The sequence below is a fragment of the Candoia aspera genome, chromosome 5 (genome assembly GCF_035149785.1).
Source record: "Candoia aspera isolate rCanAsp1 chromosome 5, rCanAsp1.hap2, whole genome shotgun sequence".
In the NCBI taxonomy this organism is placed as follows: domain Eukaryota; kingdom Metazoa; phylum Chordata; class Lepidosauria; order Squamata; family Boidae; genus Candoia; species Candoia aspera.
In genome coordinates this window covers 92,274,726-92,381,131 of record NC_086157.1, presented here as the reverse complement: position 1 = coordinate 92,381,131, position 106,406 = coordinate 92,274,726, and the positions used below count along the sequence as shown (strand labels likewise).

The window sequence follows — 106,406 nt, the reverse complement described above, 5'->3', positions numbered from 1 at the left end:
CCACCAATTTTTTCTTACTGGCAGATGATAATTTTTACAGATGTTCCAGTGAATCATTTTGGTGACTGTGTTATGTTGTTGTTTATAACAGTTTGTGCAGTCTTCTTGCACAAGCTGAGTATATGATCTACTGTTTCTTCTGCTTCTTTGCACAATCTGCACTTCGAATCATTTGATGATTTTTCAGTTCTGGTCTTGACTGCATTAGTTTGAATAGCTTGCTCTTGAGCAGCCCAAATCAAGCCTTCGGTTTCTTTTTTAATGTTCCAGTTGTAAGCCATATGCACTTTCCCCTTGATCTTTTGTAGGAACTAACCATGTAATACTACTCCTTGTCAGCATTCAGTTCATATTTTTATTTTTTGTTGTTTATTCGTACAGTCGCTTCCGACTCTTCGGGACTTCATGGACCAGCCCACCACAGAGCTTCCTGTCGGTCGTCACCACCACCAGCTCCCCCAAGGACAAGTTCGTTTTTATTACATCAATACTCACATCAAAATGTTTCCTGTATATTCAGTAAGTTCCAATTTTTAACTTGCATCAGTGCTTGTTCTTGACTGTCTTTTACATAATCAGCCAATGCATGCTTTTCTTCTTCAACAGTTTGACTTGAAGTAAGCCACTGCTTCCATTTCTGCAAAGCAGGTATAATTTGTCAGTATCACAACAGGATATAATGCATAGTGATGTACTGTATAGTCATGAGTCATGACTTTTCTTGCTTTTCAGTCCAAACTGTCCAGTTCAGCTTGTGTCCAGTTAATAATACCAGCAGTATATAATAGGTATGGCCTAGGTATTGATGGCTTTGATAGTGTTTCCACCATTCAATTTTGCCTTTATTATTTATTATTATACTCAATAATAATAATTTATTAAATTTATATGCCACCCAACTCCCAGCAACTCTGGGTAGTTTACAAATATTTCATTTATAATTCATTTAAATGAAATTAATTAAACATAGTTAATATGATTATTCAGCAAGTATTTAATATGCTCCTCCTCATAATGACAGAGTTGAAAAACGCCATGAAGGTGTCCAATTTCCTACTCCCTGCAGGAATTCAAATTAAAACATCCTTGACAGGTGTCTGCCTAGCTTCGTCCTGAAGTTTCACCTCCCTAGGAAATTGGTTTCCAAGGAAATACACCTATAGGATAGAGCTGCAATCTTATGCCTTTGGGAATAGTCCGCACTGGAAGGAGGAAGGTCGGTTTCCAAGTCAGACTACTGAGAACCAAATGATGTCACGGAACGCCCTAAAACGTTTGATACCCCGGTTTCTTCTTCCTTTACCACCCACTTCCTATTAACACTCAGACCTCGTTCTGCGGGGCAACAATGCCAGTCTCAGAGTTTTTCATGTGCTAGAAAATACTATTGTGCAATGCTACCTTTGCAGCACCACTTACTCTCACTAGAAAGGAGGGAAGGAAAACTGTCTCCCGCTATTTTATGGCGGCGGCGTGTAAGGGCGAAGGAACGGCGTGCATTCTTTCATCTCCCCGCACTTTCGCCCCCTTTAATTTTTCCTCGGATCCTGCAGGGGTCGCTGCTACCTCACTTTGAGGATGGCCTCTCCCAGCCGCTCGGTGGCGGGGTCTCGCGGAACGGAGGACTCGTTGCCGCCATTTTGAAGCTGACGGAAAGGGGGGGACCGCGGCGAGCTGCGGAAGGCGATTGGCTGCGTTGGCGAGCGACGGCGGTAGCGGCTGCTGCCCTAGCCTAGCCTAGCCTACCGCGGCGGGCCGGAGAGGAGCAGACGGGCTCGCTCTGCCTTGTCTCCGCTCGTGGAAGACGTCGAAGCGGCGGCAGTCAGCCACGGTAAGATAGAAGGGGGATGAAGAGCCTCTGGGCAGGAGCCCCCTGCGCGTCTCCGCCTCCTCGTTGTTTCTTCTCGGTTGTTCAGGCATCCGGAAAGCAAGGAGGATTGTGGCCCGGGTGCTTTTTCTCCCCACCTCCTGATTTTCCCTCACGCCGTTTCTTCCTACGCCGCCATCCCTGCCTCGCTCAACCGTAGTGAGCACGTTGAACTTGCCGCCCTTTCCTCCGCGGTGCGATTGTGGGTATTTGTGTGCGCGCTGCTCCGAGCCGCGGCGGACGAGAAGTAACAGGGGTGACCTTGTCTGAAGCGCCTTCTCTCCCTTCAGAAAAGGCAGGGGTCCCTCTCCGCCCGCGGGCGCTCTATGTTGGTCGTCGGGGTCCCCGTTTGAAGCCTCCTAAAGCAAGACAGGAGGAGGAGGAGCAGTGGCGGCGGCGGCGGCGACAGGAGGAGGCAAGCGCGCTTCCTTCCCTCAAATGTGGCGCTACTGCAATCGGCCTTCCTTCGTTTCACCCGCCTGCCCTGCCTGCCCCTGGAGCCGCTTTTTTTGCAAAGACTTGAATGGCTCGGAGAGCCTTGGAGCCGTGCCTGCCCCAGTTGGCCTAGTTCCCCCTCGCACGGGCACCCTGCCCCAGCTCAGCCCCTTGCCTGCTGCCATTGGCTGGGGCCTGTTGGAGGAAAAGGGGGCTCTAGATTTAGCCGCTCCCCCGTCTCCGTTTTATACTCTCTCAACTTGCCAAGCGTTGGAGGCGTCTCTTTCCACTCGCGGAGTAAGCGGCTGGGGGCGGGGTAGAGTGGTTGCCGACCGCCTGGAACATAACACACCCCAACCTTTCTCCTGGATTTAATGGGACAGTTTGGGGGTTGCCTTAATTATTAAAACAAGACCTCCCACACTTTTTCTTTTGGGCCAGCATTTTGAGCATTATGATAATAAGTTCCTTCCAGAGGGCTTTTCTTTGAAAGACGATTTTTTTTTAAAATTGAGTCTTTCAGGATCGCTTTTCATTGTTTAGTGGAGAGAAGCAAATTGGTGGCTTACCAAGCTTCCAACAGTAAAATTAGTGGTACCGACTCCTGTAGGCGTGGGTCTGCTGTTAAAACTAATGGAATTCACAGTTTTGGAGAATTTGGAGCTAAAAGTATTCAACAACTCGTTAATGCATTCTATTGAATAGTTTGCTATTCCATTAATGTGTTTAGATCCTTCCCATATTTTCTGAAATCATATGTTCATTGTGAAATCTAATATCAACCCATGAGGGTAGTTATGTACAAGATAAATTGAATGGAGCGTAAGATTGTGGTGTGGATTCCCTCTCTGCCCATAGTATGAGTGTAAGCTGTGTACCTGTTATTGAGGACCTATATTTTGTGTATCTTACAGGCACTGAGCAAGAAATGTGATCTTTGTGGATGGTTTACTTCCCCTGGATTCAGTGTAATCTTCCTATGCTAATTATATAGTTATAAATTCCATGAGTGAAAACTATAAATTAATGCATGATTTCAAAACTCATCAGAAGTTAGGATAATTAGTGTTTTTTTTTAATTTGGAAAGCTTCCAAAATATTTTGAAATCTTTAAATTGTGTGGAATCCTTTACAGAGTGGACTGTACATATATACTGCATCCTTGGTTACCTGTGAAGGGAATCTTGCTTTTTTTGTTTTTCTTCCCTTTCTACTTGTTAGTTGATGTATATGTGAGCAAATATGATTATAGCAAGGATTGTTGTACTTGCCTGGCAGAGAAAATACGGCAGAATTGAAACTGCAGTTATGGAGATTGTGAATGGAGCTTTTTCTCTCTTGCAACATGAAAGAGGGCTTTTTGGTAGTGGTGGCCTGGCATTCGCGTACTACTTTCCAGGGCTATATAAATCCCATGTTGTTCTCCAAGAAATTTTAATGCATTCTTAATTGCTGATAGGACTAGTTTTAAGTTGTTTTGTCTACTTTTTTGCTGTTAATCTTTATGTTATTGATATATTATTATGTATTGCATTTTATTTTGAAAAATGGAGGGAAAATCCTTAAGGAAATTTTTTTTGCTAAAGCCTTGAAGCTAGCAATGTAATATCCCCCTTTCTGAGTATAGGGTTATAGTCTGGTTGTTAAGAAGCTTGTTTTGTAGTTATTTCTAACTGTAATATTTATACATTTTATGCTTCTTTTTTGTCATAAATTAATGCTTCATGCTTGAACTGCACTAAGGAAAGGTAATTGAGTTGCAAAATCAAATTAAGTTTTTTTTTTTCCAAACAGTTTCTTTTTCTGTTAGTATCAAGTAAGAATGGAATAATTTGGCGTTTTCATACTTTGTGATTAAAAATATCAAGTGATATTGGTTGAAGCTTTGTTTACATGGGTAAACAAAATGTGACAGTATGCAAGTCCTCAAATTTACAAGTATGTAGAGCTGTAGAGAAATTGATGCATTTTATTATAGGGTATTCTGTTAAACGAACTATAAGATGATATTTGTTTTTCTGGTCAGATTTCTTTATTTTATTTATGCCCTGCCTTCCTGCTCTGGCAAGCATTCCAGGCAGCTAAAGTAATTTAAAGACAGAATATAAAAAATTAAAAACATAGGTCAACATTAATTTTAAAAATAAAAACTAAAATAATGTTATAATTGAAAACCTGGTAAAAGAGATGCATGTTTAGATCTTCCAAATCCTGAAAGAGTGGAAACTAACTCTGAGAGTAGGAGCAATGCATGTCAGAAAAACAGCCATCTGGAATGGTGGTATCACTGAAAGAGCCTCTTCTGGAGATCTTAATAACCAGACAGATGTGTAAGAAGAAAAGTATTCTGTTAGATATTAAACTCTAAACAGTTTAGAGTGATAAAGGTTAATTCCAGTAGTTTAAATTGTGCCCAGTAAACAATTATCAGTCAGTCCACGTTTTTCAGTACATATATATTATGTTCTTAGTATCTTCACTGGTTAGTAGGCTAGCTGCCACATTTTGTACCAGCTGCAACTTCCAAACACTTTTCAAGGGTAGCTCCAAATGCAGCAGGTTGCAGTAGTTGAGACAAATTGTAACTTAGATTTGGATAACTGTTGCCAAATCCAAGCAACAGTCAGGAAGCAATACAACTAACACACTAGATTTAATAGTGCAAGGGACTCTTTGCCAAAGCCACCATGCTGTATTGACTTTTATGGCAGCCACAGATAAGAGAGCATTTCCAGACTTAAATATTCTGCAAAGGGAATGTTTAAAAAATTATGTTGGAAAACACTTCACTTTTTAGTATACAGTATCAAACTCCTGGTGTTCTCAGATGTTTTCATTGCACTTCCTCTATATTGCTGTTAGCTTATGGAATTTTCTTTTGACAGCTGTTGCTTGCTGAAAGTTAAAGTCATAAAGTACAGCCTTATGCTTGTTTGTTTTAAGTTTGTCTAATTATAAAGGGTAGAAAAAAATATGACAGAAGTGTTAGATTTGACTGTGGCTTTACAATTTTTCTGATAATTATTGAGTTCTTGTAATGACTGATATGAGCCCCGAAGTGGAAGATCCATTTAATTATATTAAGATTAATTATAGATCGCATGGGTTTTTATCTGTGAAGATGTATAGGCTGCATTGTAAGATGTATAGATAGATTGATGAATTTGGCTAAAGAAAAGTCAATAGTTATGGATTGGGAAATCTGTAGTTTTCTAGATGTTGCTGTCCTCCAGCAACACTGGAAACTGGAATTCAGCAACACCTGAAGAATTGATTCCCCATTTTTATTATGGATGACATTGGCCTTTATGATGAGGTCTGGAAAAACATCATTAGAACGTTAAAGATAAAACCTCAAAGAAAGTGTGTGTGTACATGCACATGTGCAAAATATGCATTGGTTCTATATGTGTAAGGGAGAGTGGTAGGAGAGAAAAAAATGGTATAAGCAATTAAAATATTTTGGGAAGTATCAACTATTCGTTATGAATTATAATGACAACTTGGGCTTGAAATAAAGAGTTACAAAGCGATTTGTAACTTGACTTTGGGGGAAATTATTAGAGTTGAGGAATGTCCAGCTGAGAAAGAAAATACATATTTCAAGGACATTAAATTTCCTCTGAGTAAGGTTAGATAAATAGAAGTTGCAGTTCTGAGAAACTGAGAACAAGTCTGAAAAGATCGAGGAATATATTGAATTTAGGATTCTGTTTCATGTCTACTTTGAAATAAGCCCCAGTGAGTTCATTTGGACTTAGTCCCAGATAAGTAGATAAAGGTGCTGCACTCTAAAATTAAAATTACAGGGATACTTACATTTAGGAAAGAATAGATTTCTAAATCCTGATGGTAAAAGAGAGTCAGAATAGAAAAATAGGGACTCCTGAAACTGAAATAACACATTATGGGATTATACAAATAGTAAGCCAGTTTGGTCTAGTAGTTAAGGCAACGGGCTAGAAACCAGGAGACTGAGAGTTCTAGTTCTGCCTTAGGCGTGAAAGCCAGCTGGGTGACATTGGGCCAGTCACTCTGTCTCAGCCCAACTCACCTCACAGGGTTGTTGTTGTGGGGAAAATAGGAGGAGGAAGGAATATTAGGTATGTTTGCCACCTTGAGTTATTTATAAAAATAATAAAGGCGGGATAGGAAATAAATGAATGAATAAATGAAATAATAAACTGTTAAGAATTGAATAGGGTTGTGTTAATGTTGTCACTGCTCTGTATGACAATTACAATTCAGTAAAATAGAACTGTTAAAGGAGATGAACATATATACAGAAGTAGAAAAATAAGACTGTTTGTATGAAATTGACTGAGAAATGTAAATATGAGGCAATATAGTTATAGAATGTCTACAGTGATACAATAAATATATGTAGATTAGATCTAACAAGAGGCTTTGTTTAATCCTAAATGATGTCCAGGATTTGATGTAAGATGAAATCAAACTGCTTAGAAACAGTGACCACAACACCAGGGAACATTTAATTGACTGGAAAATTGTCAAGAAAGTTCATATATAAGTTAGAACAGATGTTTTCCTAAAATGATAAATGATAGAGTCAAGTAGGCTGTAAAAGATACTGTGTCTTGCTTAAAGCCTCTTCAGATGAAGCACTACCCAAATGAGAAAGATAAAATGAGCAGAAACTCTAGCAAGACAAATGCTGGTTAACTGTACAGCAAAGACAAATTTTAAAGAACAAATTGCTGACTTAAAAAATCCTGGTTTGTAAAACTAGTGGCAGTGATTAGCAGCCACACCAGCAGAGAAAAGTAAATATATGTAACTGCAGTTCATTCCCAACCAATCAAGGTGGAAAAGAATTCTGGTTTCTTGTTCCATGTGCATGTAGCTCATCCCTCAGCAGTGGTAGCTAAATTGAAGGCCTGTTTTTTGATGGCAGTACAGCAGACTGGCACAGTTAGGGATCAGCTGCTTCCTGGAGATGTAAGAATATTAGAATAGCCCTCCTGAATCATAGAAGGCTTGTATTAATCCAGCATTTTATTTCTCTCAGTGGCCTTTAGTGTGCTTAAAAGCAAGAGATAGACACATACCTCCACCTGCTGTAGTTCCTCTGCAATTGGTATTTGGCAGCATGTTGCCTTCAACTCACAAAATTATCCTTGGTCAGTCTCCAACCCAAGTTAGTGGCCATCCCCATATTTTGTAATAGAGTTTCCTGGAAGAAATTCTTTCATTTGATTATTCTAAATCTTCCATTCAGCTTCAGTGGATGATCCCTGGTCCTAGGGTTTTGAGGCAGGGAAAAACTTGTATCTGCCCACTTTCTCCCTGATATGCATTATTTTATACACCTTCATTATGTTTTCCTTCTGTTTTTTTTTTCTAAGCTGAAAAGTCTTAACATTTTGTAATGTTTTCTTGTACGGAAGTTCTTCAAGTTCCTGATCATTTTGGCTGTCCTCTTCTACACTTTTCCCAACTCTGTTATATCTTTTTTCAAATGGCAACAAGAACTATACACAGTATCCAGATATGGATGCACTATTTATTTATGTAAGAGCTTTATAGTATTAGCATTTTTAATGAACTTTAGCATAGAATTTACACACTAAATTGACATCTTCATTGAGCTATTTTCTGTGAGCCCAAAAAGTTTTTATTAATTAGTTATAGAATCTCAGACCCTATTAGTGTATGTATTAGGATTTCCCTCCAATGTACATCACTTTAAATTGAACTGCATTTTCCAGTTTTTTGGGCATATTTCTGGTTTAAAAGGATTCTTCTGGGGTTTTCACCACCTTGAATAGTTCGATATCATTTGCAAACTTGCCCAGTTTACTGCAAAATTGGGGGTTGGCAACCTGTGGCCTGTGGACCACATCTGGCCCACCACCCAAAGTTATCCAACCCATAGAAATATATCCACCTGTCCTGTAAGAGAGAGGGAGATAGCAGCCATTTATTCTGCTGCTTTTGTGAGCGCTCACTGCATCCTCAGATCGCCATTTTTGTGACAGGTTTACTAGCTTCCTTGGTGGGGGCAGAGTAACAGGTCCCCTGCCATCCGAGAGGTAGAGAAGGAAAAGGAAGTGGCAGCAGTGGCATGGCCCTGATGCTGAAGAAGTTTGGTGACCCCTGCTCTAAATCAAGATCATAAAAGAACAAGTTCAAAACCACTGATCTCAATGCAAAACCTTAAAAACTCTACTTATTCCTTTCTTCCTTTGAGAAAACTGCTCATTTTGTCCTACTATTTGCTTTCTTTTTTTTTTTTAAACACTTGGCAATCCATAAAAGGAAGGATCTCTTATTCCATGACAGTCAAGTATACTTAGGAGGTTTTGATTAGGAATTGAATAAGTTTTATTTTTTAAAATCCAAATATACAATGTCAGTAGGGGATCACCTTCACGGATGTGCTTGTTGACACTTTAAACAAAAATTTTTAGAAGGTTGATGAGACAAGATTTACATTTAGAGAATCCATGCTGATTTTCTTCAGCAAGGCCTATTCTTCTCTGTACCTCATTATTTTTTCTTTGATTACCATTTCTGCTTGGAACAGATGTTAAGCTGACTAACCTATAATTTCTTAGGTCTCCCCTGTGTCTCTTGTCAGGAGAAACGGGAAATGGGAATGCCTTATAAAGCATTTTAATGTATCTATTAATCATCAACATTACTCTGAAATACATTTTGCACCAGCCTTTTCCAGGTTTTTTCCCCTTAAGGCAGCCACAACTTTTGCAGCCAATGCAAACAATGTTGAGAGAATGCTTGACAATTTCCCCTGTGACTGCCTCAGGGCAAGGAAACATTAAACAATAAAATAAAAATAATTCTTCAAAATTCAGAACATACTCTCAGAGCCCAAGTGTTTATCTTATTTTTGATCTGTAAGCATAAAAATGTATAACAGTTTTTTGTAAAACAAATTTGGAGCTTGATGTCAAAGTTCTAGTTTGAGAAATTAATCAGTGTTGAATTGATTCTAAGGGATTTAGAAATATTTGGAAGATAAGATCTATTCTGGAATTTTTTTCCCTTGAGTTTTGCACTTCTGAGACACAGTCACAGCTTTCTCACCTGTGGACAATTGAAATTTACTTCTGTAAGAATTGGGAGACATATTACCGAACATGTTATTAAACAACTCCCACTGGTTGGACTTTCTGAGGATTATAGGAATTGTAATCAACTTTAGGGATGTTTAGGTTGCAAAAAGTAAACCTACAGAAGCAAAATTGTATAAATGTTTATACTATTAAAATGTTTTATGATGAGGTACTGTATTATACAACTACTTTCTGAAGAAGGATAAATGAGATAGGTCACAGTGCTGTTTTACAGGTGTAAGAACTCTAACATGTTTTCTATTTTCTATTAAAACTCTAACCCATTGTACATTATACAGGTAGGTTGCAATTAGTGCAAGTTTGAATAATGCAATATTTGATTTAGTGCAAATTGTAAATTGATACCAGGTCACATTTAATGCGACCCAAAATTCAGTTAATGTGAGGCTAACATGTCTGCAATTGAGGCTAGTGCATGTGCAATTGTGGTTGGGATTTTAGACATTGCTAATCTTTGTGTGAGAAAAGGAAGATTCTGTCAGAGAAAAACAGTACAAGTTTAAAAAAGAAGAGGCTCATTTCATTAGAGCAAAAAATTGATGTAATTGAATGATATGAACATGGTCATAGCAACACTAAAATAAGGCAAGATGTTGGAATGCCTGAATCTATGGTAGATTTTTTTTTTTTGCTTTCTATAACTACTCTGTGACTTCGCTAAATTTAAAGTATATTCTTTTTATCCTTTACTGTAATATTTCATTAATATATATATAAAAATTTATGTTTAGATTTTTTCATTGCCTATTTCCATCAAGCTGGAACCAATTCCCATATTTTCTTTAGAAATATTACTTTGAATAGTATGAATCTGAATAATGTGACCCATTTCGTGGGATTCATTAACTGCACTAATTGAGACCTACCTGTAGCTTGAATAAAAAGTGCTCCAGTGTGGCTGCTTCCCTCATCACTTTAGTAATGTGAAACATTCTGTCAAGTTGGGAGTGATCCAGACCCAGGTTTTCCCCATACTAGCAATGCTCCAATTTCTATCTGCATACAATTGTTGGGTATTGTGGCATGGACAAGGAATATGGTCTCCTTCCATATTGCATGACAGATTTTTGTAGCATCTCTATGTGGAACAGTGTTAAAATGACTTCCACACTGCATACTTTTCTACCCTGTGCATAAGTAAGCTAATATGAGGTATTAAATATCCCCACCATTCACGATCACTCAGAGCCTCAGGTGTGATGTGGGGATAATAATATTTATTTAAGCATTCATATCGCACTCTATTTCATTCACAATATAGATTCTGAAAATGTAATCAAAATTAATACAGTATCACTAAAATTATAAAATGGTGTGGTCATTTGTTGTAAATAATATAACTGTAATGCGTTTGTCAATAAGGGAAAAAGTTCGGAGCAAGTAAGCAAGGATTTAATTGTCTGCAGAAGTTGTTCATCCTGATTTATCTTACAGGATGGCTTGACCTATATGTAAGTTTTCACATTACCGGCATGCAACTTAGTATTTCTGCCACTATTCCCCATGGCAGCTCTCTGTATTCCTTATGAAGCCTCTCCTAATTATCATATTTCTCTAAAGGAGTTGATGGAACATAGCAAGAGTGTAATCAGCAAGAATGGGTAGACAATGATTACAGAAACTGTTTCTATATGAGTTTTTTTTCTTTTCTTTTTCTTTCTCATTTGTGTTTTGCCCATGAGTCTTCATAGCACCAGGAAAAACTCAGGAAGTTGCATGGAGAGTTGGAAGAGAAAAGCTTTTCATTTACTGTATGCAAAATGTAGTTTTAAGCAATAAACAAATGCAGAATAGATATTTATATTAAAGGCTTATGCAAATGCTGTATCTGAAAAGTGACAAATTTTGTTGTGAAAGAACTGAAATATCAATCTAGGATAGAATAAACATTTTGAGGGAAACATGAATAATGTCATCACTTTCCAGCCTGGGGGCACAATTCTTATTTCCCTGCTTTAACTCTAAAATTCTCCCTGGTGCTTCGCTTTTTCTTGCTATTGTTAAAGTTTATGTTTTTTCTGCCTTTCCAGTTCACTGGGTTGATCTTGTACTTTTTCTTTTGGTGACATGGATCTGTTTCCCCTCTGTGTAATTCTGTACTGAACACAATCAAAACTGTATATTACTGTTAAATGTAAAAGGAGTTTCAAATTGGGAATTAACTTTCCAAGCATAAAATGGTCAAAATATAATTAGACATACAGTGTATAATGTTGCTAGCTATATTAGCTCTGATGGTGTCTTTCAGGCAGCAGATGCCTTCAGGCGAAGCTGTGTGTGATAGTACGTGTTCTCTGTGTTATAGTGTATTGCTGTCAGCTCCCTGGAAAAGTAGCTGGGGGGTCATATTTGAAATACAGTCTCAAAACTTTATTTTATGTTCCGCCATACAATCCTTTTAAAGGTCATTTCTGCAAGCAGTGGTTATGCAAAATGACAAAAAGCTAAAATAAATAAATGTTTAGAAAAATGTCTAGTTCATTGCTGGAGTATGCAGTGAAGGAAGATCATCTAAATAAGTCAAACCATTCTTTCTCTACTAAATATGGAATGCCACATCGTGCTTGATTAGGCTTTAAAAAGGCTTAATACAACAGAATTTTATGGTCAAGGATATGCAGGTTGCTACAGCAGCTATTGCATTCTGTTTTTAACCTCAAAATCTGAATTATATATAGTTGCTTGTGCTTGCTGCTTAATACATTGTTGCAAGCCAGTCATATACAGATTGTAGGCATTATTTTAACTAGTGTAACCTGAGGAGCTAACGTAACATCTACTTATTTCTTAAAATAGGGTTATAGCTTGAAGTAGATCAGTGACAACCAGATGTAATGGAAAAATATAACCATTAATTAATTGTAAAACCAAACAATTGTTTGTCCTCATTTTCTTGTATTGTGTATATTTGCTTCTTTAGACATGTTTTCAGAAATATATTTTGTAGATAGCTACTTGATGTTGTTACTGTTACAAGGTAGAGAGCTTCCCATTCCTTTATTAAAGTTATACACTGTTTTATTTTAGATTAAAGGCATTACGCTGTATTTTATCTGGCTAATAATATCTCATTTTAGAGTGATAAATTGACAACCTTTTAAAGCCTTGGAAGTCTTATGATCAGAAAGTTGTGATTAATTGGTATATGTTAATAAGCATTGTTAATACCAAGTCATACATGGCAATTCTTTGCATTTGTTTTATGGACCTTGTAATTTTGCTTCTTTCTCTTTAAAGAGAGGTTTTTCAGTTATTGAGAGTTTGGAAGAGGAAATAAATCATAGTTGTCCTAAATATTTCTTAAGTGATATTGACAATATTGCAGAAAAATCACTACCTTTTATTTTTATATATTAAGATATATTAGGATGTTGCTTCTGGTTAATTAAAATGCAGGTTTCTTTCTACTAAGTGTAGTTATGGCATAATGTGCATCATTAGGTAAGTAAAAGCATATATTTAATTTTCTGATTCATTTTGGTACTCTAGAATTCATATGCGAAATTCTTGGGATCGAACATATTTGATTCTGTGTAAGATCTAGAAAACTAATGAATTCATATCAAGTTTGCTCTAGAATTTATTTTATTTATGTATTCATATTTATATAGCTGCCATCTCACAAAACGTGACTGGATGGTGTACAATAAAAAATAAAAAACTATAATAATAATTCAACAATTTAAAAATTAATATTACAATTTTAAAAAGGCAAGGAGAGAGTGATAAATATTAATGACAGTGGGACCACCTCAACAACTCACCATTCCCTTGGGGCCTCCAAGCCTGATGACACTGGCAAGTCTTGAGGGACTTGCAGAATATTAACAGAGATGGAGCCAGCCTGGCCTTGGGAATGATGATAACCCAGCCCTATGCCATGAAGGGCTTTAAAGGACAAAACCAGCACTCTGAATTGGACCCAGAAGCAAACTGGAAAACAATGCAGCTTGTGGAGCACAGGTGTAATGTGTACCATAACTACCCATGCTGCTGCATTCTGCACCAACTAAAGCTTCTGGATACTCTTCAAGGGCAGCCCCATATAGAGAGCATTACAATAGTCCATCTGGGAGGTGACCAGGGCAGGAGTGACCGTGAGCAGAACCTCCCAATCTGGGAACAGGTGCAAAGCTGTGTGAAGGCCTTCCTAATCATGAGTCTAGGAGAACCCCCAAGTTGTGTACTGGGTCTGTTTGGGACAGTGCAACCCCATCCAGAATCAAAGTCCCAGAAACAGAAGGCCCCAAAACTGAGAGCCACCCAATCTTGCCAGGGTTCAGTTGAAGCCTGTTGTTCCCCATCTAGATCCCTTCTGCCTCTAGGCACCACAATAAGACATTAACAGCATCACTTAATTAACCAGGGCAGAGATGTATAATTCGGTATCATCTGTGTTTTGTTATCACTAATGTCTAAATTATAGGGCTTCAGATGGAACTGGAATCCTTAGATTTTACAGGCATGTGGAATACTACGGTTTTGTTGTATTGCACTTACAAGTCTTGATCTTTTCCTCCGAAACCCTAAATTGACAGCAGGGAAGGGAGACATTTAATAGATCTAAGTTCTTTATTAGTTTTATTGGGATGTATAGTATATACTTTCAATTAGTGGTACTTAAAAGTTTGTGGACCCTTTGGAATTTTCAATATTTCTGTATAAATATGGCCTAAAACATGATCTGTTCTCCACACAAGTCCTAAAATTAGATTAAGAGAACCCAAATAAACGAATGAGTTAAAAACATACTTGTTCATTTATTTATTGAGGAAAATAATCCCAGTTTTAGGACTTGTGTGGAGAACAGATCAGGTTTTAGATCATATTTACATTGAAATATTGAAAATTCAAAGGGTTCACAAACGTATAAGCACCATGTATGTAGAGTGATTGTGTTTGAATAAATAAAAGATAAAAATAGTTTTGCTCTTTACATATTTTCCAACTTGAGTTTTATATGAATAAGTAATCCTAAACTCATTAATAATTTGCTTTTTCTCCATATTGATGTTTCTACTTTTAGAGAGTTTAGAGTCAAATGTTTCATAATAGTATTACATTTGTTTTGACACATACACCCTTTTTTGAGGCATTTTCTTTCATTTGCTGTTGATCACTGTGTTAACATATGAATGCGGAATCTGCGTGAAGAATAACCAAAGTACAAACACTCAGCATTCCTCTCTTAAGAATATGCTGACTTGGATTTCTAGAGGGTTCTGCAACTGCAGAATAGTTTTTTTTTTTTTTATGTTTACATAAAAACAGAAAGTCTGGGTGAGGAACCAAGTTTAAAAACAAAGCACGTTATAACACAGCAAGTCTGGGGAAGACCCTTGGGCAGGTGCTGCGGAGCATGGGCAGGGGGTGCTGCAGGTATGCATGGGTGCTATGGAGTGCAGGTGGGCAGGGGGGTGCTATAGAGTGCAATATCCCTGGGATCTTGTACTCCGTAGTGGGGTTCCTCAGGAGAAAAAGTGGTGGGAGCAACTTACAGGAGTGACTTGCGGTCTTTCCTGCCAGCTTCCCCATTGACTTTGCTTGTGGGAAGCCAGCAGGGAAAGTCGCAAATTGCGATAATGTGACTATGGCTTCCTGCAATGTCATAATCATGATCCAGGTGCCCAAACACCCAGATTGCAATTGTATGATATGGCTGCAACAGTCATAACTTCACGGACTGGTTGTAAGTTCCCCCTTGTTCAGCACTTTTGTAATTTTGAACGATCGCTGAATGAGTGGTCATAACTTGAGGCCTGCTGACTTCTAGTGGGGACATGGCGGACTGAACAGCTGTGCCCGCGGGCTCAGTGGGCAGAACTAACAATATGGCAGTTTTTTCAGGCTTAGGTTTTTCCTGAAGCCCAGGAGTGTTTTTCCAAAGAAAGGAAAACACCTGGAATCACCCCATCTCTCCTCCAGAAGGCTGCCTGCAGCCAGAAGATCACAAACAGTGTTCGCCCTCGACTGGTAAGAGCTAGCCAGGAGGCTGGGATGTCACCATTTCCAAGCTGCGCTGTAGTCTTAAAGGGACACTAAGACTGGCCACCCCATTTCTAAATCACCCAATTTACGTGTACCCTAAGAGAGGCTTTCTACAGCAAGGAGAAGCAGGTTCTCTTGGTTCTTATCTCTTGGTACTTTTTATATCCACTGTAAGGAGAGGGAGCAACTGTATTTAGTGATTTTTTATAATGTGCCAATAGAAAGATTTATAGAAATAATGTGGTTTTGGTTTAATATACAGTAGAGTAAGGGATTGATTATGGAAAATTATTGTATATTCTTGCTGTTAAAAGTCAGAAGTCACCTTTTTTTGTAATTATGAAAAATTTTCTCTTGTGCTTCTACACAAGTTTTTTGGGGGTTTTTTCTTTGTAGTTTTTTGTTTTTCTGTAGCTTTTATCTTTGCTTGAAACTTAATAAAATTCTTATAAAAAAATAACTTGAGGCATGCCTATATCAAACCACCTGGACTGTACTAACTTTTTGATCTCCATGCCTGGGCAAATAGCCAGGTTTTCAGCACTTTCTGGAAAGCCATTAGGGTAAGGGCCAATCTGAACTCAGTTGGTGAAGTATTCCAAAAATGCAGGCAACATGACTCAAAAGGGTTTGATGGCAAGATGGCATTCTTCAATTGATGGGACCCAAAACATGCTCCACCTGTTGGATCAAATAGGGTGGGTAGAGACCCCTGGAAAAAAGATGATTCTTCAAGTATCCTGGACTGATGCCATGAAGGACTTTATAGGTGACAACCAGCACTTTGAATTGCATCCGGAAGCCTATTGGGAGCCAGTGCAGCTTGTGGAGCAAAAATGTAACATGGGTGAATTGAGAAATACCCATAATTGTGCACACTGCTGCATTCTGGATCAGTTGCGGCTTCTGAATGCTTTTAAGTGTCAGCCCCATGTAGAGCATGTTGCATTGGTCCATTCAAGAGATAAAGCCTGAGTGACCATATGCAGTGCCTCCTATTCTAGGAAAGGACATACTTGGTGCACAACATGTAGCTGTGCAAAAGTCCCCCTGGCCACAGCTTTCACCTACTCAAACAGTTTGAGTACCCCCAGATTGTACACTGGTATGATCTGGAGTAGTGCAACCATATCCAGAACTAAAGATGGAATCTCACCAGACCTGGCTGGCCCTAAAACCCATAGCCACTCAGTCTTGCTAGTGTTGAGCTGAAGCTTGTTCCCCTCCAACCAGACTTCCACAGCCTTCAGACATCAGGACAGACCTCCCTGGCATCACTTGGTCAGCCCAAAGTGGAGATGTACAACTGAGTATCATCTGCATGCTCATGGTATCTCATCCCATGCTGTCAAACTACCATATTCAGCAGCTTCATGTGGATGTTAAATAGAGCAGGGAGGGTGTTGAGCCCCACAAAGGGGCAATAAACACACCATTTGTTATGTTACGAAAGGCTTGAATGGCTGTTGATATTTTGGGGAGATGCAGTATTAATTAGGAATGACTTTTCACATGTAGACTATAACTTAATATAACATGTATGGACTTTTATGTTTTTTTTTAGTAAGTGTGCAATTCTGCAAGTAGAGATATCCTTTGACACATTTTGCAAAAATCCCTTCCCTGAAATTGTTTTTATTTCAAGGGTGTGAAAGGTAAACTCTTGCAGCCCAATATTAGATTTTATATGTGCTGGATTTTATGGAGTCATTTACATTCTGCATTGGAATTCATGCCTTGCATTTTTAGAAAAAGAAGTAGAAATGCCGGTTTTGAACTTTTCCACCAAATGGGGTACATTATGCTATAGACCATAATTTCAAGCTATACACCCCTTGGACTAGTGGGCTTTCTCTTTCTTCCTGTTGAAAGGCTGCAAGGAAGAGATTGGAAACTTCCATTTTTGTATCTGAACTCAAGAGAAGTACAGCTTCTTCAAAATATGATCTTGGCTTATCCTGAACCAGGTCTTTTTTTTTTTAAATGATAGTTCCCAAAATTCAAAATGATGCGTAATGGTACCGTGCAGTGCTTCCAATTCAGTAAAGATGCTTCAGGGAATACAAGAGTGTGAAATTAAGTATCTTTTTAAAGGATCTGTACCATTTCCTAGGCATGAACACTTGCCCTCCACTGCCATGCAGTTCCAAGAAAAGACACAGATGTTTTAACAAGCTGCAGACAGGTGCTTCGTTCATATCCCCACATGCTCTGAAGCACTTTTTTGGAACTGAATCTGAAACACTGCATAGTCTAGTAACAATGTTCACTTTGGCATCATTATTACTTTGCTGCTACAATATATTGTATTTAATATTATAAAATCATCAGTCAGTCATACGGAAAGCCTTTTTAAAATTTGCATTGCACAGTACAAGAAAATTAAGAGGAATGCAGAAAGAAAGTTCTGTATACACAACCATAAGCTATTGTTCTTAATAGCTTTCTTGTTATTTTCAAGTGGAATTGTGATCCTTTTGTTTGGTAAATTCAACTTAACTGTTACATAGTGTCGTGCCTTGGCATCTTGGAAATGATGGAAGCTAATTACTTCCCATTATGTGCCTCTATTCCAACAATTTGTGATTGGCTGTGAAATACAGATGTATATGAATGCAACATCAAAGGCTGTAGGTTGTGGTGGTTTAAGGAAGTAAATGATGACCTTGTGGATGCATGGTAGTCTTAAAGCAGCCTTTCTCAGCTGGTCTTCCATGGAACCCTAGGGTTTTGAGAGAAATCACCAGGGGTTCCACAGGAGATTGTGATTTTTAAAAAAAAATGCTAGCGCTCACAGTGGTGGAAATTTTTATACACCATGACTCAGCTGCTGACTTGCTCCTTTGCTGCTGTTGTAACCATTGTAACATGTGGATTGTACAGATTAGAAGTGAAAATTGTATTGTGAAGTTTTCATATTTTTTGTGATTTTTATGCAGAGGTTCCCTGAGACCTGAAAATTACTTCAAGGGCTCCTCCAGGGTAAAAAAGTTGAGAAAGGCTATATTAAAGCATAAATGTGTTGTGGTCAGATGTTTCTTAAAGAATATGATAAAAGATTTATAAATACATTTTGTATTTTAATAAGACTGTGGTACATTTTTAATCTGCTTCTCTTTTGTTCTAAATTTACTATTACCAAGGTTTTTTCACTCTTTTTTTTTTGCATGCACTTTTTTGGGGGAGTACAAAAATGCTTCTAATGGGAATCTTTTTTTCTTCTTTCAAATTGTGTTATTCCACAATAATTGCTTGGCTTGTGTACTATTTCATGTCAACAAATTTTAAATGTTTCTAATTATTAAGCTAATTATTTTTTTTTCATTTAATTTAACTGCCCCCTCCCAAGAGTCTAATGTAAAAATACGTCAGCCATTCTTAAAATGGGCAAAGTGTTTCCATTCTTCTCTTCAAGATCCTTGCCTGCAAACTATCCTCCCTGCAAAGTTTTAGCTTGGCAGGGAGAGAAGAGATTTGTGTAGGCTTATTCATTCTAGCACATTAGTTTCTGGATATATACATTCATAGATTCCTGGGAGTAGTTGTTCACATATAGTTTCCATTGGTACTCTATTATGTATGTATATCATTTTTTTAACATCTATTTTTTTTTTGAGAAAGCCTAAAACTTTAACATTTGAGAAAGGGTTGTTGCAAAAAGGTTATTTTATTTCTTCAGATATGTTTTAACATTTATAAATAAATAGTTTAAAATTATAATTGTAGTCTCATCAAAATTGCTTTCTTACCAAAGTCAAATTCATAAATTTCTACAGACTTGGCTTTGGGTAAATGTGTAGTAGTGGAATAATTATGATGTGAGTATCTTAGTTTTTTCTGCATTTCCTTTGGGAGAAAAACAGATACTCTTGCTGAGATGTAAACCTTTGGTTACATCTTTTCTAAGACAACTTTCTTATTAAATAGATAACTTATTCAGCGGAAACCTGTCTAACAGGTATGATACAATTGTATTTCAGCTGTGCAGTTGATTACATAATTCCTGTACAATAATTTGCAAATAACTGTTGGATTGATTGCTTGGTTGGTTGGTTGATTTATACATACATACCCACCCAGGTTAAACTCACTCTTGGTGGTTTATGTAAAATACAAAGTCAAAATAAAATCAGTATAATATGCATCCAGCTATAGGAACAGATAGATGCCCATATAATCAGCTGCCAGTATCTAATCTCAGAATATCTCCTTAAATAATACCTGCTTAATCTTGATCATCTTGCCAAAGGCTAATAGGGAAGGTGCCAGATGTATATCTGGATCAAAGTGTTTCATAATATGGGGGAATTAACAGAAAAAGACTGCTTAAGGGGCCAGATCCCTTGTATTCATGTAGAGGTGGGATCCTGAACATTGTCCCCCTGCAAACATGTACAGACCAGATTCTACCTGGAGCAAGATATCCTGAAGCCAAACTATGAATCTATGCTATACATATCCAGCTACTTATAAAGTTGCCTATTGGTTGATTTGTCTGTATTTTTTCAAAATAGTGATATTTTTGTGATCGATATCTAATTATTTTTTCCTTACTAGGTTTAAAATAGCACTATGGCTCATTCAAAGACAAGAGCCAATGATGGAAAAATTACATATCCTCCAGGAGTTAAAGAAATATCTGACAAAATTTCAAAAGAAGAGATGGTACGACGATTAAAAGTGAGTGGGTAGTTTATTACATATGGGGTAGTTCATTTGGGCAGCTCAAAATTGGATTTGTGTGAAGTTGTTTATCTTCAAACAATAAGGCTAATGATGCAAATAATACTAAGTTGTTGAAGCTTTGCTGATGAGTTAGCAGAGCTAATTCAGTGAACACAAACTTCCTTATTAGCATCTCTTTTTTGATTGCTTGTTGAACTGAATTGTGATGGTCATTCTGCTGCCTAAAATAAGTAGAGCATGCCTTTTATCTCTTGACAACTTTTAAACTGCCTCATGCTCTTTCTCTTAATGTTTACGTTTTGTCCAATATTTCTAAGTAAATATGTATAACTCCTTGATTTTTTTTAGTTGGGGAAGGGAAGAGAAATCTACTTTAATATGTTTGCCGCCTTGAGTTATTTATAAAAATAATAAAGGCGGGATAAAAATTAAATAAATATTTTTGTGGCAGTAGCACAGCAGTAAGATGATAGTGTATAGACCCTAAAAGTAGACCTATTTCAATGCACACAAAATGCTATACTACTGTAGGTACAATGGTTCTTGTGAAAGAGAAGTCTTCGGTTGGAGAGGTTGGAAGGAATAGTATACTTCCCATCTCTCTTACTTTTGGGTGTGTGTGTGTGTGTGTGCAATTTTGACAATGGTATAAATTATAAAATATAATTCTAAGTAGGGAACCAGGAGGGGACGCGGTGGCGCTGCGGGTTAAACCGCTGAGCTGCCGATCGGAAGGTCGGCGGTTCGAAACTGCGCGGCGGGGTGAGCTCCCGTTGCTAGTCCCAGCTCCTGCTCACCTAGCAGTTCGAAAACATGCAAATGTGAGTAGATCAATAGGTACCACTTCGGTGGGAAGGTAACGGCGTTCCGAGTCATCATGCTGGCCACATGACCCGGAAGTGTCTATGACAACGCCGGCTCCAAGGCTTTGAAACGGAGATGAGCACCGCCCCCTAGAGTCGGACACGACTGGACTTTACGTCAAGGGAAACCTTTACCTTTACCTTTAGGGAACCAGGAAAACATCAGAACAATAGCTACAGAAAGTAGGAAAGTTATGATTTACAGAAGTTATTTTGTCTCCTGCACAATTGATACTAAAATAACAAAAAGCGCAATAGGATAGTGCAGCAGTAGAGGCAGAATGACTTGGAACAACTAGCATTTTCAGAGGGAGCATCCAGTAGTGTACTCTCCAGATCTAACAGACTCCACCAAAACTTTCCTCTTCTGAGAGGTAATATTAGCTGCGAACAGAGACGAATAATTCACTAAATATTCAGTTTAATTGAAACTTAAGAACTAAAGTGTTAGTGGTTCTGATGGAAAAGCAGTTTGAGAAACAACATGGGACTTTACTTTTATATATGATTACAGCAGCAAGAATTTTATATGCACAAAGATGGAAATATCCACAAATACCTACAGTGGAGAACTGGATTATCAGACTGATGGAGCTGGCCCAAATGGCTAAGTTAACAGCACTGATAAGAGGAAATACTGTTTCTGGATTTGTTTCTACTTGGCAACCACTTTTAGACTACTTGCTTGTATCAGAAAAAAACCAAGTTTTGATTTTGGGTTTTAATGATAAACGGTTTGATTTGATAGAAATAATGATACTAAGGTATAACTAGTGGTAAGAGCCCAGAGTCCCCTTTTTGGGAGAGAGGGGTCGTGATAGAAATTTGAAATATAAATACATAAATAAATAAACAAGTAAAGAGATTATATTTGTAAATGTATTTATATCTGTATTGGAGAAAGTCGGAAGTCATTTTCTGTTTCTGTTCTTTCTCTGTTCTGCACTTTTATAGTTTTTCTTTTTTCTTTAGTCCTGTATTCTATCTGTTCTATATTCTATATTTTGTGTTTTAATTATATTCTGAAAATTAATAAAGTTCTCTTAAAAAAAGAATTAAGGTGTTAGGTATGTTTAACATGGAAAAGATAAGACCATGAGCAAATGTGGTAGTTGTCTTCAAGTATCTGAGGGGCTGTCATGAGCAGTATTGTTCAGAGTTGTTTCAGAACACAAGATAAGAAACAGTGGGTTTAAATTTAAAGGAAGTAGATTTTGCTTGGACATCAGGGAAAAAAACCCTCTTAAAGTAGAGCTGTTCAGCAGTGGAACCGACCACTTCAGGAGATGTTTAAACAGAGGCTGGGTGGCCACCTGTCAGGGATTGGTAGTAGTGGATTTCTGTATGGGGCAGAGTGTGTGTGTGGTGTTCTTGTTCTGTTATGGGATTTTTTATGTAATAAATTAGGTATTTTTGCTTAAAAAGCAGCCTTTTCATGTTGTTTGTATCTATTTTGTTTCTTTGAAAACAAACTGAATATTTGCAAGAATGTTAAGAGATATTCAGTAATTGTGTTTTTAAATACAAAATAATAACCGTAATATTCTAGTGAAGTAGATATGTCAATTAAATTGTGAATTATCAGGGCAAACAAAAACATTAAAACCATTTCTTGATTTTGTATGACAGCCATGGAAGTTTGGATTCCATCAAATTGGGCTGCTTTTTTTTATTTGGGTTGAAACTGAATCTCATTGCTGTCTTTCATGATACCAGTAACAAACCTAGTGTTTTTTTAATGCAATGCACACTTTTTATGCAGAAACACCATGCTGTACACAATTCCTCAACAATGCTGTGAACTAATTTTTTTTAAAAAATCATGATTTTGAATTAGGTAACTATAAATACCTGAATTTAGACCCCTTTCTACTCAGGGTCTCTAAGTAATTATTTGACCTTGAGCAAGTTGCCCTCTTACCTTGTCATATGATGGTTGCTATCAGACTAAAATGGAATACACTAACACCTTTAATACTGTGCTGAGTAGAAACATAATAAATATGAGCATTAAAAAGCAAATCATTTTCTGAAAACAAATCCTTATTATAACTTCTTGTTGCATTTTGCTTTTGTTAAAAAACAGTAATGTCAGTCCTTCAGCACAAGCTTGTAGCACCTTAAAACTAACAACATGAATTTTATAGCACCAGTTTACTTCCTCATCCACATTTCTTTTGATCTTTAGGGCATAAACTATTTTTTGTTGCAGATGCCTACATCAGTTACATCTTAATAGGGAAATACACAGTGATATGTAACTGAAAATATAATGAAGACATTGATGTATAACTATTTCTATTTATTTCTATTTATAGTATTTTTACTGTATTTTATTTTTTGTATTATTGTGATGGTTTTAATTGCTTGTTGTAAACCGCCCAGAGGCCTCCGACTGGAGGAGATGGGCGGGGATAAATTAGATAAATAGATAAATAAATAAATAAATAAATTTTTGATGTTACAAATTGATTAAAGGTAGAATGCAGATTTTCTGAGCCTACGTATGTATTTATATCAGATACATTATTTATAATCTATTGCTAACTTCAGAACTTTATTTTGGCAGATGGTTGTAAAAACGTTTATGGATATGGACCAGGACTCTGAAGAGGAAAAAGAGTTGTATCTAAATCTTGCTTTACATCTTGCTTCTGATTTTTTTCTTAAGCACCCTGATAAAGATGTACGCTTGCTTGTTGCGTGTTGTCTTGCTGATATTTTTAGGATATATGCTCCTGAAGCACCATATACTTCACCTGATAAACTTAAGGTAAGATTGTGTGACTTCCTTACCTTCTTGGAATCTGGGTGTGAAATAATGCTATTTTATATTTATTTCTAAACAACTAAAAGCAAACTGCCTAGTAGGTCAAGCTTTCACTTGGGTATGAAGTTCTATAATACATATTTATATTGTATATTGCAACTAGTATGAATTAAATAATAAATTGTGCTCCCTTTTCAATTTAGTAGATTTTTGCATAGTATTTAGCAAATTGTATAACTGGTATGGGGAATGTAACTCAATCCTACACACACTGCTTTCTTTATTATCTGATGTTATTTGTATGCCACATACTACAAAATAGACTGCCAAATTCCTAATATTTATTTTAAATAATGGGTGGCTCAGTCCTCCCCCTGCAAAACTATAAAATTAAAAAAGATAATCAGAGTTCTTATGCCTTTTCAAAATTTAAGTCTTTTATGAAGGAATACAAATGGGAGCATTATATATTTATGTTTAGTCTAGAGTTAGCAGAATTTCTTCGTGTATTCCAAAAGCAATAATTCCAAGATGATGAAGAGATGAATGCTACTATCTTAATAATAATACCCAAAGGCATAAAATTCTGTCCTTTGTGCAGTATGACCGCTATAACTTCAACCTTTCCTTGATATCTGGCTCTGATTGCCTTCTTAAATATCTAGTTCCTGTTTTAAGGTGCGTTTTCCTAGTGACTTCAAATAGTTTAAAGCTAGGTAATTATTAAGCAAATGGGTAATGTTTAATTATATAATGTTAAACAATAAAAAGTTTTAAAAAATTGTAATAAAATTAAAAGGTGTTCTCAGTAAATTGCCAGATTTCTGTTTATACATGTCAGACGCATAAGGTGAGCACTAATGCAGAATGCAAGAAACCTCTTGAAAGAAATAATCTCATTTCTTTTATAATTTATTGCATTCACATCCTGTCTGTTTAAAAACAGAATGTTCTTTTTCTTGAAATACTGTCTTCATCAGCTAATACAGAAAACTTTTACTGCTTAATCAACTACTAATTAATGAATTATATTTCTTTGCAACCCTAGCTAAAGTTTGTTTTAAAGAAAAATAATATGTTTTACTAATGTTTTCAAGTATATTTATAAAGTGATAATAGGAGGAGGGTTCAATGAAATATTGGGTCCAAATATTGGAGCTTGATAGAAACACACCAGCACAAAAAAACCAATCATTAGTAAGGGAAACAGTTAAGATTTGTATGGAAGAATTGTATTTAATAGATCCCTACCATTTAATGTATCCAACTAAAAGAGAATATACTTTTTATTCAAGTGTGCACCAGAATTTTTTGATTTATCTTTTCATATCATTAACATTAGATCACCAAACTCAAGAATGTAATATTGATGTTTGTTATGTATGTGATCATAGTGCAATTATCTTGAAATGTGTGTTTCAGAGACCGGTTAATGTATGACAAATCAGTATTTCAATGTTTCCCTATTGAATGATAAAGAATTTGTACAACAAATGTGGGCTGAGTCCTTACAATATTTTGATTTGAATTCAGAAACATCAAATGCTCAAATTTTTGAATAGGAAGCATAATAAAGAATACATCCAAGGTCCAATTATTGCTTATGCATCATACAAAAATAGATTAAAAATAAAAGGGAAAATAATTTGAAAGATGAACTGAAACATTTATGGGCATTGATGGTTAGATGCCCATATACAATTTTGTACAGAGAAATACAGAAAAAACAATGAATTAACTACTATAATATCACAGCAGACAGAATTCATGCTAACATGTTTACGACAGAGATACTGGGAGAACAGTGGAAGACCTGATAAGATCTTGGCTAATCGCTTAAAGCAAAAGAAAGATAGGGCAATGATTCCAATTATTAGAGGTGAAAGAGATGAAATATATAAAACTTCCAAGGTTACAAGTTGTCAATTTTTAAAATTCAGGGTTATATAGCAAACCAAAGAATGTATCGAATGAAGATACACAGTAGAGGCCTTTTAAAATAAAATTAACCTACTACATTTAGATGATAAACACACAAAAAAACTTCTATTTGCTCCACTATCTGAGGTAAACAAATAATTTTAAAAATGGCAAGTGGTAAAACATCAGGATTAGTATACGAAGAGATATTTGATAAGGGGATTTTATCAGTGACATTTAATCAGACTTATAGTTATACCAAAAGCAGATAAAGATCACACTCAGTGTGCTAATTTTCATCCAATCTCATTGATTAATGCTGATAACAAAAAATTTAACAGCGGTCTTAGCAAATAGATTACAGCAAGTGATATTGTTTGTTATCAAGCAGGGTTTATAGAAGCTAGGCAAGCAGCAGACATTAGGCTGGTTATAGATCTAATAGAGTTGAATAGAGATCAATTTGTAATTTTATAATTAGATGCTGAAAAAGCCTTCGACAAAATATATAAAAAGTACATATTTGCTGTCCTAAACAAGTTCAGATTTTCTTTGGAGTTCATAAAATGGATCAAGATATTATATGAGTTGCCCAGTTCTAAAGTAAAGGTTAATGGCATGTTTTCTCTTGCTTTCCCACTATTTAGAAGAACTAGACAAGGGTGTCTGCTTTCACTCTTGCTTTTTAATAGCTGCGTGGAGCCCTTGGCTTGTGTTATTAGACAACATAGGGAGTTCTATGGAGTAATACATAACTCAGTTGAACACGAATTGGTTTTATTTGCAGATGACATTCTTTTGTTTATTTCTAAACCTCACACTACTATTGCAGTGCTGATGCAAATGATAGATGCCTTTAGTAAAATATCAGGATATTCTATTAACTGGTCCAAATAGGAATATAAGGAGTATCAATTCCGTATTTGTACTGAATCCATTAAATATCTAGGTATGTGTATACCAAGAGATATAACTCAGTAACATGTAATATAAATAAAATACTGTATATAGAGACGTTTTTTCAGATATCAATAGATGGGAATCTTTAAATTTCACCTTTGGGAAAAAGGTGAATGCTCTCAAAATGAATACTATTCCCAAAATAATTTATATACTGAGAGGAATTTCAGTCATACACGATATCTGGAAAATATTTTCAGAAAATTAATTCTTTGTTTAGAAAATTTCTGTGGGGTTCTTCGATTCCGAGAAAATATCTACACAAAATGCAATCACCAATTAATGAAGGAGGATTTTGTTTTCTGAATTGGGAGCTATATCATCATGCTTACCTATTGTCAAGTATTAAATACTGGAAGCCAACAATTGGGATTAATTTTCTGATTTGGGCAACTTTGGAATATACATATATGGCACCTTTGGTTGGATGGACAGCATTAGGATTTAAATACACTAAAACTCTAGTATCTCTGGAAACAGTTATTTCAGTTAGAAAATTAGGGAATGTAATATCTAAAAAAAAAAAGATACAACCATTTTTTCCCATGCTAAATTGACTTTATGGGGAAACCCGACTTTAAAAATTGGGGAAAAGATGGTGATATGAAAAAATTGGATGGAAGTGGAGTTGTTGACTTTGGACCAACTGATAGATGATGAAGATGAATTTCTAAATTGTGCTGTATTAAGAAATAAATATCTATCAGATGTAACCCAGTGGCAAAGTTTATAGCTACAGCATTTGTTAACAACATTGTTTGGACCAGCAGCATTTTCAGCTTCTGAGACACCTGACATACTAGAACAACTTGTTAAATCCTTCAAAACTAAAAAAAACCTACTATTAATTGTTATAGATATTTGTTATCAATAAATCAATTTGATATGCAGATTCTAAGAAATGAGTAGAATAAAGAATTAGAGGTTCCTGTATTACCTAAACAATGGGAGAGCATCTTAACTTCTATAGCAAGAGTCAATGAACCTCTAATTATGATTTCTACAACAAAAAATAATATTTAGAATTTATTGGACTACATTACATTTGTATAGAAAAGGTCAAAAACAGCATTTTGTTGATGTAATAAGGATAATGCTTCTTTAAAACACATGTTTTTACAATGCCCTATACTTCCTAAGTTTTGAGAGAAAGTAGTGGACTATAGAAATATGATTGTGTGACAAAAGCTAAAATTTTCAGAGGATAATATTCTCCTCAACTACATACCTAGTACATGGAATTTGGCAACTGGACAATGTAAATGGATTTTCCGTGCCCTTACTATGGCTAAAAGACTGATATTGCAACATTGGAAAAATAAATGTATGGCCCCATTCACTCAATGAATTGAAGACCTGATTACACTTGCCACCTATGAGTGTATTGCCTATAGATGTAGACTTTGTATGGACAAGTTTAATGAAATACAGAACTCATTTATACAAAATACAGCAGGTTAAAAAAATATAATTAGGATTATATACAGTAAATGTATTAGAAATTAATATATATGTACTTGAATGTTATTTACATTATACATACATACATATATATATATATATGTAATTGCAACTATTAATTCTTATAATGATATATTTTCCTTTCTTTTTTTCTGTTGTTTTACTTTTTTAAAGCACTGTAGTTTTTCTTTGAAAATGTATGTATTCACATTATAATTATCTTAGTGTTTTTTTCTTTTTCTGTTATTTTAAAAGCAATAAAAAATAAAGACAAAAATAAATTATATAGTTGTATCTGTTTTGCAGAATTTTGAAGACAAGACAGATGGATTTAAGAAGGTCCTTCTTAAAATAATTGATGAGTTCTCAATGGGGAGGGGAGAGCATAGGTACACTGAAAAGATTTTTCTATTCCATTCCCTCTTAATATGAATCTGCTGCTGAGCAGAACTTTAGAATTTAGAATCTGAGGCAGCAGGACCATGCGACATCAAAAGCTAAAACCCCCTCAGACAATGCTACCAAACTGTAATATTTAATATGATAGAAAGGAAGTTATAAACTGTATATGAAATAAATATTTCAATTATCTTTCAAGTAAATTAAACTTAATATTTGTCCTAGCCGTGCCTGTTCTCTCCTTCCTGTCCATTTTTTGAAGGGTTGTTATTGGCATACTACTGAAAGGCCAAATGTTACGCAATTCTGTTTTATACTGTTTTTCATGACTGGTGGTCGTTGTAGAGTGCTGGAGCTCAGTAAGTGGGCTCTGGCCTACTTGATAGTGTTCATTGACAGTGAACACTGGGAAACAGCAGACTGAGGTAATCAGTTTATTCTGATTAGTGGATGCAGGAAGGCAATAGACAGTTTGGTAGCTAGGATTGTTAATATCTTCCATATAAAACTGGATATAGTTTATGAGTGACTTTGGAGGGCCTTCTATATGTCCTGCCATTAAGAAAAGCTTCTTAAAAGCTTAAGAAAAGCTAGTTTCATAGGAATAAATGATAGATTGATAGGGATAAGGGATAATTTACCAACTATATTCCTGAGGAGATGGAGCCCTTCTTTATTCATGTTAAATTAGGCTCTTGGAGTATGTGTGTGTGTGTGTGTGTGTGACATTTGATTTTCAAAAAAGGGAAAAGTGGCCAATTAAAGTTTTAATTCTACAGCAGTGACTTATTGTATAGCACATTTTAAACTGTTTTCCCTTTCCTTATAGAGTTTCACTGAAGAAGTAGGAAACAGGGCTGGAGAGGGAACATTTATCAATAGGGAGATAAAGGGAGAAGGGAGTGTACTAGTAAGTTATTTAGCTGCACTATTAGTTTTATTTTTAAGCCATTGTTCCTTATTGCCTCTTAACCAGGTAGGCAAGAGGGATGGATTGGTCCAACAAACTAGAATTAATGACAATAAAAAGTAGAAACATGACAAACTGCAGTTAGCACAAATTTAAATTTGCGTATTTTTGTATCCTGTTGTTTAAAATCTTCGTGGCTGATCAATATGATGAGTAAACTCAGATATACAAATAATTCATCTGTAATTTAGCAGATGAAACAATGATTTGCCACTACATTAAAACTGAGCCTCTGAGAAGCAACAGACCTGTCTATCTTCTCCTAGTTTATCTTAGTGATTAGTTAGTTGTAATCCAGTTAAGTGTAGATGTTAATGTTATTGGTAAGAGAGAATCTTCTCTGCCTAAAATGTATACCCCACTTAGTTAAGGAAGATGTTTTGGATAATGAATAGGATTAATAAATCTTTTTTATTCTAGTAGATTAGTAAATGGATTGGGGATTGGTGACCAAGTATTACTAATCTAAATTGGTAAATAGATAGTAAACCAAGGCTTAAACTCTTAAAACTGTGCTTGTTCATGCCATTAGTTTTTGGTGTTCCAACCTTATATTGAAATTTAGACAGTGTATTCTTTTAGACAGATCTTATTTTACTATTTTACTTTGTAAATAGCTGTGTATATTGTTTTTCAAGTAAAAAGTTTTAGGTGAATTTATATACTGTATAATGTATTCACTGTTGCCTTATATATGCCAATAAAAATCTTTTCGGTCTTCACAGTCCCTTTGTTTTGATTGTCCATATAGATTGTTTGGCAACTAATTTAATAAATGTGTTTTTAAACAAGTTAATCTGGATCACTTTCAGGCAATTATTGTTTTCCCCCACCATTTAGGGCTCTTACCAAGAGTGTGCAAAGCAACTTCAATATGCTTGATGGAAATACTTTGTTTCCCTTTCAAGCCTTGACTCCATTAGAAAAGATTTCTGCACGTTCACACGCATTGCTGGAGGAGACCTCAGAAGCTTTTCTTTTAGAAATAGGAATAACTTTATTGATTAGTCAAATGACCATATCAGAAAGTTGGGCATCAGCCATTATAAGATATAAAATATAAAATATGATACCTTAAAACAGCTAAAATACAGTAAAATTAACTAAAATATACTATGGTGAGATAAAATACGATAAAACACAGTAGGGTAAAATAGAGATAAAACTGTTAGATAAAAATGTAAGATGTGATAAAACAAGTGATAAAATACAGAAATAGAAATAGAGGGATAGAATTGATTTGCAAAGTAATTTCAAAAGAATGCTTCATATGATGTTCATTGAAGTAGTGTAGAATGTGTAGAATGATACCATGTCTGTAGATCTGATAAGGCTTTCATTTTTCAAGTCCTTCATATATTCATTTATTTTTCCGTTTCCTTCTTAGTCCACAGTTTTTTCTTCCATTTCTTATTCTCTTATACCTGCTTTCTGCTCTTGAATTACAATACTGACTTGTTTGGCATCTTGGATGAACAAGGGTTATGAAATAAAGCCTCCTGGTGGCAGTGTCTGGAAAATGTTGATTTAAGAAATCTTTCTTGTGAATTTTAAAGAAGTGTGATAATGTAATTTATTACCATTTTGTTTTCTGCAGATTCATAAATGCACGTTACTCTCGTTTTTTCACAAACCATTTAAATTATTTTTTGGTATACAATACAATGTCTAAATCGTCTAACTCATGTTAATTGAACAGATCAACAACTTTTGATCCTTTTTTGTTGCCATTGTAAATTAGTATTTTGTATGTATTTGTTCCTACCAAGTTGTAGGAATAAAATTAGTATTAATATTTATATGTATTATTTCCTACAAAAGAAAAACACTGAATTTATTCTTAGGTTAACTTTTTTTATTAGTACCATCAAGTAAAATACCTGATCGTTGCTGCTTTTCCTGATTAAATTTTTACATTTTACAAGTATGTTATATGTATACCTATGCTCTCTCATTTATATACATTATTATATTATCTTATAAACTACTACACATGGTTATAGAACTATTTTTGTTTGCTCATTACATGGTATTTGATGAAGATGGTTTATATCTAAATAAATGTAGAGAGAGGTCACACACTCCTGTATATTCTGAAGATAGTTAATAAGCGTATTCCAGAGGACTGGTTAGATGGTAACCAGTATACTATAATAATAGTACTACTAGTAGCAATAATAATAACTTTTAATTTTCTGAGAAATATGAATTAAAAAATCAAAGGTAAAAGAAATCAGATAAAAGACATGTATCTGTAAATTGCATGATATGCATTCTAATATTTATTAAGAACTAAATATAGCTGTTGGTAACTTGCAGATAATTTAATTGAATTTACAAAATGAAATCAAGTGTATTAACAGGTGAATCTTAAGGATAATTGGCTGTGAATTTTCTTGGTTACTAATTATGTTTTATCAGATCAAGATATGTTAAAACAAATACAAAAGTTTGTATTTCTGTGTTTAATGTTGATTCCTGGAATGTAATTTTGTTTGGAATATGTTCATTCTTTGAAGAATTCCAGGTGCTTTCAAACATAAGGTAATTTAAGTGACCTGAGATTAATTCACTTGGTTCTAACTATGCATTCCCTCTCCCTCCCTGGTAATTGAGGAAAGAAATGAAAGTTGTAGGACTCCAAAGAACTTCTTGTTCCCAATTTCATCCTTAAAGATTTCCAACAACCCCCAAAGTAACATGAAATTGTGTTTCAAGCCAATTTTAGCTAGTTTTTGGGTTGAGTTGCAGTATTCATCCCTCAAATAGTACTTACTGTTGAAATATTGGAACACATTGAGAACCAGTGCTTCCCTGTCCACCTTGGTTATTTACAAAATCCACATAGAATGTTATATTTTTAATGTATACAACATGAGATCATATTAAAAGCATCATGTTTGTATGGTTGTGATTTGGAACAGTTAAGATGGGGAAAAATATGCTACTTTTTAAAACAGTCAGCTGCTACTTTTATCAATATCCTCTGTAACAGACTTGGGAAACTCAAAAGCTTATATTCTACTACCATTGGATTGTAAAAAGGAAAGGTTAGTTAAAACATTTTAAATGCTCACTATGGTACTGAGAATTTTTTGGGGGGTCAGCTGAACGATTATGCAGGAAGTATTTACTTCAGGTGACAACCGTATACTATGTTTTTTCCCAGGATATATTTATGTTCATCACAAGACAATTGAAAGGATTAGAAGATACAAAAAGCCCACAATTCAACAGATATTTTTATTTATTAGAGGTAAATTTAAACAATTTATCATTAGTATTCATCTTAGTTTGATCAGTTGAAGTTTTGCTTTTTAGTCAGTCAAATATTTATTCTGCATAAAATACCAACAGTATTTTAAGTATATCAGAAACCCATCTATGTTTATGGTGCAATAATATTCAGTACTGATTTTACCGATTATTCGTTATAGTTACTGTATCTTTTTCTCCCAAATAGAATATTGCGTGGGTTAAATCTTACAACATATGCTTTGAATTAGAAGATAGCAATGAAATTTTTACTCAACTGTACAGAACATTATTTTCTGTAATCAAGTGAGTATATCTTTAACAGCAATTTTAATATTGATGGGACTGAAAGGATATTTCACTTGTTAGGAGTGGGCTTAAAATGCTTAAGCACAGAGGTGAAAGAAGCTTGTGTGCTGCATGGATGGGTAACATTTTCAATCCCACAAAACGTTTCTCTGCCCTGCAATCTTGACTGAATTAAGTTTTCTAGGTATAAGTTAAGGCCTCTTCTGGCAAGTAATTTAAATATAGCTGCAATGACTGTTACTAGCAGCAAGGTAGCAATAATCTTATTAGGATTACTGATGGACCAGGGTGAAGTGTTAGTCTTGTATTGTGTTGTCAGTAAGCTTGATGTTCATTGTGTTTGGGACAGACTATTGAAAGTCCAGTCAGAATGGAGAAGATGGCACATGCACCTTTTCACTAGGAAGGTGGAGGAGCAGCAATGAAAAGAGGAGAACAACAACTAAGTGGCTGCAGGAAACTCCTTGAGGGCCAGATGAGGATGATGGTTTTCTCACCCTCCAAACAAATACTGTAGTTCATTACCCAAATTCTAATTTAGGAAGTACCATAATAAATTATACTGTGTTGCTGAGCTGTTAATACTTGATCTCATTTTAGCAATGGTCATAACCAGAAGGTTCACATGCATATGGTAGATTTGATGAGTTCTATCATTTGTGAAGGAGATACAGTGTCTCAAGAGCTTTTGGATACAGTTTTAGTTAATCTGGTCCCTGCACACAAGGTAAGAATTAACATTTTTTTAACATAAGAGTATTTTAAATTCTGTTGAAACATAGTATGTTTGGCAAAAGATACTGCTTTTTATTCATGAGTTTATAACACAAGAGTAGATTGATTATTTGAAACAGTGAAATTAGCCAATATTTTATCCTGTTTCTCAGAGAGTCTCTAAAGCATGAAATAGAAGAACTTTATGTTGATCTAGGTTTAATGTGGGGAATCACTAGGCAAATTACATTCATGCTTGTATTCTTTCTCTTCTACCCTCAAATAGTTAGTTGCCTGACTAAAATCTGAAATATATTGTAATTCCCATTGCAGTGAGTGGGAGAGGAGTGAGAAGGCAGGACAGCAGTGTATCTGGACACATTTTAATTAATTTGCATTACAGGTTTTATTTTAAGCCAAGTTAATCGAGAGATGCTTACTGTAATTAAAATTAGAAAATTTCACTTTAGTCTGAATTGTGCATGTACCATGTGTATGTGTGTATACAAATAACATTGTAGAATATCTTCATTATCATAGGTATACATACAGAGTCTAAAATGAATGAATTCAAATATTAGATTGTGAAATGGAAGACAATAAAAATCTGGCCCTTGGCTGTAATAAAGGAGGAGGAGGAGGAGGGAGGGGGCATAAAAATAAAACTGTATGATTGACAGTGGAATCCTGTGCATCTTAATCAGATGTACATCCTACTGAGTCCTCTGGGGTACCCTGAAGGAGTAGGTAACGTGAGATGCAGAGCCTGAATACTACTATCTTTAAAAGTTGGACACAACATTAACTCTAATGTACATATTTATTTTTATGTACTAAAAGTATAGTAATTGGAATGCTTATAGTTGTAATATCTTTAACCAATATTACCCATCCTGTTCTTTAAAATTTTGAAAAAAGCCAATTATGTTGATTCACTTATTTGTATTTAGCAGAAAATTTTAAGAATAAACCTACAATTTTTGTGTCAAATATTCTTTTCAGAATTTAAACAAACAAGCATATGACTTGGCAAAAGCTTTACTGAAGAGAACAGCCCAGGCTATTGAACCATATATAACTAATGTAAGTGAAAATTTGACCATGCAGAAAAAAACTGAATGTCATGCTCCCCAATCAAATGTTCCCAGAACATCTTATTGGACTCGCATCCATCTTCTGCAACCCGTGTCAACTTGCGAGTTGACCAGCAGGGAGGGGGAACATGGTTGGAGTGAGAATCATCTTGTTTGGGCTAGCTGCTTCTTGCACCAAGGTCATCTAGGAAGAACCGTTACAGCCAGATGCTGGCATGAGAAGGAGGAGCACATACCTAAGAGGGCAGTGGGGGGCAATTTGAAGTTACTGTGATTTTAAAATGTAGAAACGCACGGGAAATTTCATTTGCAACTTTGTCTCTATACTGAATGCTACGCTTCATTAAATAGATTTATAAGCAAAAGCTTATGAGTCGTAGTTGAATGCTGGAGTGTTCCAGTCATCACACTGAATAAGATATCATTGGTGTTAATATAGTTTTATATTGCATATTGAATAGTTTAGGACTTTCCTACAATCAAATCATAGCTGACTACATTCCTGTTTAGTACTCGCATCTTTCATAAACCAAAGTTAACAGTTGCTAATTACTTTAGTTGTTGGATGCATTGACTATCTTGTGCTGTGTTTCTTTGTTGACTGTCCTTCTGTAACAGATACCTTTAAGGCTGTGTTTGAAGACGTGAAACTAGATGTTGACTTATTGATAGTGAATGTAAAATTATTATTGAGAGTCAGTTTGGTGTAGTGGTTAAGGTGCTGGCCTAGAAACCAGGAGACCATGAGTTCTAGGCCTTCCTTCAGCATGAAAGCCAGCTGGGTAACTTTGGGTCAGTTGATCTCTCTCAGCCCAGCCAACCTCACAGGGTTGTTGTGGGGAAAATAGAAGGCAGGAGTACTAGGTATGTTCACGAGAGACAGAGAGAGAGAGATGGATGGACAGGTGCACACACACACACAAGTTAAAAAAATCTAGTAATACTAGTAATAATTGAACTTAGTAGGAGAAGTTAGTGATGACTGGCTGGAGTACCACTGTGTGTTCTGTTTGAATCTGTATCCAGTGCAAAGGCTGCAATACTGTACATGCTTATTTGAGAGTAAATTCAACTGAACTAAGGGGACATTTTCAAGTATATATGAATTAAATATTGTCATTCATGCTATATAGTTTTTCCACCAATGCAGTTTAGTTTTCTTCCAGCATCTGCTGGAAGATGTGAACTTAAGAACTGGATGATAAAAGATGTAACTGGCAGCCACCTCTATAGTTGCAGCTGGGCTTTTCCAAGTAGTTCAAGTCACAGAAATTGCCATTTGCTTTTCCATGATCATTTATTTTACATTTTATGCCAATCCATGTCAAATATATACACTGTGTGTGTGTGTATGATTGTGTGTATGTGTGTGTATGGATGATTTTTTGAAAGAGGCATTTTTGGTGATAGTTAGAATTTTCTTCTATTCTTCCTTCATGCAGCTTGGTTTGATTTGGAATAGGTCCAGGAAAACCAAAGTATTTCAAAATAATTCATAGAATAGATCTGTGTTATGTTAAGCAAAGTACTGTCTAGTAGCTAGTTTTTTTATTATGAATTTTATTAAGTTTAAAGAGAAAGATAAAAGCTACGAAAAATCAAAACTACAAAAAGAATAAAAACTAAAAAGGTGTGAAAACACAGAAGAAAATCTTATTCCTAGAAGAAACATTTCTATCACTGTTGAATTCCTCAATTTCATCCAGTACATCCCCAACCAGGAGAGCCAGTTTGGTCTAGTGATTAAGGCAACAGGCTAGAAACCAGGAGACTGAGAGTTCTAGTCCCACCTTAGACATGAAAGCCGGCTGGGTGTCCCTTTAAAAAAGTAATTCCAAAAATAACAATGAGCACCAAGAGAGCCCTCTTCTCCTTGCTGTAGAAAGCCTCTCTTAGGGTACGCATACTTAAAAATACATATAAATTGGGTGATTTAGAAATGGGGTGGCTGGTCTTAGTTTCCCTTTAAGGCTACAGCGGGGCTTGGAAAATGGTGACGTCCCAGCCTCCCAGGTAGGTCTTACCCGTCCAACCTAAAATGCTGTTTGCGATTTTCTGGCTACAAGCAGCCATCTGGAGGACAGATGGGGTGATTCCTCCGGAGAACACTCCTGGGCTTCAGGAAAACCTGCCTGAGCCCGAAAAGAATTGCCGTGTCATCAGTTTCACCTGCGGAGTCTACAGGCACAGCTGCTCAGTCTGCCACGTCCCCACTGGAAGTCTCCTCTAGTAGCCAGTTTTCACCTTATCAGGCATTACCATTTATAAAGGCTTATATGTCTTTTGAACTAAGTAGTTATTTTAATAACATCACTAATAATTTTTTTAAGGATTGATTTTTCAAAATGTATTATGTATACAAATCTTCAAAAGGAATAATTGACATTTATATTCTTGTTCTATTAGTGATACGAAATGTATTACATTTTATTTTGAATTGTAGCTCAACTTTGAATATTCATTACCAGCTCCCATTAGGGAACTTTATACATATACACATACAAACAGTTAATTCTAGATATTTAAATGTCAGCTTCTTTGATGTAAATTGTGAGTTTTAAGTACATACTTAGAATCCAATTGACACTAGCTTTCTATGTATGTATATTTATTGCCGTTAATATATTAATTTTCCTCTAGTTAATTTAATTGCACAACCAAAGTAGATGGTTTGGAAGAATATTGAATTACTGAACCTTCCTGTATTTTAACAGTGTTTTATTGAGAGTTAAACAATATTTGAAAAGTTAGTTTCCAGTTTTATGAATGGAGAATTATGGAATTTAATGTAATAGTGAAAATAACAACTTTTTATAGGGAATCTTGGTATTTTTAGGAAATTAGAATTGTTCTGAAATAAATGAAGAAATTATGGTTTCTATCCTGCTGTTGATATTCTGTTTTTTTTTTTACAGTTCTTTAATCAAGTGCTTATGCTAGGAAAAACATCCATCAGTGATCTCTCAGAGCATGTTTTTGATTTAATTTTGGAGCTATATAATATTGATAGCCATCTTTTGCTCTCAGTTTTGCCACAGCTTGAGTTCAAACTTAAGGTAAATGTTACATGTATCACTATCATTGACTGAAGATTTAAATCTGTGTAGTGGGCATAGATGATGCACCGTTTTTCAACAAGAACTTTAATTCTGCTAAAGGAAATGCTACTGTTTCAACTTTTTTTCCTGATGAACATCCCTCACTATATTCTCCTAATTTCAAACATTTGTTTACAGATATAAACAAATGTTTGAAATTAGGAGAATATAGTGAGGGATGTTGGCAGTCTTCTCTTTTCAACTATCAGTGAATAACAGTGTAGACTTTTGTTTAATTCTCTACTTTCCAGTGTGAGTCGCTGATCCTTCTACTGAAGTAGAACTACCAGAAAATAGATACAGAAAACAAATTCTTATTTGCAATCCAGATCTGATAGTCCTAACTTAGTGGCCAGGAGAGCCTTTGCGCAGCTACGTGCTATGGACCAGTTACGCCCCTTCCTGGATCGGGAGGCCCTTCGAACAGTCACTCATTCCCCTGTTATCTCTCATGTAGACTATTGCAATGCGCTCTACATAGGGCTACCCTTGAAAAGTATCCGGAGGCTTCAGCTGGTCCAGAATGCAGCTGCATGGGCTGTTTTTGGTGCCCCTAGAAGGGCACATGTAACACTGCTGCTGCATGTGCTGCATTGGCTACCAGTTTGCTTCCGGGTCCAATTCAAGGTGTTGGTTATCACCTTTAAAGCCCTACATGGCATGAGGCCAGGTTACCTGAGGGACCACCTCTTCCCCATTACATCAGCCTGTCCCACCCGATAGTGCAGAGAAGGCATGCTGCGTACCCCGTCTGTAAGATAACTCTGTTTGGTGGGTTCCAGGAAGTGGCCTTATCTGCAGTAGCTCCTGCCCTGTGGAACATGCTGCCCCCAGAGGTGAGACTGGCCCCATCACTCATGGCCTTCCGGAGGAGTCTGAAAACCTGGTTCTGCCGCTTCGCTTGGGGTGGAGAGGGGAATAGATCTACATGGGGATGGCGGCTATAGACCACTCCTCCCACACTTGGACTGGTTTAGATTCTCCTGCCACTTGGACTTTTTTTACTTTTCTACTCTTATTTGTATCTATCTATTAGAGTAATTTTATATTTGTATATTTTATTTATTGTATGGTTGTTGTTTTAATTAATTATTGTAAACCGCCCAGAGTCCCCCAATGGAAGGAGATGGGCAGGGACAAATTAAATAAATGAATGAATTAATGAATGAATCAACAAAATGGTTCATGTTCCATCACAAAGTTGGTTAGGAGTAGGAAAACTGTTGTGAATTTGCATTTGTGTGTAAGTTGTTCACATGTAATTTGTACCCTGCGTGAGTGAGTTATACTATGAGCACCTAATGGTACATCTGATTTGTTAATCTGTTTTATTTTACAGGACAGTTTCTATTATACTCTGTATACATATCTCTGATTTTAGTTCATTTCTTTTTTGCTATTTTCTTCCTTTTACTATGTGAAGAAACAGTTTTCCAAAGCGTGTTTGTGTAGGTTTATACTCTTTTTTTAAAACAAATTATTTTCTAGAGCAATGACAATGAGGAACGACTGCAGGTTGTAAAACTACTTGCAAAAATGTTTGGAGCAAAAGATTCAGAGTTGGCAGCTCAGAACAAACCCCTTTGGCAATGCTACTTGGGGAGGTATGCACTGTTGTACTTTGTTTCCCACTAAATTACAATTTACTATTTAGTTTTCATGTAATTATTCAACGTTTAATATATTTTTTAATATCAGTATGAGCCATAAATATGCATTAATATCTGTTATACTGCTTATCTAAAACTTTAATAGGAAAAGTTTAAGCTGCATAGACCTAACAGTTATGATCCACCTTAATTATACTAGTTTTTAGATTGTAACATTTGGGCTTGTACATGTTATTAAACCATCATGCAGTTTGCTTGGTTTTGGTTAATATAATAATGAAGTCAGTGAATAAATCATGGTTTCTTTTAGCACATTGTGAAATCATTTGTTTTCTCCTTGCATCCGTGGCTTGGCAGGATTTGTGGTTTCCTGATCTTTTTTATGCTTTGCCTGAGGCACTAAGGATTTCTTACAAGGCACAGTGTCAGAAAAAGGCAAAGAAAATAAGAAATGGACAAAACAAACAATGATTATTTAGCTCATTTGCAGACTGACTCTGTGTTGTTGCTGCCTGTTCAAGCAACTGTGTTTGGTACAAGGTGCAGCTCAGAAAAATGTATGACCACATCAACTGTGTTTCATTTTACTGAATAATTTGGAATAATGTGGCTCTTTATCAACAGAATTAAATATTAAAACATTGTATAATTCAGTTTATATATTGCATTTTATTAAAATTAATATGCCTTCTAAAGTAACATTAGAAACTGACTGGTAGAATTGGAAATAGGTTACAAATACATTTCCAGTAAAAAATACTAATACACATGTCTTTTCCATTATGTTTTTCTTTTGGTTAAAATTGAAGGGATGGTGATTCATAGTTCACAATTTTTAAACAAACCCAGGCTTAAAAAGCACATATTATCTATTTATTTGTTTGTTTATTTATTTAATTTGTACACTTCCCAACTCCAAGCAACTCTAGGTGTAAAAGCACACAAAGTAAAAGCACAGAAAATAACAGTACCACAATAAGGGAAGAACAAAATATGGCAGAAACTGAGCAACAACAAAAAACACACCCAACTATCCTGAACGGGCTTCAACCACCCTAGCCAAGGGCCTGGGTGAACTATCAGGCCCTCTAAAACACTGGTAGGCTAAGAACCACCCAGATCTTGGGGGGAACTTCAGTTCAGAGTGTTGAAGGCTGATCTACATAATGTGAGCTAGATACAATACTACACACAAGTATTTCCCACATACTAAAATAATAGAATTGCATTTACCCAGAAACTTTTGACACTTGTTTATCATAGTAATTTTATCTAACATATTATATTTTGATATGACAAATGACATCTGCCTCTCAGTTTTACGCTGCCCAGAGTCGCCTTTTGTGAGATGGGTGGCCATATAAATGTGAACAATAAATAAATGTTTATACAGTATGTATGTATGAAATTTGCTAGTTGCAGTTCTATGAAACTTCTAGCAAACATCAAGAGTAGCTTTGGCTATCAGAAAAATTATACAAGGTCAGTACAACATGAACTACACAAAGAAAAAACCTTGATTCTCATTATGACATTATTAATAATTGGCTGGATATAGATTTAGTATGTCTTCCTTGGATGAGAAAAAAATCCAATTTAGCAAAAGCACTATCACGGTGTATTATGCATTCTCTTGCATGGAACTCAAGAGTTAAGTTCCTTCTGAGTCCTTTTCTGCAAAGTTTAGCTAATCTCCTGCTCAAATATTCCCTATATATGTATCCTTAGGTCCAACCTCAGTCACAATATTTTGGTGAAAATTGAAATAAGAGATAACATGGTTGTTAAAGTTTTTTTATTCCTTTAAAACAGGTTTAATGACATCCATGTACCTATCCGTCTTGAATGTGTGAAATTTGCCAGTCACTGCCTTATGAACCATCCAGATCTAGCGAAAGATCTAACAGGTATCAATAGTCTGTTAGAGTAAAAGGAATACTGTGGTAAAATATCAAAATATTTTAATATGGTGGAGTCTTCACAAAGAGTGTGCTTCATTATTGATTACTCATTATTGATCTTTCACCTACAAGGCTCTGTCCCTAAGGCGATCATATGTTCAGGTTTGACACAGGGTTTGAATATGAGTGTGTAAATACAGTAGCTAGCTAGCTAGCTTGCTTGCTTGCTTGCTTGCTGTTCAGATATACAGATACAGAATTTTATTACATAGATCTTATGTAGACTACATGCCAGTAAGTAACTATGATATAGTTAGATATATTAGTCAAAAATACATATAATAATTTCCTTAAAGATAGGCATTGTTGTCTTCTAGCTACCAGACGATCCTTTGTTAATTTTTTTTGTAATGAGACTAAAAATGTCGGTTTAGCATATTTTAGCCCTTTAATTGCAAAATTTAGTACTCAAGTGATATGTATTCGGAAGTACAAAGTCGTTATTTCATAAATATACTGTGCAATTTGCAAACAATAAAATTTTGTGGTAAATTTCTTCATTAAAAAATAAACCAGGTCATTCTCTGTCTTCATTTCAGTTTATTGATCTAGTCAATATACTTTACAATGCAAGTGTATACAGATAGTCCTTGGTTACAATGGTAATTGGGACAGGCAACTCCGTCACTAAGCGATGTGGTCATAAAGTGTGATGTCATCATGTGACCATGCTGACTTATGATGGCAGTGCCAGTTGCAGTCATTAAGGAAATCCCATGCAGTGGTTAAGCGCAACATCATATGACTACCATTTGCAACCTCCTGCCAGCTTCCCCATTGACTTCACTTGTCAGAAACTGGCAATGAAGGTCACAAATAGTTATCTTAATGACTGTGGGATACAGTTACTGTTGTAATTGTGAGCTGGTTGCCAAGCACTTGAATTGTGATCACGTGACTGCGGGGATGCTGCAACAGCCACAGCTTCGAGGACGGGCCATAAGTATCCTTGTTCAGCACTGTTGTAACTTCAAATGGTTGCTGAATGAATGGTGGTTCTACCTGTAGAAGAGTTAAAATGCTGGATTAAATTTAAATACAATCAGTGACAAAAACAAACTGTTTAATTGGATGCAGTTTTAGTTCATGTTTTGATTCTCTTGACAACTGCAAATAAATATTGCTGTGACAAACTATTTTGTGCAAGAAAGAAAAATAATGTAATATTCAAATAATATTTCAGGATACAGAGTAAACAGTGGATTGATTAACTGTTTCTGCATATCTCAGTAAATGTTTAACAAAAAAATGTATGGATTACTATATTCCTTTGAACCACAGGAACGTAATCTGTTAGCATAAACTATCTTTCTAAGTGTCACAAATAAATAAGCTGCTGATATTACATTGAGACATGTAAGCATGAATATCCTCCTGTACTTTAAAATCTTAGGCTTGGCAAATACAGATACAGATGTTTCAAACTGCTGGTCTGGGAGAATTAAACAAATATTAATAATAAGCAGAGTTTCCCTGTTTGAAAAATGTAATAACAGAACAGGAGTGTATGTGTTCCTGTGTGTGTGTGTGTGTGTGTGTGTGATCCTTGTATTAAACACAGAGATGATGATAATACCATGATAATGTTTTTTTCTCTCTTGTAAGAACAATTACCACATGCTTCAAGCTGTAAATTGTGGAGCTATAAATCTAAATGTTTATTAGGAGAGAGGGGAGAGGAAGGTTTAATATTGTGCTTTGCTTTATTAGTTTTCTTAGTACTGGAAATCACCATGCAACACACAAGTCCTTTAAAAGGTCCTTGTTCTTATAACTGTTAGAGAGAGAATGAAAATTCCTTCCAAACAGCTTAAATTATTTTTCACATTAATGATGTTGCTGTTCATAATCATCCAGTAACCAAGCGTGATTTTACTTAGAGGAAAAAGGAAATGGCTATGGTGATATATTATATATGACTCCCTGTTCTTTAGGACTAATATACAAGCAGTAATCTTCATAAGTATATATTGCAGGTATTCAACAGTGATATAACATTTTAATTAATGTATATTTTATATACAGAATATCTTAAAGTGAGATCTCATGACCCTGAAGAAGCTATTAGGCATGATGTTATTGTATCAATAGTTACTGCTGCTAAGAAAGATCTCCTACTTGTGAATGATCATCTGCTTAATTTTGTGAGAGAGCGAACACTTGACAAACGGGTAAGTTTGTTGGTTAATTACTCAGACTGCTAGTCCAAGGATAGTCAGTTTAATTCAGTTTATTTAAAAAATCCTTTATTATTAAGATCTCTCAAAAAGAATTGTCCAGTAGTGTATTCATACACTTTTGTCTGGACATCTTTTGTACTAAAATAACAGGAAATTACAGACTAATAAAACCTAGTAAAGTATTTCTTACAGTTACAGACTTTTGACCGGTACAGGGATATTTTGCAGTTCAATACAGAAAGGCCTTCTGTTGATGAATTTTACATGTATTAAGAAAAGTTTACAATTATATTCTTTATCATATATAGTATTTCACAGTAGCAAGGTATTATTTTATATGTATAGATCTTACTTTAATTGACACTGAATTTGTATTAACTGTGTATCACTTTTTATGTTACAGTTTGTACATTCTCTTAGAGCATCATTAGTAAAAGATCATCAACTTTTGTTTTTACTCTTAGCATACTGTTGCATTCCCTGATTCAGTTTTTCTGAAATCCTGCCATGGTAAATTTGAAAGTACACTTGTTTACTAGAGGTATGCAAAAAAGTCAATGGTGAAAATAGATGCTCTGAGCTTGAAATGAACAGTTCTGAGTGAATGAACTTTGAAACTGGCCATTTTGCATGCTTCTTTTTATCTGTTTAGTAAAAATATAGCTGTATGTTTTGAATGTTAATAGTAACCTATTTAAAAATTTATTTTTGGGGTCTCAATATGTATTATTATTTTAGTGGAGGGTGAGAAAAGAAGCTATGATGGGACTTGCGCAGATATACAAGAAATATTCTTTACAGTCAGAAGCTGGAAAAGAAGCTTCCAAACAAATTGCTTGGATAAAAGACAAATTGTTGCATATATATTATCAAAACAGTATTGATGATCGGTAAGTTATCTTCAGTCTTTTTAAATTAAAAAGACCCTTCCTTCTTCCCCAGAGTTTACTTTGGAATAATAATGGCAAAAAAGGAAAAGTTGGGACATAATGCAGGAAAAAAAAAAGTAGTGAAATTTTCAGGAGGTCATTTAATTCATATGAATTTTATTTAGTTTTGAACAACAGTTCTGAGAAATGCATGATTACCTATTTTAGAATCCTAGAAACTAGACATTACTGAAGTAAGTCTCTGGATTCTTGACATTCATATGACAAGATATTATAATGCTATTCTAAATGTATATACAATTTTTTAAAAATCAATAATAAATAGACTTGAACTAGGCCATGGGATTCTTAAAGTTTTCAGCTACATGAACTAGGCTGCCCAACCCCTGAGTTTGTGTGCTGTAACTCTTTTTCCATATCAGAGAGTTTTCATTTATGCCAGCTGTCTATTTTTCCACTTACGTTTGAAGGAACTCTTATTTACCATGTTGTTGAAACAAGCCAGAATTTGAAATTCAGTGAAATCATTATGTGACAATGGCTATAACTATAGTTTTAAAAAACAATTCAGTCCTAAAGCCTTTGAGAACTATGGCTTACTTAGAAAAGTAAGTTTTTAATTTAATTATTTGTTGAGTGAAAGCAGAGTTAAAATGAGGGCCCATGAGTCATTAGGACTGGAATCCTAATGCAGGACCATAATAACCATTGGTCACTGGTATCCTTTACTTTTATCTAACCCCTTTTTCATGCTATTCAAATTGATAATTGCTGTAACTAGCACATTCTACAGGTTAATGCAGTTTCCCTTATGAATGAACTAGGGTACTGTACTCTACTGGGTTACTGTAGATATGATTTGTTGTTTATTTGTTCAGTCGCTTCTGACTCTTCGTGACTTCATGGATCAACCCACACGATACGTGTTTGTAATAAAACTTAGGGAAATTAAAACTCATTCACATTTGTTTTCTGTGTGCAAAATAATTTAGTGGGATATAATTGCTTCAATTTTGTAACTTTCATTAATCATTTTATTTATAGCAAAATGAATATGACTTAATTAAGTCTGCATGGGATAAACTGATTTTATGCAGTTGATCATGACCTAAGTTTTGAGTTCAATATTGATTTTGATATTTTCTGAAACTTGTTATTGGTAATCTCTTTTTAGATTGCTGGTGGAGCGCATCTTTGCTCAGTATATGGTTCCACACAATTTGGAAACAAATGAAAGAATGAAATGCTTATACTACCTTTACGCAACACTTGATTCTAATGCTATTAAGTATGTATCCCATAACAAATATGAAGCTATGGAACTTTTTCATTACTAATGATAATTTTGATTAAGAGGAATATAGATTTATGTCAGGTAATTTTATAAAGGCCTTTATCTTGTCTTTCAATTGTTCCTTATTATAAAACAAGTATTTTCTATTTGGTATTAAATTTCAGTTCCCATTAGTGAATAAAATGATTTGATAAAAGTATGGTGTATCTTCATCATGCACTTGTCTCTCCAGTTTTAAAAAATCTCTTTCCATCTCTTTCATTTTCTATTCAACCTTGCTTGTTATATACAGATTTGGAGAGAGGGAGATGGTAGAGAGCTGTGGTAGATGGAAAATCTATTTTTCCCAATGGGATATGTCATACCACTGAACATATATAGTTGCTTATCACCCACTTCTTCATTTCAGTTTAGTTCTGTTATATGGTTAAAATAGAAACTATTCATTATTCTTTAATTGGTAACTTGCATCTTGGGTATGCTTTACTTAGTGGACTGTAATTCTAAAGATGAAGGTATCTGCTATATGAGATAGGTTGATATCTCCACATGAGTGCCTTGGGAGTATGTCCTACTGTTTCTGAAGTAGCAAAAAACACATTGTTTTACCAGCACTGTTCCAAAACATTCAACTGGTTCTAGGCATCACATTTGTCTATAAGTAAAACAACCTAAAGTGATGAATTATTTTTGTTAATTAAATACGTAAGCCTGAAAAGATGACAATATTTATTATTTGAAGGTAGAATACTCTGATCTGTTACACTCCTCATATATGGCCTGTATCATTGGCCACACTATTATGGGAGCAGCAATTCAGCATATGTTGAGACTACCAAAGAAAATTTTTAAAGAGGGTTGGTAGTAAATGAAATTAGAGATGAGTCATTGTATTTTTATCTAATATCTGTAGCACAAGTAGTCCTCTAGTTATGACAGTAATTTGGACCAGAATTTCCATTGCTAAGTGATGCAGTTGTAAAGTGTGATGTCATATGACTGCATTGCTTAGCGACAGCAATCCTGACGGTCCCTGTTGCTGTCGTTAACTGAATCCCATCAGTCGTTAGGCAAGGACCCACCCTGATCCAAGCCATTCCTGGCTTGGTCCCTTCCAGCCCTGAGTCTTGGTAAGGTAAAGCACTACCACCTCTGGCTCCTCTTCAACTCCTCCACCCGCCTACACCCCCCATCTCTGCCCTTTTGGCCACCCTGCACAGTGGCACTTCTTGGTGGCGGCAGCACTGGGGCTGAAATAGAGGCTTGGGACCCTTTAGCTGGCTGCCCCCACCCTGGGCCTCTTCTTCACTCCCACTGCTGCTGCCGCTAAGAAATACCTGAATTTTGACCTCAGGGGTGCTGCCACATCTGTAACTTTGGGGACTGGGCTTAAGTACCATTTGTTCAGCACTGCTGTAACTTTGAACGGTCGCTGAACAAATGGTTAAGTGAGGACTACTTGTACTTCTTACAAAGAGCCATGTCTAATGCAATTGATACATTTCTTAAAACTTTTGCTAACCAGGAGGCAAACATGAAATATATCTCCTAACTCTTCTCTATTCATAATGAATCACTCTTTCTTTTGTTTGAGATTTCTGAATTGTGCTTCAGAAATGCATGTGCATGTATGATAATCAGGATTGCTTCAAGTTTCTTACTTGTTATTGAAGCCTGCTAGATTGAGTCCTGCCCTCTGGATAATACAGAATACACCTCATGCCCTTCTGTGGGATAATGTTTCAAGATTTGAAGAACGTTATCACACCCTTCACAATATTATCAGCCGTATTTAACTACTACTTGAACGGCTTGTTTCCATACCCATAATTACCTATTTTGTTCTCTTTTGAAAAACTATCCAGTTTATCTTTATTTTTTAAAAAATGCAGTGCTAGAATTAAAAACCCTTTGAGGTCTGACTAGTGCTGAATTTCTCATGATTTAGGAACAACACAGTCTGTTATGACCTTAGTGTATGTATAACACTTCATACTATGTTATGATCAAGCATTATTAGGAGTAGAGTTTTTTGCCAATTCCTAATGTACAGTATTTATCTATTATTGAGAATTAATAAAAAAGTATTCAGCGTTTTGTTTTGTATTTGATTTGAGTTATAATGTTTAATTCTTAGAATTATTTTAAGTATTAATAATTACTATTTTAGTTATTAGAATATTTATTACAATAATGTTTAATATTATTTTTAACATTTTTCATAACAGTATATTTTATTAGGATAATATTTTAATTATTATGATAATATTTAAAAGTTTGGAAGTTTTTGATTGGTAACTATAGTGGGCCTATACATTTGTTTCAGTAACAGTATAATTTTGTTCTGTTTTGATGGTGAATTTGCTAATCTATCTACAAAGTTTTGTATCAGATTTGCGACAGGAGAGCTTTGGTTCCATAACTGTTTAAGTTGCTTCTTAGGAGTTTTTCACAATTACAGAATTTATACAGTCTAGTGAGTTGCAAAAATGATCATTATATCAATTATAATTTACTTTGTTTTTTTATGATTAGGGCACTGAATGAAATGTGGAAATGTCAAAATCTACTGCGGCATCAAGTAAAAGATTTGGTTGACTTAATCAAGCAGCCAAAGGTAAGTTTATTTCCTTAGGAAATCGTACATGTAGCAAATATTTTGAAGACTTTGGCTTGAATTTTGTTGCACTGATGGAAGGAACTCCTGAGCTTTTTTTTTTTTAATGACAATATTAAAGTGAAACTTCGCTATATGCCAATGTTTTCTATCCTAAATACTAGAAATATTTTAGTATACATAATTTTGTGGGAAACTGTTTTAAGCATATTTTATTTTATTTTTTATTTCTTAGTTTAATATCATGCTTTTCCATCCCCAAGGCAGTCTGTACAGATGAATAAATGAACAGGTAAAAAGCCCAGACAGCAACTTGCCACCAAACATCTCATTGATGTCCCTGCCCTGAAAATTACATAGAAAGCTGTAAAGCAACACATCTGCCTCCTATGTCATTATCTATCTTCAGCAATGCCTTTCATCTCAATATAAAATCCACTGCAGTAGCAAGAGTATCCTAAGAGGATGGTTTACTTTCTTGTAAAGGATGTTCTGTCTATGGAAGCCATTTTGTGAACAAACAAGGCTCCCATCAGAGCCATTTTGTAAGCATGCCCAACTTGTGCTATCAAAAATTTTAAAGTATCCCAGCCCAAAACATTTCTTTGCCAATTTTCGTGCAGGTAGTCCTCAATTAATGACCACAATTGGGACAGGAATCTTGGTTGTTGAGCAAAGCTGCCGTTAAGCAAGATGGCACGTGACTGCTTTGCTCATCAACTGCAATATCAGCACTCCCAATTGCAGTTGTTAAGCGATCTCACAGATAATTAAGTGGACAGAGTCCTGGGTAAGGAGTGTGGGGTACCTAAGGGGGTGGGGGAGACCCTGGGATGCCTGGTGCAGGCCGCACGCAAGCATCTCTCCACTCAGGAGCTGAGAATCCTGCTTGGACCTCGGCTCCCTCTCGTCTCCAGGGGTTGTTTCAAGAGCTCCCTGCCAAAGGATTCCACTCACCCCCCACCCAAGGCACCATGTGCTCCTTATCTTATGCGTTGCCTCTCCACTCAGGGGCAAAGAGTCCATTCGCCTTGAAAAACTGGTAGAAGGAATGTCAATAACCTGAGATGTGAAGATGACACTTGGATGCAAAAATGAAGAAGACCTAAAAACATTTGAAAAGTAAATCCAGAGAAAGGCAGGACTTTCTTTACACATCAAAACCACTTACATTATATCAATTGGGAAACTAGAAGAATTTAAGAGAAACAATAGAAGAGACAATAGAAGTAGTTGATAGTTATAGTTTTCTAGGTCCAGAAGATGGTTGGTGTCTAAAAGAGATTCAGAGAAGAATAAAAATGAGCAGAACAGCATTGAGGAGCCTCAAAAAATTCATGAAAGACTGAGACATTTCAATCAAGACAAAAGTTAGAATAGTCAACTTAATAGTATTCCCCGTTACGATGTATGGATGCTTGGAAAGGGGAAGAAAAAGAAGATAGGTTCTTTTGAGCTGTGGTGCAAGCTGTGGTGAGGGAGATGTCTCCTCACATTCTCATGGACAGCCAGAAGAACCAGCTGCACCAAAAAAATCAAGCCAGAATAATCACTGGAAGTGAAAACATGAAACAAAAGCTATCATACTGTGGACACATGATCAGAATCGATGCATCTATGGAAAAGATGGTAATGCTGGGCAAGGTGGACAGAAGAAGAGGCTAATGGCACATGAAGTGGAAAGATGGGGTATGAGAATTAAGCCCTTTTTATGCCAAATTCTGCAAGGCAACTTCCCAACTACTCTTTACAGAATAATCTCCATATAGTTTTTTTATTCACTCTTACTACCCTGTCCTTTGTTTAAGGAAACAACAGCATTCTTCAGATCATCAGGCAAAGATGCAGTCTTTACACATATCTTAAATCACACAGCCATTCCATTTTCAACCCACATTCTTAACATTTCTCTAGTTACACCATCTATACCTGTAGCCTTACCATTTTCCAAAATATTCACAACATTTATGAAGGTGAAGGAGAGTCATCCACCCTAATTCTATTTTCTTTTAATTTAAACTTATTATTTCAGCCTATTTTCTGGAACAACTCTGACCTATCATCTGCATGGCAGTCCTTCATGTACTTGAAATCAACTATCATGCCTTCCCCCCACAGTCTTGTATTCCCAGGATAAACATACCTCCAACTGTTCTTCGTAAGTCTTTTATTGCCAAGCCCCTTTCATCTTGGTTTCTGTTTTGCAGCTTGTGAGTGTTCCAGTAAAAACTGGCCAATGCAGAATAGAGAAGAATGATAACCTCTTTTGATCCTGATGCTATATTTCTGTTTATGCAGCCTAGAATTGCATCCAAGTTTCTGGGAAGCATCACATTGTTGGCTTGTGATTCATCAAAACACACCATTCACTCACATATAATGCTATACCTTCTCTTTCATTTGCCCTGCTTCTTAAGTTATACTGTACTGTTAAATCCTTGCATTTCACCCATAAGTTTCATTCTCTGAAGTTTCAGTAATGTCTACAAAAATATTTGCGTTAAGGCTTCTGATTTTTTTCTGTTTGCTTTCCATACTTTTATGGAAAACAAACTTTATGCAGTTTTATAAAAACACTACAATCTTTGGAGTTAGTGTAACTTGATCTATTCCTTCCTCTATTTACATGCTTGTTGTTGGGTTCCTCCACATCCTGCTTACCACTCCCATTCCCATTTCCTGTCCTTGGTGTCATATTATTTTATGTACTTTCTTCTTTCTGCCCCCCAGAATTCAGTTTGAAGACCTTTGGATCAGATTTGAAAGGTGCTTTCCAAACATTTTCCTGGTTCTTTATGAATTCAGTCCATCCCTTGTCAGGAATCCCTCATCTCAAATAAGTCCTATTATCAAAGAATTGAGAGTGTTCCCATTAGCATCATCTGCATAGCTAATTCCAGATTCTTCTCTTGCTTTCTAGATCATGTCCTTTGATAAGAAAAAGTATTTAAAAAAACGGTGTTTCCACCTTTTTCACTGTCCTGCTAGTTCTTGACAACACCCTTGCAGTGTCTTCATGGCTATGTTTGTGTTTGTTCCCATGTGGATCAGTAGGTAGGGATATTTCTCAGTGGGCTTAAAGCGTCTTTAGAATATTGCCATTACATCCAAATGACATGACTCAGGGAAGTATCACATCTTATCTTGACAAATGTCTGGCCAGCAGATGGCTGGTTTATTTTCTTTTAGTAGGAAATCTCTGCTACCAGTTATTGTTCCCTCTTCTTTGGGGCAGAGACAGGAATCTTATGGTAACTGCTTTCTATCCAGGGGTGCATAAACATTATGAACAATGTGACCACAGAATCTGTTTTGAAGTTCCAGAATGTAAGAGCTCCCATGCTTGGGCATTTGTGTCAACATTCCTCCATCTCATGTCCTCTATGCTTATCTTTATTCTGTATTCTGGGAGTCTCTGGTAATATCCTTCTGCGAGTGCTTCCAGTGTCTGATTCAAGAATTCTCCATCTTGCCTGACAATTTTGTCTACTGGGAGTGTAGTCAGTCTGTATTTCTGGCATCTGTAGTTCCTGTTTTTTTGGGAAGGAAAATGAACATGGAATATTCTCTGCAGGTCAAGAGAGCATTTCATCTGTATTCTGCTGATGAACAGTAGCTCCTTTTAATCTTCCCTGACAAACTCCTGTTTCTCCTTGTTTGCTCCACAGCCTCATTTGTTTCAGTATTCCACCAAGTATCCTTTTTCATACTTCCTGTTAGGGTAACTCCACAGATTTCTGTGGCATTCCGTGCCAAGCAGCTTCTACATCCTCTTCTAGGTAAGATCCAGTCTCTAAGCACTACCTTGCAAGCCAGTATATTGTTGCTTATGTCCCACCGACTAGGAGTTAAAAGCATTGTACTAACATACTCAGTGGATGGACACACACAAACATTCACACTCTCTTACTTGAAAGGGTAACCTGCATAAGATTTCAAGGTACTTTACTATTGTGAAACAGAGGAAGTATAATAAAAGATGAAAAGTAGATTACCAATCTTATTAGCTAGCTACTAAGACTCTAGATTACCCACAGTTTGAAAACTGTTAGATTTAAATGATATTTTTACTGTTATGAACTTCATTATAGAATTTAACAATATTTTAATATTTATATTTAAAGATTTTCCATGATAGTTTCTTAAAGTACTTTGATTTTGTCAATGGCCACATTATCAAAAAAAAAATTTCCATCTGTCTTTAGCTACTGAACTTCAAAGATAGATAGATAGATAGATAGATAGATAGATAGATAGATAGATAGATAGATAGATAGATAGATAGCCTGTTCACTCAGAAATAGACAGACAGGATTGTAGTATCTATAGATCTTCAGGGGTTTGAAGTGCAGCAGCATACTCTATGGCAGTGTTTCTTAATCTTGGCAACTTCAAGATGTGTGGATTTTAACTCCCAGAATTTTCCAGTCAGCATACTGGCTAGGGAATGCTGGCTAGGAAATTCTGGGAGTTGAAGTCCACACATCTTAAACTTGCCAAGTGTTTTTCAACACTACTTCTATGGAGTAAGGTTTTGCTTTTTGTCAAAACCTAGCTTTATATTGTATTCAGTTTGTGGTTAGATCAGTCTCTATCTGATCCATACCAATTTTTTTACATGTTCCTTCTTATGTCTATTCCATCATGTTTCCCATCAGTGATGTAAAATAAAAATGAAAATTTACCATAGTTTTCATCATTTTTCATCATTTTTAAAACCGATTCAGCAGGTGGCAGCACCTAGCTGACCTTTGCTAATCTCAGAAACTAAGCAGGATTGGATGGGAGACCACCTGAAAACTTCAAGGCTATAGGCTAGATTATAGCATCCCAAAAAAGTCAGTGGCAAACCACTTCCATAATGGTGCCAAGAAAATCACATGGATATACTTACTGAAAGTCAAGCTTTACTTGAGAGTGTCTTTTTGTTTATTTTTCAATATTGTATATATAATGGCTTGTTTTAAATGAGTACATATTTTAGGATATTTTTATTGTTGATTTTTGTTGTGGCCTTTTTAAAAATAAGTTGTAGACTAGCCTGGTGCTTTCTGTGGAAAGGATGCAAAAAAAAAATCAATGAATGCACTAGATATTTTCTGCTATTTTTGAGCCAAGAACTGTTTTTCAAAATTGCAGTAAAAATAATTGATTTTTGTGTGAGTTACAAATGCAAATCAGTCTGGTTCACTTGAAAATACAGATCAAACGAACTAAACTGTTACACACTTCTGGTTCTGTATAATTTATTTATTAATGTAAAGGAATGATGTTACCTGTTAGTAAAAGAGTGTGAAGTGTTAAATTGTATTATAAGGTCTGTCATTGAAGACCATTTGCTTTTAATTTCCAGACAGATGCCAGCAGTAAAGCTATATTTTCCAAAGTGATGGTTATAACAAGTAAGCTTTTTTCTATGTTTTAAGTTTAATACTTGAGAAAATTTTACTTCTGTACTGATACTTTCATTCAGCTTTTTTCTAACAACTTTGAGGAAGTGACCTTTGAAATGGATTAAAGCAAGTTGTATAAAAACTAATGTTATCTTGGGACCTAATACAATTAATGTATCAAAGCACTAATAGGATTACAGTTTTTGGTTGGTTTGGATGGAACAGAGATAGGAGAAAAAAATTTTCAGGATCTGTCTCCTAATGTTTTGAATATTTTGTGTGGAATTATTAAAAATATTCAACACTGTGTTCCATGTTTGTATATTACGATTAGAACTACTAACAAAATTATCTAGGCTATAGATCTATCGTACTGCATGTTCCTCTGTTGGAGGTTGTTTTGTTTTTAACAAAGGCAGATATAATCTATATTGGATAGCAACTGATTAGGTAAATCTTGCTAAGAAACAATATTTTAACATCTTTTTAATGTTACGTTAGCTTGTCCCACCTGCCCACAGGCCTCTGGGATTATTTATAATCTAACGAAATATATTCCAGTCTTGTATCTATTTATTTAGTTCTTTATGCTGCTTCAGTCACATACAACTCTAAGCATGGATCTTTTTTTGCTTGCTTTGTGGTGAAAGTTTTAAAGTTTAGTCAAGGAAGAGAAAAATATTTGGCTTCTGTGTGATAACCTGTATTTTCAATTTCTTTGGAAAGATATTAGGGTTTGACAGGGGAAGAATGGTAACGGTAACTCAGAACTACTTTTCTCTCACTGGTATTGACACCAGAACCCTTCTCTTGTTTCACAGCTATGTGAAATAGTTTACACTTCTCTTTACTTTATGGAATTATTGTTGAATTTATTAAGAGATAATTGCATAAATATTTGTGCCTTGGTATACCTCTAGTGATTTATTTTGACTTACTTTATGTTGTATTCTATCAGTAAAGAATACCACTTGTAGTTACAGGGCTTTTTTCTTCTATTGACCATAATCTTGTTTTATTTCCATAAAGGAAATTTGCCAGATCCTGGTAAAGCACAGGATTTCATGAAGAAATTCACTCAAGTTCTGGAAGATGACGACAAAATAAGAAATCAGTTGGAAATGCTTGTTAGCCCAACTTGTTCATGCAAACAAGCTGAAGGATGTGTGGTAAGAATAGACATTAAAATATAACTTATTTGGAGCTATTAAATTGTCTGTCTTTTAATGTGCTCCTAATTACTATTGCAGCGTGAAATTACAAAGAAGTTAGGCAATCCCAAGCAACCTACAAACCCTTTTCTGGAAATGATAAAGTTCCTTTTAGAGAGGATAGCTCCTGTACACATTGATACCGAATCTATCAGGTATTTTTTTTCATTTCTGTTGGAGTTAAAATTAAGTGAAACTAAGAAAATAAATTCTATAAAAATGGCTTAATATTGTTAGCAAGGTGTAGTGTTTCCCTTATTGAATCTTATATTGTAATGTGTTTTATAGGGTGGGGCAAAAAATGATCTAAGTAATTAGTGAAGGAAGCAAATTGGGGAAATTCTAGGGATGAGGGCCAAACATATTCTTGATATCATTTGAGGGCTTATGATGGCATTAGTGTCCTTTTTCTAACATTATTTTGCTTTTTGTCAAAGTGACAAGGGAAGGGAAAGTTTAGTCAAGGAAGAGAAAAATATTTGGCTGCTGTGTGATAACCTGTATTTTCAATTTCTCTGGAAAGATATTAGGGTTTGACAGGGGAAGAATGGTAACGGTAACTCAGAACTACTTTTCTCTCGCTGGTATTGGCACCCTATATAATACCAAACAAGAAAATTAAAGAAACTGATGTTATCACTCACCATCTCATTAAGCATTCCTCTCAAATGCTGTGAAATAGGTTTGGTTCAACAGATATCAAATAGGTGAACCTCCAAATTCATCTATTGGTAGTGGGGAATTAGTTATAACTGATTTTAAAGAATTGAAGTCTTACACGTAAACTAAAAATCTGAACATGACAAAGAGTATATCTTAATCTTAGCGATCATTAAAGAAGTAAATCAGTAAGGTGAAGTAAAGCGATGAAGAGATCCAGTAGGACTAGCCAGTATAACATGAATTAAACATGTCTTTCAGAGAGACTAAGCAACCATTCATTATCTTAGCTTTGAATTCCTGTATCACCCAATGCAATTGGATAAATTTTATTTATTTATTTATCAAATTTTTATGGCTGCCCATCTCATTCAAAGTAAATTTGGGCAGGGTACAATAAAACCAAAATTAAAACATTCAGTAAAATCAGTTAAACAATAAACATATATAAAAACAAATAAAGCAAGATCACAAGAGGGAAGACATTACATATAATATAGCCAGCACAATTCTCCCTCTCACTAGGGGATCCCCAGGTTGTTGGAAAATCCAACTTTTAAGAGCTTTCCAGAATGTTACAAGGGTTGGGGCCAACCTCACCTCAGGAGGAATGAACCTCCAGAGAGTGGGTGCCACTGCAGAAAAGGCTTACCTCCTAGGCCCCGTCAGATAAAACTCTTTCGCAGATGGGGCCTGCAACATGCTCTTCGTTCTGGACCTGGTGGGACAGGTAGATGTAATCAGGAAGAGGTGGTCTCTCAAGTAACCAGGCCCCATGGGGACTTTAAAGGTCAAAACCAGCACTTTGAATTGAACCTGGAAGCAAACCAGCAGCCAATGCAGCTCACAGAGCAGAGGTGTAATGTGTGTCCTTCTAGGGAGCACACATAACTGCCTATGCCATTGCATTCTGCACCAGCTGAAGCTTCCGGATACTCTTCAAGGACAGCTTCATGTACGGCCTGTTGCAATAGTCCATTGGGTGGTGACCAGGGCATGTTGAGCAGAGCCTCATGATCCAGGAACACGTGCAACTGGCACACAACACAAAGTTACACAAAGGCCCTCCTGGCCATGACTGCCACCTGCTGATCGAGCAGGAGTTGTGAGTCCAGAGGGACCCCCAGATTGTGCACCGGGTCTGTTTGGCGCAGTGCCACCTCATCCAGTACCAAAGATAGTAAAGTCCCAGATTCAGAAGGCCCTAAAACCCAGAGCCACTCAGTCTTGCCAGAGTTATAAATGGCTTACAAGTCTTCCCACCTACAGGGTCTTGGTAGGCAAATCAATGAGGCAAGATTCCTGAAAGAAAGTTTTGAAAACCACTGCCTTAATTCAAATAGTTGTCTTTGCTGTGTCAAAGAGAACTGGATTGATCACTGAAAGCTTCATGTTAAGAATTTCTTTATACATTTCCTAGAAAAGTTTAGCATAACCTTCAAAGTTAAATTTTCAAACCACCTGGAGATTAGGGTGGATTTTATTCTTTACTGTTAAATAATAATACAGAATTATCCAAAATAATCATAATATGAAATAGATAATATATTGATTTGATGATCAAATACTTTCACAATTAAAAACGTTAGTTCTTTGATTGGGTGGTTTGCTGATTTGATTGATTGATTTGATTTATATCCTGATTTCCTTCCGTTGTTCAGAGCAGTATACATTTCTCCTACCAAATTTATCTACACAGCAACAATTCTATGAGGTAGATTGGTTAAGAAATAGTGCATGACACAAAATCACCCAATGAATTTCCATAGGTGAATGTGGAGTTGAACTGGATCTTTTGGATTCTGAGTCCAATCTGAGCCCAGTAGCACACAGAATGATAAAACTATCAATTCAGAGTCAGAGTTACTTAATTTTGTACACATAGTATTAGCAAAAATAAAAATGTATATCTTAAATATGTGCTATTATTCTATTAAAAAAGGAAAAAGTATGTCTTGCTGAATTATACTGCTTACAGATGATCACTTATTAAATAGAATGCTCAAGATGATTCTTTATTAATTCATTTATTAGTGCCCTTATTAAACAAGTGAACAAATCCATAGATGGAACAGCAGATGATGAAGATGAAGGTGTTCCTACTGATCAGGCAATCAGAGCAGGTCTTGAATTGCTTAAGGTAACATTTTCTATTTAGAAAGCACTATAGTAATTTTCTATTATAAATATGAGAACTATTTTTAGAAAAAAAACTAAGAATGCTATTAAGTATTAAGTCTTTCACCACTTGGACTTTTTATCTTTACTCTTATTTATACTATTTATTATTGTAATTTTATACTGTATATTTTATGATTGTTGTTTTAATTGATTGTTGTAAACAGCCCGATGGGAGGAGATGGGTGGGGACAAATTGGATGAATAAATAAATAAATAAATAAGTATAATAACAAGTGACTTTCATGAAATGGTGGACGAGGAGAGGAAGTAATTCTGAAGTTGATCTCTTGTCATAGGCTGACATCTAGCTTTGCAATCACCTCTGTCGATTGCAATCGCCTCTATCCAGCATATAAGTGTCATAGGCACTTATTAGAGTGGTCTGCTCCATAATATTTAGAAATCCAGATTATTTTCTCACCTTAAGATTTTTCTGGCTCATATGGTCAGCAGTTCATTTTTACTGAAGAATTGGAGGTAATAATTTAAGCAAGGTGATAGAATATGAATTTGTACAAAGTTGAATGTGATCAAACATAAGTAAAAACTTTTTAGCCGTGAACAATGTTGCCATGAAACTTTGTGTACATATCAGGATCAGCAATACAATGCAGAGATATCCAACATAGGTTTTTTAAAATATTTTTTATCTTGCCTTTATTATTTTTATAAATAACTAAGGCAAGGAACATACCTAATACTCCTTCCTCCTCCTATTTTCCCCACAACAACAACTGTGAGGTGAGTTGGGCTGAGCGAGAGTGACTGGCCCAAGGTCACCCAGCTAGCTTTCATGCCTAAGGTGGGACTAGAACTCACAGTCTCCTGGTTTCTAGCCTGGTGCCTTAACCATTAGACCAAACTAACCTAGTTTCCTGGAACACTGAAATTAACATGGTAAATATCTTACCAATCTCACTTGTTTCAGGCAACAATGCCAAAAATTTCATGCAGCCTTTTGGGCAATGTTTAAAGTTTAAAAATTACTTTTGGCACATCTGTAAGTTCAGACAAAATGCCCTCCCAAATGTCTGAAAATGTTGCCAACTTCTGGGGCATGCAGTGATCACTTTGTAAATAAAAATAACTTGCCTCCACTCCAGCTGAGACATTATCAGGGTCAGTCGAGTTATTACTAAGGCTTTTTATATATTAAATGAATAATTTAATATCTCTATGTTTCTTGCATAGACAATAGATGAGTAGCATAATTCTGTAGCCAATACAAAGATAGCTACTTGTTTTGATTCACTGTATTTCTGATACTTTGTTTGAAAAGTGAAAACAGTATAGCTTTGGTTAGCTTAATGTAAAGCAGTTAAACAACTTGAAATCAGATTTAGACTATTGCATCAACCATACTGGTGAACACATTTAAGCTGCAGTTACTTCCTGTCCATAACATGTTCTTAAGTATTAGAGATGCACAGTCTTTTTCAAATCAGAGTATACTTGGACTTCGAATTTAATTAATTTTAATTTAAAATATGTATTATTTATTTATGTATTTTAAATACCATGTTCATTGTTAAATATTCCAATTTGGAGGAAATGAGTCATTTATTAAGTTAAAATTATTTCTCTCCATATATTTAATGATTTCCCCTTCACATTCAGAATTACAGTTTGGATATTTTTCAAGCTTGATTGATTGATTGATTATGTACCATCAAGTCATTTTCAACTCCTAGCGACAACATAGACAGATTTTGTCCATGACAATCTATCCCTAACCTTTCAGGTTTACAAACAGTGCACTTATCACTACTGTGTCCATCCACCTTGCTGCTGGTTGTCCTCGACCTCGTCTTCTCGAGGACAGCTTGAAGGAATCATAAACACAGGTAGTCCTCGTTTAGCAGTCTGAATTGGGACCAACAACTCGGTCGTTAAGCAAAGCATTCACTAAGTGAAACCATGACTGTGATTATGATCTTACTGCAGCTTTCCTTTGCCTTACAGACCTGCAAATGCGAGGATTGGCTATAAAGTTACTTTTTAATCACCGTTGTAACTGCAAATGTTTGCTAAATGAGGACTGCCTGTATAGCTCATTAGATCTGTACATAGGCCTTTTCGATATTATAATGTGGAACAGGGGTGTTTGGTGTTTATCCATAGATCCATAAAGATGTGTCAAGATTGAGTCAATGAAATATATTCAGTCAGCATAGATTAACATAAGAATGATTTTAAAATCCCCTTTAATCCTTACTCTTGCAGGTTCTTTCATTTACCCACCCTATCTCATTCCATTCAGCTGAAACATTTGAATCTCTCCTGGCCTGTTTAAAAATGGATGATGAAAAAGTAGCTGAAGCTGCATTACAGATTTTTAAGAACACAGGAAGCAAAATTGAGGAAGATTTTACACACATCAGATCGTGAGTTAATTCTATACTCTGCTGAAGGCTAAACAAATATGTATATTTAAAGTATACTTATGCATATTTAAATAGCATTCCTAAATGTTTGCCTAGCAAGATCAGTGCACTAGGTAGATAAGATTTCACTTCACCCATTATATTTTTAGCAGCTTCCCTTCAGGCTTCTGTTACTGGAATTTACGTTGTCTTTAGTGCTGAGGAATGATGACGATTAAAAAGAATGAAATCATGTATATGAAGTTATCTTTATGAACTAGAGGTACTGTCCTAGATTTTCAAAATTGTACTTTAAAAAATTAGCGTGTTATTGTATATATAACCTGTTAAAATTTTTATAGACTAGGGTTATGGATGCCTCAAAAATGATTTAGAAGAGGTTTGGAACTTGAGTGAGCAGAGCTCCTGTTGATTATTTGTTAAAGGAACCACATCTTTTGTAAGGCTTGCACAGAATCAGCAGAGAGGTGCTGCCCATGTGCAACTGCAATATTGGACACAGATAACCACTCAGAGTGATTAAGCTGAAGCAGATTATGTTACATACATACATACATGGGTTGATTGTTGAAGTTTTTGTTTGGTGGGTCACCATTTGCATCATGAATATTGAAATGAAAATTACATCTTTGTATGTGGTGGTCAACCCATTGCCTTAAAACATTTGGAAATTACTATGTTTTTAACAGATCCAGCCATGGCAAACATAATATGCAATGTGATTACTTTTATATATTTATATTTTTTTAACTTTTAGAGCTTTGCTTCCAGTTTTGCACCATAAAGCTAAAAAAGGTCCTCCTCGACAGGCCAAATATGCTATTCACTGCATCCATGCAATCTTCTCCAGTAAAGAAACACAATTTGCACAGATATTTGAGGTAATTTTTAAAAAGTTTTTATATTCATAGTGCATTTATAGAAAATTCTTGAAGAATTTTATTTTGAAGGGTTTAAAATATTTTTAAACATTCTCAGTTGACTGTTCTTTAAGGACATATCAATGTTAACATTTACCATCATTTATATTTTAGCCACTACATAAGAGTCTCGATCCAAGCAATCTGGAACATCTGATTACACCACTGGTTTCCATTGGCCATATAGCCTTGTTGGCACCTGATCAATTTGCTGCCCCACTGAAATCTTTGGTGGCTACATTTATTGTTAAAGATTTGTTAATGAGTGACAGGGTAAGAATTTTTTTTACTTGTTTTTTGCAGTAAAAATTTAAAGAAAAAAATAGTAAAATGTCTCTATATTGTACATTGTATTTTGTTCATTTAACATGAGAAAATAAGTATACAATTCTCAGTTTGTCCAGCATACTCAGCTAAGTAGCCATAAGATGTGAACTTCCCCAAGGACAATGAACAGCAGTGAAGATAAACCAAGAATGTAATAAGTTCCTTGAAAAATATTAAATTGAATTTTTCGTCCTGTTTACTCCCTTTCTTTCCTTTTTCTAGTAAAATAGGTCCATGCATTTTGTGTATACAGTCCTATTCTATAAATTAATGTGTAGTTGTAATAGTACCTATTTTAATCCAGCCAGCCCCAACCTGGTTACCACCAGTTGTTTTGGATTCACATACAGACATGGCCACAAGTATTGGTACCCCTCCACTTTTCCCCAAAGAAACCCAATTTGCTGTTGAAATTGCCACAATTATTTGTATCATCCCCCATTCTTTATTCTGTAGTCCATAGAGCAGACACTTTGCTTTTGATATACGACTTAACATATTCCTGTAAATAATAAATGAAAATAACATGGACATAATTATCAGTACTCCTTAGAAATTAAAAGACATTGCTGGATTTTAGTGATCTCTCAAGCAGACTATTTAGTTAAAATCACAGGTGTCTTCAATCTTATACTCAGTCACTCAGCCTGTTTGGAGAAAAGTACTCTTGTGTTATTGTGTAAGGCACAGTGAACATGGACAAGGGAAAGACAAGCAGAGAGTTGTCCGAGGAGGAAAGGAAGAATGTAATAGCTAAGCATGGTAAAGTTAAAGAGTACAAAACCATTTCCAAAGAGCTTCATGTTCCTGTGACCACTGTTGTTAATATTAACAAGAAGTTTAAGGTAGGGACACCATGGGACAGTAGTCAGCCTCTTTGGATGTCTCTGTAAGAAGAAAATTGATCCCTGGTTGATTCAAATGGTGGAGAAAGAACAAGGAAAACTTCAAAACAGATCCTGGCTGACCTCCAAGATCAAGAACAACAGGGTCAAGTTACACCATCCATTGCTATCTGACTGAAAATGGCTTCCATGGTAGAAGACCCAGGAAGACCTCACTTCTGAAAGCCAGACACAAAAAAGCCAGACTGGAGTTTGGTAAAATGCATGTTGACAAGCCACAGTCCTTTGGACAGATAAAACAAAATTAGAGCTTTTTGGTAAGGCACAGCAGCTCTGTATTCACAAAAGAAAATGATGCTTTTAAAGAAAAGAACACCATCCCTACTTTGAAACATGGAGGAGACTCCATAATGTTAGGGGATTGCTTTGCTGCCTCTGGCACTGGGTGCCTTGAATCTGTGCAGGGCACAATGAAGGTTATCATAGCATTTTGGAGCAAAACTGTTAGAAAGCTCTGTCTCAGTACAAGTCATAGGTTCTCCAGCAGGATAATGACCCAAAACATGCATCTAAGAGAATACAAGAATGGTTGAAAAGTAAACATTGGAGTGTTATGAAGTGGCCTGCTATGAGTCCTGATCTGAATCCAATAGAATGTGTATGGGAAGAGTTGAAACTCATAGCTGGGAGAAGGAGACATCAAACTTAAGACAACCGGAACAGTTTGCTCAAGAAGAGTGGGACACGTTGCCGGTTAAGTGTAGAAATGTTGAAGTCTTTGTTCAGAGCTACAGAAAGTGCTTGATTTCAGTTATTGCCTTAAAGGATGTGCTATGAAATATTAGGTCATGGTACCAATAATTATGTCCATGCCATTTTCATTTGTTTTATTATTTACAAGAATATGTTAAGTCATACATCGAAAGCAAAGTATTGCTGTATGGACTATGGAATGGAGAATGGTAGATGCCATTTACTTGTGTCAGTTTCAACTTATTCCATGGCAAATTGGAATTCTTTGGTTAAAACTGGAGGCATACCAATACTTTCAGCCATGTCTGTAATCACTTGTTGTCCAGCATATTTGGAGGCCACCAGATTGGGGAAGACTGTTATAAATGCTTCTCTGAACATTATCTCTCACACTGTTTTCTTACTAAAACATAATATGAAACAAATATTCTGCTGCTATTATGACTTGCTTCTACTTTTGGAGGAGGTGAATATTAGTTTTTTTAAGATTAATCTGTTCCAGAAAGTATCCCAAAAATCGAATGCAAATATCTTTAATTCATAAACTAAATCTCATTTTCATGGTCAAAGTAAAAGGTCTAGCAGGGTTTCAGTATCTTCAGAGTATTTGCTGGTTTGCTCCAACCATAAAGAAATTATGTTAAGCTGTTTAATGGGTAAGGTATTCAGACCAAACTCCTTAATACCAGATTTCAGTCTATATTAGAGAGCATAAAATACCAATATTAAATCTGTGTCAAAAGATGAACTAGAGAAATAATAACTACAACAAAAATTGTTAATGGTTACTTATAATAACAGTTATTGTAGCACTAGAAGCTATAACACTTGAACTGTCAAAATAGCTGAAGAAAATAGAATTATTTGACCTTCAAACATCCACTTTCTAAAAACAGCTTTGCTTGAAACCACTTATATGTTATGGAGATATTTGGGCAATTCTTAGGCTTTGGAGAAGCTTGAATTATCCCTAAACCACCAGCATTTTCTATGCATTTTTCTGGGGAGGATGCATAAATAATAAAAACAACCATGTTATTTATGATGCTAAAGTAGTAACTGATATAATTTGTTTCAGGTGCCAGGGAAAAAAACAACTAAGCTATGGGTGCCAGATGAAGAAGTTTCTCCTGAGACTCTTGTAAAGGTACATTACATAAAAGCCTATATTTTCATAATTATCTTGATTTCATCTATTTAAAGTGCTATTTTTAGTCTTATTTTCAAAACATGATGTAACTACAGTAGCACATTTTGATTTACTTTTTTGGACTAAAAATGAAATAACATTGTGTATAATATATTACATAGAGTATAATGTATTGATAAAAATTACATATTATTGATACTCTGTTAAAATATTAATTTGACATTTGCATGCATTTCTATTTTAAATAGTCATTGCAGCAATAATCAGCCTTCTATTTTATTTTCATATGGTCTTTGTTACAGAGACCAGTTCTAGACATTATCCATTTTAAAGTGAGATGGCTCACACTTAAAAGTATATGGCTAAAAGTATAATATGGAGCAATGTAACTTTTGTCCTGTAGTTGTGGACTGGCTTGACCTTAATGTTTGGATTCTTAAAATACAATGGAATTTGCAGGTACAGAAAACTACAAATGTTCTGTTGGCTTACATCTTCTTCAGAGTAAAAATTTATCAGAAAACTACTGCTCTGTATTTTTGGCCTAGCTTGTTCTGGGAATTTGTTCTTTCAAATTTAATTTAGGATTTTTGATAAAACTCTTTGTTTTAATAACATAATGACCACCATCAATAATGTACACAAGTGTAACTTGATGAAAAGATCTACAGTATGTTTTGCTACTGTGTGCGAGGTCCCCTTAGCCCTATGTTGTGTAATGTCTTGTTCAGTAGTTTATGAAGTAATACTAGAGCTCTGCCTTATTCACAAAAGTGCCACGTATTACAGTTATTATATAGTCTCCATTTGCAGTCTCCAACATACTCTTCAGAATTGAATCCATAGCCCTCTTCCAAATTAAGTAGAAACAACTGCATAGCACTCCTGGTTATAGAGTAAACAGACACTACCACAGTGTCACTGTATTCTGCTTTTTTCAAACTTGTGGTGTGCTTTGAAGATAAACAGCAATGCTTGCTGTATTAGAAATAACACCAAATAAATGATTAAAATTCATGTATTTCATTTGTTTATTCAATTTCGGTGTCACCCTACTCAAGGGTGGTTTACAATAAAAGGCAATATAAAAATAACAAACTACATAAAATAGAAACAGATGGGAAATCTGGAAGAAGAGCCAGGTCTTTAAGGCCCTCCAGAATGCTATCATGGTGGGAGATCTTTCCCTAATGATGTGGATCTTTCCCCAGTGATAAGGTAGCAGCATGATCCATGTAGAATATTAACAGTTTACTTTAAAGTAGAACAAAGAGCACGAATCACCTTCCAGTTTGGTTTAAAGAAAATAAAAATTTTAAACTTTCATATTTATCTAGTTATATTTTTTATGATAATGCTTTTGGAAAAAAATATCCTGGTTCAAGATGAAATTTCTGGAGATGTTATAATGATCTAGTAAGTGTGATAAAATTTGGCTTGATTATTTGTTAACATTTATTTCAGATTCAGGCCATCAAGATGATGGTTCGATGGTTACTAGGAATGAAGAATAACCACAGTAAATCAGGAACATCTACATTAAGGTTGTTAACAACAATCTTGCACAGTGATGGAGACCTTACTGAACAGGGGAAAATAAGGTATATAATTAATATTTTTAAAACAGCATTACAAATTTTTTTTAAATAATACAGGAAATGAAACTATGTTATCCATTCTATGCATGAAACCAGAATATCTTGGGTTATATTGATGAATCTGGTAACTATAGTTTCCAGTTTCAGCAAAAAGCCTTGCTGCTTAGAAATAGTAGTAAATAAAGAACAAAAATGAGAATATTTCCCATATGGTGTGATAGATTCACTGTGCAAGTACATAGGATGAGGAACAATTTACTTTAAATGAGATGAAACTAGATATTGTGATTGATGGGAAATTCTTGATTCATCTTAGTGAATGCAGAGAAGATGGACAGGCAAAAAATATTTCAGTTAAACAAGATGAGATAGCTCATTATCTTCTTAAATATTATGTATATTCAAAGGTAGAAATGCTCACTATATTCAATATACCTAGTGATAGCAATGAGGAAATAAGCAAAAATGCCTTCAATAAATTAGCCAAACACTAACTAGTCCATATCTTCTATTCATTTTTCAGCAAACCTGATATGTCTCGTCTAAGGCTAGCTGCTGCTAGCGCTGTTGTCAAGCTGGCACAGGAGCCTTGTTATCATGAAATCATCACATTAGAACAGTACCAACTGTGTGCATTAGCCATCAATGTAAGAACATTGAAGGAATGGTTGTTAATTAGCATTACCTCTATGCTTATTATAGATAAATTTCAAATTATTATAGCAAGCAGTTTGGCTTTATATTTTCTAAAGCAGATATTGAAGAGGCACAGTTATATAAAATTCCTTTTCTTCTTTTTAGGATGAGTGTTACCAAGTTAGACAAGCATTTGCTCAGAAACTTCACAAAGGTCTATCGAGACTTAGGTTACCACTGGAATACATGGCTATTTGCGCATTGTGTGCAAAAGACCCAGTAAAGGAGAGAAGAGCTCATGCCAGACAATGCCTAGTAAAAAACATAAACGTGAGAAGAGAATATCTGAAGCAGCATGCAGCAGTTAGTGGTAAGAAATCTTGGAGCACTAGCAGAGTCATTTAAAGTGCAACAATAACACCATGTCCTCATCACACTTGAATTTATTTTCTGTACCAACTATACACAGTTTGCCTTAAAAGCTTTCTGGAAGAGGAAGAATGTGGTTGTGAGATAGCAAAATGATATTGATTGCATTGGGTTCTGATTTGCTTCTAAACCCAATTCAAACTGCTGATTATTCTTTTTTAAAGCTATGCTTTCTTTGGGTTTATGATAGCAGTCTTCTCTTGTGTGAACCCTCCCAATGCTAGTATCATCCTGTTCTTTCTGCATCCCACTATCTTGTGAGATGCATAAAGCAGAGCCCTATCAGTGAGAAGCACCTACATTATGATTCTGCATTTATGAAAGATGATCAAAGCTGTTGTGTGAGATCGGAGAGCAGGTCCAAACAACTTTGAATATTCTGTCTAGTGGTTTCTTGTTTGTTGTGATCTTGCTGCTATTTGATCTTAGTTCTTGTTTGTTTTGGTTCTGTAACTATAACATTGATTTCCTATTTAATTAGTGTTTTGTTTTTATATTAAAGTGGTGTGTACTGTCCTGGTAACTCGATTTAGGAAAAATACAACATTAGTTTATGAAATAAACATGAATTGCATTATTTTAAATTTGGTTCTTTCCAAGGCTCTGCACTCCATGCCTTTTAACAGCATAATACATGTCGATTGAGCTATTTCACTTCTTAATGCAACTTCTCAGAATCAATGCAGAACTTTCCTGTGTACTATCTCTAGTTTTTATTTAAAGTGGTTTTGTTTTTAATATTCACTGACAACAAAAATATCCATAATGGGTATTAAGCAATTCTGCGCTTATCTCTGTTTATTCAGGAATGTGAGAATGCTTTCTGTCCTGCTGTGAGGCATGTTTCTCTTAATATCTAAACATGTTGTAAGCCTAGTCACATTAAAAGAAAATCTTGTGGATTTGCCTAACACAAATTCATACCACCTTAATGTGGTTACAATTTGATTTTCTGTAACTTGTTTTCAAGCTTTTCTACAACATCTTTAGTTGCTTGCAAATTAGGTGGCTTAAATAAATAAATGCATCCATGGCTTAAATAAATAAATGCATCCATCCATCCATCCATCCATCCATCCATCCTTCTAGCAAATTCATGGCAAAGAAAGGATTTCAAATCAAGGAACTGTTTAAACTAGTACATGTAAGTTTCAGGGCATGCTGCTTGTGCATTGAAGTTATGTATTTATCAGACTAGTTTTTCTTGAAGTTTAAATGTTTTCTGTACATGATGCCTGTCTCTTTTAACTATATTATGCAGCTGAAGATAATTTATATTCTAATGTATATTTAATGTAAAAGTCTCCTTTCTTTGATTACGGTTGTAATGGTACATCCAAATGTTACAATTTTTCTTAATTTGCACTTTCAGAAAAACTATTGTCACTTCTACCAGAGTATGTTGTTCCATATACTATCCATCTTCTGGCACATGATCCTGATTATGTCAAAGTCCAAGATATTGAGCAACTAAAAGACATTAAAGAGTAAGAATTTCCTTAAAAATAAAATATTATGTCACTTTATATTAACATACTAATTTATATTTTATACTACCTGTTCTGCACAACTAAGATAATTACTTTTTTCAAGATTCAATACCTAATTTATTCTCCTGGAAAATCAGCTCTATTTATGTTTCTTCAGATGTCTGTGGTTTATACTAGAAATACTGATGGCTAAAAATGAAAATAATAGTCATGCATTTATCAGAAAAATGGTAGAGAATATTAAACAGACAAAAGATGCTCAAGGACCTGAAGATGCAAAAATGAATGAAGTAAGTTGTACTGAGTATTGCTAATATCTATATAGACATAGTGAATATCTATCTATCCAGGTATTAGGTCAATGAAATTGGTTGTATATAAATAATTAGTTCTCTTGTACTCTGACAGTTGGGCTTCTACATAGTTTGTGGGCATAGTCTGTCCAAGAATATAAGGTATAAAACAGAATTAAATATAATGTCTATGATAGTTTCTGTGATAGGTGTTGTATTCTATGATAACCAGCAGAAATTAGCTAAGTTGCTGTGATAGTATAGACTGTTTATATATACTCTAATTCTCCAGACAATTGTAAAGCTTTTTCATTTGGTATAGTATAACATACTTCTGAAGGAGGAAATAGGTAAGTTTATTTCATTTGATATTAATGTAGAATTTTGACTCAAACTTAGGGTTCTAAATGATTCCTGTTGCCCTTTCAGGTGTTTGGTTAATAGTGTTTTCTGACAGTATACAAATCACTCTCTCTCTTTCAGAAACTTTATACAGTATGTGATATAGCAATGAACATCATTATGTCAAAGAGCACAACGTATAGTTTGGAATCTCCCAAAGACCCTGTACTACCAGCTCGATATTTCACTCAACCTGACAAAGTAATGTGATTTTTTTTTCTTAGAAATTTCATTGGAACTATTAGTGTTTTTAAAGCAAACATTTCAGACTGTGTAGCTGTGTAATCCTAGGACTACAAATTTAATGTGACATGAAATGCATTGTGTGGTTTATTTATTTTTATCCAGCTTTTCTTTGGGGTCAGCTCAAAGCCACATACATATCCAGTGCTTCCACCTCCTCTTTTCTCCTCAACAAAGACCCTGTGAGGTGGGTTTGGCTGAAAAAGAGTGACTGGCCTAAAGTCACCTAGCTGGCTTTCATATCTAAAGGAGGACTAGAAATAATGGTCTCCTGTTTTCTAGTCCAGTGCTTTAACCAATATACCAAACTGGATCTCAGTAAACTATAGTCCACAAAAGTTTTCATGACAAAGATTTTTTAAAAAAAATTTAAAGTGCCAGAAGACAATTTATAATTTTCTTGTGCGCTACTCTGCCCTTAGTTGTGTATCAATTATGAAATTAAATAATTTAATATTAGTTTTATAGTTAGCTATGCAACTGCGTATCAATTACGCATTATTTGTTTAATCTTTAAGGCTGGAATCTTATCTACATTTTTCCTTTCCCTTGCAGAATTTCAGTAATACCAAAAACTATCTGCCTCCAGAAATGAAATCATTTTTTACTCCAGGGAAGGTGGGCATTTGCATATATTTACTTAGGACTTGCATAGAATAATTTTGTTTAACCAAAATAAAATACCGTCCTTACAGTAACAGTTACTTTAAAATTATATATTAGAATGAGGATTGTTGATTTTTTCTGTTTATTAATTCATAATTGACTATTTACTGCAAGAAAAATTCAGAGATGTTCACAGGTTATAAAAACATAAAACAATTCAGTTATAAAACCAAAACAACAATGAGAAATGAATGCCTTGTTCGGAGAGGACAAAAATTAGGCATTTTTGTTTATTTGTGGAAAGCTTTTAAAAGACGGGGAACATCTAGAGAAAGGCCCCTGACAGATACCTAATTCATGCAAGTATGTATGAGAAAAGGTAGTTTCATGTATATAGGTGCAATTTGACTAGATTTGATAAACAGTTTTATAGCCGATGAAGTGTTTTCAAAACTATTAACACTTCAGTTTTTAAAACACTTCATGGCTGACAATCTGTTTCTGAATAAGCCATGCTAACTATTCTGTTTTGCATTTTAAGGGAATATCTTGCTCAAGTAAAAGATGAAGATTTTATCTTGATACTGCATTAGTTAGCTTACAAAAAAAGTTGCCTTTGATAAATTCATAATTCATAATTCTTTAGAAATATCATGTTGTGATATATATATTGTATAATTTTAAATACAGAAATCAATTTTTAAGGCTAAAAATTACTCTTACATGTAAGATTTTTGTATGTTAGTTCCTAATATAAATTTTCATGAATCCTAAGTCTGAACCAGATTGTAAATGGAGCAGAATTGCTTGGTTTATTTGATTAATCTTTTGTTGAGTTTGAGAAATCCTAGTTCATCCATCTTCTTTTGTTGTCCAACATTAATTTAGAGACTATCTGCCGGTTCTTTGATCATGGGTTCTGACATTGGCTAACATTGATTTAAAACTGATTTTTTTTAAAACTATGAATGTCTGTTAAAGAAGATACTCCAAATATTTTATAAACTTAGAATTTGGAGCTTTGTCTTTTATTTTAGAAAATATACTCATAATATTTAGACTATATAGGTTAAATGAATAATTATTTTGTTATCTTTTGCAGCCCAAAGCAGCCAATGTTCTTGGGGCAGTTAATAAACCTCTTTCATCAGCAGGCAAGCAGTCTCAATCCAAATCTTCTCGGATGGAAACTGTAAGCAATGCCAGTAGCAATTCAAACCCAAGCTCACCTGGAAGAATCAAAGGAAGGTAAGTAATACAAAGGTCACTAATAGTGTTTAGATAAACTTTTGCTTCTTCATATTAATATTACTTACAGAACAACCTTTTCCTTTGCGTTTGATGCAGCAAAATTCACAATTAAACTACTAAAACAAGAAATAAAAAAATATCTGAAATAGCTATAATTGGTTAATTATCTTCCTCCCTACACTTTGTCCTATATTTGTATATGGTCTTACATCTTTTATTATAGTAGCTTGTTGCTTTTATATCATTCTATATTTGTTTCTTCTATGATTTTCATTTCTACATTTGTTAAATAAATAAAATGAATGAATTAGCATAAGTGATACTCTTTAGTTCAAAAGATAATGTAATAATAAGGCACTGTGTTAACCATGTTGAAGAATTATACAGCATGAATGGTTAATTTGTTTTAATCATTGTATTACACCATTGTATTTTTACATAGGTTCAGATAGCAGTTTCTCCATAAACTGTACTAGGTTGCTTTGAAAACTATTTTTTTCCAAATTAACTTGGTAAATGAAAAATGGTTCTTTAAAAGAGAAAATGCTATATTAATTGATACAAAATAGTTCATTAAAACTGTATTTTGGCTGACTTAAATTGATCTGGATTGCATGTTACTAATTACACATTTTGTTAATTACAAAACAGGTTTGCACACTTCTTCCTCTTCTGCCTCCTTTCTTTTGAATGGAAAAATTCTAAGCTCTAAACCTGCTAATTATCTTGATTGCAGACTGTGTTTGTAGCTGACTGGGATATAAACTGCAACAGTATAATAATTTTGTTTAGATTCAGAAAGAGATGGCAGAATTTGTATGAAACAAGGAGAAAATATCTTTTAGCCCCAGATCTGCTAAAGAATAATAAAACATTAAACAATGTTTGGTTTGCATCTAGTTTCTGACACATTTAAATACTGTACAGTAATAGTTTGCTGTTCATTTACTGTTGGATAATCCAGTGTATTCCTGTGATGTTTAAAGGAGAGAACAGTTCAGGAACATAGTGTAATTATTCTGTTCTACATAGAAATATTAGAAAGGTAGAATACGGCATTTTTTGGCTTTCTATATAGAGGAAGTGTTATTCACTTCTCAGGAAAAGAAGAACACTATAGTAATAGAGAAGTGTGTTTGTTTGTGTATGCCTTTGATTCAATGTTGACTCCTGACGACTGCCTGGACAAGTCCTTGCGGTTTTCTTGGCAAGGTTTTGGAAGCAGTTTGCTGTTGCCTTCTTCCTAGGGCTGAGAGAGAGTGACTGACCCAAAATCACCCAGCTGGCTTTGTGCCCAAGGTGGGACTAGAACTCCCATTTTCTAGCCTGGTACCTTAACTACTACACCACTATATCTAGTTCAGGGTTGAACTGTGGAGTCCTTTGTGCTGTCTCAGTTTGGTTGTTTGCTTGTAAACGTTTCATTACCCAATTAGGTAACATCATCAGCTAATGAGCATGGTGTTTGCTCCCTTCATTTTGCTCCCTTCATTATCCTTTCAGGTAATGAAACGTCTGTAAGCAAACAACCAAGCTCAGACAGCACCACAGACTCCACAATGACAATGTAGTTTATCAGTGAAAATACAGTGTAAGGAAATCTCCCTGCTTCCCTGACCTTGGATGGCCCAGTTCTCTCTCATAATGATAACGGATATTTTTGAGGCAGAAATTATATAGATGAAAAACAACTTCCTGATAAAAATAAGTGTAATCTTAATTTTTTTGCTTTGTATTTTACCTTGAAGTTGTTGTCAATTTTCAAAGTAGAAGCAGCTAAATTAATGAATTTTTAATACTGTTGTCTATTTTAATTATAATAGGCTTGATAGTGCTGAACTAGACCACAGTGAAAATGAAGACTATACAATGACGTCACCTCTGCCAGGAAAGAAGAATGACAAAAGAGATGATTCTGAAATTGTAAGAATGAATAGCATTGCTTTTCAATTAATTTTAACATTAAAAATTTTAATAAATAAAAAGGTTTTATTGCAAGCACTCAGCAATGTGGCTATCTTATTATCCAACTGAAGGCACAAGGTTTGGGAAGAGTGCCTTAAAACATATACTTCCTTAAAGTTCTTTATTCTGCCCTTCAGGTCAGTTTTTATATTATTATGCCATAAAAAATACAATTTTTGAGTATTAAAATATAGGATTTTTTTCAGCTTATTTGTGGAATGATTTGTTAGTATTTTCGTATAAATAAGATCTAGACAAATTTGATGGATGTAGTAATGATCTCTTTCTTCCTCAGTCAGAGATGGAAAAGCCCAGAAGTAGAAAGAAAATGATTACAGATCCTGAAGAGAAGTTGGGTATGGATGACCTGAGCAAATTAGGACAAGAACCAAAGCTTAGAAGTGGTCAGCGAGGAAGAAAAAGAGCAGCAGTTATTTCAGAGTCTGTGGAACCCCAGTGGTCAGAGGAAAAGAGATTAAAAGAGAGTATCTTAGAAAGTGAAGATGAACAAAACAGCCCACCAAAGAAGGGAAGAAGAGGGCGACCCCCAAAGGCAGCGACAGGAAGCACACAGAAAGAAGAATCAACAGTAAAAACGTCTAAAAGAGGGAGAAAAAAAGCTGCACCAGTTAAACCTATAGAGGGGGAGGAAGAAGTGGAGGAGGAGGAAGAGGAGGAGGAGGAAGAAGAAAGGCAAATAGACAGCATAGAACAGAAGTCAAAAGGTCGGCAGTACAAAGCACCAAAAAAATCACAACAAAGGTAAGTCCTTTGTGCAGTAGTCTGCTATTTAACTTTAAGCTTTTTAAATTTAAATTGTCAAGGTGACTTGGATATCCTTCCAAAACAGATCTGAATCATCAGAAGTAAGTACAGCTGAATCCAATCAGTCTACACCACAGAAAAGACGAGGAAGACCACCAAAAATTCCACCTTCTCAGCAGAAGAAAGGGTATGATGTGATGTCAGTCTAACAAGGGGTTCATTAAATTAATTTTTAAAAAATGTTCCATAGCTCTGAAGATCCTGTCAGAACTATAAGGTTCACATAAAATAACAGTTTAATATTGCTTAGATGTTAAGATGGTCTCTAATCCTTTCCCCAAATCTTTCTTCATTGCTTAAACTTAAAGTGTTTAGTGATCACTAGGTTTGTGGCTTTCCATTTTAGAGGAGCTGGACGATCAAAGCAAACAGCAAGCAAAGAAAATGAATCTAGTGAAGAGATGGATGCATTTCAAAGTAGTTCTCCCATTCAAGATATTCCCCAAGAAGTAACAATGGAGGAGGAAGAAGTGTCCTCAGTCAGAGTAAATATACGTTTATGCACACAGATTCATATGTATGGTTATGCATTTCATATTGATGAAGCCTAAAGTTTGTTCTTCAGTAAAATGCTACCTTAAATATTACTAAATATGGCAAAGGAGAATTGCCAGTTCCCATTTTAAAAGTGAGATGATTTCTTTTGGGAAGAAATAGGCAATCCATTTCAGGGAGTGCAACAAAATGTGGGGGGAAAAACATGCATTTCTTGTGTTTATTTTAAATCTCAGTGTTAAATCTCAGCCTTTATCCAGATGAAGACCTATACAGATTAAGTGGAAAATTATTTGTAAACATTTGACAGGTTCATCATCTTCTGGACGGTGCTTGATATAATTGATGCAACTGTGCATCTAAATGCAATTAAATTTCTTAGGAATTAGTGGGGCAAGCTTTTCTGCCTAGTACTTTTTGTCTGGTCATATAATGCAATGCATTAATCTAAATAGTGCTCACATTTAATGGCTGGTTTTCCTCAATGAATTAGTCAAAATGCAGATAAAAATGCATTTTCTACTGAAAGCAGGGTAATACAGCTAGCTAAGCTCTGAACATTTGCAGATTTTAAATTGTTGTTGACCTTGCATCCAATTTTTGTTTTAGACAGAACATATTATAGGTAGGTGGAAGACTATGTATATATGCAGACAACCATACCTGAATTGAAGCATCTAATTCTTGATTTGATGATTTTCTCAGGTGCGTCGGAGGACATCTAAAAGGGAAAGGCGATGAAGAGCCGTGTTACTGCCATTTTTAAATGATGTCATTGAAGAATGCTCTTATTATTTGTAAACCTTTAGGCTGAAGAAAGTTGTTGATGCTCACAGTGGGATTGCCGAAGAAATTAAATCACTCTTTATTTCCTGCCCTTGCTTTTGATGCTCCTAGGTCATGAGCATAATCCACACATATGTTTATATAATTAACTATGGGGTTTTGTGAAATGTAACGTATGCTGGCTATATAGACACATGAACTAAAAAAACCTGTCTGTAAATAATCCTTTTTTAAAAAAGTATTTCTGACTTTAAAGTGCTTGTATAGCTTTTATCACGGCTTTACACAACAGTACCAGACTGTTTAGTAGAGCTATTGATTTGAGAAAAAAAAAAGACAAAAAAAAGTACGAATGAGTATCAAGCAATATTTGTCAGTGTCTGTATTCTTATTTTTCTTGGCATTTAACTGTGAAAAAAATCACTTTGACAAAATAGTGACACTTGCTCTGACACTATTTGTTAGAAAATAAAAGAAAATACATTCTCTTTATGTATCTAATTCAGTGTTTACCTTTGGCAGTTGTCTGTCTTTGGAGGTGCCAAATTGCTTTTAAACAATGTGGGATAAAAATAATACATCCAGCTGCAGATGTGTGAAAGAAAAGTCTTTTTATGCACCTCAGTATTGATAACAGACTTCTCTGGACTTCTTGTGGCATTGAGCATTTAAAAAGAATTTAATATTTTAATTTTTAAAATGTGTTATTAAATAATGTAATGAGAGCTGATCCTCATATTTTCCTTATTAGTTTTTGTTAATCTGCTGTATCAATAAAATTCTGTAACTGAATTTTTAATAGTCTAGTATGTCAATGTGTATATTCCCTCCTGAACTTTATGTTCACAAAACAAATTATTATGTTATGAGACCTAATATCTGAGCTTTAGTGAAAATACAGGTTTTATTACCATGTAAAGTTAATCAGAAAATTTTATTGATGCAGTCTGTCTTTATAAAGCTGTTTTTCTTCAGAGCCAAGTGTTTTGTATATCACAGTAAGTTGCATGTTTATGAAAGAAATGTAATGGAATTGCAATGTAATTTTAAAAGTCTCATCTGGCTGTAAAAGATGCTACATTGCCTCATGAGAAAAAACTTTTACCAAGAGTCTATTGTACCTTGTTTTGGTTAACCAATATTTTTATTTTTGTGTGCTTGGATATGAGCATGGGCAGTTGGAAGGTTGGAGTAAAAAGAAATGTGTTTTCATTAGAATGATCAGTTGCAAAATATTTCAGTCAGGGTATTCAAAATTTGTATGGCGTTTCAATTTACGTTTTACCTTAAAGTGATTGAACTTTGTCTCTTGGGTAGAATTACAGAAGATAGAGGAAAAACTATTTTAAGGCATTGTTATATATGCAGTTTTGCAAACTGTGTTTGAACCAAAATGTATAGGTTACTATTTATGCTTAGCTGTGCACATTTTATAGTTTACTGTGCTGTTTTCCTCCTGTTCAGTAGCAGTACATGTGAGGAATTCAAGTTTTAACGTATTAATATTGTATCTCATGGAATAATGGAGCCTTGTCATAAATTAACAAAGACATCTATGTCATAATTCCAAGGGAATATATATATCCTGGGAAAAGATGAGACATTGTGGTGATTTGAAAACATGTTTGCAAGTATATTTTTCAGAGGAAAACCAACTTTTTTCTAAGCTTTTTTATTATAATTTGTATTGATTTTTTTTAAGCAGCAGCAATAGACAAAGGCAAACAGTTTGTGTTTATCAAGCTGTTCTACTTAAGTGCTTTTTCTAGTAGCTCTTTTAGCTAGTAATTATTGTTCTTGAGCTATATTGTATTTTTTATGCCCATAATTTTGGGTAACAACAATCAAAAAACAGCAGCTAAAGGTGGCTCAGAAGACTAGAAAATTCCCCACGCAATGTAACCTCAATGGTTCATAGAATTTAGCAGTGCAAATTAGAGTTTTTATATCTAGAAAATAAAAACATAATGTATGACATTATCTTCACTGATAACATTTCACTGACAGCATTTTACAGAGTATATCTAAACCATTTTATATGAAGTATGAAACATATTGAAACTGTTCACAGGCTTTTGAAGGTTTATGTGCATGAACACAGTCTGATCATATTTCCGAATATTGCTGAACATCAGTTAATCATAAGATGTTAATGTAAATTAAATCTATAATTTGACAATTTAAATGTTTATTTCTTGGAATATAATGTGTATTTGGGAAAGTAAGTGCAGATGGGATGATGTGTTAAACCTTTTTGGTTTTTTTCTCATACAAGTATATGAGCATATGTTATGTACTAACACTTTGGGATTTGCATACAGTAAATGCAGTAAAAATAATTCATAAAGAGACTGGATGCTAAGATTCAGTTAGTACTCATTGTGTTCAGTTTTATGGTATGTACTATATTAAACAAATTGAGCTCACTGTTAAAAGTTCAAGCATGAAATTCTTATACGATTACAGTTAAGTTACCTTGCTGCAGACTGCAGCCCTCGTATCTGCACGTATAAATTACTTTATTTTTAAATTGGCTATATTCTTTGAGTGACTGAATTTCCAGAGTTGACTTGTTTTTCTGTTACATTTTTTTTGTACCAGTTTCAAAAGATACAAATATGTTTGTCAAGTATTTAGATTCTAACACTCTTTTTGTAAGGAAAGAAAAAAAAAGTACTTCAGGCAGAAGACTGGAAGATGCTCAGAAGAAAGCGATTTTAGTGCAAACATTTTCCTACCATTAGATCCTCCTGCAATGAGCCCTCCCTCCTACACTGATGAACTGCATCTTTATCATCAGTTTGAGCCTTGTGTTCAGTATGGGCCACTTGATTGTGGTGGTAAGGTCCCATTAAATTCCACAAGACATGCACAGCCACATAAAAGAATGTGACAACTTAGTATGGGAATAGATCACACTGGTCTGATGACACTCAACCTTGAGGTCTGTTGGTAATTCTCATTTCCTTAGTGTGGTTTTATTGTTTCCTGTTGTACAGGTTTTCACTGCATAGTTCATACTGTAGGAGCATTACAGAGCTTTGACGTTCTGAACAGATACTGAACAGTCAATCCTGACTTATTCAGGTATATGTTTATTACCTAATTGGTAGTTTTGATAGTTTATTCATTATTTTTTTCCTGTCATAGGTCTGGGCTGGATTTCTCTTGTTTTATTTCCATATGAAGCTACCATTGAGGTGGAATGGTAAGTTTTTACTTCTGCTAAAAGAAAGAAAGTTGTGTTCTATTTTATTTAGTGGCTTTATTGAGGAAATGCTGAGACTCTTCTGAAATCTTCCCACTGAAAATATTAGGAAATAAATTTGTTTAAGGTCTTGAAAATTCAGAGATGTAACAATTGGAAATGGGAACTCTACCTTCACTGTTGAAATACAGAGCTTTAAAAAATATTTTGTCCTTATGTCTTGAAACTGCTTGATATGAGTTGCTCTGATGGCTCTGCTACCTCTCACTGGGTCCTCTCACTCAGCTATCTTCAACAATATCAGTTATATCTGACGGTGTTATTTTACATGGTGCAAATTCAGCTTCCTCTACATTCTCCGCTGCTTGTTTCTGCCAGTTTGTTGGATTCTGTGATTTACATAATTATTGTTTCATATATGATCTTGCAACCACTTGTTTTCTGCATCTGACTGTGCCTTTTGTGTTGCCTGTGCCCTCGTCAAAGAGGAACCACTCCCCCATCAAGACTGACAAGGCAAGCTACTGTATATAAACAGACAGCAGACCCCACTCTCCCTCCCACTGATGATGTTATCTAGCCTGGTAATGAAATGTCTGCAAGAAAACAAGCTCAGAGAATACCAAGAGCCCAACAGTTCAGTTCTGAGCCTACATATTTTCTGTTGGAAAAAATATTATTCATTTGTATCTTCATCTGGAAGGATTGAACATTTATATGTTGTCCAGAAGGACAAGTGCACTTTCTTATTTAAACATCCTTTTCCTTCCATTTTCTTGAAGGCTTCACAAAACAAATTACCCAACTTTCTTGCACTTTGGTAGAAAAGGAAAGCTGCTGGTTAGACAGTTACAGTAGACATTTCTATTCCACAATTATTCTACCTTTACATTATGGTGTTTTACTTCACTTACCCCAACTTTGCTTTCAGAAGTTGCAGATCTCTTATGCAGAAGATCCAAAAATGTAAACAGTCCTGAGGCAAGGCTCACAGTTTTTATTCCAGACTGCTTTTGCTACATCAAATCAAATCTTTATTATAGTCATAGACCAGCATAAGAAAAGGGGTACAGTCATTAAAAAAAGCATAAAGGATACATCAAGAGTAAAAATAAAAATCTAAAGAAAATGAAAAGTTAGAAGATACAAAAGATATATAAATTAAACATTAAAAATATATAAAAAAGGGAAAATATAAAAGAATCTAAGCCAGTTTTGTGTAGTGGTTAAGGCATCAGGCTAGAAACTGGGAGACCCTGAATTCTAGTCCCACCTTAAGCACAAACCCAGCTGAGTGACCTTGGGTCAGTCACTCTCAGCCCTAGGAAGTAGGCAATGGCAAACCACTTCCAAAAAACCTTGCCAAGAAAAGTGCAGGGACTTGTCCAGGCAGTCGCCAGGAGTCAAAACCTGGCTCCAAAAAGAAAAAAAACAATCTAAAGGGGTGGGAGCATTAGATGGGAATAGGAGAGCATAAAAGGTTAGTATGTGGAAGACTGTATCAAGTTAAAAAGCACTCTAATATGGAGAAGTAGGTGCTCATTAAATCTTGTTTATATTACAAGTCATCTGACAAATTTAGAATACATATTAAATGAAGTACATTATGTAGCGTATATATTAAATGAAGTAAACCAGGGTCAATCAGTAGACTTAGCTGATTGTGTTGAGCTAATCAGTCTATAATTAGCAGGATCATCCTTTTCTCCCTTTTTGTATATAGAGACAATGACCACAAGCCCCCAATCCTTGGGGACTTGGCCATAGGTGTCAATGCAGGTAAAGAGTGAGGCCAGAGTAATGGCCCAGAAGTCCAGGTCATTTTTAAGGTCTTCTGGAGGGATTAGGTCTTCTCCTGGGGTCTTTGCTTGTCTTAGTTGGGCAACAAGGTTCTTCACTGCTGACAGTCACTGGTGATTTTCTATACTTGGGCTAGGACACCCACTTTCAACAGAGGTGTCCAAGTAGAGTCTCCAAAAGTATGCCTCCCAGATCCCTGGGGAGATTTGACAGTCCACTATGGATAGAACATTCCTTTGGGAGCTCAGTGTGATATGCCAGAATGAGGCTGAGTCATTGGATTAGACTGCCTGAATGAGTCGCGTCCAATTGTTTTTTGCATGCCAGCAGTTTATAGCATCTCTTCTGCTGGAGGCCAGTGCAGCTTTGGTTTAATATTGGATGCATAAGCCTGGTAAGTGGTAGCAAGGGCTTTTTTGGCATTAACCCAAGCCTAGTCACACCCATGAACTTGGAGGTTTCAGATAAGGATAAAAACTACAAAGATATACAACAGTCTCCATAATCAGTCCCTTGCTGTATATTAAACCAAAATCACATTATTTCTATAAATCTTTCCACTGGCACAATATAAAAATCACTAAATACAATTGCTCCCTCCCCTTATGTTAAAAAAAAGAAATATATATATATAAACCTCCTAATCAACTCCCCCCCAAGGTTAACATTTAATTCCTTTCTTCCTACTACTATTCTATACATTCTTGTCTACTATAATAAAGATCAAACTAAACATGTAAATTGTCTGCCATTGTAATTAATAATACAACAGTTATAATCTAATCTTATTAAACCTAAAACCAAACATTTCTTTCTTTCTTTATATACCTTATTAATCTTAATCCAAATCATTAAAGATAAGTGAAATCAACCAAACCTTAAAAGCAATCCAAATAAATATTCTAAAACCCTTACCCCACTTCAAAATAAACCAAAGCGTTTCCATATCTCCACAATACTCTCAGAGCTTTTTTCATAAAGAGATCAAACAACCCAACTGCCCCCCTTAAAAACTCTGATTTCTGTTCAGAAAACCTTGCATACATAATAACCCCTTCTTTTCCATGGCGTTCCATCAGAAAATAAATTTCACTTATAGCTTGAAACTCAATCCCTCCGTTTAATTTCTTCAACTCAACTAACTGATCTTTATCCAGCATTTCAACAGAAGCCCCGATCTCACTATTAAAAGAAACATTTCTATCACTGTTAAGCTATCCAATTTCTTCCACAACATCCCCAGCCAGATGACATGTTTTAAACCTCATGTCTTCCACAGTGTCCTGAATACCTTGCATAAGAGCTTGGCAGGAATCAGAAAGCATCTGTTTAACATCTCATGGAAAGTTGGAAAAAGTCTGATTGAAATTCTCCATGTCTCCTCATGCAGTAGATTATGGCGCCCCCTAGGTACTTAACCAGTGAAAGTGGGAGATAATAGAAAAAAATCCAGAATGTGTTTACACAAGTGAAAGTAAGCTAACTGGCAGTTCCCCAGGAAAAGCAGCAGAGAGCTGAGAGTTCAAAACAGCAGATTCAATGTGTAGGAAAATGCCAAAAACGTCAAATCTAATACAAAAATAACAGGGAGACGATTACATAGTCTCAATCCTCCTTAATATTTGGGTGGAAAGCAACATTCAAAGCTTAAAAAGGATTAGTCACAAAAATAACGATTAGCACAAAATCACAAAAATAACAATAAACAAGAGAGCCATTTCTCTTTGTTCTGTTAGGGTACATGTTCTTAAAAAAAACTGGGTGATTTAGAAATGGGTGTCTGGACTTAATGTCCCTCTAAGGCTACAGGGTGGCTTGGAAATGGTGATGCCCCAGCCTCCTGGCAGTTCTTACCAGTCAAGCGCGAATACTGTTCATGATCTTCTGGCTGCAAGCCACCATCTTAGAGAACAATTGGTATAATTCCAAGTGATTTCTTTTCCCAGTAAAACATTGCTGGACTTCAGGAAAAGCCTGCCTGAGCCCAAAAAAACCTTTCTTGTGTTTTGTATGCATAGAAAGGTAAAATATATACTATATACTAAGACAAACATTTGACCTACATGCTAAATAACTGTTCTGACTTACATACAAATTCACTGTAAGGACAGGCTTAGGAATGGAACTTGTTCTTAAACCAGGGACCTGCTGTACTTTCATGCAAAATAGTGAGATTTTTCCTCTTCATTGTAATTACTTCTGCACCCTGGGCTAGTAAATGAACTAGATAACTTTGAACTCTACATGGATTCTTCTTGACTGGTATAAAAACAGATTGTACTACAATCTTCCTTCTAAAGATTGGAATTATCTTACATATTGTCTAGAATATAATCTTTCCCTTTTTTTCCTGCAATCTAAGGATGACTTTCAAGAAACACTTTATTGCTTAAATGTTTATCACAGTCTCACTTTTCACAGGACTACTAGACCCCTTTACAAGATTGAGTTCCTCTTAGTTGCTGAGAGTCCCAAACAGGAATTACTATTTTCCCTTAGTGCATATCTCTTCAGACAGAGGGCTTTTCCAGCTTGCCTTATCAACTGTTACCCCTGCCTGCCCTGTCAGTACGCAGGGCTGTTTTGCCAAGGCAACTTGCATATCAGCCTTGTTAGTCAGGAATGCATTCCTGCAAGTTATTTATTGGGCTGGTGTAAGGTGATCTATATCTGCATTCATCTAGCACTGTTGCTATTTATCAAGTACACTATCAAGAATTGGTAGAGCCATTCTTTCATTGGTCTTATCATTGTCCTATTTAGATTGATAAGTTTACACATACTCCATGAATAATAATGGCAGGTAACTTACCTGAAATTGGTCCTTCAAGAGATCTTTGTAGTTACACAATCCACCCTCTGATCTCCATTGATGTAGCTTACTGTTCTGTGTCTCTGAGAAACTTGGTATACCTAACCAGTACAGTCATGTGAAAAAGTACAGGTGGTCCTCATTTAATGATCATTGGTTCAGCAACTGTTCAAACTTACAATGCTGCTGAATGAATGATAGTTACGACCATACCTTGTACTTACGGCCACGCAGCCAGGAGCACAACTAGGGTCTGTGTCACCCGGGGCAAACATGGATTCCACGCCCATTTTGGCGCCTCCCCAGCGCTCATTTTGGCACCTCCCCCCAGCACGGTACCTGGGGCATATGCCCTGCTTGCCCTCCCAGTTGAGCCCTGCATGCAGCATCCCTGCAGTCACCTGATCACTATTTGCAACCTTCCCTGCTGGCTTCTCACAAGCAAAGTAAATGGAGAAGCTGGTTGGAAGTTGAGGCCGTGTGAGGTCCTCGCTAACAACCAGTGGAGTTCTCGCTTAACGACAGCAACCGGAACTGCCATCACTAAGCTGCACGGTCATGTGCTTTTTTGACTTACGACCATGTTGCTGAACGATGGTGTTTCCAGACTCAGCATAGTTGAACGAGGACTACCTGTAAGTACATCCCATATAAAGTTTTTTTTTCCTTTTTATCATATGTGGACAATTAGAGGCTTCTTTCAGCATCTTGTATTCTGCTCTCAGGCTGAACTTGCTGGGATGGCCTGGCCTGGTCAAGTTGGCAGTTGTTTGAAATGTTCTCCAGCCGTAGATGATCTTCCAGACAGTGGAACAATTGATGTCCAATTGTTTGGCAATCTTTTTAAATCCTTCCCAGACTCATAGGCATCTATAACCTTCTTTCTGAAGGCCTGAGAGAATTCTTTTGATCTAGGCATGGTGATACTACATACTTCAACAACAGAGAGAAAATTGAACGGAATGTCTGAAGTTTCCTCCCAGATCCTTTCTAATAATGTTCTCATTATTTGCACCTGATCTAGTGTACCTGATGCTAATTTTAGGTATTGATAAATGTAGGATTGTACTTTTTTTCCACATACGAAATCTGCATTTATGTTTATTTAAGTTACACAATGGACTACAAAATGTAAATAATATGTGATGTTTGTTATTTTATATCCCCTTTATCTAGCAGTGTTGCTGAAATTAGAATCAAATATTTGTATGTTGAACTATGTTGAAAAAGTAAAACAATTTCAGTGGAGTGTCTTTCCTTTTTCACATGATTATATAGGCAGGTACAGTAAGAAGTGTGGTTGATTAGTTGCAAATAGAATATTTTAATTAAACATCATGATTATATTTTTGCCAGGTTTATCCCTCTTATTGTAATTTTGAGAAATACGATAATCCTATTTTTCATTCTGCTGTGGATTTGTATAATCTACATTGTACATCCATTATTTCAATACTGTTTGTATCAGGATAAAAATGCTTACATTGCATTTGAAGGAATGTGTTTACAGATACATCATATTTGACTGTATCAGCAACCTTAGAGGACTGGTCACTGATCTTTCATGTTGAACAGAAATAATTCTCAGTATAGCTGTATAATGGTTTAAATACCAAATCTGAGAAAAAATAAATGTGCCAAGTCCTCAGGACTCTTACATAGGGACTTCAGAAACTGACAGTTGATAAAATATGTAGCTTTGGATCATTTTCCTCAACGAATAAATGAACAAGTATAATGTCTTTGACTCTTCGTTTAATTGGGCTCTCTTTATCTAGTTTTAGGACTTGTGTGGAAAACATCACATTTTAGGTCATTTTTGTAGAAATACTGAAAATTCAAAAGGGCTCACAAACTTTTAAGCACCCCTGTATACTTTTCTAGAGAGAGAACATATGCTGATTCATATATAATGAATTAAAGTGAATGTACATATGAATGTCATGCAGCAAGCAGCTCAGCACAATTTATATGTTGGAGGATTAGCCTATTCCACATACTAAACAATATTACTGGGCAATTGAGGTTAAGAGATAGTGACTGCCAACACCTTTGCAGGTAGATGGTCAGCCCTGCTCTCCCATGGCTGGTCAAGCTATAACTGTTAATATGTTGTCTACCATGAAAACAATGAGAGCTGGTGAAGACAAATACACTCTTAAGTGAAGGGTTAGGATTTTTAGGGTTTTCAAAGAGTTTTGTTTAGGAGAAGAGCCTTAAAATACATACTGCTCATAGTAGGCAGAAAGTATTTTATGTCTGTACATCTTCCTAGAGTGAAACCTAGGTTCTTTGCTGAGAACATGACATTAAAAAAACTCTAGGTTTAATCTCCCAGTTTAATTTCAAGAGACAGAATTAAAATCCCTTTTCAAGTTTCTTTTCCGCTCCCTCTTTCTGCATATATGTATGTGGAATAAGCATTATCCAAAACTGATTTGTTTCCATTATCTAGCGTTGGGATTTTGATGGGCATTCTCACAAAATGACTACTATGGTGGTGTGACTGATCATAAAGCACCTATTTATCAGAAGGCAAATCTGATAAGCTTGCTTCCCACTCAAGCCTCCAAGGATATTCTCTACAACTTCAGCTTTTTGTTTTTTTAAGCAGATGGACTAACTTCCAAAAAGAGCACTGGTTCTAGACCCTACTGTTACTATTTTCTTAGAATGCTTCTGTGATAGATGTGGGTCCAAGAAACATTGGACAATTGAAGGTTTATGCTTTTACTTGGTAGCTTTCCATTTAATTTTAAAAACTACAACTAAAATAATCTTCCCAAAAGACAAAATCAGCTGGGTTACGGACCCTCAAAAGTCCAAAGACTCAGTGGTGCCTGAGACTGCTACTTTGGGGACCAGATGTTAATCATTCCATAAATCACAACTGCTGAAACATCAGTGCATAAGCCTTCAGTTTTATACATTAGGAACATTAATCTACATCCTTACATTAATATTTTCTAATTTACATTAGGGAAGTACGGCAACTGGTAAGATAGGTCAATGTTATACATGCTTGTACTAGGTATCTGCATGGAACTATTTTTCCATCAAATCCTGAGGATTATCTAAAAAATCTTGTTAGTTTTAAAGGAGAATGTTTTCCTTTAGGGATATGTTAAACTGGAGACTAAGAAACAATTACAATGAAGCACAAATTGATATCTTGACAGGTTCAGTATCAAAGGCCAGGAAACAAAAGCTTAAAGAGAGGTGAGCTCTTTATGGAGCTATGCAAATCATTTCATTTAATTGCCTATATTACAATTACAGTTAAGTGGCAATGCCATAGGGCATTACAGTCATTGTGTTTAATAAGGTAAAACTTACTGACTGGGTAAACCGCCCGGAGTCCCCTGATGTGATGGTTGCCTTATTCAGAAAAAAACACACCAGCCAGGGCTAAGGATATCTGGTTTATTCAGAATAGAATGCAGACACGGAGAAAGACGGGGATGAGCACATGGCGTGTGAGGTAGCCGGTAAATACCCGCGGTGCGGACCTGATCCTTCCCCACCCCCCATTGTCCCAAAGTCCTGACCGACAGTGAACCCGGAGTCTCGGGCGATCAGGGGGATTAGTGCTGATTACCTCTGTCCTCTTCCTGTGTCCGGAGCAGGTGTGTCCCCCGTGGTAATGCAGAGATGTCAGGGAGATAGGATGATGGCTTCCCGGGTGAGGGCAAAGGTATGGCTCCTTTGTCCTTTATCTGTATTGTCTTTCAGTGCTTATGGGATTAGCACTGATTCTTTCCTCCCCCCTCCCCTTCACCGGAAAGGCATGTTCCCTGTTGTATGTATACATCGCAACAGGGGACATGACACCTGATGGGAGGAGATGGGCGAGGAGAAATTTAATAGATAAATAAATAAAATAATTCATATACATATTAAATGAATAAAATTAGACATTTCACAATGGAACCTTTAATTTGAACAAAGGGCCTAAGAATCTGTAGCTAAATTGTTATTTTAGCTAGATTGCTATCTGAAAAGCCTTGGTTCTCAGAGGTTTAGTGTTAACAGTTTCCAGGTGCTTATTGTTAACCTCATTCTTATGGTTAACACTTTCACTATCTTATTAGTGCCTTGTTACCTCAAGTGTGGCTGAGAATTCTAAGTACCGGATTGTTTTTAGCTGAATTTTTAGTACTGCTTATATGTGACTTAGGGTCCAAAATCAGAACCCTCAAATTTATGGGTCAATGGTTTGATCAGTCTTTAACACTTTACTTTTTTTCATGGAAATAAAAATTGCAACGTATTTATTAAACCATTGGTAAAATAGAAGATTTCTCTTTCATTGGGAAATAATGTTAACATAGGAACAATATTTTTTCTTGAAGTGTGAATTAATAAATAAAGCTGTAACTGGATATTCTTTTTCTCCTTTGCTGGAAAGATTGTTTTTACAAGGTGTTAACAATCATTTGTTAATGAAAACTATATTTTGGGTTTTGTCATGCAACCACAAGCTTAAACTGAGGTTTCATAAAGATATGAAACAATTGTTACATAGTGTCTGTTGTGTTCCATGGGAGGAAACCATATGATCAATTCACGCAAATCTGTTGTCCAAGAATTCTTCAGAAATGGTGGAAGAGTGTAAATGTCCTTGGAGAGAAAATAAATAATTTGACCAGGCTCTTGTTTCATTTCTTTATTCTCCAAAGATGACCTTGACCATTGATATTTTGCTGAGCAAAGAGAAACAAGATCTTATCTAGCATGTCATCAGAAACTAAATGAACACAGTAAGCAAACACAGGATAGAGGGCTCCTAAGCAAGATGCTTTTGGGAGCAGAACTTACAGCTGAGCCCTCTCTCATCTGCATTCTTCTGGTTTCTGATTTATTTAGTGGAGGAAAGTGAGTAGTGAGGGTAGAGAAGCATGTTGTAAATATTCTAAATCACATGTTTAAAAGGAACAAGCTATCCAGTTTTCTGAAAATGGTATTTCTGCTCCAGTTTTAAAAAAAATGTTCACAGTAGGGGTGAGTATGAAACAAAAATGGTTTCAGGAAAAATTTGAAGAGAAACTTTGAAATGAACAAAAGTTCCATATTAGAGTGAATTTCCATATTCTTAAAGACCAAAGCTTTAGCTAGAGTTATGAAAACATTCCTTTTGTAAGTATAGATCAGTGGTGTGGTAGAGGGAGTGATGAGAAGCTAATTCCAGGGTCTGTCTTAAGGCAGGAGTGGTGACATCCATTTAGGCAAGATACAAGTTGCTGCTAAGTTCAGTGAATGCCCAACTCATGGTTTATGCCCACCTTGTGATGATCCTATTAAATGCATTATTTATTAGTGTGGTTTAATGTATGTCTGTAATCGATGTATTACAAATGCACAGTTTTAAGTTCTATACTTCATAATTAATGCACTACTGATACTGGTTGACGGAGCTAAAGGTGAAGTTTCTTCAAGGTAAACTTGACTCTTTATGAAATCATTTTATGTACATTGTATCCATTACTTAAATCTAATGGAGGGACCAGTGAATTTTGAACTCAAAATACTTTGGCTGCAGCTATGTAGATGTTGGAGATATGTCCCAGGGCCCTACAGGCCAGAGGGACTCCAAAGGCAATCCCTTTAAAATGATGTTGCAGGATGCTATTCTATTCATTTTACCAGCGTGCCTTTAGGATCCACAAGTTGAAACACACAATCTGTTACTTGGTTTTACCCTGTAAACGTTTTGTGCTGTTTTATTTGAACATTCTTTTACGAATTTCTACTATTGCTATTATTAGTACGAATAACAATATATAACTTCCCTACAGCCATAGAGAGATGTCTTGCATACAAGTGTATGTGTGACTCGCCCCCAATTCTAGGTCCAAGCTGTTTGTGAAATGAAGAATTGCAAGCCCAGTTGGCTATGACTGTGTTACTGGTAATTTCTCTGAATTTTTAAGATTTACAATAGTTAATGTCCAACTCATCTGGAGGGCACTAGGTTGAAAAGGACCTATAGCTATGATACCTCTGATGTGGTTTAATACAGGGACTTCTAGAAAGCAAAATCCACTTGTCCCATAACTGGCCAGTTCAGGAAGTTTCTGTATGCCCTTAAAATAAGTACTGAAATTGTGCATATTAGTGGACTTTTTCAGTTAGTGTAGCAGCCTTCAACCGTTTTTTTATATGTGTGGAATCTTTAACATACAGTACTGATTGTGACCCTGCATTTTCATTACCTCCAAGCAGACAGATGCTAATCTTGATTTTCCCTGCAGCGATACATTTCAAATTCTGCCAAAGAAGACAGATAGAAAGTGACTGTAATTACTCTCATTTAACAAGAGATAAAACTATATTTTTGTTTAAATTTGTTATTACTACGCTTACATAACATTGTGTTAAAAGTCCCAAAAACCTTCACAGTATTCTTTATCAAGGCTATTATAATCTTAATTGCAAACTTGAGTATTAATTAATTTCCCTTTACATCAGCTTTCTCTTGTATTTTCTGACCTTCATGTAAGGCATTGATGTTATCACTGACATCAATGGAAGGATTGCTGTTGGTCTCCCGTCCCCCCCGCCCCCCCGCCGCCCAATGCCAATTCCAGGGTCTTGGAGAAAAGTTTTAAAAATAAAGTAATTTTTATACAACCCTACACTGCCAGAGAACATACAGACTACTTTGAATTATTTCAATCCTGCCATAATCTAGAGCAAAAACACATTTAGGAGCTAATTCAGCACTTTTCAAATTGTGTCCTGACTCAAAACTGGATCTTAGAAGTTCTGGTTGGACTGAGTCTTTTTGTTTGTTTTCAGGTTTCTCTTTCATTCATTGTGTAGAATAGCTTTATGATTCTACACCTTTTAAAAGTAGCTTTTCTTTTCATTTTTCTTTCTCTCCCTCCTCCTCATTTTAAATTAAACTGCCTGATAGCTGAACCTGTTAGATGGCAGCCTTAGTAACCTGATGTTAAATTTCAGCTCTCAAAATGGGCATTGGAGGCCAGGACATCTACAGACATCTTTAAATTCTATTCAAATACATACTAGCTGTGTGTAATGCAATTTTTTTTTTTAAAAAGCATACGGGAGAAACTTGCTTGGCATTAGCTATAAATGTAAAAAAGTCTTATGGCACTTTAAATGCTAATGAATGTATTAGACAATCTCTTGTGGACATTAAATGAAATGGGCTGAGCACAATAAAAGCTTGTATGGTAATACGTTTGTTAGCCTCTAAGGTGGAACAGAACGTTTATATTGTTTTTGCTACAAGACAAAATGGCTACCCACCTTGGAATTATTTTGTGGTGTAGTCTTGCATTTTTGCTGTTTTTCTATAAGTAGAAAGTAGGGCTCAAAATATAGGGAATTTCTGAAGCTGGCTTTCAAATATTTTATAGATGAGTACCATATTAAAACATTTTTGAAACCCTGACCTAACTATTACTGCATCTCCTTTGTCTTTCCTCAAATATGAGAGTGTGGTCCAGTTCAAATTACTTTGCTAAACTTCAGCAGATGGAATTCCCATTGTTCCCCCCCTCCCCTACAAAAACTGTGAGGCTCTTTTACTTTAGACTGGAGCTCTTGTGCAAGTATGTGCATGGAAAGACTTTGCCTCCACACTGATTCTCTGTTTAATTCTTCCCCCCAACCCTGGAGCTGATACAAACTGTAGAGGAGAAATCATACGGGCACAAATCCAAGATATCCAACCCCCAGCTATAAACCCTATGCTAATTATTGTTGTATTCCTCATCATCAAGATATTTGTGAAGATGCAGATGGGACAATTGTTCATTTTATCTTCATCATAAGAACCTGTGAGTTATGTTAGAACAGTTAGAATACTGGTCCAAAGTCATTCAGTGAGCTCTGAACTTGAATTTATTTCTCCCCACATTCAATTTTTTTGCCAGTCACTGCCACTGCCATAGCTGGCAGGAGTTACCAGGGATCTTTCCAACACTAACTGGAGAGCCTAAGATGGTGTCTTTGTATGAGACATGCTTTACTCAAGGGCTAAGTTCTTTACAGTTAGTGTGTGATCTGTACGTCTCTAGATATTCTTCAGTGGCAAATCCCATCATCCCTTACTTCAGCATCGCACAGGAATAAAGAAAGCTCTCCTTTCATACCATTTCTACTGCTGTACTATCCCCAATTTACCTATGCTTCAGGATGAAACTATCATTCCCTAATTGGAAAAGCTTTCCTGGTAATAAAGATGGAAAGGATCTCAACATTTTGATATGAAGCATGCCCCTTTCTGTTTTTAAAAAACCAGGAGCGAGGAATTTTAACAAGCACCAAATCTCCAAATACACTGGCGCCCTTTGGCATCTGGTTGGAGTTCTCTACCTAAGCTTTGTCCTTTTCTTGTCATAAATTTGTGCAATTGTTCTTCTATGTCTTGTCAAGTATCATGCTGATTATATTGGCTTCCCACAGTCTTCAAAAGAATGATTGAGACTAGGTCAACAATAGATGAGAATTGTTCTCCGCTAGTGATGATTAATTGTAACTGCACACTGTTTGGCTTTGTGATGATGAAGTGAAGGACGCAGGATAAAGCTGTTATTGGTTTTTGGAGTGATAACGTTAATCAGCAACGTTATTTGCTATTTTAACTCAGGAAAAAAAGAGCAAACCGTCATGCACTTGAAGTATGGAAATGCAGATTGAAACGGTATGTGACATGTTTAGGATTTTTGTAAATAAAAAACAACTAGAAAGGCTGTAGGCTTGACAATGGGGAAGAGGGGGGCTGTTTACTTAATCTCAAATGAGGCCTATGTTGCTAGACCTGGAATAAAACTTTAAAAGAATTAAATTGCATTTTCTAAACACTTAAAATGGCAGCATCTAACTGAATTGTTTGATCTTGGCCAAAAATCTAAGGGGAACTCCGCTTTATTAGTACTTGGATGGAAGATTAGCAGGAAATCACAGAGACTAGCTGGTTGAAAATAACGTCCCAGAAGAAGACAATAGTAAACTATTCCTGTATTAATCAAGTATTGACCTACACTGAGATGCATATGCTTTTCTGATTTTCAGTATATTGCCCTGGAGCAGACCCTGGAATCTTACATTGAATTAAGAAAACTAGTAAGTAGCTATTGCATTTTACAGTTCTGGTAGCAGAAGCTGATAGCCCTGTTTGTGCCATTTAATAAACAAGTAATCTCACCAAGCCAGCTAAAACTTCACTGTAGTCAAGATAGACATAGGATAAAAAATTAAAAGGATAAAAAAATTGCAGTGCTACATAGAAAAATACAAGGGCTGACTGTTTTGCTCTGAAAGTGCGAAAGGAATATTGTTTTCAGAAGAACTCTCAAGATGCTTATGGAACATTTAAAGGGATCTTTTCTTATTGAAGAAATATTGAGCAGCAGCAGCCACTTAGAATTTCAGTTTCCACTTCAGGCTGCTTCAGGGGAACATAAGAACGCTGCTGGACCATGCCAAGGGCCCATCTTGTCCAGCCTTCTGGGTCCCACAGTGGCCAGCCAGATGCATTCAGGGACTTCATGAACATGGATTGAAAGAGTCTAGCCCTCTTAGGCTATTGCTGCCTAGCAGCTGGTTTCCAAACAATTATCAGAATGTCTATTTGAATAATTGAATTCTAACTCTAACTTTATTGTAGCAAAACAATGGTGTGGTGATTTCTTCCCATTGACTTCATGAGATCTGGGAATTGGAATCAATAATTTTCCATCAGGAACAAAAGTTGTTAAAATGTCCTCATCTCCTGCCTTGATGGGATCTCTCCCTCTAGCAGCATTGGGCGATAAATACAAATGAGGAAGCCATTCGTATAAGGAGGTTAAACAAAGAGAGCTAAAAGATGTTGAGGAACACTAATCAGTCTTCTTTTTTTCAAAACAAGGCTTTAGTTTAGCTTGTCCTGGGCAAAAAGTTGTGAACTAACCTATCAGTACAGATACCACGTTTGAAGTAAACAGTGATGAAGAAATGCTGTTGCATGACCCTAATGAAATGCTGTTAAAAGAAGGCCAGGCAACACCAAGGTTTTGAAATAAACACTAGAAAAGCAAAACTTTGAAATTAATTGTTAAAATATTTGCATTCATACTGCTTCATTAAAGCAGAAATAGAGAAGCTTTGGTTCTTTAAATATTGCTGAGATCCCTCACTATGGGCCATTTTGCCAGAACTGGGAGAAGTCTAGTTAGGGTTAACAGCCTAACTAGACTTCTAGTCTAGACTCTTCTGTGGGAGTGAGCCACAGTGAATATGAGTCTTAATTCAGTGTGCAGGGGGCTGAATAATAACAAGCAGAGCCAGAATGCTTCTGCATGCCTTGATTGACTACCTCCTGGACTAGCTAGGGGGAGCACAGTGTATGTCCCACACGGGACCCGACTAAGAGTTCGGGCAGGTGCCTGTAGCAGAAAAAGGTCAGAAAAAGGTATAGTTTTACTGCTTCTCTTAGCACCTACTTGATTGCTGTGGTATTCCCTTACCTACTTTAGTACTGCATGGCAGAATGAGTTTTGGTCATCAAACCATATGTGCTCCAGAACATTAAAAAAATATTTAGGAAATCTGGTTTTTGATACAACATTCACATTCTTTCTGTTGGGTCTTTACCTTTTGAATCAATTTTAGCTGTGTGGCCACCATGAATATCATCCCACCAGGTTTCAGTGATGTCTATCACATTGTATGTCAGTGCAGTACCCAAGCAGCCCTAGATAACCTCATCCATGGGAAATAATTGCAATCCCCAATCCCCATCACAAATGGAAATCAATGGGTTACCTGCATGTGTCACTGTCTTCCTGAGTTAGGATCTGTAGTTTTCCATGCTTTGTGCATTGTTACAGAAACATTTGGGGTTTGAGTACCACCTATTGGTGTCACTACTGTTCTGAAAAATCCTGGCCTCCTCCTCCTATCTTTGCTTCTACTTTTTTGGCCTCAGTCTTTGGCCACATATTCTGTTCTGGGATTTTGATGCCTTCCCCTTTTGATTTAGTGTACTGCTTGCCTGATAGATTGGTAAGATGCCTTCCCAGTTTTTATAAGATGCATTCCAACTCTTCCCAGGAGTCCTTAAAGAGGTAGTGTAGACCACTGTAGAATTCAAATCCTTCTTGGCAACTCCATTTGTATTGCCAGTTGTTGACTTCTAGGATCCTGTATTTCTTCTTGGGCCATGACCCTTAACTGGGGGAATGATGAAAAGATTACATGTGCTTCCAATACTTAAAGCCTCGTTGTTTCCAGACATTCTTTCATGGTCTCTTTTGGCTTGCCTGGTGATCCCTCATACAAATCAAGAGAAAAAGATAGTTGTTTGTGGGTTTCAATATCCTTGGTATCCTTTCTATTACATCTTCTATATGAGTACCTGGAAGACAAAATTTTTTCAAAATACCGTATGTCAAGTCTGCACACAGCCTTTCAGTTCCCCCAAATGGGGAATCACCCACCACAACATGACTCTTTCTCTCAGGGTAATTTTTGGGATTTTTATGATCTGGAGGGCTCAAGTGTCTTCTGCAATGTTTTGTGACATTATTCGATCAGGGGTCTGTTGATTCTCAGGGAATCCTTGGTACTGGTTTCTGAGTTTCACTGGCACTGAGTGCCTCCTGATCTTCTTGCTTCTTTGGGTCACATTATTTCAATTCTTTGCTTTTGCCAATTCTTTGATACCCTCTTCTGGAGTGCTTTGGCTGCCCTTCTCTAAGAAACACTTGTCTTCCCCAATGGATTTAGTGTAGCAGTTCTTCCCTCAAGTCCCTTTACTTTTTCCTCCAACAAGGAAACAAACTTGCTGTTGCAGCAGATGTAGTTTGGGTGCTCTTCAGATAGGAAAGCAAACACTGCACACACTTTGCAGGTCACAGTGCTTCCCTTGCTGACCCTGTTGGTTGGAACCTTCCCTGCCAATTCCCCTAGCCAAATATTCATGCAAGTCTTTCTTATTTGCTTGCTCTGGTGTGAGTTCTCTGGGTAAGGACTAGCCTGGAATGAAAATAATGGAGAAAAAGGAAGAGGCAAAAAAGTTCCTCCCCCTTGGTGTCTTCTGCCAAACTCCAGCAGGCTTTCTTTCAATGAAGTGAATTTGTTAATCTCTTCAGTCACTTTCATCATTTGGAGAACAATAGCTGTATTGATCTGCAATATATATTGCTTCTTTGCCCTGAGTTGGCCAGCTCCCTGGAATCCCAACATCTTTTCTCAGTTGGTCAACAAGTTGCCACTCTGCAGATCTTGTAGCCTTCTTAGCTTGGAATAGTTCACTTCTAGTAAACTGATGGGTTATTTTTAGGGTTTTGTTTGGGAGTTAGTTTGTTTTATGGAGAAAGGGGTGACATTTCTTGATTTCCGTCTTGACTCTTCAGTGAGAACCCAAAGTACTGGGTAATATTTCTGAGGCTTCTCCATATGTTTTTTTTTATTCTGCAAGTACTTTTCTATGTTTCCAATTCTGATTATCTGCAAATGTTATAGAAAATTTTAAAAATTGTATTTGATTCAGTTTTTCAAACATTTAATCAATCAATCAATCATATTTATTCGGCCAATGACCAGCAAAATTTAAAAGGAGAAAAAGAAAAACAAAGAAATACAATAATATACTACCAACTAATAAAATAGATCACATAATAATATAGCATTCACTCCTGTATGTTCAATCATTTACAGTCAATCTTCTGATATAAATAAAAAAGGAAACGGCAAGACAAATTGAATCAATAAATAACAATATGACCATATAAATAATTGAGACTTCCGGTAAGATGGCAATGCAGGTGTCATGTTCATTGTTTCAATGTAGTTTATACATCATAATGTTTCTCATGCCATGGCACTGACACGCATTTCTATTTGGGAGGGAGCTGCTGTGAGACCTTGTACCAAGCTCTGTATGTGATTTCAAAACAATGGAATGTGTTTGGGTTATTTTCTCTGTTCAAGGACTTTTCCCGCAGACCATCAGAAACCTTTAGGAGCACCTGGGATTGTGGACTTGAGAAGATTCTATGGGGGGAGGGATTTCATTTGCACTGAGGGTTTTTAGTTTGAATTTGCCGCGCTTTCATCATTCTCAGCTTTCTTTGCGATCCTGCATGCTATTCTTCAATAAATCAGATATTTTTGAAACCCTGCTTATGAGTCTGATATCAATTAGTATAGGCAATCCTTACAGCAGGAGGCTGCATGTATGTGAGCACTATCTGATAATTTTAAATTTTATTCCATAAACACTGGGTACGAGTTTTTAATTGACTTTTTAATTGAAACACACAGCATCAGTAGCAGCTGTGCTTGGACTGTGACAAGCTAAGCTTTGCACAAGTGTGGTACACTGATAACAAAGAATATAAATAATCAACTAAATAAATAATCAAGAGCCAGTTTTGTCTAGTGGTTAAAGCAACAGACTAGTAACCAAGAGACTGCGAGTCCTAGTCCCGCCTGGGGCATGAAAGCCAAGTGGGTGACCTTGGGCCAGTCCCCCTCTCTCAGCCAACTCACCTCACAGGGTTGCTATTGTGGGGAAAATAGGAGGAGGAAGGAGTATTAGGTATCTTCGCCACTTGAGTTATTTATAAAAATAAGGGCAGGATATAAACAAACAAACAAACAAACAAACCTATAATAAATAGAAAACCATAATATCATGGAATGTAATTTTAAAGTGTATATCCCATTCAAATGCTTTCTGAACTGTGAACTTCTCAATGGTGTGCTTAGGACCTAGTAAGTAGGAGGTTATGAAGGACCATTGTACCAGGAATTTCATGAAGAATTGACACAGTTGAAAAGGTTCTACTTTTTGCATTCACAGAGGTTGTTGCACAAAATTTAAGGATCAAACTATGCATGGCAATTGAGATGCATGACCAGATTTACTTTAAGGAAAGGGGTGAAGGTACTGAGAGGTGGGCATACTGAACCTTTATCCTGATGTTATTTCTCATACTTAAATCACATCCTAAAGTTGTTTCTAATCAATGAAAGAAAATATAAAAAATGGAAAGCAGACAAAATAAGGTGAATATGAGGAGGTGCACTCAGGATAAAACAAACCTCAAAGTATCTGAACTCAGCCCTAGAACTTTGAATTTGAAACAGATTGGCACCCAGTGACAAACATTATTTAACAAAAAGGCTGACATTTCCACTCTGCTTCATGTTGGTCAAAGACTGTAATAAAGGTTTACCTACCCACCTATTCTGCTTCGTCCACTGATGTCATCACTGAACCTCCTGCTCTTAAGGCCTGAAAAAACAAGGTAGGGAAATCGTACATGGCATGGGTTCTGGAATTACTCACAACCCCTTTACCAGTAATGACATAGGAGCTGCCTGTGTTTTCTCCTGTGTAATGATGTAATGTGTTAGCTCTGTATCTGTATGCGCACACTTTCTTCAGAGATTAATCAGCATACATGCATTTGTGTGCCTTTGTGTATATCCATGTGTGTTTCTGTTCTTGCCTTGTGGTTTTTGTGTGTTACGTGCAGTGGGACGCTCAGGGCAGGCTGCATACACTCTGGGTCACATGAGGTGGAGATGGACTTACAATGGAACAATAGCCAACATTCCCAGCTGCTGGCCAATTGCCTCTCCCACAAAGATCATTGGAGGATTTTTTTCTCTCAGTTTTGCCTCTGGAGCCCCTGGGCCAGAGACAGCCTATTTTCAGACTTGATCTTTCTTCTGCTGGCCACACCAAATTTGGCCCCATTCTGTTTAATTTTCAGAGAATTATCCTGCTGACGCATGGTGTCCTGAGCCCTTTACATAATTTCTTTCCAATATCTTGGGGGTGGCAGTGGGCTGGAACAAAATAAAAAGAAAAGAAATAATTCACCTTCACTACAGTCTACAGAAAATGTATTGCTGAAATAACCTGAAGTGTAATTGCAGGATCACCTTGACAACTGTTGGCACAGTTCCTCTAAGCTTTTCATGAAGTTAAGAAATAAGCATCTTATTTCTAGCTGGAAAAAAAGAAAAGAAATATGCATATAAATAAGTCAGAGAAGGGATTAATTTGTGGTTTATTAATCCTATTAGTATTTGTTTTTGAAATTTAATCCATTATATTTCTACTAGCTTTTGTATCCAGACCCAAGTACATAGTGTATGTTTTCTTTGGTATTAAATTGAGGCAACTTATTAATGTTTGTCCTTCCAAACAATCTTTAGTTTAGCCCTTAATTTTCCCTGACATGGTCCACTAAAATCCTAACCTCTTTCAATAAAAACTTTGGTTTTCTACACAATCATCTATTCACTTTAAGGCACTTATTTGAGAGACTTCAGTGGGATCCTTTCCCAGCAGCGCTGTTTGCGGGGTGTGGACAAAAAATCAAAATGGCAGCCTCGGCAATGAGATGGAAAAACTGCTTGTTGTGTGTCTTCTGATAAGGCGGAGGTCATACCTTGAGTTAGGCTCTCAGTGTCTTAGACCGGGGCAGTTGCTTGAAACCCCACACATAAAAATTTGGTACTTGAAATGATCAGAAAGAGGAGTGTTTGTCATTCAAGGTTTATAAATGTATTATCTCCAGAATTATTTGAATTATTTGAGCTTTTTAAGTTTCACAAAACACCCTTCCATGTTTACTGCCCACTGACTTCCATACAGTGGAAAGACTGACATTGACATATGGTGCAGCAAGTGAGTAAATGAGCTGATATCAGATGTAAGAAAGTGTGCAAGGGCGGGGGGTGCCTGTTCCTGGGGCACTCGCTGTCTAAAAAAGGCTAATTGGTAAGCCATGATTTGCTTTACCGCTACCCAAAAAACTCAGTACCAACTGCAGAAGTTAAGTCGCAGCTGTGGTTCCTTGGAGCAATTGCTGTTCTACCTTGGCAAAACAGGCTTGCTACTGTTAGCGATAGTTAGTGACATTCATTCTTAATTACTATTATGTGTTTTTATGTAGGGCCCCATTTAAAGACTTAAGCTGGAGAAAATTTCAGCTGCCTGACTACCGATAGAGGTTAGGCTATCGACATTTACATTGTCCTTCCTGCACTCTTTGTTTAACATTGGAGCTCCAATTATCTAGAACAATTAAGCCAGTACAAAGGAGAAGCAATTTTAGTGGTGCTTTTGGTCCTTGTGAAGAAATCTCATGACCAATCATTTTAGGCATTTAAATGAGTCCCAAAGACTGAAGATGACTTACATAAATCCTTTGTGAGGATTGGTCACGAAGTTACTTTTTCATCACCATCATAATTGCGAATAGTTGCTGTATGAGTAAGTTGCCAAATGAGGACTTACCTGTATTAGCAACTCTGCAGTAAAATGTAGCACTGAGTTGGAAGTTTGCTAAAATTCAGTGCTTGCCATGTTCATTGTTTTCGTATTTTGGGTCATAAACTGCAAAAATAGTATTTATTTACATTTGTAGAAAGATGTAAGGTTTAAATTTGTAGCATGTAAAGGTTATGTCAGCTTCTGTTATTTCAGGATTCACTGAAACATACAATTCTAGGAATGCCTAAACTTTTGGATGCAGGTATAAATATATATATATTCCGATTACTAGAAACTGGTATACAAGACAAAATATGAAAATACTAAATAGATTTTACAGTGGATGGAAAGCAGAATAAGATGTTTGCAGACATTTCTTCTTTAACTGCTATGTTTATTTCATGCCAGGCTTCAACAATTTGAAGGGAATTTTTTGGATGTGATAAAAATGGAGACTAAAATACAAACCCTGAAGAATTTTCTAGGAAAATAAATGAGAAAATTCTCTATAGGTTGTCCCAGAGACCAAGTATTTTTAAAACTCCACATATCAGGAGGGCAGGGAACCAAATCAAGATGAAAAAGAAGTTACAGTTGATATAGGCCAGCTTGGGGGCTTCCGGTGGGGACATGGCGGACTGAACAACTCTGCCTGCAGGCTCAGGGGGTGGAGCTGACAATGGGGCAGTTGCTTTTGGGTCAGGCACATTTTCCTGAAGCCCAGGAGTCTTTTCCAGAACAAGGAAAACACCTGGAATCACCCCATCTGTCCTCCAGACGGCTGCTTGTAGCCAGAAAATCAAACAGCGTTTCACATTTGACTGGTAAAAGCTAGCTGGGAGGCTGGGATGTCACCATTTCCAAGCTGCACTGTAGCCTTAAAGGGACATTAAGACTGGCCACCCCATTTCTAAATCACCCAATTTATATTTCTTTTAAGTACGTGTACCCTAAACGAGGCTTTCTACAGCAAGGAGAAGCTGGCTCTCTTGGTGCTTATCATTATTTTTGGGATTACTTTTTTTAAAAAAAAATCTTTTAAAGTTTTGGGCCTTCCTTTCCCCTCAAATATTAAGGAAGATTGAGAGTAAATAATCATCTCTCTGTTATTATTTTTGTACTAAATTTGAAGATATTAGCATTTTCCTACATGTTGAATTGGCTGATTTGAACCTTCAGCTTCCTGTTTCTACTTTCCCTTGGGAGCTGTCTGCATATCTCACTTTCGCTTGTGTAAACACATTCCAGAACTCTTTCATATCTTCGACTTTTGCTGGTTAAGGTCCTAGGGGGCACCATAATCTACTGCGTGAGACGTGGAGGAGTTTAAGCAGACTTTCTCTGACTTCCACCAAGATTTTAAACAGATTCTTTCTGACTCCTACCAAGTTTTTATGCAAGACATTCAGAACATTGTGGAAAATATGAGGTCTAAAATGTGTCATCTGGGTGGGGATGTCATGGATGAAACTGAGGATTTTAACAGTGACAGAAATGCCTCTTCTACGAGTGAGATCAGGATTTCTACTAAAATGCTGGATGAAGATTGGATAGTCAAGTTGGAGAAATTTAAGGGAGTGAGTGAGTTGCAAGCCTCAAGTGAAATTACTTTTCTGGTAGAATGCCAGGAAAAGAAGGGATTATTATGTATGGGAGGTTTCCTGAAGAGAAGTTGGAGTTTTTGAGGTGGGCAGTTGGGCTGTTTCTTTGTAGTGTTTTGTTTTTCTGTAGCTTTTATCTTTGCTTGAAACTTAATTTTTTTTAATAAAAAAGTGATATATGCTAGCTTGGTTTAGCTTCAACTATTACTGGAATTCTGCATCTCTTCTTCTATATTAACCTTTCTTTTCAGCTTCAGGATTGTATACCAAGACCTCAAATAAAATCCTCATAGAGTTCCATAACTGTATTTTTGAAAGCTAATATTAAAAGTACACAAGACTATGCAAAGAATACGATGTGCTGCTATTCAGAATGCCAGCCAGCCAGCCATATTCTATTGCAATGTGCTCTATTTCATTTCCTGTGCCTTGTCTTCTGTTCTTCTTTTCCAGCTGAAATTTATCCGTAATCATTAATCCTGCTCAGCTCTCACTAAACATTTTATCCCATTGCAGTTTTTAAAAAAAACATTGCTGTATTTCTGCAATATTGACATTATCCCCAGAATATGGTACATCTCCCCAAGCTTCTTTTGTCAGTATCCCCATTATACTACCTAAGCATCAACACTGTTACAGGAAATATATTTAAAAACAATCCCCTATGTATTTCAGGACAAGGTTGATTCTCTCCCACTTTATTTTGAATTAAAGATTCAAGAGCATTTGAAAATCATTTCAAATTTCCTCACATTTCTATAACATGTATCCTACTTCGGTATTATATTTTAATATGTTACCTAGCTGTTGCAGAAAAAAAGACAACTGTTTCTAAGCAACATTAACTCTGCAGCATAATGCATTATGTCTACAGCTAATGTAGAAACATAGGACAGCTGAAATATTTATATTGAGTCAGTCAGTTATTTAACATGTCACAAGCTTTGAAAAGCATTCTCTTTTTCAGGCTCAGGAGTGCAGAAGAGTAATAAAACCAATCTTGTATTAAATCTATGTTGATGCCCTCATGACTGGATTTCTGAATTATTACAATGCCACAGCTTATTATGAAGTAGATGGGCTATGACTCCTTATGCAGGATAAGAAATATGTAATCCTCTGGATGTTGCTGAAGTATAACTGCCAGAGCTCTAACCAGACTCACCAGCGCTGAGGGATCCCAGAGTTATTGTTCAGCAAAATGGGGGCCAAATGTTCCCCACTGCTGCCAAGGGAATGGTCAGATTAGAGACAGCATAGCCTGCAGCTGGATAGTGGGTGGGAAAAAGGCTCAGAAGACATCCTCCCTAGTTTCTCAGGCTGTAAAGGAGATGGGGAAGGGAGGGAATCGTATTTTCACACTGCAAGATTCTGTCAATGTAGCTTTACAATAAAGTAGAATTAGCTCATCTGGTCATGATTCCTATCTAGTTTACCCCGCAAAGCTGACATCAATCTTGCAAGTCTGAAAGTACAATTCACCCAACCCCAGTCTCCTTTATAGCCTGAGAAAGTAGGGAAGATCTCTTCTGAGCCTTTTACCCCACCCACTATCCAGCTGTGGGCTATGCTGTCTCTTATCTGACTGTTCCCTTGGCAGCATCTCTTTGCCCAGTATCCCAAGGTCTTTCCCACATACCATTGCAATGCTGAATCATGCTTTACTGAAAAAGCCACAATTAATTGGATTTCCACAACATACTAAACCATGCTATGGGAAGTCTGGGGCTGGGATAGAAACAGGATATCTCAAAGTATAATTAATGAGAATGTCCATTTCAGGATCAGTCTTACCTGGAAAGAGACTGGTTAGCCCTTTGGTCTTGCATTTTGGGAAAAGGAGGTTCAAATTGCTTTCAAAACCCCTGCCTTAATGAGTGCACTAATAAATGAGTCATAGAGTTTGGGCTTATTCAACTTCTAAGATTCAGTATATCAACCCCTAACTTTCATGACACTAAACCTAATTAATGAGGCACATTGTGAATCAATCTTTCTGGCCTGAGAACTACTTTAACATGCTGAACATGGGGCTGCCTTTGAAGATGATTTGGAAGATTCTGTTGGTGTAAAAATGTGGCCACATATCTATGACTGGGGGGACTAATTTCAGCAGAGATCCCCTGTGCAGTGGTCACTGGGTCCAACTGAAAGTGCTGGCTACAACTTTTAAAGCCTTACATAGCTTGGTATCTGGGTAGCTCTATGACTATCTTTCCCACCCAGATTCAGTATATCTCACACAATTTTTGAGGGAAGGTACCCCAAGGCTCCTTAACTCACAGGAGTTGGGGGGGCTTGACATGGCTTCTTAGTAGTGACCCTGCTTTTTGGAACATTTGCCTCTTGAGATAAGAAGCAACCCCAATCTCCTGGCCTTTAACAATGCCTTGAAAATGGTTGTTCCAAAGGCATATTGCTACTGATGATTCAAGGATTACCTTAGTTTAGTTAGAGTAGGCTAATGGGCTACTGTTTTTATTGGTCTCTGACTGGAAACTGCCTTGAGTCCTTGTGGAAGTGGGTCACCTGTAAATCCATGGTTTTCAACTCACAGTGACAAGGTTCATACAAAATTCTAAGCCAAAATCAAGCAAACAGTATTAGAGCTTAAATAAAATATAACTACATAGCCGTAACATGTTCAGCTGAAACTGGGACTGTATGCATCCAATGCATGTTTTATCACTGAGCAACAGGCCTTCCTCCTCATAGCATGGTCCTTCTCTCCCTCTTCACAATATGAACAGTACTAATCAGCTACTGAGAAGGAAGCAGAGGAGACCACTTTGCTCCAGAATACCAAAAATATTCTTAGAAGCTATACCAAATGTGGAACTCCTAGGGAATGTGATTTCTTCCCTCCATTGGAAGAAAAATGAAACAAACGTTTTCTTCCAAATTGCTTGCTTTCTCCCAGGATTTCACACTATTAGAAAAAATCTGTGGGATCAGCTTATTCTTAGCCCCACTGTTTTTAACTCTTTGAATGCTGCTTGAAAATAAGAGTCCTTAAGGAAATGTTACCTTTTAATACAGTACATTTAATACCTTTGTTACTGAAAGACCGATATAAACCCCACAGAAACAAATCAACAAACGAACAAAAGTGAAAACACACCTTGATTTTTTAGGATTTTTCTGATGTTTTATGTAGTTTCAGTTAAAGAGGAGACTGTTCTTGGGTGGGAGAAACTAGCATATATAGATCAAGCAAGTTTTCTTACTTTTATCAGAACATCCAGATATATTAGCTACTGTGAGATGAACAAAGAAAATCTGGTCACCATTTTGTACGATTCTGACACACACATAATTTTATGGCTATTAAAAAAACACTTTGATTCAATATAACAGTGGTAAGTGGCTGCAAAGTGGAAAGGCTATAATGAAACATGTTAACATGGGTCTAAATTTTCCTTTATCCAGTCCCTCCAATAACAAGGCACCTTCAGACAAGACAAAGCTGTTTTAGAAAAAACGGACAGGGACAAGCAATGCTGAATTACAAGCTTTAATGTTAACAGGCAATCAAGAAAGAAAATCAAAGTCATACAGAATGAATATGAGCAGGGCAGCCTGGAAATGATGCAGAGTTGTTGCCTAGCAACACTATTAAGCGCTTGGTGCTGCTAATTTCATATAGTTTTTTTAAAATATGGCAGCATATTCTTGGAAGATAATGATTACACTTGCTGCTAAATCATGGATTTCTGAAATATATAGCTTAGATTGCCTGTTTGATGCAATCTTCCTTCCTGTTTGCTGTTTCCTATTGTTGCAAGATGATTTCGTTTGATTGCAGAGAGTTTGAATATAGTGTAGAAATTGAAGCATGCAACTGGGTGGAACCACTATGATTATAGCAACTGTTAAATACTTCTGCCACCAAAATGTAAGAAGCAGCTTTGTGCTACTTGCTGATTTGCACAGATTGGCAAAGTAAATTATAGATAAAATGAAGCAAGTAATAAAGATTATAATACTGCATTAGAGTACTGTACTAAAAGATAACATTTTGCAAATCAAAAGGACAGAGATTAATGTGATACTAATACCATTGTAAGCTCTGAAACATGGCATGGAAGATCTAGAGCAGGCAAGTTTTAGCTCTAGTGCTTTGTTAGCTTTTGAAAGTTTTGTCCAACTATGTCTCCTGACATAGTTTTGCCTCCTGACACTGCGTTCATGGGAGGAAAGGGTCCGAAAAAGGCAAGTTGGTGACTGCACCTGCCTCTTTTCTGCCTGCATTGCAAGCAGGAGATTTAGGAAAATAATAAAAAAGTGTTTTTGATCCACCCATAAGAAAGCCAACACAAATGTCTCAACTTTCTAACTAATGAGACACATTGTAAACCTTTCTTTCTGGGTTATACTCTGTTGTTATGGGCTTGACAACAACATTACATGCTGTACATGGGGTTGCCATGTGTCACCAAGGGATACCAAGAACTGTGGACAACTGTAGAGCTGAAAATTCAGCTTCATGTTCTGGGCCTGCAATCAAAACTCACTTACTGTAGAGTAAACCCCACTGAACCCAATGAGAATTAATCTTGAGCAAACATATTTAGGATGCTGCTACTAACAAAATTAAAACTCGTTCTACTGATGCTCTATTTCTTTTCCAACTTTTGTTTCATTGTTTATTAATTTATTAACCCCCAATACTCATTGCACTGGGAATAATTCCACTGGTTTACAATAATAATGAAAAGGTATGCACAGATATAGAACAAAAGAAACATAAAAATGATTAAAATAATCTAAACAATCCTGAGTAAACTGAAGAACTTAACATACACCAACTGCATACAAAATTATTTGTGTAAAAGGGTTTTCAACACATACTTTTTAATGGTTGAACACGTAGCATTAGTGTAGTGCTCTATTTTTTTTTTTACTGTCTCGTAAGAGAAAGAGGAGACTAGGTCCAGTGTAATTTGTAAGAAACTGAATCCTATCTGCCAGTGAAGAGGAATTTTAATGCAAATCTTTTAAATTAATTTTTTCCCATTTTGATGAAAAATACTAACTTGAAAAACCAAATGGTCTGCAAAAAGCAGAAGACAGGTGACATCACCCACTTAACACAGGTTTGAGAGCAATCTTAACCATCACTTAAGAACATATTATAGCAGGGAAACCTATATCAAATCACAAATCCTTTGCTGTCAATCTTCAATGAAGGATGCATAAAGAAAGAGACAAAATCACTGTAAGGACTTCATTGATTAAACTGAGTTCACTGAGATTTGAAATAATAGAGATAACCTGAGTTCAAATATCAGCTAAACCAAGACTTTGCTGATGTCAGATAGTGTATTTCCAAGAAGTAGCCACCTAGCCTCTTCTGTTCCTTATATCCTCTAACCAGAACAGAAATATGCTTTCTAAATGAGTTTTAAATTACATGTTTTTATGATATTGC

The 106,406-nt window shown here is 35.9% G+C and overlaps 1 protein-coding gene across 1 annotated transcript; it reads left to right on the top strand.

Moving 5' to 3' along the window:
* The first annotated feature begins 1,648 nt into the window (after positions 1-1,648).
* PDS5B (PDS5 cohesin associated factor B) lies at positions 1,649-77,832 on the top strand. The gene is made up of 35 exons (XM_063305702.1): positions 1,649-1,831; positions 19,966-20,088; positions 23,527-23,730; positions 32,607-32,693; positions 32,901-32,998; positions 33,602-33,728; positions 34,718-34,798; positions 37,725-37,865; positions 39,396-39,511; positions 41,330-41,424; positions 43,504-43,649; positions 44,397-44,548; positions 45,723-45,836; positions 48,378-48,459; positions 53,813-53,861; positions 54,882-55,021; positions 55,103-55,218; positions 57,758-57,863; positions 60,128-60,288; positions 61,046-61,169; positions 61,323-61,481; positions 64,212-64,280; positions 65,748-65,884; positions 66,405-66,528; positions 66,683-66,887; positions 68,319-68,433; positions 68,594-68,726; positions 69,213-69,332; positions 69,930-69,992; positions 71,083-71,228; positions 73,055-73,154; positions 73,492-73,958; positions 74,047-74,148; positions 74,368-74,506; positions 75,222-77,832. Exons 2-35 carry the CDS (start codon positions 19,981-19,983, stop codon positions 75,255-75,257), a joined length of 4,362 nt encoding a protein of 1,453 aa, XP_063161772.1. The 5' UTR covers positions 1,649-1,831; positions 19,966-19,980; the 3' UTR covers positions 75,258-77,832.
* The last annotated feature ends 28,574 nt before the right edge of the window (positions 77,833-106,406 follow it).

Coding starts and splice junctions, on each gene's coding strand:
- PDS5B (XM_063305702.1), top strand. CDS start 19,981: ATGGCTCATTCAAAGACAAGAGCCAATGATGGAAAAATTACATATCCT. Junction 60,289..61,045: donor GATTTTACACACATCAGATC/GTGAGTTAATTC, acceptor TTTAACTTTTAG/AGCTTTGCTTCCAGTTTTGC. Junction 69,993..71,082: donor CATTTTTTACTCCAGGGAAG/GTGGGCATTTGC, acceptor TATCTTTTGCAG/CCCAAAGCAGCCAATGTTCT.